General features: G+C 45.1%; 2 protein-coding genes across 4 annotated transcripts in view; both read left to right on the forward strand.

Annotated features, from left to right (window-relative positions):
* Positions 1-6,716: 6,716 nt before the first annotated feature.
* On the forward strand, positions 6,717-69,960 carry PRPF3 (pre-mRNA processing factor 3). Of its 3 annotated transcripts, none has more exons than XM_068253234.1 (16): positions 6,717-6,813; positions 29,374-29,552; positions 35,042-35,175; positions 37,435-37,572; positions 40,913-40,990; positions 41,415-41,632; positions 49,766-50,072; positions 52,703-52,869; positions 56,524-56,606; positions 56,699-56,842; positions 61,018-61,117; positions 62,215-62,328; positions 64,682-64,800; positions 65,789-65,872; positions 68,106-68,167; positions 69,494-69,960. In XM_068253234.1, exons 2-16 carry the CDS (start codon positions 29,408-29,410, stop codon positions 69,638-69,640), a joined length of 2,040 nt encoding a protein of 679 aa, XP_068109335.1. In that variant the 5' UTR covers positions 6,717-6,813; positions 29,374-29,407; the 3' UTR covers positions 69,641-69,960. The 3 variants fall into 3 exon arrangements, with proteins under 3 accessions (XP_068109335.1, XP_068109334.1, XP_068109333.1); XM_068253233.1 differs by having other exon boundaries at positions 6,812-6,897; XM_068253232.1 differs by lacking the exon at positions 6,717-6,813 and adding an exon at positions 6,936-7,064.
* A 57,996-nt stretch (positions 69,961-127,956) lies between these two features.
* Positions 127,957-144,179, forward strand: part of RPRD2 (regulation of nuclear pre-mRNA domain containing 2) — a 117,512-nt gene continuing 101,289 nt past the window's right edge. The window contains exon 1 of the mRNA XM_068253235.1: positions 127,957-128,411. Within this exon, the coding sequence (XP_068109336.1) occupies positions 128,237-128,411 (175 nt within the window). The 5' untranslated portion in view covers positions 127,957-128,236. The remainder of the gene's footprint in view (positions 128,412-144,179) is intronic.

Genomic DNA, 144,179 nt, shown 5'->3' on the forward strand with positions numbered 1-144,179 from the left:
TCTTGACTGCATTTCTGATCAGCGCTCTCCTTGTTCGGCCTGTGAGTTTAGGTGAACGGCCTTGTCTTGGTAGGTTTACAGTTGTGCCATATTCCTTCAATTTCTGAATGATCGCTTGAACAGTGCTCCGTGGGATGTTCAAGGCTTTGGAAATCTTTTTATAGCCTAAGCTTGCTTTAAATTTCTCAATAACTTTATTCCTGGCCTGTCTGGTATGTTCTTTGGACTTCACGGTGTTGTTGCTACAATATTCTCTTAGACAACCTCGGAGGCCGTCACAGAGCAGCTGTATTTGTACTGACATTAGATTACACACAGGTGCACTCTATTTAGTCATTAGCACTCATCAGGCAATGTCTATGGGTAACTGACTGTACTCAGACCAAAGGGGGCTGAATAATTGCACACACCCCACTTTGCAGTTATTTATTTGTAAAAAATGTTTGAAATCATGTATGATTTTCGTTCCCCTTCTCACGTGTACACCACTTTGTATTGGTCTTTCACGTGGAATTCCAATAAAATTGATTCATGTTTGTGGCAGTAATATGACAAAATGTGGAAAACTTCAAGGGGGCCGAATACTTTTGCAACCCACTGTACACTCACTTCCTGTGTACTGTTCACAGTTCACAGGATACATAAAATGCTTGTAAAAAAACAAACACACACACAAAAAAAGAACAAAGTGACAGCATTTTTAAAAATACATAAATAGTTATCGTAAGGGAACCAGCTTTATTAATATGTATGTCATATGGGTATATTACCCACTTCACCACTGAGGGGCTTTACTCCTTGAACACCAGAGCAATTTTCACCTTTCAGCGCTCCTTCAATTCATTCGTCTATAACTTTATCATTACTTATCACAATGAAATGAACTATATCTTGTTTTTTTTGCCACCAATTAGGCTTTCTTTAGGTGGTACATTATGCCAAGAAATATTTTATTCTAAATGTGTTTTAATGGGAAAATAGGAAAAAATGTGGTAAAAAATATTATTTTTCAATTTTCGGCCATTATAGTTTTTAAATAATGCATGCTACTGTAATTAAAACCCATGAAATGTATTTGCCCATTTGTCCCGGTTATAAAACTGTTTAAATTATGTCCCTATCACAATGTTTGGCGCCAATATTTTATTTGGAAATAAAGGTGCATTTTTTTCAGTTTTGCATCCATCCCTAATTACAAGCCCGTAGTTTATAAAGTAACAGTGTTATACCCTCTTGACATAAATATTTAAAAAGTTCAGTCCCTAAGGTAACTATTTATGTTTTTTTTTATTGTATTTTTTTTTTAATTACGAAAAATAAATAAATTGGGGAGTGTGGGAGGTAATGAGTTAATTTATTGTGTAAAACTTATGTATTTGTATATATAAAATGCTTTAGGGTGTAGTTTTACTATTTGGCCACAAGATGGCCACAGTGAGTTTGTTTACATGCGACCTGTAAGCGCCCGGAAGGACGCTTACAGGAAGCACTACGAGGCTGGTCAAATCACAATGATCGCGCTGTTTCTCAAAGAAGCATTAGAGGCTTAGATCAACGAACGGGAATGGATTTTTATCATTCAGGCAGGGGTCACACTTGTCTTTCAGTTTCTACACTTTGCAGAAAACTGAAAGACAAGGGTGACCCCTGCCTTACAGCAGCTAATGTAATTTATAGAGAAAACTGACAAATTGCGCAAGATGTCAGTTTTTTTTCTGCATGCGAAATCTGCATTAAAGTGTGACCTTGCTTATTGATTAACATGAGTTCTCAGTTGAAGTCAGTTTTTCTGTGCAGAAAACGCGTACGAAAGCCGGTAAGTGTGACCCGTTTCATTGATCTCCGGGCGAGCGGGCAGCGGCGTGCACAAGCGGCGGGAGTGCGCGCACGAGCGGCGGGAGCGCGCGTGCGAGCGGCGGTAGCGCGGAAGTTATGGATTTCTCCGTCCCTTGGTTTTTTAGGGGGGAAAAAAGGGACGGAGAAATTCGTACCGCGGGGGGTAAAGTGGTTACAGTTATTTTTGCAAATAAGGGCTTGTTAGTGATATAGCATAAACAAACACAAATTGAAAAAAATATATCTTTATTTCCAAATAAAATATTGTTACTGTACATTGTAGTAGGGACATATATAAATGTTGTAATAGCCGGGACAAATGGAAAAATAAAATGTGTGGGTTGTATCTATAGTAGCACATTCTATTTTCAAACTATAATGTCTAAAAAGTAATAATAACTTTTACCTTTTTTTCCCCTTTTCTCTTTAAAATGCATAGGAAAAAACATTCTTAAAGGGAACCTTAACTGACACTAAAACAAAAGCGTTTAACTTACCTGGGGCATCTACCGGCACCCTGTAAACAACCAGTGCCTGCACCGGGACAAATCAATCCTCCGATCCCTCGCAGCTGCTCAATTTCCTTTTTACTGCACCCTGGCCGTGCACATCCTTGCTCACATCGGCCTCCTGGGCATGCGCAGTATGAGATTTCTTGTACTGCGCATGAACAGGATGGCAACGTGTGCGTGAGCGAGGATGCACTCTGCCAGGGCCGCACAGGCGCAGTGGCTAGAGATGACTCGAACCTCCGATTTTGAGTTCGCGAACCTCGAACGCGAACTTCCGCAAAAGTTTGAATTCGCGCAAACCATGCAAACCGCAATAGACTTCAATGGGCAAGCACACTTTAAGAACTACAAACACTGTTTCTGGCCACAAAAGTGATGGAAAAGATGTTTCAAGGGGTCTAACACCTGGAGGGGGGCATGGCGGAGTGGGATACATGCCAAAATTCCCGGGGAAAATTACGGATTTGACGCAGAGCAGGGTTATAATCCCTAACAGGCAAAATTCACATTGCATTCCTAAATTAGAGGCATAAAGTGCTTGAAAACATCTTGCGTGTGTATACATGGATCAGCAGGTAGTGTAAGTAGTGTACTGCTTCACACTGACAGACCAAACTCACTGTGTAACGCATCACAAACAGCTGTTTGTGTAGTGATGGCCGTGCTGGACTGGTGCGCACGATGACTAGAGTGCAGGCGATGGTGGTTTTCAAGCCCATATGGTCGGGCTGGGGTAGCTCAATGACAGAACAACAGTAACTGTCCAGCTGATCGAATTTGGTCTGTCCACAATGAAGCAATGTCCTTATTATCTTGGTTCAGGTGTGCCCCCCAACACACTCATATAGCCGGTCATTGCTTCATTGTGATACGCAAGCCCCTTCACCGCGACAAGGTAACGATCACGAAGGGGAATTGACACTTGTACATGCCTTTTGTTTTGTTGTTGCAGCCGCAGTGCAGCTAGAAAAATTAGGCAGGAATGTACACACACCAATAAAATTATTATTCTTTTTGTTAGCTGACTTAAAAATTCAGGAATCCACCTGGAGTCCTGGACCCTGTTGGTGGTGGCGGAGAAGGCAGTCAAGCGGCCTGCAGGCAGAGATGCTGTTTGGGGGGACTGACTTAGTTTTGGGGCAGGCAGCAGCGGCCGGCAGGCAGGCAGGCAGGCAGGCAGAGATGCTGTGTGGGGACTGACTTAGTCTTCGGGCAGGCAGTAGCCCTCCGGGATCCATGCCTCATTCATTTTGATAAAAGTGCGGTACTGAACACTTTTTTGACCTAGGTGACTTTTCTTCTCACTGCCAATGCCTCCAGCTGCGCTGAAGGTCCTTTCTGAAAGGATGCTTGAGGTAGGGCAAGCCAGAAGTTAGATGGCAAATTGTGACAGCTCTGGCCACAGGTCACGTCTGCGCACCCAATAGTCCAGGGGTTCATCACTGCTCAGACTGTTGATGGTTCTTTCTCTACTATTGTTAAAAGTTAATTTTTTCTTTCATTACTTTTTCTGCTGTCTGTTCAGTTCCTTCAACGAGAATCTGTTATGGAGGGCAAGCCTGCCATTCATTCAACTGTGTGATAAAGTTTCCATGGTACTTTCTCAGTACAATGGTGACCACGGGTAATGGGCCGGAAATCAGGGTTCGCTTCTGGTTTGGTGTGAGAGCCTCAGAAACGGCTACCACCACATATCGAAGGAAGGCAGCAGGCATGGCACGCAAGTCCAGACTCAGGAAGGTAGTGACGAAAAATAACAATACAGGAGGACTCTTTCGAATGTGCAGGGCCTGGCACAGTATAGCAATTAGTAAGGGCCAGCTGTGACAGACAGGGCTGTATATGCAGTATCAGTGGGCCACACACAAAAAAAAAAAACACATCACAAGAACATTAGCTCTCAAAAGAGCTTTTTTGTGGTGCTTTTCAGCAACAAATATCAGCAAGGTGCAAGCTAACAAGACCTCCTAACTAACGCTTTCCCTATCTCTCTACAATATATGATATAGAACAGTGGTTCCTAACCATCTTGGAGTCCTCTACAATGTCTCTCCCTTCTCTCACTATAGCAGCAGCAGACAGAGTGAGAAAATGGCCGACTCTGCTGCCTTTTAAAAGGGGGGGGGGGCAAGAGGGAGTGCAGCCTTATTGGCTGCGATGTGTCTGCTGACTGTGATGTAGAGGGTCAATGTTTAGCCCAATGATGTAGTATAGGGGGCGGGTTGAACTCGCTATATGTTCGCGTTTCGACACGAACCAGCGTTGTTCGCTGGCGAACCGTGCGGGTCATCTCTAGCAGTGGCCCGCTGACTGATCAGTCGACGAAAATGAAACTGAGCAGCTGCAGGGGGCCGGAGGATCGGTTTGTCCCGAGGCGCGGGCACAGGATGTCTGCAGGGGGCCGGTAGAAGCCCCAGGTAAGGTAAACTCTTTTTTAGTGTCAGTTAAGGTTCCCTTTAACAAAAAGTACCACCCAAAGAAAACCTAGTTTTTCCTGTCAAAAAACAAGACTTAGATCATTTAGGAATGATAAGTAGAGATAGAAATTTAGTTATTGGCAAATGAATGGAAAGAGCGTAATATGTGAAAATTGCTGTGGTTTTTAAGGTGAAATAACCTGTGATAGGGAAGAGGTTTAAGTGGCCTGAATGGGACAGCAATTCAGAAACCGCCAAATCTTCCAATCCATTTGTAGTCATATGTGACCTCTCTTCATCCATATTTAATCTATCCTTCCAATCCCCATTCCAATCCTCATTCTACCACCATGTGATCTTCCTTGGCACCTGCCTATTTTATTTATTTATTTATTGTATTTATAAAGCGCCAACATATTACGCAGCGCTGGACAATAAATAGGGATACATACAATATTTAGGGGTGACATACAGCAAAATGACAATACCTGAATACAAGAAAGACCAGATCATGCAGCACAGTATGAGTACAAGGTAATGCCTAATAACCCACTCCTCATTTATTCTAACAACCTTCCAGTGACCTGTCCTGGACACCACCCAACAATTCCACAATAAGGGCTCAAACAAACTAGAGCGATTTTCTGAGTGTTTAGGGAGCGATTCAAACCGCTAGCGATTTCCCTAAACACTCAGCTTATTTTAATGGATGGGCTAAATTCCACTGGAGCGATTGCAATTACCAAATCGCAAAACGCAGAACAAACAGCATTTTTAGCATTAGCGATTAACGTTAGTGTTTCTGCAATATAAAGTATATAAACGCTGGCATAATCGCTCATCAAAACCTGCACAGAGCGATTTTCCTAGCGTTTTGAAGTCACTACACACTGTAACAAAATTAAAATTAATTGAAAGGACCAATCAGAATTAAAAACACTAATCTCTACACAACTGCTGGCAAATTGAATACACTATTTAAAATCGCTACTGAAAACGCTCATGAAATCGTTTGCAAACCGCTCATACAAAAAGCTAGCGATTGCCGATAGTGTTTTGTAGTGGGTTCCAGGCCTAATTCTTCTACCCCTAATAACTCCCTCCACCACCTTCATGTTACTTAATCTCACCCCCACTCACCCATCTAGCCACGTTTGGGGAGATTCAACCAAGAGACTGATCTCTCTCTGATCAGAGAGAGATCCGTTGGCTGCCCATACACCACAGGCTGATTCCCGATCGATTTCAGCATGAAATCTCTCTGGAAGTGGACTTGTGACGCTGCATCCACCACCTCCATCACTGCCGCCCTAATGTAAATGTGCCTCCCTGAGTCCCTGCCAGTGCATTAAAATACTTTACCTCTCCGCTGTTCCCTGCTGTGGTGCCCATCCATCTTCCACATCTGCATTCAAGCCCCACTCACTGCATGTGGCACCTGCGCGAAGTCAATGCGGAAGCAGAAGGTGGATAGGGTCCACAGCGGGCTACATAAAGTATTTTAATGCAAGGGAGCACATTTTACATTATTTTGGCAGCGAGGAAGGCGGCAGATGCATCACACGGCTGATTCCTGAGAGATTTCATGCTGAAATTGATCGGTAATTGGGCTGCGGTGTATGGGCAGCCAACAGATCTCTCCCTCTCCGATCAGAGAGAGAGATCTGTCTTTGTCGAATCTGCCATGTATGGGCACCTAGTGTGAGAACAGGAGAAATGAAAGTCAGTGTGATGTACTGTAAGGTACTTCGACCTGATTCTTGCTATTAGTGGAAACAATGGACACATATTTGCTGATGTACGAATCAATGCCCGTAACATCAGCCTGTTAATACTGTCTGCAACGTAATCATTACTAATAAAGTTATACAGAAAAAAAAATTATTGGCATACACGTGCGGTTGTGCTTTCCAGTCACGTGATGCGGGTCACTAGGAAAGCGCCAGACTGCATGCTTCCTGTAGTTCCGGTTCCGGTCTGACGTTGGTTTACCGTTCGAGCCGGTGCTGGGGTCACAGCGCAGGGACAGTACCGTGCATCGTTTGCCAGTGAGTGGGGAAAGTGCGTTCGGTAGGGTGGCTGAGTGATGAGGACATATGAAGGAGCGCAGGCCTCAGAATCCCTGAGCTACGGTGCGAGTTACTCGGGAATCCATGCAGAGGCTGGTGTGGGCGGCTAGTGCTGCCTGCTTGTGTGACTTCACATCTGGCTCATCACTGACGCTGAGAGTCTCAGCATTGGGGGCAGCAACTCGTGGCTTATGTGACTCTTTCCAAACTTTAAGGAGGCAGGTGGTGAGGTATCCACTCCCACTTGTTTTTCTGAGCCTGTGTCCCTCTTCCTTCCAAATGATTCCTGACTTGATAAAATGTGTAGCAGTTTAGAGTATTCTGCTTTTCCTTTTGGTGATTGACTTTTGAGCTAAAATAAAATGGTCCATTGTTTAGGAGAATTTCAGCAGTAGAAACATACTTATTTAACCATTGTGTTTTTATTGATGTAACATTTGATATGGGGATAAAAGTCAAATAGTGATAACATGGCAGCTTTAGGAGGTCAGTACAACACAATGAGGCTGCAATGGTCTGGAACACAAGTGCACAAGTTTTTTTATTGTTTGTGATGCAGCACTCTACACAGTGACTGTTTTGAAAAGAAATATACAGTGGTGTGCAAAACTATTTGCCCCCTTCCTGATTTCTTATTCTTTTGCATGTTTGTCACACTTAAATGTTTCTGCTCATCAAAAACCGTTAACTATTAGTCAAAGATAACATAATTGGGTACTTATCCGTTAGCCGGGCGCATCCGGCAGGTGGCGACAAAACTCCACCAGAGTTACATCTTTCCCTACTATCCATGTCGGCCTGGAGGGGGAATAGTAATTAGCGCCACTTGCCGGATGCGCCTGGCTAACGGATAAGTACCCATAATTGAACACAAAATGCAGTTTTAAATGATGGTTTTTTATTATTTAGTGAGAAAAAAAACTCAAAACCTACATGGACCTGTGTGAAAAAGAAATTGCCCCCTGAACCTAATAACTGGTTGGGCCACCCTTAGCAGCAATAACTGCAATCAAGCGTTTGCGATAACTTGCAACAAGTCTTTTACAGCGCTCTGGAGGAATTTCGGCCCACTCATCTTTGCAGTATTGTTGTAATTCAGCTTTATTTGAGGGTTTTCTATCATGAACCGCCTTTTTAAGGTCATGCCACAACATCTCAATAGGATTCAGGCCAGGACTTTGACTAGGCCACTCCAAAGTCTTCATTCTGTTTTTCTTCAGCCATTCAGAGGTGGATTTGCTGGTGTGTTTTGGGTCATTGTCCTGCTGCAGCACCCAAGATCACTTCAGCTTGAGTTGACGAACAGATGGCCGGACATACTCTTTCAGGATTTTTTGGTAGACAGTAGAATTCATGGTTCCGTCTATCACAGCAAGCCTTCCAGGTCCTGAAGCCGCAAAACAACCCCAGACCATCACACTACCACCATATTTTACTGTTGGTATGATGTTCTTTTGCTGAAATGCTGTGTTACTTCTACGCCAGATGTAACGGGACACGTACCTTCCAAAAAGTTCAACTTTTGTTTCGTCGGTCCACAAGGTATTTTCCCAAAAGTCTTGGCAATCATTGAGATGTTTTTTTTTTTTTTTTTTTTAGCAAAATTGAGACGAGCCTTAATGTTCTTTTTGCTTAAAAGTGGTTTGCGCCTTGGATATCTGCCATGCAGGCCGTTTTTGCCCAGTCTCTTTCTTATGGTGGAGTCGTGAACACTGACCTTAATTGAGGCAAGTAAGGCCTGCAGTTCTTTAGATGTTGTCCTGGGGTCTTTTGTGGCCTCTCTGATGAGTTTTCTCTGCGCTCTTGGGGTAATTTTGGTCGGTCGGCCACTCCTGGGAAGGTTCGTCACTGTTCCATGTTTTTGCCATTTGTGGATAATGGCTCTCACTGTGGTTCGCTGGAGTCCCAAAGCTTTAGAAATGGCTTTATAACCTTTACCAGACTGATAGATCTCAATTACAGTACTTTTGTTCTCATTTGTTCCTGAATTTCTTTGGATCTTAGCATGATGTCTAGCTTTTGAGGTGCTTTTGGTCTACTTCTCTGTGTCAGCGCCTATTTAAGTGATTTCTTGATTGAAACAGGTGTGGCAGTAATCAGGCCTGGGGGTGACTACAGAAATTGAACTCAGGTGTGATAAATCAGTTGAGTTTTTTTAACAAGGGGGCAATCACTTTTTCACACAGGGCCATGTAGATTTGGAGTTTTTTTTTCTCACTAAATAATAAAAACCATCATTTAAAACTGCATTTTGTGTTCAATTATGTTATCTTTGACTAATAGTTAACGGTTTTTGATGAGCAGAAACATTTAAGTGTGACAAACATGCAAAAGAATAAGAAATCAGGAAGGGGGCAAATAGTTTTTCACACCACTGTAGCTTTCTGTCTTCATGGTCTAGTTATATATTGCTTAGTGTTCTGACTAGTGATGGTAGCTATGAGTAATTTTAAATTTTGATTACAAGTAGCTACATACTTGTAGTTACCAACACTAATTCTGACACTTCTCAGCGCAAGTCTAATTTATGGGACCTACCAGGAAACCTCTTGGGGAACATTTCTCCAGTCACAGTACCCTCCACAGCATAAAGAGTTGTGATTGGTCGAATAGTGTGTTCGCAGTTTACTACAACATATCTGAAACCTAGCAGCTCGAGAAGGTGTTGTCCACCCAGTCACGTTACTGGAATTTCCTTATACTAGGCTAGCACCCACTTTTCAGTGCTAGTCTATTTTAGGGGGCCTAGCAGGAAACCCCATAGTGAAATTCTTCTAATGTGATTGGGTGGATGGCACCCTCTCGAATTGCTAGGTTTCCAAAAGGTAGTAGTAAACTCCGCCCACAGTGTTAAGTCTGTCACAATTCTTTGTGTTGTAAGAGGGTGCTGTGATTGGAGAACTGTTCCCTATGAGGTTTCCTACTAGGTCCCCTAAAGTAGACTAATGCCCAACTTAATCCCTTGGACAGCATTAAAGTGGAACGCCATGCAAAATGTTAACCCTTTAGCAGAGTGTGTGTGTGTGTGTGTGTGTCAGTCCCCTCTCCATTCACACTTGAAGTATTCCTTGATTCCAGGGCTGTGGAGTCGGAGTCGTGGAGTCGGGCAATTTTGGGTGCCTGGAGTCGGAGTCTGGAAAAAATGCACCGACTCCGACTCCTAATGAATTTGTAACTGTAATTAAAATAGAAAATATGATAAAATGTTCTATTTCTCAGATAATAGTCATTAAAAATAATGTATATATACAGTATATATACAGTAATAGCTGTGCTTAGTCCACAAAAATGAAATAAACCAATCAAAATTAGTTACTTGTGCTGCTTCAATAAAGCAGTCCCTGTATTTTTAAGGTCAGATATACATATCTGATTTGACTGTATATATGATGTGTACACAGGAATCTCTTATATATACTAAATAACATCTATGCTGTAAGAATAAAGCCTGATGTGTAGCTGTGTCACTAATAGAGATGGTCAATGAGATGGAAATAATTCTGCATTGATGCTGATTTATGCAAATGTATGCCTTCCCTTTGCTGATGAAATGAAATAATTTGATATGTTAAATTTGGTTTAGTGACTGCAAATTAAAGGGTACCTGAGACGGATGAAAAGTAAAGTTTTTTTATACATACCTGGGGCTTCCTCCAGCCCCCTTCAGGCTAATCAGTCCCTCGCTGTCCTCCACCACCCGGATCTTCTGCTATGAGTCCTGGTAATTCAGCCAGTCAGTGCTGTCCGGCCGCATGCCGCTCCCACAGCCAGGAACATTCTGCACCTGCGCAATAGTGCTGCGCAGGTGTAGTATGCTCCTGGCGGCGTAGTGTGTGCATGCACACTACGCCCGACTGGCTCAAGTACCTGGACTCATAGCAGAAGATCCAGGTGGTGGAGGAGGACAACGAGGGACTGATTATTCTGAAGGCGGCTGGAGGAAGCCCCAGGTATGTATAAAACTTTAATTTCATCAGTCTCTGGTTTACTTTGTTACACAGTAGTACTATACTCTACATATGCACTCCCCACAGAGCTGCAGGGAATCCACTGAGAATGCTTTGCACATTGAACACAGAGGTGTTGTCTGTTTACAATCTCCTCATTCCCCTGCAGAGTACCTGCACATCATTCTTACATGTACCCACAGTTACATTGCCTAGGGCCTGATAGATGTTCTTTGTTCCGGTTTGTACCTTTTACAAGTACTCTTACCAAGGACTAGTTTTAGCCTAAAGGGAATACATATGGCAGTCTCCATATCCTTCTCACTTCAGTTGTCTTGTACTGGTTGAACTCGATGGACATATGTCTTTTTTCAACCAAAATAACTATGTAACTATGTAAAATTCCTAAGCGTTGGCAGTTAAGAGACGAATTTCATGTTACATACTTTTAATCAACAAAATTGTAATATGCAAATTAGAGGAGTCGGAGTCGGTGGAATCCTAAACTGAGGAGTCGGTGGATTTTTGGACCGACTCCACAGCCCTGCTTGATTCATCAATATATAATGAGGTCTAGTGAAAGATTGTTGTTGTGTTTTTTTTACCCCTTACTGTTGGCACTTGCAGTGTCCCACTTCCCATTGTGAGATGTGTGTTGACATTTCTCCCTGATGTACCCTAAAGTGACAAAGTTTTCCCATGTATTCAGAGAATTCTCACCATAAGATTAGGTTGCGTATAAATACAAGGTGGTCCACTGGCAACCAATCGGGCGCACAATGGTTTAAATCATAATCCTGATCGTTGGTTGAAAAAGTTAAAACACTCAACTTGTGTGTAGCGTGTCAGCTTTTCTGACTGATCTTTAGGGTGGAACAAATTCCAGCATTTTTCCAAACAGCTTTAAAGTGGATCCGAGGTGAACTTTTACTCCTTGCATAATTGTTTTCCTTTCCTATTGTTTATAGGGCATTCTTCAAGCCAAATACTTTTTCGTCTTTGTTTTAATACTCTAATTCCCTATAAACTAAACCACGCCCACAGGTTTTCAGAGAGCCTTGGCAGTAGCAAGGTGTCACGGACAGTTGCGGGGCCGCAGGCACGTCCTGGAACCGCCCGTGAAGAAAAAGCGATCGCACTCGATTCCCTGCATCGATTGCGCTTCAAATCGATACAATCTGGGTTGAGTGTGTAGGGGCAGCTGAAGTCCTTTTCTTAGCAGAGAGAGAGCACCATCCTATAGGCTGGATGGCTCTTTTGATATGCTAATGAGCCTGGGCCAGGAGAGTCCCTGGCTTCAAGCTGTGCTGATGGCCCATCCATCAGATATAAGGTGACAAGCACCATGGCAGAAGCAATCTAGTTGGGGGGAAGCCAGACCCACTGGCTCCCTCCCAGCAGGGGAGGTGACACCTAGCTGGCTGCTCCAAACTTCAAAGAGCCTTTGCCTGGGAATAACCTGAGTCTCATAGCATATCCATAACTTCCCAGATCTGTCATATTTCTGGGGTTCCTGAGATGGCAGCTTCGCCAAACGTGGGGGAAGTGTAGCATGAGCCCCGGTGCTGGTTCTGAGGAAGTTTCAGAACATTCTGAGGGAAGGACTGCCAGTTAGGCAGTTTAAAAATGCCCTGATGATACCACAGGGGCCCCACCCCTCATGTCTGGTATCAGGGCGCTGGGTAAATCGAGACAGACCTGAAAATGTTAATAAATCCGCCCTGACCTGTACGGTTCTGTGAGATAGAGCCCATATATGGGTAGATATGATTTCTAGCCCCCAGGACAAGGGGAGGGCTCATCTCATCTTCTAAGGGGGTGTATGGCTCCCCGCCCTCACTCCCTCCTACTGAAGCAGGGGCATAAGAATGGCAGAGGACCCAAACTCAGTGTCTTCCACCCTGGAACATCTTGAACTCATCAGGTGCCAGCTTGAGGATATGCTGGCATCCACCTGGTCTGAACTCTGATTTTTCCCACAAAAAGGACATCTTTCCAGGAACTAAGTATTTTTCTCCCTTCTTTTATTTTTTTATACTGGCTATTACTGTCTTAATAATTGTGATTTTAATAATTGTCTGTATATATTAATTATTTATATTGCGTGAATAAACGACTTTCTCCAAGTCATTCACTGTCCGCTACCCTGCTTATCAGCACACACAGAACTGATCCCGGGTCTCTGAAGATACGCTACTGTTTGTTTGTTGTTGGCTAGACAGAATATCGTGTGTTTAACCGTTTTATTCGCAGGATTAGTCAGTCAGTTAGTGGGCTCCACGGTCCCATGATAACCGCGGTGGTGGCAGTTTACTCTGAACCAGTGGGTGAAGTTGTAATCACCCGTGTCTCACAGGCTCCCTTCTGAGTTGTCTGCGGCTAATTCTTAACGGTTCCTGCGCATTGACTGCGACCAGAGTTCGCACGATCTGTGCGCTGGCACCGTTTAGAAGGCTAAGTGCAGGCAGCCACTAGGGCTCCTGTGACACAAGGGCTCATGGGAGCTCAGTCTGGGCAGGAGGAGGTGTTACTAGCCATTGATTTCAGAGGCAGAGGGGAGGAGGGGGATTAGGTTTTTTTCACAGGCTTAGTGATCAAGATACAGATAAGCCTGCCTCTGTGTAATGTTTACAAACAACATAGATGCTGCCATTGTATCACAGGAAGAAATAATAATTTTATATTAAAGCTGTTTGCAGCTATATTTGCTGTGTAAACTATTATTATTATTATTATTATTATTATTATTATTTATTATTATAGCGCCAACATATTCCGCAGCGCTTTACAAAGCACAATAAGACGACAAGGCAAACATAGATACAACTAACAAATGTACAGCAGAGTTCCAAGCAGCACAAATATTGTTACAAGAACAGTAAACATTAGGAGGATGACCCTCCCCTTGCGAGCTTACAATCTAATGGGTTGTGGGGGACACACTAGGTAAGGGGGTGGAGGATGGATGAGGCAGTGATTCTTTGCCTCTGATTACATTGTGACAGAGAAGTAAATAAGGGCTATAGAATGTTATAAGCTTGTCTGAAAAGGTGTGTTTTAAGAGTGCGTTTGAAGATGTCCAGGTTTGGAGCATGACGTACAGGCTGTGGAAGAGAGTTCCAGATAAGGGGTGATGCTCGTGTAAAGTCCTGGATGCGAGCATGAGAGGAGGTGATCAGCTTAGAGGCCAGGAGAATTTCTTGGGAGGAGCGAAGGTTGCGGGAGGGACAATATCTTGAGATTAGTGAGGAGATGTATGGAGGAGACAACTCGTGGAGGGCTTTGTATGTTAGAGTCAGGAGTTTGAACTGGATCCTCTGGGTAATGGGTAACCAGTGGAGAGAATGGCACAGTAGGGCTGCATCGGAAGAGCGTGTGGAAAGGTGAATGAGGCGGGCCGCTGAATTAAAAGGGATTGGAGAGGTGCTGGCCTGTTTTTTGGTAGGCCACAGAGCAGGGTGTTGCAGTAGTCTAGGCGGCAGGGCTCTGGAGTCGGTCCAAAAATCCACCGACTCCTCAGTTTAGGATTCCTCCGACTCCGACTCCACGACTCCGACTCCTCTAATTTGCATATTACAATTTTGTTGATTAAAAGTATGTAACATGAAATTCGTCTCTTAACTGCCAACGCTTAGGAATTTTACAAGACAACTGAAGTGAGAAGGATATGTAGACTACTATATTTATTCCCTTTAGACTAAACTAGTCCTTGGTAAGAGTACTTGTAAAAGGTACAAACCGGAACAAAGAACATCTATCAGGCCCTAGGCAATGTAAGTGTGGGTACATGTAAGAATGATGTGCAGGTACTCTGCAGGGGAATGAGGAGATTGTAAACAGACAACACCACTGTGTTCAATGTGCACAGCATTCTCAGTGGATTCCCTGCAGCTCTGTGGGGAGTGCATATGTAGAGTATAGTACTACTGTGTAACAAAGTAAACCTGAGACAGATGAAATTAAAGTTTTATACATACCTGGGGCTTCCTCCAGCCGCCTTCAGGATAATCAGTCCCTCGTTGTCCTCCTCCACAACCTGATTCTTCTGCTATGAGTCCAGGTACTTGAGCCAGTCAGGCGTAGTGCGCATGCACACACTCCGCCGCCAGGAGCATACTACACCTGTGCAGCACTATTGCGCAGGTGCAGAATGTTCCTGGCTGTGGGAGCGGCATGCGGCCAGACTGCGCTGACTGACTGAATTACCAGGACTCATAGCAGAAGATCCAGGTGGTGGAGGACAGCAAGAGACTGATTAGCCTGAAGGGGGCTGGAGGAAGCCCCAAGTATGTATAAAACTTTACTTTTCATCCGTCTCACTTACCCTTTAATTTGTAGTCACCAAACCAAATTTTAATAACATATCAAATTATTTGATTTGATCAGCAAAGGGAGTGCATACATTTGCATAAATCAGCATCAATGCGGAATTATTTCCATCTCGTTGACCATCTCTATTAGTGACACAGCTACACATCAGGCTTTATTCTTACAGCATAGATGTTATTTAGTATTTATATAAGAGATTCCTGTGTACACATCATATATACAGTCACAATCAAATATGTATATCTGACCTTAAAAATACGGGGACTGCTTTATTGAAGCAGCACAAGTAACTAATTTTGATTGGTTTATTTCATTTTTGTGGACAAAGCACAGCTATTACTGTGTATATATACATTATTTTTAACGACTATTATCTGAGAAATAGAACATTTTATAATATTTTCTATTTTAATTACAGTTAAAAATTCATTAGGAGTCGGAGTCAGTGCATTTTTTCCCGACTCCGACTCCAGGCACCCAAAATTGCCTGACTCCACAACTCCGACTCAGACTCCACAGCCCTGCTAGGCGGGAGATGATTAAGGCATGAACAAGCATTTTGGTGGCTTCTTGTGTGAGGAAGGGACGGATACGGAATATATTTTTGAGCTGGAAATAGCAGGTGGTGGTTAATGAGGCAATGTGAGGTTTAAAGGAGAGCTCTGAGTCAAGTATAACCCCCAAGCAGCGGGCCTTAGTGGTTGAGGTTATTGGGGTGTTGTCTACCGTTATGGTTGCAATTGGTGGGGGTGAAGATAGCGATGGTGGAAAAATCACAATTTCCGTTTTAGTCATGTTGAGTTTGAGGAAGCGGGAGGACATGAATGCAGAAACGGCACGTAGACAGTTGGGGACTCTGGATAGTAGTGAGGACAGGTCAGGAGCTGAGAGATAGATTTGGGTGTCATCCGCATAGAGGTGATACTGGAAGCCAAAATAGTTAATTAGTTGTCCCAGGCCACGGGTGTAGATTGAGAAAAGAAGTGGCCCAAGAACAGAGCCTTGAGGTACACCAACAGACAGTGGGTGTGGAGAGGAATTGGTGTTAGAGAAGGAGACAGTGTAAGAGCGTCCAGAAAGATAAGAGGAGATCCAGGAATATGCTTGTCCCTTGATTCCTAAAGATGTCAGTGTCTGCAGAAGCAGAGCATGATCAACCGTGTCAAAGGCAGAGGAAAGGTCAAGGAATATTAGAATGGAGAACTGGCCTTTGGATTTAGCTACCAGTAGGTCATTAGCAACTTTCGTGAGGACAGTTTCAGTGGAATGGTGTGTGCGGAATCCAGATTGAAAGGGGTCAAGTAAGGAGTTGGTAGAGAGCAAGGCAGACAATTCTGAGTGGATGTAACGTTCCAGCAGTTTAGAAGCAAAGGGGAGGAGAGAGACAGGATGGTAGTTGGATAGAGAAGTTGGATCAAGAGAGGGTTTTTTGATTAGTGGTGTGATTATAGCTTGTTTGAATAAGGAAGGAAAAGTGCCAGTGGAGATAGAAAGGTTGAATAGAGTTGTTAGAGCGGGATTAAAGGAGGAGGAAAGCTGGGGGATTAAATGAGAGGGAATAGGGTCCAGGGCACAGGTAGTGAGATGCGCTTTGGAGATTGGTGAGGAAAGACACTGTTCTGTTAGTGTGGTGAAAGATGTCAGAGTGGGAGAGTGGTCTTGTGGAGCGGGGGGAAGGCAGTTAGTGGTGGGCGAGGGTGCAGGCGAACAGAAGGAATTTATAGGTGACTATCTAAACTTTAGATAAGATATATAGACAAGTTACTTGTTATTGTTAGTTTTTCATCTCGAATCCGCTTTAAAGAGGAGCTGTAACGTCAAAACGTCCCCTGGGGGGTACTTGCCTCGGGTGGGGGAAGCCTCCGGATCCTAATGAGGCTTCCCACGCCGTCCTCCGTCCCTCAGGGGTCTCGCTGCAGCCCTCCGTACAGCGGCGACGTAAATATTTACCTTCCCGGCTCCTGCGCAGGCGCTCTGGTGGCTGTCGGCTCCGAAGTAGGTGGAAATACCCGATCGCCGTCTGGTCTGCTCTACTGCGCAGGCGCAAGTCTCCGGCACCTGCGCAGTAGAGCGGACCCGACGGAGATCGGGTATTTCCGAGCTGAAAGCCGCCACAGCGCCCCCGTTGGAGCCAGCAAAGGTAAATATTGATTTGACAGTCGGGTCTGTCGCCGGCTGTTCGGAGGGCTGCAGCGAGACTTCCGTGGGACAGAGGACGGCGTGGGAAGCCTCATTAGGATCCGGAGGCTTCCCCACCCGAGGTGAGTGCCCCCCAGGGGATGTTTCTGATGTTACAGAGTCTCTTTAAGGATGGCTGCCACTGCTCGCTGTAGGGTTGTGGAAGGATGGCGTGGGCACAGGATGACTGCAGGGGGCTGCTTGTTCCTTTTTTATTATAACCTTTTGAGGTGACCCATCAGGAAACCTTATAGGGAAATTCCACTAATGTGATAGGATAGGTTGTATTAACCTCCCTGGCGGTAAGCCCGAACTGAGGTCGGGCTATGCCGCCGGGAGGCACCGCTCAGGCCCCGCTGGGCCGATTTGCATAATTTTTTTTTTTCGTTACACGCAGCTAACCTCCGAACGCCGCCGATCCGCCGCTATCCGTCGCGCCGCAGCCGCCCCCCCCTTCCCAGACCCCGTGCGCTGCCTGGCCAATCAGTGCCAGGCAGCGCTGTGGGGTGGATCGGATTCCCCTTTGACGTCACGACGTCGGTGACGTCATCCCGCCCCGTCGCCATGGCGACGGGGGAAGCCCTCCAAGAGATCCCGTTCTTTCAGCGGCTATCATGTAGCGAGACGTTGTCTCGCTACATGAAGAGAAATTTTTTTTTAAAAAAAAATGTATTTGCTGCCCCCTGGCGGATTTTAATAAACCGCCAGGGAGGTTAATAAATACACTCACGCTATTGGACCAACAATGCTTTGTTTTAGAGGGTGCTGTGATTGAAGAACTGTTCCCTATGAAGTTTTCTGCTGCGTCACCTCAAGTAGACAAGCATCTTATTTCCGATTAATTTTGTATATATTGATCAGTCGACTGCTCCTGTGCATGTGCAACATTTGCAGGACCAACGGATATTTGGAAACACATTTAGTCCAACTGCAAAAGCAAGTTAACTTTAAAGATCCACATTAAAGCGCACCTAAACGCAGAACTTGCTCTCTGCTATAAAAGATAAGCAATAGCATAATAACCTTTAAAGAAAAAAAATTTTGTTACAGCTTTTAGAACTCTTGCAATAAATCTGCAGTGTGTCTACTTCCTGCTGTCATGGAAGCAGACAAAGGGTTAACATCCTGTGTTTAAATAATAGCTGTGCCTCCTTCCCGGAGGACTGTAGAATTTCTGTGCTAAAACAGCTGAGATCAAATTACACTTGTGATTACTTGAAGATAAGGGGGAATTAGACAGACTCTTCTCTCTAAAACCTCACCGGGTGCATTTCTCTGTTTTTCTTGTCCTGTGCAAGAGTTCAGTCCCACGTTAACAGTACATTATTTTCCTGAGATGTGATAATTTAAACCGATTTTTAAGGATTGAATTGTACTGTAAACCGTACTGTAAACCATACAGTATGTGGCGATAATTGATGTGGAACAAGTCAATGGTTGATGGAAATACAGAATTTTGTATTTTAGTGCCTTAATCAACCCATTTATGGGTACAATCGATGATTTTCTTCCGATTACTTACGATTCCGGAAATCTAATGGAATGATAACATTCAAGAAAAATATTGAACCATTATTAGGTGCACGTCAAAGAAGGCTGGCTGTCTGTAGGCCTGGATGAGGAGTCGTTATTCACGTCCATTCTCAATGATAATGATTTAGAGGCCTTGGAGTGTTATTTGTGTATTCATTATGCTGAGTGTGAGTTTAATGGCAGCATCTTTAGACAAAAGAAGGGCGTAGCCATGGGGGCGGTGTGTTCCCCTGCCTACCACAGAGCATTGGCCAGGGATAGGAGAACCCTCATTGGCACCAAGAGCAATAGCGAGTCTCTGAGAAAAGCACCTGTCACACCTGGATGCAACTCAGATGCAACAAGGATTTCACGTATAGTCACTACATATGGGGCCCATTTCAATGAGATAAAGGCTATTCTGAGTAGGCATTGGCACCTTTTGGGTAGAGACCCTGTCATTGCCAAAATAGTGGGCGGATATCATGTTGCAGCTAGGAGGAATACTAATTTAAATGATCTCCTTGTGAGCAGTGAGTTCACCTGGGACAGGTGCAAGAGACAGGTTAGGTCAGGAAAGGGAATGTGTACCTTTGGAGGCTGTGATATTTGCAGATACAGTGGCTTGCAAAAGTTTCGGCCCCCTTGAAGTTTTGCACATTTTGTCACATTACTGCCACAAATATGAATCAGTTTTATTGGAATTCCACATGAAAGTCCAGTACAAAGTGGTGTACACGTGAGAAGTGGAACAAAAATCATACATGAGTCCACACATTTTTTACAAATAAATAACTGCAAAGTGGGGTGTGCATAATTATTCAGCCCCCTGAGTCAATACTTTGTAGAACCACCTTTTGCTGCAATTACAGCTGCCAGTCTTTTAGGGTATCTTTCTACCTGCTTTGCACATCTAGAGACTGAAATCCTTGCCCATTTTTCTTTGCAAAACAGCTCCAGCTCAGTCAGATTAGATGGACAGTGTTTGTGAACAGCAGTTTTCAGATCTTGCCACAGATTCTCGATTGGATTTAGATCTGGACTTTGACTGGGCCATTCTAACACATAGATATGTTTTGTTTTTAAACCATTCCATTGTTGACCTGGCTTTATGTTTGGGGTCGTTGTCCTGCTGGAAGGTGAACCTCTGCCCCAGTCTCAAGTCTTTTTCAGACTCCAAGAGGTTTTCTTCCAAGATTGCCCTGTATTTGGCTCCATCCATGTTCCCATCAACTCTGACCAGTTTCCCTGTCCCTGCTGAAGAGAAGAACCCCCAGAGCATAATGCTGCCACCACCATATTTGACAGTGGAGATGGTGTGTTCAGAGTGATGTGCAGTGTTAGTTTTCCGCTACACATAGCGTTTTGCATTTTGGCCAAAAAGTTCCATTTTGGTCTCATCTGACCAGAGCACCTTCTTCCACATGTTTGCTGTGTTCCCTACATGGCTTGTGGCAAACTGCAAACGGGACTTCTTATGCTTTTCTGTTAACAATGGCTTTCTTCTTGCCACTCTTCCATAAGAGCCAACTATGTGCAGTGCACGACTAATAGTTGTCCTATGGACAGATTCCCCCACCTGAGCAGTAGATCTCTGCAGCTCGTCCAGAGTAACCATGGGCGTCTTGACTGCATTTCTGATCAGCGCTCTCCTTGCTTGGCCTGTGAGTTTAGGTGGATGGCCTTGTCTTGGTAGGTTTACAGTTGTGCCATACTCCTTACATTTATGAATGATCGCTTGAACAGTGCTCGGTGGGATGTTCAAGGCTTTGGAAATCTTTTTGTAGCCTAACCCTGCTTTAAATTTCTCAGTAACTTTATCCCTGACCTGTCTGGTGTGTTCTTTGGGCTTCATGGTGTTGTTGCTCCCAATATTCTCTTAGACAACTTCTGAGGCTGTCACAAAGCAGCTGTATTTGTACTGACATTAGATTACACACAGGTGCACTCTACTTAGTCATTAGCACTCATCAGGCAATGTCTATGGGCAACTGACTGCACTCAGACCAAAGGGGGCTGAATAATTATGCACACCCCACTTTGCAGTTATTTATTTGTAAAAAATGTAAAAGAGAAAACCGAGAGCCCAATATGGTGCAGTATGTTAAGATAAATGATCAAATGGTTAAGTGAGAGAAATTATACTCACAAACATGGGTTACCATTCAGGCAACCACTATCAAGGCAGGTGAGGAGATTAGGCCTGTCCTCACTCAGGGCTAAAAAGTCGCTCTCTGTAGAAAGGAATCAAGAAAAGGGGTAACACTCCCCTCCACCAGGAGTGGGCACAGTGCGTTTGAATGTGAAACAGAGGCGCCAGCAGGATAAAAATTCATAAAACCGTTAAAATTGCTTGGAGGGAGTGGTGGGCTAGCCTCCCAAAAGCAGACAAGAAGTCCTGTTTTCATATAAGTCAACACATTTATTATACGGTACCCCAAACAAAAATCAATGCGTTTCGCAGGTCAAGGCCTCTTCATCAGGCAAAATTGGGGACAACAGGAGATCTGTAGTAATGGATTTAGCGCCTCTGTTTATGATTTTTTAATCCTGCTGGCACCTCTGTTTCACATTCAAACATATTTGTAAAAAATGTTTGGAATAATGTATGATTTTTGTTCCACTGCTCACGTGTACACCACTTTGTATTGGTCTTTCACGTGGAATTCCAATAAAATTGATTCAGGTTTGTGGCAATAATGTGACAAAATGTGGGAAAACTTCAAGGGGGCCCGAATACTTTTGCAAGCCACTGTATGTACATATAGGCAATGTGTTTTATAATTTTGATCGATCTAAATAGTTTAAAGGGAAGGTCTAAGCTGTACAAAAAAAAAACCTCCACTTACCTGGGGCTTCCTCCAGCCCCTGGCAGTTGTTCTGTGCCTTCGCCGCTTCATGTGCGCTCCACGGCGGGGATCAAGTGGTGTACGTGACGTCATTGGGCGCAGTAGAGACCCGATGACGTCGCATACACCACGTAACCCCCCCCCCGCTGTGGAGCGCACATGAAGCCGACCCGGACGCCAACCTGGCAAGGTCGGCTTCTTCAGCGCAGAACATCGGGAGGGAGAGGAGCTGCGGCGAGGGCACAGAACGACTGCCAGGGGCTGGAGGAAGCCCCAGGTAAGGGAGTGTGGTTTTTTTTTTTTTTTTTTTTTTTTTTTTTACAGCTTGGATGTTTACTTTAAGGTAAATGACAGAATTGAGTGTACTACAGAAAAAGTGGTTTACCAAATATGTTCCCCATGTGATCTTATTTATGTGGGGAAAACATTCAGAGCCCTAAATGTTCATAAAAGGGGGCATGTTGCTAACATTAAAAATCCAAGCACTAATAAAAAGAAACTAAATCCTATGGTTATTCATTTTAAGTTTGAGCAGAACTCTTATGCAAGGGGACTATGAGTTATGGGCATCTTTAAACTTGCCAGCCCCAGACGGGGAGACTTTGATAGAGAACTGAAGAAAAGGGAGTCAGCCCCCATATATGAATGTAGAAGCTAAATGCCCTTTGGATTGAATAAGGATTTAGATATGAAGGGGTTTTTGAAATGAACTTCTTTCCGGCAGCTTCTGGAGCACTTTATCTACCTGTTTGGGCTTTAAACGTGAAACATTTGCGAGCATCGCTGGTTTTACATTCAAAAGTCCTGCAATATGCAAATATACTCAGGGCTGTGGAGTCGGAGTCGGGGCAATTTTGGGTGCCTGGAGTCGGGAAAAAATGCTCCGACTCCTAATGAATTTAAACTGTAATTAAAATAGAAAATATGATAAAATGTTCTATTTCTCAGATAATAGTCATCATAAATAATTTATACATACAGTAATAGCTGTGCTTAGTCTGCAAAAATGAAATAAATCAATCAAAATTAGTTACTTGTGCTGCTTCAATAAAGCAGTCCCCGTATTTTTAAAGTCAGATATACAAATCTGATTGTGACTGTATATATGATGTGTACACAGGAATCTCATATATACTAAATAACATCTATGCTGTAAGTATAAAGCCTGATGTGTAGCCGTGTTACTAATAGAGATGGTCAATGAGATGGAAATAATTCTGTGTTGATTCTGATTTATGCAAATGCTCATGAAATCAAATTATTTGATATGTTGTTAAAATTTGGTTTGGTGACTACGAATTAAATGGTACCTGAGAAGGATGAAAAGAAAAGTTTTATACATACCTGGGGCTTCTTCCAGCCCCCTTCAGGCTAATCAGTCCCTCACTGTCCACCTCCACCACCTGGATCTTCTGCTATGAGTCCTGGTAATTCAGCCAGTCAGCGCAGTCCGGCGGCATACCGCTTCCACAGCCAGGAGCGTGCTGCACCTGTGCAATAGGGCTGTGCAGGTGTAGTACGCTACCGGCGGCGGAGTGTGTGCATGCGCACTACGCCAGACTGGCTCAAGTACCTGGACTCATAGCAGAAGATCCAGGTGGTGGAGGAGGACAGCGAGGGACTGATTAGCCTGAAGGGAGCTGGAGGAAGCCCCAGGTATGTATAAAACTTTAATTTCATCTGTCTCAGGTTTACTTTCTTACACAGTAGTACTATACTCTACATATGCACTCCCCACAGAGCTGCAGGGAATCCACTGAGAATGTTGTGCACATTGAACACAGAGGTGTTGTCTATCACCCATAAACCTAGTTCAGATTGTGCATGAAGAATGTGTAATAGAGAAAGAATCCCCTCATTCCCCTGCAGAGTACCTGCACATCACTCTCACATGTACCCACAGTTACATTGCCTAGGGCCTGATAGATGTTCTTTGTTCCGGTCTGTACCTTTTTACAAGTACTCTTACCAAGGACTAGTTTTAGTCTATGACAAAAGGGAATAAATATGGCAGTCTCCATATCCTTCTCACTTCAGTTGTCTTTTAAAATTCCTAAGCGTTGGCAGGTAAGAGACGAATTTCATGCTACATACTTTCAATCAACAAGATTGTAATATGCAAATTAGAGGAGTCGGAGTCGGTGGAATCCTAAACTGAGGAGTCGGAGTTGGTGGATTTTTGTACCGACTCCACAGCCCTGAATATACTTAGAGTATAAAGAGCAGCCCCCTTTAAGCTGACGTCATATGTCTGAGGAAGTCCTGATTGGATGAAACGTGTCCCATGTCCCATGTCCTGTGGCTGGTGTGGCTCTCTCCCCCGTGCCTCTGCAATCCTCCTCCTGGCTTGGTGTGTATGCCTCCTGTGTTGCGGCAGTGATTTGCTGCCGCCCGCTGATTTACGGTGTTTTGACCATCGTACCACGGAATCCCGTATGGAGTGGGGGATTGTGCTGCATGCTTAGCTCCTTACAGAGAACATACTACAGCACATACACTGCATCAATATGCCAATGAGGTTTGACATGTACTAATGTCAGTAGTGGCTGCATATGGCTAGTCCATAAGAGGCGTGTCAAACAGTACACACGGGGTGAGATGTTGCTGAAGAATATCGGTGCACACCATTGCCTGGCTGGATGTCACTTTCTTGCAGTTTGTTAAGAAGTTATAAAATTATGTATGCAATTATATCCCAAATATAACAGAGTAACTAAGCAGCTCAGGGTGACCCAAACTACTAGGAATGTATAGGGGGATAAAAGGAACCAAAAAGCCCTCCTACTAAAAAAGCAAAGCACCAAGCATCCCAAATATAAGGAGGTGCACTCCTATTAGGGACATACTTTGTTATGCAGTCCCAACAGATCTGCTGTTGGTTTTATGGGGGATTTTTATATGAGGTTTTCAGATTGTTTTGGTACTAGCATTGATTTGATAAATACATTTATGAATATATTAGCTCTGAGCTCCCTTGATTACTATTTGTGGTTTCCAATTGTTTTATAAGGTGATGCAAGAATTATACAGATTTTTTTTTTTTTCTTTTTAGGTCCATATCCCGTTACTTTTTGATTGTCGGGTTTAATCAGGTTGTCTGTTGTTGTGAACCTGGCATAATGTGGATAAAGTAGCTCAATGGTGAATACTGTGCTATGTGACTGAATTGGGTTAGTGTGTCATTAAAGCCTGGCATGCACTATTTACTGGTAGATTATTGATATCTACTTCCATTTTGATTTGTCTATCACAGTTTGAAGCCATACTCCCTGATATGCTTTTTTTGTCAGTAGGGACTTGTGGCTATTTGCATTGTTGCGTGGTGGCGCGCATGCGCAGATCGGGAAAAAAGTGACTTACCGGTACTTCCTTTCAAGCAGGGTGCAAGTCACTGTTCGGAAGGCTGAGCCACGCATATTACTATGTCGGCTCACTCTGCCCCAGGATATTATGCATGGGGAAATGGTGCAGTGCGATTGTCCTGCCGCAATATATGTGAAACTAGCCCTAAGCTTCCTGATGAACATATGCACTTTCCTGTACCACAAACTGCCATTGCTGTAGGATGAAAGCTGCTCAGAGAGATTCAATCTGTGCCTTTCCCCAAGCAGTCTGAGAAGTAGGGATGATGCATATATTATTTGAGTTCTACGTATAGGAGCTATGAAGTGGGAGGGGGCCACTAGACCACTAAACACCAGGTTCTGCTATATAAGGGATGGCGGGGGGCTACAACATCAACGATAGCTAAGTTGGGGAGGGAAGGGGGCCACTAGACACGAGGTATGCTATATGGAGGAGGGAGGCTGGGAACCTCAAGATCAGCTGAGAAGCTATATGGGGAGGTGGGCACTAGACACCAGGGACACCCCGGTTCAAATCTTGGCCAGATGGCTTGACTACCCCATAAAATTGGAGAATTAGCCATAGACTGCAATAGGTACAGAGGTGACATGCCTAAATAAACTATGCAAAAGCTCTGAGGAAGATGTCAGCGCTATATAAATATGCAATAATAATAATAAACCACCAGGGAAGTCATAGGGGGAGGCAGGGGCCAATAGACTCCAGGGAGTGCTATATGGGGAAGCAAGGGAGGACTACTAGACCACCAGGAAACCTATATGAGGCAGAGAGGGGGACCACTAGTAGGGTTGCCGCGGTATACCGCTGTTTGTGCATGGTAATCATACCATGCACAATCCCATTTTTACCGGTTTTAGGGGGCCTACCTGTGTAACCTATACTGGGGGCACTGGAAGCCAAAGGTTGGGTACAAAATCAGATGCCTTAAGAGAGTGAAGCCTCAGGATCCTATTGAGGATTTCGTTTCAGAGAGAGAAAGACCGGCACAAGATGATAGGAGTGGCAACTCTTGGGGGTAGCAGAAAACACCAGAAAACCGCTCACACCACCCTGGGATAGTGCTGGATCCAGGACAGGCCAGTCCAACGAGACAGAAGCAAAGGAGGAGGATGTCCGCACGATATCCCTCAATCAAGTTCCTTTATTATGGACGTATCCACACCAAATCACACATCATATAGCTGACATGTTTCGAACCGAACGGTTCTTACTCATAGCTAAAAAATCTGACACTAGACACCATATATACCATCCTCCTGTGGTGGGGGAGGTCCCGCAAGTACAGTCACTCCCCTTAATCACCACATCCAGGAAGGGATATTCACATCCCGGAGAGAAGCGACTCTTTCGGGTAATGTGTCCTATACGGTATGTCTGCGCTCCATCAGGTTTTATTTAAAAATGTATAAAAAAAACTCGTAAAATAAAAATAAAAACAGACAATATAAGAGCCAAAAGAGACAAAGACTAAGGAGCAACTCTGTATTACGTTATCAATGCTAAATCCCAACGGGAATTTAAACCTTTAGGGGTTCTCGTTCCTAGTCTAAAGATCCATAGGGCCTCTCGACTGGTAAGTCGTTTAGTCAGATCCCCCCCTCTCTGAGCTGGGAGAATCCTTTCCAGACCATGGTAGGAAAAAGAAGCCATATTGCCATCATGGACTTGGCGAAAATGCTTCGCTACATTAGAAATATTGGAACTAAGCCAACCGGGGCCGCAAAAATGTTCACCGATTCTGGCACGTAAAGATCTAGTAGTGCACCCCACATATTGTAGGGAGCACTCGGTGCATGTGATAAGATATATCACATATGGTGTGCCACAATTGATGAATTCCTTGATTGGAAACTTGCGTCCATTTGTGGTTGATATTGCTTCCCGTGTGCGCTTGTGTACACCACAGTAATGACATGTTTTTACCCCGCATTTGTAAGAACCAGACAGACTAAGCCAGGTCGAGGATCTAGGTCTAGACTCAAACAGGCTAGGCGAAAGGGATTGGGCTAGAGTGGGGGCACGCCTACTGGCAAAACGAACTCCCTGTTGTAGGATGATCCGCAGGTCTTCATCCCCCTTTAAAACAGGGAGATACTTTTTTAAGATGGAGACTATCCATTTGAATTCCACACTGTAAGTTGTAACAAAAGTGGGCCTCGAATCTGTAATATCCCTCCCTTCAGTTGCTGTCAGCAGGTGATCCCGACTTTTTTGATTGGCCCTAATTTTTCCTTTATTAATCATCCACCCAGGATAACCTCTATCCAAAAGTCTGTTCTCCACCTTCTTGACTTCTTCCCCGAGCCACGATTCCTCCGAGCAATTTCGTCGCGCCCTGATAAATTCACCCACAGGGACCGCACAAACGGTATGCCTCGGATGGCAACTCGTGGCCCGGAGAGTGGTATTGCCGCTGCAGGGTTTTCGAAATGTCCTAGACTGCACTCTCCCCTGAACAGGATCCCCCACTAGAGTGACATCTAAGTAGTCTATTGAACTCACCCCCCAGTTGTGGGTGAACTGCAAATTCAAAGAATTGTTATTCAGGTCACCCACAAAAGCGGGGATATCCTCAGGGGCCCCCTGCCAAACCAACAATAGGTCGTCGATGTACCTCCCGTACCACGCAACATTCCCCAGGAGGCGACCCCCACCCCCAAAGACGTGGCACTCCTCCCACCACCCCATATAGAGGTTTGCCAGGGATGGAGAAAACTTGGCCCCCATGGAGGCGCCACATCTCTGGAGGTAGAAGCCGCCATCAAACATAAAGTAGTTGCGGGTCAGGAGGTACTCGACAACCAGGTATATAAAGGTTCGGAGATCCTCAGAATAAGAGGAATATCTCTCCAGGTGATATCTAATGGCTTCAATGGCCAAATTGTGGGGGATACATGAGTATAGGGCCTTCACATCGATGGTAATCCATACATAGTGTCTTTTCCACATAAAGCTCTTCAAACTTGAGAGTAAATGTTTAGTGTCTATAATGTAACCTGGGAGACGCCTAACCAGTGGTTGCAACATTGAATCTACCCACTCACTCAGGCGCTCCCCCAGAGAGCCAATGCCAGCCACAATGGGCCTGCCCTCCGGGGGAACGCCCGATTTGTGGATCTTAGGAAGGTGATGGAAAACTGGGGTGATCGGACTGGAGACACCCAAATAGTCCACCATTTTTTGATCCAACAGACCCAAACTTTGTCCATAAGACAACAGGTTAAACAATTCTCTCTGAAAAACTCTCATAGGGTCTGCCCCCAATTTCCGATATACTGTAGAGTCATTCAATTGCCTAAGGGCCTCAGACCTATAACTGTCACTATCCAGTACAACGACAGCACCCCCCTTGTCCGCATTGCGGATAACTATGCTCGAGTTACTCTGAAGATTAGAGAGGGCCTGTCGCTCCTGGTGTGACAGATTCGGTCTGTTTTTACTCAGATCCCCTTCCAGTTCCACCAAATCTCTCTCCACCAACTCTTGAAAGGTTTCCACATGATGTGTTCGGCTAGCCAAGGGATAAAAGGACGGGTTACGAGCAAAGATCGGCTTAACATCATCTATGGAGACTAAGCCAGTGCTTTCTGTGGCCAAAGAATCTAAGGCCCACCTAGCACTTAGCTCCTTAAAATCTCCAATATCATCAACACCGCTCATAGCTCTATCAACCCGGCCCTCGACTGCCTCACTATCAAGAAAATGTTTTCGGAGTAGAACAGCTCTAATGAATCTATTTACATCAACTATAGTTTCAAAAACATTCATATGTTTAGTTGGTGCAAAAGAAAGGCCCTTCTCAAGGACCCGCTTCTCCACATCCGAAAGTACATACCGGGAGAGATTCACCACACTCTGTATCCCCTCCCTCCCTGTTCTGGGCCACCTGGCTCTATGTTTCTTCCCTGCCCCGTCTTGGGGGTAGCAGGTGTAGTGGTTGTGCCTCCAGACCAAACAGACAATAGTTGGTAGTTGTAGAGTACAGAGGCTGGTGCCTGGACTCTTTACTCTACAACTACCCACTGAGGCTTTCCTTGCTACTCCGTTGTCCCCGCATTGCTGAGCGCTCCCCCTCCCGAAAGATTAGCGACAAGGCAATAATTGTGTAATACCGTGATACCGTGATATTTTTTGAGACAGTTATCTTACCGTCATACTTCATACCATTGCAACCCTAACCACTAGACCAACAGGGAAGCTATGATTTCATTCAGAATATATATATATTTTTTTCTCTAGGTGCGTCGTATGGTCAGGTGTGTCTTATAGTGCAAAAAAATATGGTAACTGCCTTTTTAAACGTGTTCTGCTAATACCAAGAAGCTGTAGTCATGTTTAATGTTGTTTTTGTTTTTCAGCTGTTGGGTGGTACTCGCCCTCCACTTTGTAAATATGTCTTTTTCAAAGAGGGATTTGGATGACCTAAAGCCATGGGTGGAGAAGACTGTGAAAGGAGTGCTTGGATTCTCCGAGCCCACTGTGGTCACTGCCGCTCTCAACTGTGTTGGGAAGGGAATGGACAAGAAAAAAGCTGCAGGTTGGTGTGTGTGTGTGTGTGTGTGTGTGTGTGTGTGTGTGTGTGTCAGAAAACACCTGGAATATGACATTCTTACAGCTGGACCCTTTGGGCAGCATGGCGGCATAGTGGTTAGCACTCTTCCTTACAGCGATGGGTTCCTGGTTTGAATGCCAGCCAGGGCACTATCTGCATGGAGTTTGTATGTTCTCCCCGTGTCTGAGTGAGTTTCCTTCGGGCACTCCAGTTTCCTCCCACATCCCAAAAACATACAGATAAGTTAATTGGCTTCCCCCTAAATTGGCCCTAGTCTCCGATACGCACACTACACAATACATACATAGACGTGACTCTGGTAGGGATTAGATTGTGAGCCCCTCTGAGGGACAGTTAAGTGACAAGACAATATACTTTGTACAGCGTAGAGGAAGATGTTGACGCCATATAAATACTAAATAATAACCCTTTCATCACTGCACAGCTCTAGCCACTTACAGACCAGAGCCTGTTTTTTTCTATTTTAGAGTTGTGATCACTGTGATTGGCTTCTGACTGGCACAAGGAGCTCAGTGAGCATTGGACAGAGGCAAAGGGAGCAGCATTATCGCAGGGGGTACGCGACCGGAACAGGAGAAATCTACATCCTGTCAGAGACTGACAGCCTCAGCCAGGATGTAGATTTCACCAACGTCAGTCCTGAAAGGGTGTAAATAACATTGAATGGTTGTCTCTACATGTCTGGTATAAGTGCCGGAATTTATCTTGAAATCCCCTAAACAGCAGCTGCCAGACTAGGTAAATATCAGTTGGATGTATTAGTGCTTATGTTGGTGGAAGTCCTGATTGTACAACATTTTGAACTGCTCATGTGTCTGTGCTCCTCATTGTATGTTTTTTTACTGTGCTATCGAAGATGTTGGTGCTACATAAATAAAATATTAATCATAATGTTTGAACTGTGCAGAGTGGCTGCACTATGCACTATGATTAGATATCACTTTTATCCCATTTCGAGTAAAGCTATATACATACGCTAGATTAAACTCAGGCCGATAATGATCGCCTCTTCCAAGAATCTACAGTAGCATGTGTTCAATGGCCCATAATGCCTCTCAGTGCAACTGCACTGACCCGCTGCGTGACTTCCCTCCTGTGCTGCTCCATCAGCTCTCCTCATAAACACAACTGTGTAGCAATAATGCTGTTAGAGCTCGCTCTCTACTTCTGTTTCTAGAGTGTGAGCTGCAAGCACTAGAGGGCAAATCTGATGTACAGCCACTGAGAGTTGCAGTGTGTGCTTGTGTGTGCTTGTGTGTGCTTGTGTGTGCTTGTGTGTGCTTGTGTGTGCTTGTGTGTGCTTGTGTGTGCTTGTGTGTGCTTGTGTGTGCTTGCGTGTGCTTGCGTGTGCGTGCGTGTGTGCGTGTGTGCGTGTGTGCGTGTGTGCGTGTGTGCGTGTGTGCGTGCGTGTGTGCGTGCGTGTGTGCGTGCGTGCGTGCGTGCGTGCGTGCGTGCGTGTGCGTGCGTGCGTGCGTGCGTGCGTGCGTGCGTGCGTGCGTGCGTGTGCGTGCGTGCGTGCGTGCTGTAAGGCTGTAGCCCATGCATGCGGAAATGCTGAAAACTGCTGACTTCACCGACCACTAAGCAAAATCTCCATTCATAAAGGCTCTTTCCGCGTGAAAAGTTGACATTCCCGTGCAGAGTGAAAATTTTCCGCCTTGTGCGGTGATTTTCTAGATTTATGTAGAAAAAGTAACAAAATGTCCATTCATAAAGATTAGAGCACAGCGGTATGCTGACAGGGATTACCGCTCCCTCGGCAGTAACGATAACCTTGCGGAATGCATGTAATTAAATGGGACAGACCTCCCAAGCAGCAGCAGCAGAGAGCAGCGCAAGGAGGGACTCTGCCAGCTTCTGTTTCCGCAAGCCTACCGACAGCCTTTTTCAGGAAATCTCCGCACTTCTTTCGCAACTGGCTTTCCCCCCCCCCCCCCCCACGGCAACAACAGCCCCCCTCCCCCGGCAACACCCAACGCACACACATATCCAAATCCCTATAGCCAGCTATAGGTCCCCCCAGTATAGGTAGCCAGGCATAGGTAAGCCAGTATAGTTGCCCCCGGTATAGGTTAGCCAGGTAGGTGCCTCCAGCATAAGTAGCCAGTATAGTTGACCCCAGTATAGGTTAGATAGGCAGGCGCCGCCGGTATAGGTTAGATAGATAGGTGCCCCCAGTACAGGTTAGCTAGGTGGGTGCCTCTAATATAGGTAGCCAGAATAGTTGTCCCCAGCATAGGTTAGATAGGTAGGTGCCCCCAGTATAGGTTAGTTAGGTGCCTCCAATATAGGTAGCCAGTATAGTTGCCACCTGTATAGGCTAGCTAGGTGCCCCGAATACAGGTTAGACAAGTAAGTGCCCCCAGGTTAGATAGGTAGGTGCCCCCCAGTATAGGTTAGATTAGGTAGCTGCCCCCCAGTATAGGTTAGATGAGGTAGGTGCCCCCCAGTATAGGTTAGGTAGCTGCCTCCCAGGATAGATTAGGTAGCTTTCCCCAGGATAGGTTAGATTAGGTAGCTGCCCCCAGGATAGGTTAGAGTAGGTAGCTGCCCCCCAGGATAGATTAGGTAGCTGCCCCCCAGGATAGATTAGGTAGCTGCCCCCCAGGATAGATTAGGTAGCTGCCCCCCAGGATAGGTTAGATTAGGTAGCTGCCCCCCAGGATAGGTTAGATTAGGTGGCTGCCCCCCCCCAGATAGGTTAGGTAGGTAGCTGCCCCCCCAGATAGGTTAGGTAGGTAGCTGCCCCCCCAGGATAGGTTAGGTAGGTAGCTGCCCCCCCAGGATAGGTTAGGTAGGTAGCGGCCCCCCCAGGATAGGTTAGGTAGGTAGCTGCCCCCCAGGATAGGTTAGGTAGGTAGCTGCCCCCCCAGGACAGGTTAGGTAGGTAGCTGCCCCCCCAGGACAGGTTAGGTAGGTAGCTGCCCCCCCCCCAGGACAGGTTAGGTAGGTAGCTGCCCCCCCAGGACAGGTTAGGTAGGTAGCTGCCCCCAGGATAGGTTAGATTAGGTAGCTGCCCCCCAGGATAGGTTAGGTAGGTAGCTGCCCTCCAGGATAGGTTAGGTAGGTAGCTGCCCCCCCCCCCCCCAGGATAGGTTAGGTAGGAAGCTGCCCCCCCAGGATAGGTTAAGTAGGTAGCTGCCCCCCCAGGATAGGTTAGATTAGGTAGCTGCCCCCCCCCCCAGATAGGTTAGGTAGGTAGCTGCCCCCCCTCAGGATAGGTTAGGTAGGTAGCTGCCCCCCCAGGACAGGTTAGGTAGGTAGCTGCCCCCAGGATAGGTTAGGTAGGTAGCTGCCCTCCAGGATAGGTTAGGTAGGTAGCTGCCCCCCCCCCAGGATAGGTTAGGTAGGAAGCTGCCCCCCCAGGATAGGTTAGGTAGGTAGCTGCCCCCCCAGGATAGGTTAGGTAGGTAGCTGCCCCCCCCCAGGACAGGTTAGGTAGGTAGCTGCCCCCCCCCCCAGGATAGGTAGGTAGCTGCCCCCCAGGATAGATTAGGTAGCTGCCCCCCCCCCAGATAGCTTAGGTAGGTAGCTGCCCCCCCAGGATAGGTTAGGTAGGTAGCTGCCCCCCCAGGACAGGTTAGGTAGGTAGCTGCCCCCCAGGATAGGTTAGATTAGGTAGCTGCCCCCCAGGATAGGTTAGATTAGGTAGCTGCCCCCCCCCAGATAGGTTAGGTGGGTAGCTGCCCCCCCCAGGATAGGTTAGGTGGGTAGCTGCCCCCCCCCCAGGATAGGTTAGGTGGGTAGCTGCCCCCCCCCCAGGATAGGTTAGGTGGGTAGCTGCCCCCCCCCCCCCCCCCCCCAGGATAGGTTGGGGTAGGTAGCTGCCCCCCCAGGACAGGTTGGGTAGGTAGCTGCCCCCCCCCAGGATAGGTTAGGTAGGTAGCTTCCCCCCAGGATAGATTAGGTAGCTGCCCCCCCCCCAGATAGCTTAGGTAGGTAGCTGCCCCCCCCCCCCCCAGGATAGGTTAGGTAGGTAGCTGCCCCCCCCAGGATAGGTTAGGTAGGTAGCTGCCCCCCCAGGATAGGTTAGGTAGGTAGCTGCCCCCCCAGGATAGGTTAGGTAGGTAGCTGCCCCCCCAGGATAGGTTAGGTAGGTAGCTGCCCCCCCAGGATAGGTTAGGTAGGTAGCTGCCCCCCCAGGATAGGTTAGGTAGGTAGCTGCCCCCCCAGGACAGGTTAGGTAGGTAGCTGCCCCCCCCAGGATAGGTTAGGTAGGTAGCTGCCCCCCCCCCAGGATAGGTTAGGTAGGTAGCTGCCCCCCCAGGATAGGTTAGGTAGGTAGCTGCCCCCCCCCCCAGGACAGGTTAGGTAGGTAGCTGCCCCCCCCCCCAGGATAGGTTAGATTAGGTAGCTGCCCCCCCCCCAGGATAGGTTAGGTGGGTAGCTGCCCCCCAGGATAGGTTAGGTGGGTAGCTGCCCCCCCAGGATAGGTTAGGTGGGTAGCTGCCCCCCCAGGATAGGTTAGGTAGGTAGCTGCCCCCCCAGGACAGGTTAGGTAGGTAGCTGCCCCCCAGGATAGGTTAGATTAGGTAGCTGCCCCCCCCCAGGATAGGTAGGTAGCTGCCCCCCAGGATTAGGTAGGTAGGTAGGTCTCCCCCCCCCCCCCATAATGAAGGGGGGGAGCCGCAGCTGCGGGGAGAGCAGCCCGACCTCTCCCTCCCTTCCTCTCCCCGGGCCCCCCCCACCCCTTCAGATGCAGAGTGCGCGGCGCACGGAAGCGCTGTAGGCAGAATTCACCTCCGTCCCTGCGCCGCTGGTCTCCTCCCGCTCTGTATAGATGTTGTTACACACTGCTTCCTGTTTAGCCGGAAGCAGTGTGTAACAACATCTATACAGCGAGAGGAGATCAGCGGCGCTTGGAACGCAGGGACGGAGGTGAGTTTCAGCCTACAGCGCTTCCGTGCGCGTCACTCTGCATCTGAAGGGGGGGGGGGGGCCGGGGAGAGGAAGGGAGGGAGAGGTCGGGCTGCCCTCCCCGCGGCTGCGGCTCCCCCCCCCCCCTCCCAATAGCGCTCACGGCGCACGGGCCGCACTCAGTCCTGGCCACTACAAAAAGACATGGGCCCCCCCGGGCCCCTCCCCCGCCTCTTCAGGAGCCGGGCCCAGTCGCGCATGCGACCGCTGCGACCTCTATTGCTACGCCCCTGCTTGTGTGGGGGAGTAAGGAGGGGTCAGTATATGCTGTGTGTAAAATGTGCACCTGTTTTTTTGAAGATGTTGATCTGTTGTTTTACATATATTGTAGCTTCTTTTCTTTCTTTTTTTTTTTTTTTTGTCACAATGTTTGTATTTTTTTCTTTTTTTTTTTTTTTTCTTTTAAAGATCGGATTGTTTGTCTATTTTTACAGTGGCGTATTAGGGCCGTTACTTGCTAAAGGTTGGGGTGTTGTGATCTGATCTGCTTCTCTGTTTCAAGATTCTCCTATCTGACATTGCTGTTTGTTCTGCAGACCATCTGAAGCCATTTCTGGATGACTCTACATTGCGTTTTGTTGACAAGCTTTATGATGCGGTTAAGGAAAGTCGAGGGTCCTCCAGACACTCAAAATCAAGCAGTGATAGGAGCAGAAAGCGTGAAATAAGGGTATGTCATTTTCCAAGGCATGTGAGGCTCAATCTAAATCAGTGGCTCTCCATAATCTAAGGGCGCATTCACACTGAGGATCGCAAAACGCTAGCTATTAGCGTTTTTCGGCAGTGGTTTTCATGGTAAAACATGTATTTTTTTTTTCTGTACATTTTCGTTATTTGAGAGATCAGGATTAGCGCTTTTTTAACATTGCGACCACTCATAAACCGATGTATGCACCGCTTTTCAGGGCTGTGGAGTCGGTACAAAAATCTTCCAACTCCGACTCCTCAGTTTATAAAATCACGACTCCGACTCCCGGTGCCCAAAATTGCCCCGACTCCGACTCCACAGCCCTGCCGCTTTTTGTTTTTATCATGAATTGCCGCTGATCGCTGCAGTGAGATTCCTGCCATATACTTTACATTACACTAGCGCTTTTAAAGGCTTTAGTGATTGCCGGTGATTAGCGGTAAACTGCTGCTAATTGTCCCAGTATAAATTTTTTTTTTTTGTTCTTATTCCAGGAAAAGTATTTGCAAGCATATGGCAAAGCCTTTTTAAATTGTCGTAACTGGGCTTTGCTTTCTCATCCTTTTTGGTGCCCAAACACTACATCTTATGTTTACTTTCATGGCCCCCATGTAATGACTCATACACACGTCCAAATCCACCCGAATGTCATATGAATTTGGTCTGTTGGACGATGTTTACAACCACATTCAACCTATATCACTTCAGAAACCACTTGATACAGCTTTTTACAAAGTAATCAGCAGCTTTTAATAAATAGGCATAGCTAATAGATCATGGATTATCAAAAAATGTATTAAATTTTCCACTTTAAAGAGAAACTTTGACCAAGGATTGAACTTCATCCCAATCAGTAGCCGATACCAGCTATCCCACAAGAAATCTTTTTAACTTTTCTTTGATAGATCTTCAGGGGGAGTCTGTATGGCTGATATTGTGGTGAAACCCCTCCCACAGTGTGAGGTCGTGACCATGGCCCTGACAGTTTGCTGTCTGCCAACCGCATTGCATTGTGGGTAATAGCTTTTTCCAACTACCAAGCATACATTATCTCCCTCTGTACATAGAGCTCTCAGTAAGAAACATTCTGTACAGATCACCTGGAAAATCTTAAGAGGTCACCACCAGTGATACATTTTATAATGTAAATCGGAGAGGAAAGATTTTACAATGGGCAAACCCTGACTAATCTAAGTGAATATTGTAAAAAGCAATTTTATTCATTATTTTCACTAGTTCCTATTTAAAGGACTTCCGATGCTAAATGGCTAATCCTATTTTTTTTTACTCACCTGGGGCTTCTTCCAGACCTTAGCAGCAGTCTCATTTCTCTCGCCGCAGCCCCAGTCCTCCTCAGTGTCCCTGCTTGCCCCCACCTCCGTAATGATTGCGACCCGCCGGCGGCGTAGGCTCTTCTGCCCCTGTGCGTCAACGTCATCCGGCACGTACTGTGCCTGCACACTACTGCACAGGCACAGTACATCCCAGATGATGTGGATGTGTGGGCACAAGTGCCCACGCAGGGTCGCGATCATTGCAGCCGGCTAGCGGGGACACTGAGGAGGACCGGGGCTGCGGCGAGGTACTGAGGCGGCTACAACGGGCTGGAAGAAGCCCCAAGTGAGCAAGAAAAATAATAATTGGCTATTTTGCATCAGAAGTCCTTTAAAGGGAACCTTAACTAAGAGGGATATAGATGTTTCCTTTTAAACCAGGGATGTCAAACCGGTCCTACGAGGGCCGAGATCCTCACACATTTTTGACACAGCTCAAATGAATTGATGGGTCTGATTCAGGAAAGGTGTGATCAATCAGGTAGAACACATTCCTCTCTTTCTCAGTCCATACTAAACACTGGCATGGATCTGGCCCTCCAGGCCTGGAGCTCGACACCTGTGTTTTAAACAATACCAGTTGCTTGTCAGTCCTGCTGATCTCTTTGGCTGAGGTAGGGCTGAATCGCACACCTGAAACAAGCATGCAGCTAATCCAGTCTGACTTCAGTCAGGGCACCTGATCTGCATGCTTGTTGAGGGACTGTGGTTAAAAGTATTAGAGACATAGGATCAGCAGGAGAGTCAGGCAACTGGTATTATTTTAAAAGGAAAAAATCATATCCTTCTCAGTTTAGGTTCCCTTTGAGGACAGTCTGCTCATGAATTAGTATTTTGTTTCTTTTTGTCTTTTTTTACAATGGTTGATGTATCTTATATTTGATTCACTTCTATTCCTTCTTTTCAGGATGTGTTTGGAGATGAGGAATCTAAGGATTCCTCTAATTCAAAAAGGAAGCGCGTGCCGCGATTTGAGGAGGTGGAGGAACCGGAAGTGATTCCAGGTCCGCCATCTGAAAGCCCGGGTATGCTGACCAAGATGCAGGTACGCTTGATTTTATCTATTAACATGTTGCATACGCTGTGCACTTGTAGAATGAAGGCTATATTTGCTTCCTGTCTAAATTCAATTAGACATATTTTCCGATATGAGTTAACAGCTGGAATTTTTAAGTTGTTTTCGAGTTTAAAATGCATGCCAGATTTAAAGAGAGACCAGAGCAAAAAAAAAAAAAAAAAAAATGATTTGTATGTGTAGTACAACTAAGAAATAAAACATTAGGAGCAGAGACATAAGTCTAATGTTTCCAGTACAGGGAGATTTAAGAGACTCCAGTTGTTATCTATGCAAAAAAGCCGTTGAGCTCTACGACTTTCAAAGTTGCAGAAAACTCTGAGTTCTGAAGGTTGTTAGCTGCGCTGTCATGCAAGGATATTCTTTTTCTCTGCCAGAGGACAGGTATATAGTTCACAGCCTGCTCTGTTAAAGAAAACAAAAACATTTAGAATGCTGAGTGGTGTGTAAGCTGCACATATTAAAGAATGATACAATGTTAGAAAAAACACTATATAACTGAAAATAAAAATATGAGAATATTTTTATTGCTACTAATCTTCCAGTAATTATCCGTACTACACAACTAATTCATTATATTATAATTTTTTTTCGCTTCAGTGTCTCTTTAAATGGAACCTGAAGCGAGAGGTATGTGGAGGTTGCCATATTTTTCCTTTTAAACAATTCTGGTTGTCCTACTGATCCTCTGCCTTTAAATGGAATATTTCCATTTCCTCCAATACCTCCGTGGGTGTTGCTTATCCCATCTCTGCCAATCCCCATGTACTGCAGCGTTGGTAGCAAATCCAGGAGGGGGTGTTACCATCAAAGTAGTGGCTGGGCTCCCGCATTGAGATTGCTGGAACCAGGAAGTGACAGGGGTCAGAGCGTGCCGCTGCATTGTCTGGTGTGCTACACTGCACCGGCTGGGAAGCAGAACAAAATTCTAGGCCACCTGCCTACACAAATACTGGAATTCCTAACTCCCCTGTTGCATCATCTCCATTGGAAGTTGCATTGTGTGTAGACATCCAGTCTCCTCCCAATCGATTTCCTGATAACTACCCAAAATCGATCACATTATTGTTCGGGATCTGATTGGACCTTTCAAAATTATCGGATTGATCAATCAATCAGATAGAAAATTGCATTGTGTGTACTAAGCTTTACTGCACTACAAAACACATTCCCTTAATTCTCTGCTTCCCAATGTCTCTTAGCTAGCCAAAAAGCTCAGCAATGTGTGCCGTTGGTGTTTTTGCTGATTTTCACTGTGTAAGGGCGACGCTGCAGGTGCCCATACATCTATAAATTGCCACTCAATGAGGCAAAATGATGGTTGTCTCTCTGATCTGAATCTCATCAGAGGGTGATATATTCCCTCCACTCACTTGAAATATATTTATGGTGAAATCTATTGAAAATCTTTTGCGAACGGTATGGGCTTTCAATCTACCTCCGCTCCTGCAGACGCCCTGGTGAGATAATCACTTCGGTCAAATCGATCATTGCTATCGGTTTTTCTATGTAGGAATGAGACTGTACACAGTTACCTTTTTAACTATCGTAAAGGCAACATCTCAGGGAAACAGAGCTGCACAGAAAAGCTACTCCACTTTAGCCATGCATTCATTTTAACTGACGTTGAGCACGTCACTACTTTATGTATGGGGGGGGGGGGGGGACAAGCATTGCTCAGCCATAAGTTGTCCATAAAGTCAAGTATATGTAAGCTTCTCTTGAGCTAAAATGGTAAAAACCAAATCCAAACTGCAATCTGGTTGTAATGAATCTGTTAAGGCCATGCATCTAGTGATTTTGCGGCCTGATAGACTATCTGATTCATCGAATAGGATGAAAATCAGTGACACAAGCATGCCCGTATTAACTGCAGGCTGGAATTAATTGAATGTATTGATCGAGCAAGCTGGAAAATCTCGGCCCGTTGCCATGGATCAAATGCACGGGTAGTAACGTCGTGCAATATCGAGACGAACCCGATGGAACCCCGGGTTGCTGTCCCGCCATATCTTAATGTGCTCGCCCCTCCCCATGCATCAAAATCTCTAACATTTCTGGCCTCCACTGGAGTATTTTAAAGGATACCTGAGGTGACGTGACATGAGATAGACATGGGTATGTAGAGTGCCTAGCACACAAATAACTAGGCTGTGTTCCTTTTTTTTTTCTTTTGCTGCCTGAAAGAGTTAAATATCAGGTATGTTAGTGGCTGACACAGTCCTGACTCGGACAGGAAGTGACTACAGTGTGACCCTCACTGATAAGAAATTCCAACTATAAAACACTTTCCTAGCAGAAAATGGCTTCTGAGAGCAGGAAAGAGATAAAAAGGATCAATAGTTCACAGATTTTAGCTCTGGCATACTTCAATGAATGTGTCATTGAGCAAAAACAGTAAAACAGTTAAAACTTAAAAAGTAGATTTAAACATAAAATAAAACTGTGGAATATCTTAAAAATACATTTTTAGGAGGACAATAGATTCAACGGTTTATTTCATTAATTTTCTCCTCGGGTGTCCTTTAAGGACAGCGACGAAGGTTGTGGATGTGGTGTCACAAAGCAGATACCTCAGAGATTTCGCATGGAAATCTGCCTGCGGTGTATGTGAAGCCAACAGATCTCTGTTTGATCAGAGAGTGATATGTCTCTTGGTTGGTATGCACATACATCACTAAGGCTGCTTACACACCAAGACGTTACAGGCGCACGTTAGTGCGCCTGTAACGCTCCCCCAACGCACAGCAATGTAACACAAGTGGGCTGTTCACACAGCCCACGTTGCGTTACATGTAACGCTGCACGTTCTCCGTTAGACTGTTTGCACATGCGCAGTGGGGGGCGGAGAGGAGGCGGGGAGAGCCAGCTACAGTAGCCGCGCACATGGCTACTTAATATTCACTGCACTGGCGGCCGCTGATTGGCCGGCGGGACCACGTGATGCGGAGTGTCTCGCTCCGCATCACGTGGACCCGCTGGCCAATCAGCGCCACTCTGGGAGACATTATAGGAATCGAGCCGCCTAACGCGGCTCACTCTACCGTCGGCTCTTGCAGCACCATACGTTGTGTTAGGTGCACGTTATGCGACCTTAACGTAGCACCTAACGCAACGTCTTGGTGTGCAAGTAGCCTATAGGTATGGGCACCTTTAATGCTGTTATTAAAAATGTGGTATCTCTGAACAGTTACAATCTTGCAGAATTTTGTTGAATTCATGAATGTTGTGAAGAAATTTTGTACATGTTTAATCCTTCTCAGGCCATGAGTAAATGGAGTCGTGTTTATTTTTTTTTTTTATTGAACAGATAAAACAGATGATGGAGGCTGCAACCCGGCAGATTGAAGAAAGGAAAAAGCAGCTGAGTTTTGTTAGTCCAACAGCGGTATGTCTGAGAAAAGTATTATTGCTATTACTATGTTTATAATTCCTATATATTTCTCATGTTCAGCTGATAGGACCATTATTGCAGCCCTCTTTTGAATCCCACTAATTCTTCAGGTTATGATTGTCAGATTGAGTATTCTTTTATTGCAAAACTACAGTTCAGAAACCTTCTAGTATATGCCTGACCTGCCTTAGTGCAGTGTAATGATATTGTAGAACCTGTCAACGTGCATACCTTTACTCATGACTATTCTTCTGCAGTCGCCCATGTCTGAGACCAGCCCTGCTTTTGATTGATGTGTAAAGGTTGCTTCTACCTCTGCTGTCCCTCTAACAAATTGGAATCTTGGGACTGTGCAGAGAGTCTTTGCTGATGAATTTTGTGCTGGTGGTATAAGTTTCCTTGTTCTCTTTTCACACAGCCCAAAGCTTCTTCCAACCAGTCTGATCGGGCCCTAATTGGGAGTACAATCCAGCCATCCCAAGCTGCCACATTCATGAATGATGCCATTGAGAAAGCCAGGAAAGCAGCTGAACTTCAGGCTCGAATCCAAGCCCAACTAGCCTTAAAGCCTGGTCTTATAGGAGCAGCAAACATGGTGGGCTTGGCGAATCTGCATGCTATGGGAATTGCACCTCCGTAAGTGTCATACTGTTCAACTTGTGTCCTGACTAGTGGCATTCAGAAAGACTTGTGTGTTTATATGCGAGGTTTTTTTTTTTTTTTTATTATTATTACTATATTTTTATTCAGACTTTGTTTTTTCTTAATTTAAGAGTGAGCTAGAGCTGGTCAATAATATGCAAATTTTTTTAAGTAGATGCAATTTTTTCATTTTCTGCAGCTTGGGAGTGGACCATTCAGTGCAGTAGCTTGACTTTGATTGGGCCAATTCCAAGCATTTTTTTATACAATTAATCATTAACCTTCTGCACTCACAACAAACTGGAACTCTAGGAATAATAAAAAGATCTTGCATGAAATTTCCATGAAATATGCACTAATTTGCACTAATGGAGGATATTTGCTTTGTTTCGTTGTTTCTCTCCAAAAGCCAAAAGGGTCCCTACTCTACCCACACCAGTTAACAGGCAAACATTTCATGCTTTCAAACCTGAAATTCATGCTGACGCCGGTTTGGTTCTATCATTAGGGAACACATGCATGCACATAAATCAGTCTAGGATATTCAGGGAGTGACACAATGCTCTATTTCACTCCATTATATAAAGTGCCGGCTGCTCACCTGGTAGCAGTGTTCCGGCGAGTCCTCCAGGATGGCCCTCCTGAGATTGTCAGTGTCCCCCCCCCCCCCCCATCAGAAACACCTGAAAAGAATTTACATAACAATTTAGCATAAATCCCACCCCTCCACAATCTCCTCCAGTTTAATGAAGAGAAAAAACTCAACGAACCACTATCATACCAATAAATAAATAAATAATAGGGCCGGGAACTTAGGCGGCCGTCCTGGACGACTCGCCGGAACACTGCTACCAGGTAAGCAGCCGGCACTTCCTCCCTACGTCCTCCAGGACGGCCCTCCTGAGATCTAGCGAGAAATTTGCCTTTGGGTGGGATAACGGCTTGCAGAACCTTGCGGCCAAAGGCTTGGTCCTGACTAGAGAGGAGCTCCACTCTGTAGTGTTTGATGAACGTCGAGTGGCTGGACCAGGTCGCGGCTCGGCATATCTGATCCAAAGAAGCTCCTGATCTCTCCGCCCAAGATGTTGACAAGGATCTGGTTGAGTGTGCTGTAATGTGGTCAGGCACCTGCAACTGAGCTTCTGAGTATGCTAAGGATATTAGCTGTTTAATCCATCTAGATACTGTCATTTTTGAAACGTAAGTTCCTCTTTTTGAGCCACCAAACGCTACAAAAAGATTAGTGGAATTCCTCCACTCTCTGGTCCTATCTAAATAGGTTAGTACCGCTCTTCTGACATCTAGAGTGCTCAACCTCCTTTCTTTATCATTCTGAGCGTTGGCCAAAAAGGAAGGCAGTACTATATCCTGGGTCCTATGAAAGGACGTAGCCACCTTCGGTAGGATCTAATCTAAAGACCACTTTATCAGAATGAACTACCATGTACGGGTCTTTTATTGATAATGCTTGGATATCCCCCACTCTGCGAGGTGAAGTAATGGCAACTAGAAAGGCCACTTTAAACGTAAGGAATTTTAAGGGAACTGAATCCAATGGCTCAAATTTGTCTGAGGTTAGAAAATCCAACACTAACGACAAATCCCATGGAGGAACTAGCTTCTGAGGAATCGGCTGAGAATGCTCCACCGACCTCAAGAAATTTTTAACATAAACATCGGCAGACAGCCGTTTAGAAAGAAAAACTGAAAGAGCCGACACCTGGGCTCTTAGGGTACTAACAGTCAATCCTAATAGAACCCCCTCCTGTAAAAATTCCAAAATCGAACAGACGCTGTCTGACCTAGAAACATCCTTCTGCTTCCAAGATGAAAAGGTGTACCAAACTTTATTGTACTTCCTTCTAGTAGCGGGTTTCCTACAGGCTAATAATGTCTTAACCACCCTGGCGTTCTGATTAAATCGCCAGGGTGGCTGCGGGAGGGTTTTTTTTAAATTAAAAAAAAAATCCCATTAAAAAAAAACTATTTCATGCAGCCAACTGAAATGAAAGCCCACTAGAGGGCGCTCCGGAGGCGATCTTCCGATCGCCTCCGGCGGCAAGGAATAACACGGAAGGCCGCAATGAGCGACGAGCGGAGTGACGTCATGGACGTCAGCCGACGTCCTGACGTCAGCCGCCTCCGATCCAGCCCTTAGCGCTGGCCGGAACTGTTTGTTCCGGCTACGCTGGGCTCGGGCGGCTGGGGGGACCCTCTTTCGCCGCTGCACGCGGCGGATCGCCGCGCTGCAGCGGCGATCAGGCAGCACACGCGGCTGGCAAAGTGCCGGCTGCGTGTGCTGCTTTTTATTTGGTGGAAATCGGCCCAGCTGGGCCTGAGCGGCAGCCTCTGGCGGTGTTGGACGAGCTGAGCTCGTCCAGACCGCTCAGCAGGTTAACCACTTCTTTAGAAAATCCCTGATTTTTTAACATCTGATCCTCAGGATCCAAGCAGTCAGCTTTAATGATTCGAGATTTGGATGAAACTGACCGTTCTGCATCAGCAGATCTGGTCTGCACTGAAGATGCCACGGTCCCCTGAACACTAGGGATTGAAGGAGGGGAAACCAAGCTCTCCTCGGCCACCAAGGAGCTATCAGTATCACCTCCACCCTTTCCGTCTGGATCTTTCTGAGGACTCTTGGTATTAATTTGAACGGAGGAAATGCGTAAAGCAGACCCTCCGGCCATGGAATTGATAGAGCGTCTATCCTGCTTATTGAAGATGAAGGATCCAGGGTACAAAAATCTTCTACCTTTGCGTTTTCTGGATTGGCAAACAAGTCGAGAACGGGAACTCCCCAACTCTCCGTGATTTCCCGGAAGGTGTCCGGATTGAGTTCCCATTCCGACTCTTCCACCAAGTGTCTGCTTAGGGAATCCGCCCGCCTGTTGTGAATCCCCCGAATGTGGACCACTGATATGGACTCTAGATTGGTCTCCGACCATGACATGATCTGCGATGTCAGGCGCTGAAGGTCCGGCACCCTCGTGCCCCCCTGCTTCCTGACATAACAGACCGAGACAAAATTGTCCGAGAACACCAGAACCTCCGCGTTGGAGATTATCGGATGCAGGGCCTGTAACCCGAGCAGAATTGCCTTGAGCTCCCTGTAATTTGAAGACCTGAGGGACATCTGTTGGTCCCATGACCCCTGAGCTTGGTGACCTAGGCAGTGGGCCCCCCAACCCCAAGCACTGGCGTCCGTATACAATTTTAATGGGATTTCCTGGGTCCATCTGCGACCTTGATTCAAATTGGTTGGTTGGTCCCACCAGAGTAAGGAATTCACAACCTGTACTGGCACCATCACCATTCTGTCTAGTGATTGATGATTCCTGTCCCAATTTGCCAAAAACCAGGCCTGAAGCTCTCGAGAGTGGGCCTGAGCAGAAGACATCAGACCTAGGAACAAAACTGACTTCCGAAGAGATACCAGAGGATTCAACCTGATCCCCTGAACCTCTGACCTCAACCTGTCTATTTTCTGGTCCGGTAAGAAGACACGCCTGACCGTCGTGTCCCACCTGAGACCTAAAAAAATCAGATTCTGAACCGGATCTAGGTGAGACTTCTCCGTGCTTACTATCCAACCTAGTCTGTTCAAGAGCTGAAGTGAAAAACCTAGCCCCTCTTGCAAGGCTTCCCGAGTTTCTGCCATAAAAAGAAAATCGTCTAAGTAAGGTAGAACCCTTACATTGTGGAACATCACCTCTGCAATTACCTTGGTAAAAATTCTCGGGGCCGACGATATTCCAAACGGAAGAGCCTGATATTGAAAATGGCATACCGACTCTCCCGCTTGGACTGCAAACCTCAAATACTTCTGAAAAAGAGGATGAATGGGAATGTGGAGGTAGGCATCCTCCAGATCCACCGTCGCAAGAAAAGCTCCCGGAGACATGAGGTTCCGCACTGAGGCAATGCTTTCCATCCTGAACCTCTTCTCCACAATGTAAGGGTTCAAGGGTTTTAAATTCAAAATCATGTGGAATTTCCCAGATTGCTTTTGAATTAGGAATACTCTGGAGTAGAACCCCATTCCCAGCTCCTGGATTGGAACCGGTCGAATGACGTTCTTCAGTAAAAGGGAAGACACTGAGTCCATCAAGGCGCCCGCCCTGACTGGATCCCTGGGCATCGCTTTGATCGTAAACCAGGAGGGAGGAGGGGACATAAATTCTATCCTGTAACCTTGCTGAATCAAGTTTAAAATAAACTCGTTCTGTGTTACCTCCCGCCAAGCTGGCGCAAAGTGGAGAAGCCCCCCCCCCACCGGGATCTGGGCGTCATTTTGTGGTCTTTGTTGCGGTAGATGTTGGCTGGGGCTTATTGAAAAGAAACGGCCTGCCTCTACCTGCGTTATAGGTCCACCTTTTATTTTGTCTTTGTCCTTTACTCGACTGGTCCTGCCTAAAAAAGGACTTTTTATTCTGAAAGGGCCGCTTAACTCTCCTCTTTTTATCTGGAAATTTTCTGGCCTTATTGGATGATCTCTCTAAGACCGAATCCAAATCCTTCCCAAACAAAAGATTACCTTGGAATACCATTCCACAAAGCTTCTGCTTGGAAGTGACATCTCCCTCCCAGGTATTTAACCAAATGGATCTCCGTGCAGAGTTAATCAACGCTGCCGTTTTAGCTGCTACTCTGAGAGACACTCAGTAGCTGCGTCCGCCAAAAACGCAATAGATTTAACAATAACTGGTAAGCTCTCTAAAATCTTTGCATGAGGTGTGCCATCCTCCAACCGCTCCTGAAGCCCCCGAATCCACTTATCTAGATTATGGGCAACACATACCGAGGAAATGGCTGGTTTAAAGGAGAAAGATGTTGAATCCCATGCTCTTTTAAGAAGCACTTCAGCCTTCTTATCCATAGGGTCCTTCAAGGCTCCCATATCTTCAAAAGATAAATCTGTATCTTTTGAATATTGGGAGAGAGGAGCGTCTAATCGTGGACACTTAAACGATTCATGCTCCTCTACATTAAAAGGGAACCTGCGCTTGAATGATCTAGGGACAAACAGCCTTCCCTCTGGATCCTTCCACTGAGCAGAAATAACACTCTTAATTGCTCTGTGCACTGGAAAAACTCGACCCCCTCGATCCTCCAAACCCCTATAAATATCATCCTGAGGAGTAGAGGTCGATCTAGGTTCTTCAATTTGCTCCGAATCATAAACCGCTTTAAGGAGCTCTGAAGTGTCCTCAGCATTAAACAGATATCTGGTTATCTTAGACCCAAGTTGATCCACTGAAGCATCCGACTCAATCAATTCCCCCTCCTCAGATTCCTCAGATATATCGTCTAACGACAAAGGAGAAGAATCCTCAACACATATAGCCTGCGAACCTCCTGCCTCCCCTGACGGACCACTAGGGACAACCGGCAACCGTGCAGGCTGATCAATGGGAATTGAACTAGCTTGAGGAACCTGTGACTGAGAAGTCACCACCACAGTCTGTGCAGCGGGTATCGGTGGTAAAGCTGCTGGTGCCTGCGGAAAGGGAACCATCTGAACCGGACAAGGAGGTAGAGCTGCTCTAAATGCCGAAAACGTAGTAGCTAACTCCTGCTTCATAGATTTCATTATATCTAACAATGCAATCGTAGTACTCTCGGGTCTTGGCGTATAAGACTTTGACTTATTGTAACATTCTACACGCAAAGTTTTGGAAGACCCCTCAGGTAGCCTGCAGCCACATTTAGCACACTTATTAGATTTAGCAGTGCTCTTAAGTGGTTTCTGAAAGAGAGCAGACAAAGAATCCACAAGGGATACTTAGCACCTGAGAATAATCAAATAATGCAGCTATAAAACAATTGCTATGACACCTTACCGGCTGCTGCCCTGTCTGATCACCAGTAACAGCCAAAGTAGTCTGCTGCGTCTCTGGAGCGGGCTCTGATGACTGCTCCATGGCCCCTGCAGAGATTATCTGCACCTGGTGCAGAATTCACGGCGTGCTGGGTGGTCCGCCTGCTGAGCTGCTGTGTGCGGCGTCCTGTGCAGTGCGGCGTGGTTGGGCTGAGCGGTAGCTACGTGTGGCTTCCTGTCTTTCCCCAAGCCGACTCGAGCCGCTTCCTGAGACTCCTTTTATCCACATATACGCGGTCATATTTCCGCATGACGCCATCCGCGCGTCACATCCGGCTACAACTTCCGGCCAGACGAGGAAGAAGTGTTCAGCGTCCACCCAGCTGCCATGCCGTCAGAGAGAGCGGTGGAATAGAAAAAGCCCTCCGATTCTCTCCAGTCCAAAAGTGGATGCAAGGTACCTCCTGCCCTTAGCCCCACTAGTTAGATCGCGCCCAGCGCTAACCCAACCGCTCTCCTCAAACAAATATGGATAAAAGTCCTGGTCTGATCAAAGTAGGTGCCAACAGGCTCCCCTACCACCAGGAACAACTTCATAGGTGCTTCCGTGTAGGAGTCCAGGAAACTAACAAAAAAATGGAGGAGATTGTGGAGGGGTGGGATTTACCACCTCACCTGTGATTGTGTGTGGTTTTCTGAAAAACCTTTATACTGTTGGTGGGCCTTGAGGACAGGGTTGGGGAACTCTGTTTTACACTATTAAATCCTAATGTTGACATTCTGCTATGTTTAGTCGGTAATAGAATAAACACTGAAAAAAATTGTGTTTTGCTATTTAATAACATAAATAGATCAGAAATGCAACTTATCCACATATTTTTACAAAAGGACTTCTGATGGGGACAGGGATGATCTCTCAACTTGATCTCTTAAGGCTGCTTTCACAGTAAGACGTTACAGGCGCACATTAGTGCAGCCTGTAACGCACCCCACCGCACAGCAATGAAAAATCAATGGGCTGTTCAGTGCCCACGTTGCGTTACATAGTAACGCTGCACGTTCGTTTGAAGTGCAGCATATTGTGCGTTCTAGACTGTTTGCACATGCTCAGTATGGGTGTTTTTTTTTTTTGTGGGCGGAGAGGAGGCGGGGAGAGGCCTCTATGTAGCCAGGCACATGGCTACTTTATATTCACTGCACTTGCAGTGTTTACTTCCAGGAGCGGCCGCTGATTGGCTGGCGGGACCACGTGATGCGCAGAGCTCTGCTCACGTGGTCTCCGCAGCGCATCCGACAGAGCAGGCACACAAAGAGCTGCTTTTAACGCGGCTCTTGGTAGCGTCCTGCTCCAACACCACCAGGTGTTGCGTTAGGGGCATGTTATGCGACCTTAACGTGTCATCTAACGCAACGTCTTAGTGGGAAAGAAGCCTAAACCTCACAAGCTTTCTACCTGCTGTTACTTCATAGCATAGAGTTTCAGACCTGTCAGTTGCCACCGTGAAGTAACGGCTGTTAGAAGTCTTGTCGGGTGGAAGAAATTAAATGAAGAGGTGGGTCCCTAAAACGGTCAGCAGCCCTGTTAAGGAAAGGGTCTTTTTTTTTTTTTTCTTCGCAAAAGTATTTGTGAATTGTATTCTGCTGCTATTATACAAATGACTATAGAAGTATCAATGTCAAAACATTCACTATAGTATGCTTTTAATTAATTTTGTACAGTCTCTTTAAAGTGTACACAAGGTGACATGACATGAGAAAAACATTTGTATGTGCAGTACAAACATATTAATAACCAGGCTGTTTTACTTTGCAGCCTGAAAGAGTTAATTTCTAGACATGGAAGTGGCAGCTTCTGTCTTGTCAGGAATATAATAAGCATCACTGATAAGCAAATTACAGCCATAAAAGTTTTCCTGGCAGAATACAACTTCTGAGGGCAGGGAGAGATAAAATGCATGAACTATTGACCTTTTTCTAACTCTAGGACTCTTGGTAGGCTGCCACTGATTAGAGACGGTAAAGCATTTTTTGCACCTCGGGTTCACTTTAACAAATGGCTACTGCTCCATCCAGAGACTGATTCAGGTGAAATGGGTCCCTAGGCAAGTATCAACTTTGGGCCCATACTTGATGGCCACCTGGCTTTTCTGATAAGATTAGGTGGGGGCTACCATCAGTGAGGCCCCTAGACTAGTACTTACCTAAGTTGCCTTGTGAATGATCTGGCTCGATCTTTGTGTTTATCATAACTGCAAAGAGTATATATGCACAAGATTATCCATGTACATTTTTGTTTCTCCTTTTAGAAAAGTAGAGCTAAAGGACCAGTCGAAGCCCACCCCTCTTATTTTGGATGATCAGGGCCGCACAGTAGATGCCTCAGGAAAAGAGATTGAGCTGACCCACCGAATGCCCACGTTAAAAGCAAACATCCGAGCTGTGAAGAGAGAACAGTTCAAGCAGCAGCTGAAAGAGAAACCATCAGAAGACTTGGAGTCTAATAGCTTCTTTGACCCTCGAGTACCATTAACACCTGCACAGAGAACAAAACGCTCCTTCAAGTTCCATGAAAGAGGAAAGTTTGAAAAAATTGCTCAAAGGTTGCGGACAAAGGTGATTAAAAAAAAATGGAATTTTGAATGATGAGAAAAAGCCAGAGTTTGTATAAGCAGTCGATCAAAAAGAACCTCTATATCCACCAGGTTATAAAAAAAAAAAAGAACCTTGATGGGTCGTTTGTAATAGAATCGGCTGGTGTTCTATTAAGGAATAGAAACTTGTTTCTGAACATGCGCTTTGGCTTCGGTCGTGTAACAGTCTGGAGTGGTTGAAATGGATAAACATCGATAATATACGGATATTAAAGTGGACTTGATCTCAGAGCTGCCTCTCTGGTCTAAAACGTGTGCAACAGCATAATAACCTTTAAAGAAACACCTTTTTGTTACAGCTGATACAAATCATGAAGTAAATCTGCAGTTGTCTACTTCCTGCTTTCATGGAAGCATACATATTAAAGAGGATCTGTACCGTCAAAACGTCCCCTGGGGGGTACTCACCTCGGGTGGGGGAAGCCTCCGGATCCTAATGAGGCTTCCCACGCCGTCCTCCGTCCCTCAGGGGTCTCGCTGCAGCCCTCCGTACAAGATGACGTCAATATTTACCTTCCCGGCTCCTGCGCAGGCGCTCTGACGGCTGTCAGCTCCGAAGTAGGCGGAAATACCCGATCGCCGTCGGGTCTGCTCTACTGCGCAGGCGCAAGTTTCCGGTGCCTGCGCAGTAGAGCGGACCAGACTGAGATCGGGTATTTCCGTCTACTTCGGAGCCGAAAGCAGCCACAGCGCCCCCGCTGGAGCCAGCAAAGGTAAATATTGAATTTACAGTCGGATCTGTCGCCGGCTGTTCGGAGGGCTGCAGCGAGACCCCCGTGGGACAGAGGACGACGTGGGAAGCCTCATTAGGATCTGGAGGCTTCCCCCACCCGAGGTGAGTACCCCCCAGGGGATGTTTTTGATGTTACAGTCTCTTTAACATTCTGTTCTTACAAATTAGCTGCTTTGCCATGGCAGAGGAGAATCCTGAGCTGACACACCTGAGAGATCAAATTACGGTGGTTATTAGTCACTGACAGACTAAACTCTATAACTACATACAGGGTACATTTCTCTCTGTTTACCTACTGTCCTGTGCAAGAGTTCAGGTCCACTTTAAGCTAAAATGTTACCAGATATCTCTTAGCGTGTAGTATACGCTTAGATTATTATTTGATCGATGTTTGCATTCAATCAAAAAAACAATTACACATAACTCTGTTATGGCCTGCTTTAGAAGCCACTGAAGTAAGACAATTCCCCCCCCCCCCATATCTTGTTTATTAGATGGTATAAGTTCCAACTCTTCAATTAGGTCATAATAGTTCCCAGTTATGGATTGCAAAAATATTGTGAAATAAGTTATCCATTTGAAGTCTCTTGGACACGCCGACAGATAAATATATTGTCTTGAATAAATTCTGAAAATATTTACCGTAAGTGTGTGCATACTACTGCAAAAGCTCAAAATCACTAATCTGCAATCTACGCTATGTACTGATGTGACCCAGGTAAGCTTATGACACTTAATGTGTCACTTAACAATGAGCGATGTCAAATACAGTATATTTATTGCCGAATCACTAAAGCTGTCCACTGTTCTTCACTGCTTTCATATATCAGGACTTAAAGAGAACCCGAGGTGGGAATTTATTATGCTAGTGGGGCACAGAGGCTGGTTGTGCACACTAACACCAGCCTCTGTTGCCCCATGGTGTGCCTCAAAGACCCCCCTGCGCGCCGCTATACCCCCGCAGTGCTGGCGACACGCAGCGTGTCGCCAGCACAAAGTTTACCTAAGCGCTGTCTGTCAGCGCCGCTCCCCCGCCTCCTCCTTATCGGCGCTACCCGCCTGTGTCCCTTCCCTCCCGCTAATTGGAGGGAAGTGACGTGGGTGGGTAGCGCCGATACGGAGGAGGCGGGGGAGCGGCGCTGACAGACAGCGCTTAGGTAAACTTTGTGCTGGCGACACGCTGCGTGTCACCAGCACTGCGGGGGTATAGCGGCGCGCAGGGGGGGTCTTTGAGGCACACCATGGGGCAACAGAGGCTGGTGTTAGTGTGCACAACCAGCCTCTGTGCCCCACTAGCATAATAAATTCCCACCTCGGGTTCTCTTTAAAGCATACCAGATGTCTAGTTAAACCTAAAATAGAGTGGGTAGGGGAGTAAGAGTTAATACTTACCACCTCTTCCGTTAAGTCAGCCGCCTTTCTCCTGTAGTCCTTCCCGGTCTTCTCAGTCTGTAACCACAAGTCAGACGACTCTCCTGACTTGTCTTCCGGACATACTGCGCCTCGCATGTGCAGTATGTCCTTTCTGCTTCCCCATGGCTGCGCATAATGATCTAGCAGGCTGCTACGTCATTATGCATGGCCACGGGGAAGCAGACAGGACATACTACGCATGAAAGGCGGATGACAAGTCAGGAGAGTCGTCTGACTTGTGGTCACAGACTGAGAAGACCGGGGAGGACTACAGGAGAATGGCGGCTGACTGAACGGAGCTGACTGAGGTACGGAAGGAGCAGTATTAGCTCTTACTTCCCTACCCACTCCATTTTAGGTTTTGTTAGACATCTGGTATTCTTAATCTGTGGCATACATAACTGTATGTGCTTATTAATAAAGTGAAATGTGTTTATATTAAACAGGCTCAGCTGGAGAAGCTACAAGCTGAAATCGCTCAGGCTGCCAAGAAAACTGGTATCCAGACCTCTACTAGATTAGCTCTTATTGCACCCAAAAAGGAGCTGAGGGAGGGAGAGATCCCAGACATTGAGTGGTGGGATTCCTTCATCTTACCGACAGGCAATGATCTGTAAGTTCATGTTGTGCTACAATAAAGTTCCTTCTGTGTTGCTTAGCTGCATGTTAACCTCTGCAGGCTAGTCAATAGCTGGATGGCACCATAACTGTCCATTGTTGTGATAAAGGGTGAGCCTAGTTAAAACAGATTATTTGTATCTGTTGGGAGATAAATAAGCTTGTGAGATATAAGGGCCATGCGCACCAGGAACAACACCCCGCAGTGTTAAAGCGAACCCAAGCCAAACATTTTTTTTAATTCAAAATACTTAGTTACACCACTCTGACACATACAAAGATAAACATGCTCATTCAAGCCTATGACCATTTCAGTGCATGCTTTTCACCCTTCTCTTTTTATAACTAACTATAAGTTATACAGGTGGCAGCAATTAGCAATTCCTCCATTGCCGGACACCACCTACTCCACCAGATTATTTCCCGGCAATATGAAAAGAACGGAGGGGTTTCTCCAATAAATGTAAAATATTTTATATTTGTCATCATGCAGCTGAAAAAAGGCTGCTATTCATTATTATAATTTAGAAAATGGATTTTATTTCTGAAATCGTGTATTTTTAATTTGGGTCCACTTTAAGCCCCCCTAGTGATTAGGCCATTTTTTACTAATTGGGCCACTGCAGCTTTAAAGAACAAGCGACACCCATGCTAACCTAGAAATAAAAAACACATATAGAAGTAGATAAATACTACTTCAACTTACATAACCGATGTATTGTGCTATCCACATGATGATTCCTGTGAATTTTATAAAGGAAAAGCAGAAAATCCTATTCTAGGCAGTAGCCATCTTGCCAAGCTAATGCTGACATTATATCCTCCCTGACTCTTGTTTCTCTCTCCCCCCCCCCCCTTCTCTTGCTCATTGTGTATTCATTAGCTGCCCTCCTCCAAGTCTTCAGACACTCCCACTGAGGTGTACACTAACTGTACTGGTTTTTTTATTTTATTTACACATCCAATCACTGAGTCACCTCAGCCTTGCTTGTAAACACAAGTAATCAGAGGGTGTTTCTGATAAGCAGCTAGGAAGGGAAACAAAATGGAAAGGGAGGAATATATTATAGATAAAAAGAACTCCCAGCATTCAACTCTTTGGCACTAGTGCCAGTGCTCCTAAAGTATGTGATAACTATAAACCATAACAGCAGAAAAAGTTGTGCAAGTTTTGAATGCAGGATTAGCATCTTTATCATTTAACCTGCTGAGCGGTCTGGACGAGCTCAGCTCGTCCAACACCGTCAGAGGCTGCCGCTCAGGCCCTGCTGGGCCGATTCTGATGAAATAAAAAGCAGCACACGCAGCCGGCACTTTGCCAGCCGCGTGTGCTGCCTGATCGCCGCCGCTCTGCGGCGATTCGCCGCGAGCAGCGGCGAAAGAGGGTCCCCCCAGCCGCCTGAGCCCAGCGTAGCCGGAACAAAAAGTTCCGGCCAGCGCTAAGGGCTGGATCGGAGGCGGCTGACGTCAGGACGTCGGCTGACGTCGATGACGTCACTCCGCTCGTCGCTATGGCGACGATGTAAGCAAAACAAGGAAGGCCGCTCATTGCGGCCTTCCTTGTTTATTCTGGGCGCCGGAGGCGATCGGAAGATCGCCTCCGGAGCGCCCTCTAGTGGGCTTTCATGCAGCCAACTTTCAGTTGGCTGCATGAAATAGTTTTTTTTTTATTTAAAAAAAACCCTCCCGCAGCCACCCTGGCGATTTAATCAGAACGCCAGGGTGGTTAATACACTCAGACCAGTTGCTGTTGATATTTGATTTTTATGGTGACAATACCGCTTTGAGGCCTAGCTGCAGGGCCGCATAACTCAGCACACAAGTGACTCCCCCCCCCCCCCCCCCCCCAACTCCCCTTCCCCCCCCAACTCCCCCTCCTTTTCTCCCCATAAACAGAGCTCTCTGTTGGTGGAGTCTATTCACTCCCCAGTTTGTCTTTTTTATATAAATATTTTATTATTTTTAGAATACATTAAATTTTTTAATTTATTTTATATACCTCCCTCCCCTGCCAGCCAATCAGCATGATCGGCTGTCATAGGCTTCAGCCTTTGACAGCCGATCACTTCCTAGACTACAGAGGGGACAGCCGTGACACACGGCTGTCCCCAGTACAGCACTGCCTTAGATCGCAGCGCTGTACAGGTATATTGGATGGGGGTTGTGCTGTCTAACAGTCTCCGGGCGGCGATCGCCGCTGGGAGACTGAAGGCTGAGCTCCGCCTTCCAAGCAAAGATGCGCGCACATCGGCGTGCGCGTTCTCCTGCTAACCCCATTCCCAGCCATTCACGCAAATTGACGTGGAGTGGTCCTAGGGCTGCCGCCACGTTCACGCCAATAAGCGTGGAGCGGTCGGCAAGTAGTTAATGAATATCCCCATAATGGAGGTTCGAAATGGTGTGCCGTTAGGATGAGCCTCACTACTTCCGGGGTGCTGCTCCTCTTGCCCCTGGTCCATACGGGATCCGCCATTTCTTCATAGTTCATCAGCAGCTGACAAATTTTCTGCTTCCCGGAAGTGTCTCACGTGCCGCAGTACGTACCAGGAGATGTTGTCCGTGGGTGCGAATACAGAGATGTGCACTCGTGTTTTTCCTCCGTACAAAAAACCCACTCTACTGGAGATGTTCGGACCTTACTTGCGCATGTCCAGTATGGATGCACTTGTGCTCGGACAAGAGCCTGGACAAAACATAAGAGGGTCCTATGGTGGAACTGGGAATCCTCTACTAGACTATCAAGAGGTCCTCCAACCCCACCATTCTTTTTTACTTTTAGTTTACTTTGAGCATTACCGTATATACTCAAGTATAGGCCGAGTTTTTTGGTCCAAAAAAGTGTCCTGAAAGTGGGGGGTCTCGGCCTATACTCGAGTCACTTTCCCCCACCCTGAACAAATATAAAATAAAGTGTCCCCCCGTCTCCACCAGAGCAGAGCGGCCGCCGCAGATTTGCATACAAAAGTGACAGCTTTGTGCTGTCTCCCGCTGTGTTCCGTGTCCCCCGCCAGAGCTGTTTGGCTGCCGTGCATTTACATACAGCACAAAGCTTGTGCTGTCTCCCGCTGTGTGCTTTGTCCGGCGGAGTGGTGCGCGTGGCATATTTACCTGCGACGATGCACGGGTCCGCCACCTTCCGAGTGTCCCCGCCGGCATATGTCTTACGCTCTCCAATCCACGCTGCCCACCAGGAAATATCTTTCATTGGTCAGACGGAGTCTCATCTCAATGATGCCACTAGCCACATAGCCACATGTTTTTATTGTTACTTCAATAAAGAGCTTGATACTTCTGCAGTGCCAGCCTCCATCGCTTGTTTGTAATCTTTACTACGTGCGCAGAACTGGGAGCCATCTATGAGAGTGCACTTTAAGGGCGGCAATGAACAAAGGGAGTGGAGGGAATGAGGGTTCACTCCCCATACATGCCTATAAACCTCAGTTTCTACAGGCGAGTTCACCTCTTGTATCCTTTCACACTATTTAATGTGGAGTTTTAGTTAGTAATAGAAAAAGCTGGCAGCTCTCTCTGCTACATATTACTACTAACTGGTTTGGTATTGGAGATCTCTGCATAGTCAGTTAATGCTGTAGGCAGTCAGACAATCCAGCATTTCTCTGTTAGTTTACAAATGCCCATTTGTTTCTAGGAGAGCAGAGGTATTAGCAGAGCATGACGATTTCCATGGAATCACTAATCTTGTAGAACACCCAGCACAGCTCAATCCTCATGGTAAGAAGAATCAGTCTTTTTCCCTAGTGTTGGTTATTATTGGATAATTGGCAGGCTCTAAATTAATGTGCTTGACATTGTTATTATCTCAGTTGACATAGATGCTCCTGTGACTCTGGGGATTTACCTCACCAAGAAAGAACAGAAGAAACTACGTCGACAGACTAGGAGAGAGGCTCAAAAGGAGTTGCAAGAGAAAGTACGGCTAGGACTTATGCCTCCACCAGAACCCAAAGGTACCTGACGGAGTATTTATGCTTCCTTGTGTCAGGGTTGGCAGGACCGATCATATATAAACATTGACCAGTAGGCTATTCTTTATGTCCTTTAGGGTGCCAATATATTACTCAATTTGCAGCATCGATATCCAGCCGATTCAATCACAATGATCAAATCTGGCAGAGATTGATGTCACAATGTGTCCATCCAATAGATTTTCCCAGACAAAATGATAGTAATGATCCGGCATGCTGAAAAGATCTCACTTGAAAGAGCTCGGTCAGATGTGCATCCATAGTGGCACTCCTTTTCCTGATGGCCCCCCGTCCCCGAGCCTGTGCAGCGTGTCATAGGGTCACTTATCCCCTAGTGAGCTTTCTCCTGTGTCCTGCATCTTTCTCAGTGGCCACCAGGGGTGCCTGTACTACGTGACATTGCCACAGGTACGTGGCGTCAGTACAGGCCGACATGGAGAAATATACGGGGACACAGGAGGAGGCGTGCCAGCAGATAGGTGAGCCTGCAACTCTCACCATGAGCGTGGAGGTGTACACAATATATGGTAGGGGCGGGGGTGGCATGCACAGAAATATATTGAAAACCTGTTTGCACTACACTGGCAGCAATAGATGCTTCTCTGATCAGAACATCTGCCAGTGTATGGGCACCTTCAGTCTTTACTCTGCCTAGACTGGAGTAAAGATTTTCACTCAGATTCTAAAATAATGATCACATGCAGACTGAGAAATGCAGTTATAAAAACTGTACCTGAACAAGGGCTTTAGCCTGAGGCAGTGGTCACACTTGAGGCAATTGCTCACACTGCTTTGACTGCATGCAGAGTTGCACCAGATGCGTCAGCCCATAATAATAATGATGAAAGAAAAGAGGGATTTGAAAAACACCTTGAGAAAGCCCCGTGGGCGGGGCGAAACGCGTCGCTGGGCGTGGCTACCGCAGGAGTGCTCGCGCGGTGTCCCCACGTGTGAACACCAACACACGCCGATCCGGCTCCTAGCAAAGGAGGTGAAAGGGAGCTGCGCTGAGGCCTCAGTAGAAGATAATCATATACAGCACAGCAGCGGAGACAGCTGAAAACATCCAGTGCACTGCGGACAACGGAAGGGCCCTGTGAGCTGGAGCTCACCAACTATTGTGCGCAAGTATCTTAGGCTGCCAGCCAAACGATAACGCCATGTTGTGGAGGCTCAATTGCTAGTTGTGACCCCCTGTCTGCGTATGCCTTTGCCGGGACTGATTGCAACGCTGACTGTCATGCTATAATTGTAGTGGAATTGGAAGGCCTCATATGGTGCAGCTACTAACCAAACCAGCTATGGGAAGCCAGAAATAGAAGTATTTCACAGTGTGTGTGGTGATCTGGTGGTGGCTGAGGACCAATAGATCGAGGTAGCTGGGCGTTTTCTGCATGAGGCTACGGCTGGGCGACTACACCATGCATAAAACCTGATCTGGTCCCATTTAGAGTTAAGCGCGCATATCCTGGCCAGGTACACTTGTTTTTAAGTTGTGGGGTTTTTTTAACATGTTGTGCGAAATTCATGTAGCTAAGGCTTCTAATTAAACAAGATTTTGTATGTGTATTGAGACAGTAGTCCTTTGTGTTTGATCGTGGACCACAATTAAAATTAGGCTACAGGCTCCTTGCTAATGTGAGTTGCACCTATCTTCATTAAAGGGGCGGCTCTCCATATAATCGTTTTAGCCGGATTTGAAAAACACTGCACCACTCTAAATGTCAAATGTTGCATCTTTATTCCATACCAAAAATATCAAATACTATAAAAACCATTAAAACTTGATAAAGGGTGGCACACTTATAATAAGCATCATATATATATATATATATGCTGTAGAGGGAGAGAGCAGGCTCAGAAAAAAAACTCCACAATGACAGTATTGCTGTTACACTGTCTGTAAATATCCATGTACAAAAACCAATAGCAATTAGAAACAAATTGCAAACCATCCCTAAAGCTACGTACACACATACGATCGTTCGTTGTGAACGACAAGTGATCTTTTAATTGATGAAAGAACGACTTTAAGGGACACTGTAGGGGGGTCGGGGGAAAATGAGTTGAACTTACCCAGGGCTTAACGGTCCCCCGCAGACATCCTGTGCCCACGCAGCCACTCACTGATGCTCCAGCCCTGCCTCCAGTTCTTTTCTGGAATTTCAGACTTTAAAGTCTGAAAACCACTGCGCCTGCGTTGCCGTGTCCTCGCTCCCGCTGATTTCACCAGGAGTGTCTAGCACAAGCCCAGTATGGTCTGTGTATGCGCAGTACGCTCCTGGTGACAACAGCGAGATTGAGGACATGGCAACGCAGGCGCAGTGGTTTTCAGACTTTAAAGTCTGAAATTCCAGAAGTGAACTGGAGGCGGGGCCGGAGCACCGGTGAGTGGCTGCGTGGGCACAGGATGTCTGCGGGGGACCGTTAGAAGCCCCGTGTAAGTTCAACTCATTTTCCCCCGCCACCCCCCCCCCCCCCTTACAGTGTCCCTTTAAGGAAAAGTAGCTTTTAAAAAGTGTGTAACGATCTGATCGTTTGTGAATGAACTATCTGGAACAACATCACAGTACAATACAGGAAAATTCGTGTTTTCTGCAATGGATGTGATGCCAACGAATGGCTCACATCTAGCCATTATTATATCTTCTGTACAGTGAAGATGTCACATACTGTTCCTGGAAAAGACATCATAGGAAGTTCCGCCTGCACGTAACGAACGTTTCAAAGCGTACGTTACACTATAAAACTAACGTTACGTATATTACATTACAATATGAGAACTCATACTTTAGGCATGTAGGTAGCGCATTTAGATAATACAGCGTTGAAAACACATAAAAAAAAACCACTCTGTCCTGTTTTAGTGTCCATTAAAATTACATTATGGTATAATTATGGAGCAATTAACGTGTCACAGGACACATTCATAGAACGAACGTTAAATAACGAAAACCACGTGTTGTGCTTGCGGATTGAAATGAAAACTTCTATGGCGATATAACGAAATGCGCATGTCAAGCCTAGTACAAATGACCGTTTTCTGACGATATACTCGTTTTGCAAACGATCGTCATTGTTAAAAAAATCCGCCAAGGCAGATCTTTCGTTTTTAACGATCTAGCTCGTCCAGTGTTTGGCTTAAAGGGAAACTTAAGCCAGAAAAAAGAGTTTTACCCACCTGGGGCTTCTACCAGCTCCCTGCAGCAGTCCTGTGCCCTCGCAGCCACTCACTAATCCTCTGGTCCCCCGCTGCCAGCTGGTTTCGTTTTTGCAGACAGGCCCGTCAGGACTGGCCACGCGTAGCTCTCTCCGCATTCCCGACTGTAATTAGCGATATTGCGGGCCGCAACGTGTACAAAAATAGCGTTGCCGCATTACAAATGCATAGATATGCGGCAACGCATATTTTTGTACGTGTTGCGGTCCGTAATATCGCTAATTGCAGTCAGGAATGCGGAAAAAGCTACACGTGGCCAGTCCTGTCGGGCCTGTCGCAAAAATGAAACTAGCTGGCAGTCGGGGACCAGAGGATTAGTGAGTGGCTGCGAGGGCACCGGACAGCTGCAGGGGGCTGAGGGAAGCCCCAGGTGAGTTAAACTCATTTGTTTTCTGACTTCAGGTTCACTTTAATGATGGTTGGAGGTTTTTTTCTTTTAAACGATCGTCATTTGAAATGATCAGGGAATGATCGTTTCAAACTACTATAGTCACGTGTGTATGCACCTTTAGGGAAAATTGTGTAGTAAAATAGTTTAATGTGAAACCTGTTCAAGGAAGTGGGCATAGATGCTCACTGCCCAGTGTGGAGTGTATAAATAAGTGGAATATACAGAGAATGGATACGCTGTCCCTGGAATTTTGAGCAAAGGAGGCAGTGAGAGTCTGACATTTGCATACATTTACACAAAATTTGCATCAACTCAGCTGACTGTTGATGATGCACACTTTAAAACACGTATCACTGAGACGTATGTGTGAACACTCCCATAAGTGTCCCATAAGAAATCTTTAAATTTGTTTTTTGTTTTTTTACATGTACTTGTTGGTGAATAAATATATATTTTATTGTTAGACTTTGCTTTTTAATGTTAATATCATAATGTGTTTAGTTACTCTGTTTTACTTCTAACAAGATATGTTTTCTTTATTTTCAGTTAGAATATCTAATCTTATGCGAGTTCTGGGGACAGAAGCTGTGCAAGATCCCACAAAAGTAGAAGCACATGTTAGAGCACAGATGGCAAAACGTCAGAAGTGAGTAGGCATTTGCTATTTTTGGGCTGGTGCACACCAGAACGGTTCTGAAGCGTTTTTAAAACGCTTGCAGGGGGAGAACCGCTTGGCTAATGAAAGTGAATGGGACGGTGCACACCAGAGCGGCTCTTTTATTCCACAAACGCGAACTCAGGGGCTGCAGCATTTTTTTTTAGATTTCTGAGGCGTTTCTACCTCAATGTTAAAGTATAGGAAACTGGAAAACCGCTCTGAAAAAGGCTAGATCAGAGCGGTGTTCCAGGCGTTTTTGTTACAGAAGCTGTTCAGTAACAGCTTTACTGTAACAATATTTGAAATGCGCTACACAAAAACGCTCCAAAAACCGCTAGGCATGTTTAGAAAACGTCTCTAAACATGCCTAGAATCGCTCTGAAATCTGCTTCAAAAACCTCTAGCCGTTTGCAGATCTGCTTGAGGTTTTTGGTGTGCACCAGCCCTTTGTTCATGCCAGACCTGATCTTCTAAACCAGTGCTGTCCAACAGGCAGCCCAACAGTTGTACTTAGCCTGCCACATGATTTTCTAAACTAGTGCTGTCCAGCTGGCACCCCATTAGCTGTACTTGGCCTTTTACATGATCTTCTAAAGCAGTGCTGTCCATGCAGCTTGGAACTTAGTGGAGTTCACTTCCTGACAATTTTTTCTCCCAGTGCCAAGCTGCATACAATTTGCATTAAATGTACGTGCAACCTGGAATTCTGGGATTATTAATACTTAGTATACTAATAAATTATCAAGAAATGGAACCACCAGAACTTTTTGAACTGGGCTAACATGAACCTGAAAGCCCTCTACTGAAAATACCCTGAAAACTGCATTATTGTCCTCTACTAACAGAAGATGTTCAATTAAAAAGGAAATCTGCATTTGCTATTGGGGCACCTGGGCCCATAAAGACATTTTCCCAGTTAGTAGCAGCAAATTGTACTTTGGTATGCCAAACAAAAAACAGCTACTGTGAGTTGCTATTTACTCTCTTTTGCTAAATATGCCTCTAGAAACTGGTTCTCTTTATGACTAGACCTGTGCAGACTGATGGTGTACCAGTTCTCATGAGTCTCTCACTGTTCTTAACAGGGCTCACGAAGAAGCCAATGCAGCCAGAAAGCTAACAGCAGAGCAGAGGAAAGAGAAGAAAGTAAAAAAACTAAAGGAGGACATCACACAAGGTGTCCATGTATCTGTATATAGGTAAGCTTCACCTAGCTATACTTGACATTTATCTAGGGATTCACATATATTTTGCAAAAACGGTAGATACTCCTCTATAGAGAGGGAAGGCTCTGTATCCTATAGAGCTTTCCCAGTCTTCTTCCCAGTTGCTGACCACCACAATTCCCCCCCGCCCCCCGCCCCCCGCTCCAATCAAGCACTGGGAGATTGGAGTCAGAGGACTGCCGAGGGTGGAACATTTTAGTGGTGGACAGCAGAGGAATGTGGGCACCGGACCGTCAAGGCTCTGTGAGATCTTCCCTCTCCATAGGTGAATATCTGTCTTTTTTTCCTTCAGGAATCTTCACGTTTGCTTCAACAGGTTTCCATTTTTTTTTTATTTTTTTTTTTATACTTTTTTGCTTTATTGAACCTTTATACTGTTTAGCAATACAAAGCATGAACATAACTGATATTGCCTTACTGATGTGTGACTTAAAGGATAATTTTACTTTAATTTCTTTGGTCTCTCCTATGGGAAAATCTTACTTTATCATTCCTTCAATGTCTGCATCCCTTTTGTCAGGCTCACCTAGCTCTGTGTCTCTCAGTGATGGTTGTCTCCGTGTCGCAAAACCTCCCCTCGTGCGCAAGAATGGCCATCATTTTAAAGTTATAGCTGGGTGCGTCACGTCCTACGTCACCTGCAGACAAAAGTACACATGCGCACTAATGCGGATGCTAATGCGCATGCGGAAATTGAATCTGGTGCCAATCAGTGGTGCTATAAAAGGCAGTCTCGCCCTGACATCCTGCTGTGTATCTATCCTGTCCAGAGACTCTGTACCAGTTTGTTTGATTGCCGTTGTGACCTCAGCTTGTGACCACGATTACGCTTATTGGCTTCCACTGACCTTGATTACGCTATAGTCTGCCGCCTGCCTCTGACCTCAGCTTGTTATTCTAGTCATGCCTGTTTCCATTAACCCTGAGCATCCTGTCTCCAACTATCATCATTAGTTCTACCTATACCCGCCTCTCGTTTGGCTCTACAGCGCAGCTTCTCCTGTTCTCTTACTCGCTGTTAGGGTCCCTCCTTGAGCGTAAACTGGTGAACAATAGGCAGCTTGAGTCCGTCTTTCCTTGCGGGGCGATTGGTGATTACCTGTGGGCACTTAGACTCTACGCTCTTGGAGGTCCCTGACCTCAGTGGGAAGATTAACAGGTCTGCCACCAGTCTTAACAACTTTCATCCAGAACTGTTAATTTTGTGCTCCTCAGTGCAGTCCAGTGCTAAACAACCGTGCGTGATTCTCCCCTCTTCTACTTGCACAGGGATTTTCCAACATATCCAATCACTTTCCAATGGATAAAATGTCTGAAATGGAAGGGGAAAAAAAGTGAATTGGTTATGTTGGGGCAATAGGTTTCCAGCAGGTTCAATCAGTGATTGAATCGGTTGGAAAAATTGTGTATGGTCTATGTTAAAGAGAATGTGTACTGTGAAAATCTTACATAAATAAAAGTACCAGCCTGTTTGTAGTCTTCTCCTACCCCCCTCTGTGACATATCCGCTGCTCCTGCTGCTTTCTTGGTGATAAAATCGCTGATTTATTCATTGTTTTTGTAAACAATGTAGATGGCTGCTAAACAGGAAATACATCATCAGAGCAGGTGCCTAATTGCAGAGGCTCCTCTCAAACGTGACTTCACTGCTGTAATATTTCTCCCACTTGTTGCCTTGGCTGCTCGTCTGGGCGTTGAACTGATCTTTCTGCACTCTCAGCTGTTCAGAAGGTCACAGACAGGCTGGCTGTGAGCAGAGACGCTGGCTGTGACTCATACACACAGCACACACACAGCCTGCAGGGGGCGTGGGGGAGGTGTGCATAACTACTCCCTATCACAGCATTCCTCTCTGGGCTGACAAGGCTCGACAAAGGAAAGAAGATTAGATATAATACAGAGACCGTGCAACTAGAAAAGGCTGCAGTAATCCAGACCATATTAGAACAGGTATAGGAATTTATAGGATAGAAGAAATAAGACTGAACATTTTGTTACAGAGTCACTTTAAGGCTGTGTACAATACCACACTATAGAAAGACAGTGACTTCCTACAGGGAATTTTTATTAAGGATGATTTTTTTCCCCCCCTCTGTGGAATAAGATCAGATTATTAGAACTAACCAGTCCAATCATTTCAATAATGTTCAATCGGGTTCTTTTTAATGAATTTAGTTTTAAATTACCTCAAAATCTGTCTGTGGTCAGCATATTCCTACACATGATTGATAACACGTTTTATAATTAAAACTTGTTTTGTAAGATTTTTTTTTTCTTTTGTTTTTCCTTTGTAATTGTTGTGTATATATATTTTTTTTTATTCCAGTATTCGCAATTTAAGCAATCCTTCCAAAAAATTCAAAATTGAAGCCAATGCAAATCAACTCTACCTGACAGGAGTAGTCGTGTTACATAAAGACGTTAATGTTGTCGTAGTAGAAGGAGGTAAGACCTATATTTGTTATTACCTTTCCTTGTCTATCTTATTGGTGTAGCAGTGTTTGAAGAGATAAGCAACTTCATAGGCATAAAGCAACATTGAATTCAACCCGGGGTGAGAGAGTTTATAGCATGAACACCTCTAATGCTGGGCATAGATGATACGTTTATGCGCCGGAATCAAGCCAACGGCTCGATGCCGGTGCGTCACCGCTCGTCCGCGCGAATCGATTCCCGCTCGGCCTCGCGGGCACTTCCTTATCAGCGCTTCGTTTTTGCCCATTGTCCGCCTGCGGGGATCGAGCGGGGAATCGATCCACACGGTGATCGGACACGTCGGAAATTATCAATCGAGCCATCAGCGGCTCGATTGATAAGTAAAAAACGTATCGTCTCTGCACAGCTTTAGACGGCAAATACTAAATGGCCAACATGTACCATTACCAGTCTTTCTAGGAGTGTTTTGTTTAACCCTCCTGGCGGTTAATTTTTTTCTGCCAATTAGGCAGAAATCCATTTTTTTTTTAATTTTTTTGTTTTGTTTCATGTAAAGCTACCAGAGTGGTAGCTACATGAAACACCACTAGAGGGCGCATGTGTCCCTCTAGTGCGATCGTCGCCGGCATCAATAGCAAACAGGGGAATGCGTTCCCCTGTTTGGCTTCTTCTATCGCCATGGCGACGATTGGAATGACGTCATGGACGTCAGCTTGCGTCAGACGCCTCCGATCCAGCCCATAGCGCTGCCTGGAACTCATTGGTCCGGGCAGCGCAGGGCTCTGACGGGGGGCCCTCTTCCGCCGCTGCGTGCGGGCGATCACCGCAATCAAGCTGTACGTGCGGCTAGCAAAGTGCTAGCTGCGTGTACAGAACTTTGAATGGGGCGAATCGCCCCACTAGGGGCTGAGATATCCTCCTGCTCAGCTCGGGCTTACCGCCAGGAAGGTTAAATATATTGTTAAATAATAAATAATTACATTGTTTTTTTTCAAAGGTCCTAAAGCACAGAAGAAATTTAAACGATTAATGCTTTCTCGAATAAAGTGGGACGAGCAGACAACAAATTCAAAGGCAGATGGTAAGTATAGAAAGGTCATATCATTAATCAAACTCTCATCACTTCTTTTTGGCACTGGATTGTAGATAAATGATACATAACCCAATTACTATTGAAATAGCATCTAAGTTCAGGAAGTGTAGCCAAATTGCGTCCTTGCGTTGCCCCTATGTACCTACATCTTAAAACGGAGTAATATGATATGCTTCCTGGGAGCCTCTGCTGCTGTCCATACAAATGGTGTTCCACTTTTCCACACTGCGGAATAAAGTCTGTTTAAGATGGCTCCATAGAGTGCAGGTAGGAGCTGAGGCCTTTTGGGGCACCTAAAATTCTCATTAAGGCTAGGTCCCCGCCCCATTCCCCCCCCCCCCCTCCCCCGGTTGGTACAAAAATTATGATGACTCAGATTATGAAACCACAGACTTCAGGTACCTAAAATTGCTTTGACTCCGACTCCACAGTCTTTGCAAGACTATGGAGTTAGTACAAGAATAATCAGATGACTCAGTCTATGAAAACACGTATTCAGGTACCCAAAAATTACTCCTGACCCCTCAACTTCAAATAAAAAATAATAAAGTAAAATGTGTACCCCGTGCTGTATACTTAACCTGTCAGTGTCCCCCACTGGCTCCGTGCTCCGTCCACATACATGCGCCTTATAAAAGCGTAGTATAAGCTGGCAACCACGTGTGGAGCGTGTATGAGGACACAGACAGGTAAAGCATACAGCATGGGGCACCAGGGCTCACAGTTTACACTAGCGGCAACAGTGCTGGGATTATTGTCCCGATATCGCACGGTGTTACAGATTTTCATCTGATTTTAATTGGTTGGTCAATTGGCCGCCAAGTCGCCTGATGCCTTGCCACCTTTAGATCTAGTACAGGCTTTGGCACCACTTCAGGGGTTTGCATCATCTACGTCTTAAAATAAACCTGTATTGAGGAAAAGGAAACAAATAGATACTTGGCTAAACAGAGTGAAGCCTCTGTATGCTCCAGATGCTTCCTGTGTCCTCTTAGACCGCACTCCACAATCTGGGATGATCTTGTTGTTGGCCACACTCCCCTCTATGAATAAGCAAGAATTATGAATGCACTTTGTGTCCCTAATTTGGTGACACTCTTTGATGTGATTTTTAAAACGCCCTTCCTTTCCTTTGATGTTCAGAGTGTAGGCAGTGGGAACACTCCTCTGTCTGGCACGTGTCTTCTCTCCATACCCGCTGGACACTCCTTACTTTTCTCTTGGGGTGCCAATGTTGCGTGAGAAGCTCTAAAGGTCTAACACTACAGGCACTGTGGGGCGTACATTACATGATTAGGGGCCTCTGGCATTTGACATGTGACACAGGGACCCGGGAGAGCAGAGACAGGAATGCCCAACAGAAATGGAAAAGGCGCCATCGGATAGGTCTGTGAGCTCTGCTGGCAACATGTCAGTTGTCCCTTAATCGAATGCTGCTACCGCCACAACCCGCCGCCAATCCAGCAAAATCTTCTGGTTGGCCAAATTGATTAGGCATTGTTTGAAGCATCCAATTCCTAGCAGATTCGATCACATCTGCCGGATATCGAGGGCAAACACTGATAAGTGTATGGCCACCTTCATTATGCTTCCCTTGTGCACGGATAATTTGGTGTTTGCATGTACCTCTGCTAATGAAATGCAATTCAGTTTAGGAGCCATTTCTGTTCACCTGAGGAGCCCCCAGTATTCACTATACAAGTATTATAATCTTCAAACTTGTGACTGAGTTGAAGTATAGTAGAGCGATAAGCCATTTATTCTACAGTATAGTGCCAGGGCCTCAATGGCCAGTAAAGACTGTCACACTGATATAGCAGGACTAAGCCCACTGTATCCAGGCAGGGCAAGGTGTTTACTGCTTTTACCTGTTAGTGATGACAAAGAGTGGGGTACATGTAACTCCAAAGGTGCGTACACACGTTCAGCGTATCGTTCAGAAACAGCCTTCTCAGTCTGCTGACAGCGCGTACATATGTGCGACTGTCAGCTGAACGTCCGGCTAGCGGGAGGGCCTGAAGGACCCGTCGTTGGCGGCGGTAGTGCGTGTGTACGCACCTTTAGCGAATCAAAGCCATCTTCAGCTCTCAGATACACATTTGTTATGGGTTACATGTGTTGTTATGGGTTACATATGTTGTGAGTTACAGTGATAGGTCTTCTAAAATAAAGAGCAGTGACTGGTTCCCTCATGAATTACATTTTCTTTTTCTTTTGGCAGATGACGATGAGTCCGATGAAGAAACTGTAAAGAAAACCAATAAGTGCACTTTAGTGTGGGAGGTAAGAAAACTCTTTCTGCATTTTGTGTATTATAGTTGTCAGCAGTAATGTCCCCACATAAAGCATTTAAAGGAAAATAAAGTTATGAAATAAACAATTGTATCTATCCTTCTTCTAAAAAAAAAATGACTTAAGATATCCAACAGTTCTATTTTATTTGTAAATCTTTTTAAGTTTTTACTGTTTTATAATCTCTGTTCAATGACACATGCATTGCAGTATGCCACAGCTAAAATCCATGAACTATTGATGCTTTTTATCTCTTTCCTGCTCTCAAAAGCCATTTTCTACCAGGAAAGTGTTTTATGGCTGCAATTTCTTATCATGGAGGGTTATGCAATAGTCCAACCCTATCCCAACCCAGACAGAAAGTGTCCACTTGCATACTAGATTTTTACCTCTTTGAGGCAGAGAATGAAAAAAAAGGAACACTGCATAGTCATTTGAGTGCTTGGCACTGTACATACATATGTTTATCACATCATGCCACATGTCACCTCGTGTGTCCTTTTAAGTATAAGGCTAGGTTCACACTACATGCCAGAATCGGACCAGCTTCCGCAGCGCATCCATGCACAATAGACATGACTACAGATTCTATGTTAACTATAGGATCTGTTGCATATTCTTTGTAGCAACAAAATGTAAAGTCCAGTTTTGCTTTACTTTTCCAAACACTGCATGGAACATGGACATGCTGTAGTTTGCAAAGCTGTTGCTATGTATGTCATATCTGGTGGACTTGGTTCACACATAAAAAGGTGCTCCGGTTCTTGAGTTTCTATGGCTGCGGTCACACAAACATCTGTACATATCCAGTCCTGTAAGTTTTTTGCATCCGTTTTGTATGTGTTTTTATGGCTGTGTGTGTCCACACCTAAAAGGTGTACATTTCCAGTCCATTCAGAGAAAACTGATACAAAACTGACTAGACTGGACCGGAAATATACAGATTTATGTGTGACCCAAGCCTTAACACGGACACCAACAGATTTGGATGCACGCAGCAGATTGTACATCAAATCCACTGTGACTGTCCATGTTCAATCTGTCGTGTCTGATTCCCATCTTGATTTTGGAGCTAAGAAAACTTACTGTAATCAAATCATGATTTATTCTACTGTTAGTGCTGTCTGTGGACATCCACTCCTGTTTACTTTTTACTTTTGTTCTGCTTTATTGCTGTTTGATCAGGTGGTATGTTTATAAATTCCTGCTTAGTTGTATTTATGCGTTTTATATCCCACTTATGCTTTGGCTTATGCAGAAAACATAAATAAAACTTGTTAATGTCTGTGATTAAACCATGCCATTTTTTTTCCTTAGGGGACAGCCAAAGAACGCAGCTTTGGAGATATTAAATTCAAACAGTGCCCCACAGAGAACATGGCTCGAGAGCATTTTAAGAAGAACGCGACTGAACACTACTGGGACCTCGCATTAAGTCAGTCTGTATTGGAAACTGCAGACTGACCTCTCTTACCCTGGCTGTAGGTCAAGGATAGATTTACCAACACAGCACTTCCAACTGCTGAGAACTAACCTCAGACTCTGGACGCCTACAAACCCTCCTGAGCTGTGTGGTTTCCGAACACCGGACTCAGACCATTACCGCCATCTTCCAGATTGCTGAATTTACAGACCAGTCCCTTTCTAAATACTGCTGCAGAATGGATGTTAACCCCATAATTGCCTGATTCCTCTGAAATGCACTGTTTGAGGCTTTTGTAGTGATGGATATCGTTATGGGATCTCAACTTATTAAACAAAACAAACGGCCCACTTTGGTAAAACTGTGTCTCAATTGGATGTAAAAATGCTCACTCTTTTGTCCTTCCTAGGATTATCAAAGTAAAAAGTATGTCTGTTTTGCTCTTGGCCACCAATTTTTTTATTTTTTTATTTTTTTTTTACCTTTTTCAACACTGATCACGAAACTGAATGGGAACCTCTGACTGGTGAGGGCATTGTAGGCACTTGTAGTGTCTCCTTAAGTTATGTGCAATGATTACTACTCTCAGTTCTGGTGCAAACCTTCCTCTTTCATCAAATACGCTACTTGGTTTAAGAAGAAAAATTTAAAATTGGATGCTATCCATTTGGATAGGGTAGGGAAGGTTTGTAACCTTTTCATGTATTTTTATTTCTGTCTGACACAAACGTACATAATGTTCTTTAATAATCAAGTGACCTTTCGTCACTGGAACAGGAAGAAAGGGGATTTCCCTACTGGCAGTGAATCCCTTAGGGTACCTGAGATGGGCAGTGGAGAATAAAATATACATACCTGGGGCTTCCTTCAGCCCCCTCCACGCTGGTCGCTCCCTCACTGTCCTCCTGTGCCTCCTGGATCTTAGGCAATTCGCCCTGGTAAGTCCCTCATTCGGGGCCAGTCAGCGCAGTCCGCCCTCATGCGCGTTCCCAGTGGCTGGAGGACTTAACGGGATGAATCGCCGAAGATCCAGACAGCACAGGAGCAAGGTTGAGTAGAGTTTGGGCTGGAGGAAGCCCCATGTGTGTATTTTATATCTCCACTGCCCATCTCAGGTTCACTTTACAGGGCATCTAAGCTGAAGGGGAACAGTTCAATTTTACTTAGCTGAGGCTTCTTCCATTCCCTAGCAGTCTATGTGGTCCCTCGCTGCAGTTCCGCTGCCCTCCAGAGCGTCGCTAGCCCCTCCAAAAGATCGATACAGTTGTGGTTGCGGGCTTCTGCACATGCACCAGCGAGTCCATGCGCTTTTATCGATCAAGCCCCCATGGCCAGGAGCATTATGCACTCGCACAGTTTAAGTCTTCATGAACCACGCAAACGCAGAACGTTCCCGGCTGCGGGAGTGCAATTGTGCAGACGCTAGCAACCACAGTTTTGATCGGTGATCTATCAGAGGGGCTGCGGAACTGCAGCGAGGGGCCACATAGACTGCTAGGGGCTAGAAGAAGCCCCAGGTAAGTAAAGCTTAACCACTTCCCGACCGCCTAACGCACAGAGGCGGCCGGGAAGTGGAGCCCTTAAGGACCGGCTCACCCACAGAGGCGGCGGTCCATTTAAGGGCATGGGCGGAGCGATCGCGTCATCCGTGACGCGATCCTCCGCCGGCGCCTGTCACCGCTCGCTCGCCGCAACATCCCGCCGGCTATACGGAAGCGCCGGCGGGATGTTAACCCCGCGATCGCCGCATACAAAGTGTATAATACACTTTGTAATGTTTACAAAGTGTATTATACAGGCTGCCTCCTGCCCTGGTGGTCCCAGTGTCCGAGGGACCACCAGGGCAGGCTGCAGCCACCCTAGTCTGCACCCAAGCACACTGATTTCTCCCCCCCCCCCTGCCCCAGATCGCCCACAGCACCCATCAGACCCCCCCCTGCCCACCCCCCAGACCCCTGTTTGCACCCAATCACCCCCCTAATCACCCATCAATCACTCCCTGTCACTATCTGTCAACGCTATTTTTTTTTTATCCCCCCCCCCTGCTCCCTGCCCCCTCCTGATCACCCCCCACCCCTCAGATTCTCCCCAGACCCCCCCCCCCCCCAGACCACCCCCCCCCCTGTTTACTGTATGCATCTATCCCCCTGATCACCTGTCAATTACCCGTCAATCACCCCCTGTCACTGCCACCCATCAATCAGCCCCTAACCTGCCCCTTGCGGGCAATCTGATCACCCCCCCACACCAATAGATCGCCCACAGATCCGACATCAGATCACCTCCCAAATCCATTGTTTACATCTATTCTCTCCTCTAAACACCCACTAATTACCCATCAATCACCCATCAATCACCCCCTATCACCACCTGTCACTTTTACCTATCAGATCAGACCCTAATCTGCCCCTTGCGGGCACCCAATCACCCGCCCACACGCTCAGATTGCCCTCTGACCCCCCCTTATCAATTCACCAGTGCATTAATTACATCTGTTCTTCCCTGTAATAACCCACTGATCACCTGTCAATCACCTGCCAATCACCTATCACCCATCAATCACCCCCTGTCACTGCCACCCATCAATCAGCCCCTAACCTGCCCCTTGCGGGCAATCTGATCACCCACCCACACCATTAGATCGCCCGCAAACCCGCCGTCAGATTACCTCCCAAATGTATCGTTTACATCTGTTATCTTCTCTAAACACCCACTAATTACCCATCAATCACCCCCTATCACCACCTGTCACTGTTACCTATCAGATCAGACCCTAATCTGCCCCTTGCAGGCACCCAATCACACGCTCAGATTGCCCTCAGACCCCCCCCCCCCTATCAATTCGCCAGTGCATTAATTACATCTGTCCTTCCCTGTAATAACCCACTGATCACCTGTCAATCACCTGCCAATCACCTATCACCCATCAATCACCCCCTGTCACTGCCACCCATCAATCAGCCCCTAACCTGCCCCTTGCGGGCAATCTGATCACCCACCCACACCAATAGATCGCCCGCAGATCCGACATCAGATCACCACCCAAGCGCAGCGTTTACATCTATTCTCTCCTCTAAACACCCACTAATTACCCATCAATCACCCATCAATCACTCCCTATCACCACCTGTCACTGTTACCTATCAGATCAGACCCTAATCTGCCCCTTGCGGGCACCCAATCACCCGCCTACACGCTCAGATTGCCCTCAGACCCCCCCTTATCAATTCGCCAGTGCAATATTTACATCTGTTCTCCCCTGTAATAACCCACTGATTACCTGTCAATCACCTATCAATCACCCATTAATCACCCCCTGTCACTGCCACCCATCAATCACCCGCTGTCACTGCCACCCATCAATCAGCCCCTAACCTGCCCCTTGCGGGAAAACTGATCACCCACCCACACCAATAGATCGCCCGCAGATCCGACATCAGATCACCACCCAAGCGCAGTGTTTCCATCTATTCTCTACCCTAAACACCCACTAATTACCCATCAATTACCCCCTGTCACTGCTACCTATCAGATTAGACCCCTATCTGCCCCTAGGGCACTCAATCACCCGCCCACACCCTCAGAATGCCCTCAGACCCCAGCCCCTGATCACCTCGCCAGTGCATTGCTTGCATCTATTCCCCCCTCTAATCACACCTTGAGACACCCATCAATCACCTCCTGTCACCCCCTAGCACACCTACCCATCAGATCAGGCCCCAATTTGCCCCGTGTGGGCTCCTGATCACTCGGCCAAACCCTCAGACCCCCTTCCGATCACCTCCCCAGTGCATTGATTGCATCTATTTTCCCCTCTAACCACCCCCTGAGACACCCATCAATCACCTCCTGTCACCCCCCTAGCACTCCTATCCATCAGATCAGGCCCAATACAACCTGTCATCTAAAAGGCCACCCTGCTTATGACCGGTTCCACAAAATTCGCCCCCTCATAGACCACCTGTCATCAAAATTTGCAGATGCTTATACCCCTGAACAGTCATTTTGAGACATTTGGTTTCCAGACTACTCACGGTTTTGGGCCTGTAAAATGCCAGGGCGGTATAGGAACCCCACAAGTGACCCCATTTTAGAAAAAAAAGACACCCCAAGGTATTCTGTTAGGTGTATGACGAGTTCATAGAAGATTTTATTTTTTGTCAAAAGTTAGCGGAAATTAATTTTTATTGGTTTTTTTTCACAAAGTGTCATTTTTCACTAACTTGTGACAAAAAATAAAATCTTCTATGAACTCGCCATACACCTAACGGAATACCTTGGGGTGTCTTCTTTCTAAAATGGGGTCACTTGTGGGGTTCCTATACTGCCCTGGCATTTTAGGGGCCCTAAACCGCGAGGAGTAGTCTAGAAAACAAATGCTTCAAAATGACCTGTGAATAGGACGTTGGGCCCCTTAGCGCACCTAGGCTGCAAAAAAGTGTCACACATGTGGTACCGCCGTACTCAGGAAAAGTAGTATAATGTGTTTTGGGGTGTATTTTTACACATACCCATGCTGGGTGGGAGAAATTTCTATGTAAATGGACAATTGTGTGTAAAAAAAATCAAACAATTGTCATTTACAGAGATATTTCTCCCACTTAGCATGGGTATGTGTAAAAATACACCCCAAAACGCATTATACTACTTCTCCTGAGTACAGCGGTACCACATGTGTGGCACTTTTTTACACCCTAAGTACGCTAAGGGGCCCAAACTCCAATGAGTACCTTTAGGATTTCACAGGTCATTTTGCGACATTTGGTTTCAAGACTACTCCTCACGGTTTAGGGCCCCTAAAATGCCAGGGCAGTATAGGAACCCCACAAATGACCCCATTCTAGAAAGAAGACACCCAAAGGTATTCCGTACGGAGTATGGTGAGTTCATAGAAGATTTTATTTTTTGTCACAAGTTAGCGGAAAATGACACTTTGTGAAAAAAAACTATTAAAATCAATTTCCGCTAACTTGTGACAAAAAAATAAAAACTTCTATGAACTCACCATACTCCTAACGGAATACCTTGGGGTGTCTTCTTTCTAAAATGGGGTCATTAGTGGGGTTCCTATACTGCCCTGGCATTTTAGGGGCCCTAAACCGTGAGGAGTAGTCTTGAAACAAAAATGACCTGTGAAATCCTAAAGGTACTCATTGGACTTTGGGCCCCTTAGTGCAGTTAGGGTGCAAAAAAGTGCCACACATGTGGTATCGCCGTACTCGGGAGAAGTAGTACAATGTGTTTTGGGGTGTATTTTTACACATACCCATGCTGGGTGGGAGAAATACCTCTGTAAATGACAATCTTTTGATTTTTTTACACACAATTGTCCATTTACAGAGGTATTTCTCCCACCCAGCATGGGTATGTGTAAAAATACACCCCAAAACACATTGTACTACTTCTCCCGAGTATGGCGATACCACATGTGTGGCACTTTTTTGCACCCTAACTGCGCTAAAGGGCCCAAAGTCCAATGAGTACCTTTAGGATTTCACAGGTCATTTTGAGAAATTTCGTTTCAAGACTACTCCTCACGGTTTAGGGCCCCTAAAATGCCAGGGCAGTATAGGAACCCCACAAATGACCCCATTTTAGAAAGAAGACACCCCAAGGTATTCCGTTAGGAGTATGGTGAGTTCATAGAAGATTTTATTTTTTGTCAAAAGTTAGCGGAAATTGATTTTAATTGTGTTTTTTCACAAAGTGTCATTTTCCGCTAACTTGTGACAAAAAATAAAATCTTCTATGAACTCGCCATACTACTAACGGAATACCTTGGGGTGTCTTCTTTCTAAAATGGGGTCATTTGTGGGGTTCCTATACTGCCCTGGCATTTTAGGGGCCCTAAACCGTGAGGAGTAGTCTTGAAACGAAATTTCTCAAAATGACCTGTGAAATCCTAAAGGTACTCATTGGACTTTGGGCCCTTTAGCGCAGTTAGGGTGCAAAAAAGTGCCACACATGTGGTATCGCCGTACTCAGGAGAAGTAGTATAATGTGTTTTGGGGTGTATTTTTACACATACCCATGCTGAGTGGGAGAAATATCTCTGTAAATGGACAATTGTGTGTAAAAAAAAATTAACAAATTGTCATTTACAGAGATATTTCTCCCACCCAGCATGGGTATGTGTAAAAATACACCCCAAAACACATTATACTACTTCTCCTGAGTACGGCAATACCACATGTGTGGCACTTTTTTGCAGCCTAACTGCGCTAAGGGGTCCAAACTCCAATGAGCACCTTTAGGCTTTACAGGGGTGCTTACAATTTAGCACCCCCCAAAATGTCAGGACAGTAAACACACCCCACAAATGATCCCATTTTGGAAAGTAGACCCTTCAAGGTATTCAGAGAGGGGCATGGTGAGCCCGTGGCAGATTTCATTTTTTTTTGTCGCAAGTTAGAAGAAATGGAAACTTTTTTTTTTTCTTTTTTTTTTTTTCTCACAAAGTGTCATTTTCCGCTTACTTGTGACAAAAAATAATATCTTCTATGAACTCACTATGCCTCTCAGTGAATACTTTGGGATGTCTTCTTTCCAAAATGGGGTCATTTGGGGGGTATTTATACTATCCTGGAATTCTAGCCCCTCATGAAACATGACAGGGGGTCAGAAAAGTCAGAGATGCTTGAAAATGGGAAAATTCACTTTTTGCACCATAGTTTGTAAACGCTATAACTTTTACCCAAACCAATAAATATACACTGAATGGGTTTTTTTTTATCAAAAACATGTTTGTCCACATTTTTCGCGCTGCATGTATACAGAAATTTTACTTTATTTTGAAAAATGTCAGCAAGTCAGAAAGTTAAAAAAATCATTTTTTTTGCCAAAATTCATGTCTTTTTTGATGAATGTAATAAAAAGTAAAAATCGCAGGAGCAATCAAATAGCACCAAAAGAAAGCTTTATTAGTGACAAGAAAAGGAGCCAAAATTCATTTAGGTGGTAGGTTGTATGAGCGAGCAATAAACCGTGAAAGCTGCAGTGGTCTGAATGGAAAAAAAGTGGCCGGTCCTTAAGGGGTAGAAAGCCCTAGGTCCTCAAGTGGTTAAAGGACAACGGAAGCAAGAGGGATATGAAGTCTGTCGTATGTATTTCCTTTTTTATTTCCTGGCAGCCCTGCTGATCCTCTGCATTTTAGCTATAGACCCTGATCAAGCATGCAGCAGATCAGGGGTTTCTGACATTTTTGTCAAATCTGACTACATTTACTGCATGCTTGTTTCAGGTGTGATTCAGACACTACTGCAGCCAAAAAAAGACCAACAGGGCTGCCAGGCAACTGGTATTGCTTACAAAGTAATAAATATGGCAGCTTCCATATCCCTCTTTCTCCAGTTGTCCTTTTAACTTTCTCCATTCAGTTTGGATATCCTTTAAGGATGTTCTAAACTCTTCTCCACGCTATCCAAAACTAACAAAAAAGCTTGCGTTCCACTTTTTTCTATTCTTTTGAAGGAAATGTTTAACAAATGTGACCTATAGAGGGTTTGAGGACTGCACTCCTGAGTCGTGTAAAAAGGTGGCTGGAGACTTGGGTCCAGCCGAGACCACCATAGGCCGTAATGTGAATTACGGGTATAGTGGTGCTCAGTCAATAATTTGGGCACCGTCAATAAACAGAGTTCAAATTACGATAAAAACTGCAATTTGACCAGCAGCAATAACTGGAAACTGAATTGTCTTACCCGTGACTCAGTGGCAGCATGGAAGCTGCATATTAATTACATACATACCCACTGATGGGTGCTACTCATTGATTCCCCCCCCCCCCCTTAAATGTTGCCTGTTGCTTCCACCTGTGATTTTAATCAACACAATTAACAGATAAGTGCCATCTTAATAAACTGTTCTCCTATGCAAGTTTGTCACCCCAGAGTTTCACCAAGCACCTGCGCAGATTTTTTTCTGCAACGCTGCTGGGCCAACCAGCTGCCAAGAGCTCCTGTTACTCGGGTCTCATTCTAGAGGTTGCAATTTGGTGTATTGGTGATGAGCTCTGTACTGTTATAAGAAACTAGCCGACCCGCGGCGTAGCATACGCTGCATAAGTGGGTAGCGGGCAGGAAGGGGGTATTGGGCACAGCGGCGGGTCGAACCTCCCCTCCCTCACCTGGGTTCCCCATGTGCGCTCCCCCGCCAGCTTAAGTCCGCGGCGGGGAGGGGGGGTCAGACCTCCCCTCACCTGCGTCCCCCATGTGCGCTCCCCCTCCAGCTTAAGTTTGCGGCGGGGAGGGGGGGCGGTGTCCCCCTCACCTGGGTCCCCCATGTGCACTCCCTCTCAGCCTAATTTCGTGGCGGGGAGGGGGTTGGATCCCCCTCTCACGTGGGTCCCCCATCTGTGCTCCCCCTCTAGCTGAAGTTGAGCTGCAGCCGCCGCTATTAGTAAGAGGCAGCGGGCGGGGATGACTCACCTCTTCCGCGTTCCAGCGTGCGTTCCACTGTCGACACTTCCTGCAATGCCGCCCACTGTATTGTAAGTGGACGGCATTGCAGGAAGTAACGACAGTGGAACGCACGCTGAAACGCGGAAGAGGTGAGTCATCCCCGCACGCTGCCTCTTACTAATAGTGGCGGCTGCTGCTCAACTTAAGCTAGAGGGGGAGCGCAGATGGTGGACCCAGGTGATAAACTCCCCACCGCTGTGCTCAATACCCCCTTCCTGCCCGCTACCCCCTCCAGCTTGGTGGCAAGTCTAGGACCGCCCCTGGGGTAATCTTTTTAACTCTGGGTGTTTCAAGCCCTACCACATAGAGCCACGTTAATCCATGCCATGCACTGATGAGGATCAACCAATCCGAAATAGTCTGTATGCATGTTGGGTTATTGTGGCTCTGTATATTTAACAAGCAAACACATCATTGCATTCCAGCGGATCTGGAGGCGTGGTTAGCTATCAGGGACAACATTGTATGATTTGCATATTCAGCAGTGATGCACTGGGAGACGTCTTGGAGCTCATTCCAACCTGAATAATTGCAAATACTTTGTTTTAAGAAGACATAATTTTGTTTTCCATAGCTTTTAATCAACAGTGCATTTTTGTCTATTGTAGCCCCTTACACACTCCAAGGAGTTCTGGTTCACCATGAGCTTGCTGGGTACTCTGTACATCAGTGTGAGCTTAAAGTGATTCGCTGTTGATTCAAAGTTAAAAAGTTTCTATTGCAAAATAACTTCCTACTTCATGCTTCAGAGTTCCAATGGTGTCTGTTGAGCAGCTTCTGACATCCAAAGTAGACTTCAAAACTTCTAAAAGTTTTTCAAGGTAGCTGGTACAACCTTCCCTTGTCCAGGAAATTTGGGAAGTCAATGGAAGTACCTTTTTCATTTTATAAAGCTTAGTTCATGTGGAACAGGGCTTGTTGGCTTGCTAATGCTATGGTCTCTACAAGATCAGCCAAGATTATTTTGTCACCAAGGCATTGGGAAGGAAGAAGACCACTTTGAATCTCTGAAGATGCTGGCACTAGTAGCACTCGGAAGGATAAAGTGAGAATGACAAATTCTCCCTGCATGTACTTATAAAATAAAAGCATAAATCAACTAGGAATATAACAGATGCAAAACCATAATGCTTAGTACACATAATGCAATTTTCTGTCAGACTGAGGGTTGAATCAGTTATTTTTCCCACAATCCTTCAGGGCAAGGTGAGACGTTGCTCCTCCCAGACGCAGGAACAGACAGCACTTCCCCTATAAAAAAAAGTCAGTACACCCTCAGTGCTGTTTGTTCCTGCGTCCAGGCAGGTCGGCATCTCCTCTAGGAGTGGGAACTGTGTGCTGGGCTGCAGGTTGCATTCTTTAGGGTAGGCTGAGACTGTGGTACTGAGGCAGTCTAGCCTGCCATTCCACGCTGGACTGGGTGGAATATGCCTACCTTTCCTTTCCTCTGAGGGACGGCAAGAGTAGAAGGCGTGGGTGCTTTCCCTAAGGCTTTCAGCAGGACCGGGACCCGGAGCTATGGCGGCTTAGCGTGCAGCGTGGTGAGTCTGGCGCGTAGGAGCAGTGATTGTTGCGACCTTCCGGTCGCATGGGGCTTCCGTATTGCGTAGTTTCCGGCGGGTCTGACGGAACTACTTTTTTTTATTGGCCAGCCGTGTTTGTCTGTCTCTCGGCTACTTCCCGTTCTGCCCCCTATTAGCTGATGGCCGGAAGGGATTTAGGGAAGGCCACGCGAGCTGCATTACCGAGACAGCATCTTGTGCTGGACGTGCGGCAGCATATCGGCTGTAGACAAGACGGAGAACCGCTCATCCGGGCAGAAGGTGAGATGGGGCATCTCTTTCTGCATATATGTTAATGTTATGCACATTTGTCTGGGGCAAAGTGGAACAGGAGCATTTGTATGGCTATTTTTTTCTTGCAGGCAAAATCATCTGATAGTGCTGCTGCTGCAAGTAGTAGGCCTCCGCCTACATATAAAAGATGCCCTGTGTGTAATGCTAAGATGGCCTTGCCATATGCCAAAACTTTGTGCCAGATATGTATGGATAAGGTGATTGGGGAACAGCCTGTTCCATCTGTGCAGGATACATTGAATGCATTTAGAGAAGAAATTAATGCTTCCTTAGCATCTTTTAAATCTTCTTTGACTAATGAGGGTTCGTCAACTTCTCAGGATGTTGGGGTGGTCTCAGTACCTGATAATGAGAACCAAGACTGCTGATAATGTTGCTAGTTCTGAAGATTCAGATACTAGGGAATTTGAGAAAGTCTAGCTCTCGATTTAAATTCCGTATTGAGGATACTGAAATGTTAATTTCAGCAATTAATGACACTTTGGAATTAAATAAGGATGTGTCTGCAAATGTATCTAATCATGATCAATTATATAAAGGTATGGAGGAGAAAGAGGGCCTTGTCTTTCCATTACATAAGGCTATTAAACAGACGATTCTAAAGGAATGGACTGAGCCAGAAAAAAGACTGTTATCCAAAGCGATGAAAAGGAGATTTCCTTTTTCGGCTGAGGATTCCATGCTTTGGGATAGGTGTCCTAAATTAGATTTACCCGTTTTCCCAGGTTACAAAACGGGGAGATCTGGCTTTTGAAGATTTGGGGAATTTGAAAGACCCTATAGATAAGAAGATTGACGCTTATCTCAAAAGAACTTGGGAAGCTAGCGCCACTTCATTTAGGCCGGCGGTAGCTTCTACATGTGTTGCCAGAACTTTGGAATTATGGATTAATCAGCTGAAGTCAAGTATTTTGGCAGGTGCTTTGGTAGAACAATTGCTAAATTCGATTACTATTTTGCTGAAGGCAGCGGCTTATATAGCAGATGCTTCGGCAGAATTGGTCAGATTTACAGCTAGATCCAAAGCTCTCGGACAAATGCGGACTTCTGCTTCTATACTTTGTGTGGGCCTTGCTGACCTGGTCGAGCACTGTCGGAGGTGATTGGTGGGTGTAGCGGTGTACACACTACGTTTTTCTGCAGTAGATCCAAAGCTCTTGTAAATGTTTGCCGTAGGGCCCTATGGCTAAAAACATGGGACGGTAACTTAACATCAAAAAATAGATTATGCGAGGTACCTTTTTACAGGGGACCTTCTGTTTGGGCCAGAACTTGATTTGGCTTTAGAGAGGACGTCTAAGAGAAAACTTCTCCTAAGAAACAGAGAGTTGTTGCTAACAAAAGGTTTATTCGTAAAACCAGAAATGACCAGAAGGATCAACCGAGAGACCAGAAAAGGAAAAGGTGGTCTTTTGACAAATCGGCTAAGACGTGTTTCAGAGCAAAGCCTCAAGAAACCCAGTCTAAGTCACAATGACGCATTCCTGGCGGTGGGGGGGAAGGTTGAGATATTTTGCTCTCAGTTGGGCTCGAATGTCAAAAAATCTGTTCATTCGACAGCTAATTTGGTTTGGTTACCGGATAGAATTTGCCAGTCCCCCTTTGTCAAGGTATGTGGTATCAAAACCACCAAAGGATATTACTCTTATTCCAGAAATCCTGGAATATTACAGAATATGTTGTATCAAAAAGTGATCTGCAGAGTACCAACAAGACAACAAAAAAGGGGGTTTTATTCCACGATATTTGTGGTAAAGAAACAGTCAGGGAAATACAGGTTAATTCTAAACCTGAAATCCTTAAATCCATTCATGAAAAATAAAAAATTTCGAATGGAGTCAATTTTCTCGGTGAGAGATCTTTTGTTTTCAGAAGCTTTTATGGCGTCTCTGGATCTAAGAGACGCCTATTGGCATGTTCCCATTCATGTAAAATCACAGGAATTTCTCAGATTCGCAGTGAAGGTACACTGAATTGTAATGCATTTTCAGTTCGTCTGCCTCCCATTTGGAATAACTTCGGGCCCCAAGGATATTCACGAAAATTCTTGGAGAAGCATTAATTCCATTAAGAGAAAAATCAATTCTAGTAATACCTTATCTAGACGATCTGCTAATATTGGGCAGTTCAGTTCAAGAGCTAAAAGGTCATTTGGAGGTAGTGTCCAACCATCTTCAATCTCTCGGATGGATTATCAATCTGGAAAAATCCTCAATTGTTCCAACTCAAAAAGTGGTCTTTTTGGGAATAATAATAGACTCAGGCAGTCAAAAAATGTTTCTGCCCACAGAAAATGTTCTGAAACTATCACTAGCTGTTCAGTCATTACAAATGGAGATCAGACCAACCTTGAGAAAAATTTCTCGGGTGTTGCGGCTTATGTCTTCAACGATTGTGGCAGTGCCTTGGGCACTGGCTCACATAAGAAGTCTGCAAAGATTTTTTCTGCAGAATTGGGATGGAAATCATCACACTACATTTCAGGGTATCTATTCCAAAAATTGTTGTCGTCCCTTCAATGGATTTTATTCTAACCACGGACGCAAGTTTGTGGGAATGGGGAGCCCATATAGGTCACAGAGCTTTCCAAGGAAAATGGACGAAAGTAGAATCTCAAAGATCATCCAATTGGAGGGAGTTGAAGGCGGTCCATCTGGCATTGATTGGATGCACAGCCAGTAGTGAATCACTCTCATGTCTTTATACAGTCAGACAATGTGACGATGGTGGCCTTCTTAAACAAGGTGGCACGAGATCCCTGTTGTTACAGGAGGAAGCGGAGAAAATGTTTTCATGGGCAGAAAGCCAGGTATTATTGAGCGGTCCATCTCAAGGGAACGCTGAACATAGATGCGGACAAGTTGAGCAGAAACAGGATTCTGTCAGCGGAATAATCATTGAACAGGGAAGTGTTCTTAGAGATAACAAAGAGATGGGGAACTCCATCGATAGACCTATTTGCAGCAGTTTTTTTCCCTGAACCCAAGGGACAATTGCCTGGGAGTGGATGCGTTCAGTCAAGAGTGGAATTTTCCACTCCTATATGCATTTCCACCCCTGAAATTAATTCCAGAGGTTCTAAGCAAATGGAGAAATTGCAGAACTCCAATGATAATAATTGCTCCTTTTTGGCCAAGAAGGAGTTGGTTTGCAGTAATCAGATCATTGTCAGTGGGGGAACCTTGGAGACTTCCAAACAGGCCAGACTTGCTACAGCAGGGAGAGTTATGGCATCCTCATCCAGAATTTATGAGTTTAGCGGCCTGGATCCTGAATTAATGTTGCTGAAGAAAATGGGAGTTTCTGATAAGGCAGCCTGTACTCTGATTTCTAGTCGGAAGGAGGTAACTAGAAAATTTTACTTAAAGTATTGGAAAAATTTCCATTCCTGGTTGAAAGAGTCTAAATTTGATAGCCTCTCGGTCCCAGCAATCTTGGATTTTCTCCAGGACGGTTGGGATAAAAAGATTTCTCTGAGTACCTTAAAAGTACAGATTTCAGCCCTGTCGGCTTTTTCTGGGGTTCCTCTTTCTTCCACACCTTTGATTATTAGATTTTTAAAGGCGATTTCTAGAAAATCCCCGGTGTTTAAACCTTATGCCTCTCCCTGGGATTTATCTGTAGTTCTAAAGGGATTATGTAAGGGTGTTTTTGAACCCATGGAGGAGTGTTCATTAAAGTTTTTAACCCTTAAAACAGTATTTCTGGTAGCCGTGACCACAGCTAGAAGAGTTAGTGAGATTCAGGCATTATCCATGAAAAGTCCATATTTTCAGGACCTTCAGGATAGGATTGTTCTGCAGACTGATCCAAAATTCTGTCCTAAGGTAATGTCTAGGTTTCATAGATCCCAAGACATTGTTCTTCCTACTTTTTCAGTTAATCCTAGTTGTGAAAAGGAGAAGATGTTTCACATGATGTTAGGTGTGTGCTTGAATATTTAAGCAGAACGTCAGACATCAGAAAGTCAGATTCTTTGTTTATTGTACATTCAGGAAAGTCTTTAGGTCAAAGGGCTTCAAAATCCACTATTGCTAGCTGGATCAAGTTAGCTATTGTTGAGGAATACAAAACCATGCAGTTAGAAGTGCCAGCATCATTCAAAGCACATTCAACTAGGTCTATGGCAATGTCAAGGGCTAATTGCGCAGGGGCATCACCTGAGCAAATTTTGTAAGGCAGCTACTTGGTCAAGCTTTTCAACATTTATTCGGCATTATCGAATTGATACGATGTCGGCTAATCACCAGGCGTTTGGAAGGAAAGTTCTTCAAGCGGTGGTCCCACCCTGCGGTTGTATTACTTTTTAATCGTCTTACCTTGTCCTGAAGGATTGTGGGAAAAAAACAGTACTTGCTAACGCTGTTTTGAACAATCCTTCAGGGCAACGATCCCACCTGGGTGTATTTGTCTTTGTGATATAGGAGCACATGTCTGGGTTAGAGGTTGTTCACCTGTCAGGTACTTGACTTAAAGTGAACCTAAAGGCATAAAAAAAAATGAGATGAACTCACCTGGGGCTTCTCTCAGCCCTCTGCAGCCGATCGGTGCCCTCGCAGCTCCGCTCCGATGCCTCTGGACCCGCCGGTGACGACTTCCGGTTTTGCCGTCGCCGGCCGACAGGTTAGCCAGGAGCCGCAATAGCAGCATAGGGGGTGATATACAGGCTGGAACCGCGAACAATCACTCGCGTTCCCATGCCTGTCGGCCGGAGACGGCGAAACCGGAAGTCGTCGCCGGCGGGTCCAGAGGCATCGGAGCGGAGCTGCGAGGGCACCGATCGGCTGCAGGGGGCTGAGGGAAATCCCAGGTGAGTTCATCTCTTTTTTTTTTTTTTTGACTTAAGATTATCTTTAACGCACTGAGGGTGTACTGACCATATGACTTTTATAGGGGAAGTGCTGTCTGTTCCTGCGTCTGGGAGGAGCGACGTCTCACCTTGCCCTGAAGGATTGTTCAAAACAGCGTTAGCAGGTACTAACTCTGGTTTTCTGATAGGTCCAATGGATTTTCTGATTGTTTCTATACAAAATCAATCAGAAAAAACAATCTGGAATCAGATCAGACCTCTCGGAAATAATATGTGTACTAACCATTACATACTGTACGTCAAGGATGGGTTATATATGCCTGAGGGTTGGTTTTTTTTCTCTCAGATGTTTCTTTGACATTCGAGACACAGAGATGAAGTAAGGCAGGCGTTGGAGAGGCGGAGGGAGTCACTGCGCAAGCGTAAAACTTCCCAGTCACGGCCAGTTTTACGCATGGGCAGTGACTCTCTCTGGCGCCTGCCTTACGCATGTGCCTGTACAGTACATAGGGAGCGCACTGTGCTTGCTCAGACTGGCCGAAGTTACGGGACCCAGTACCGGCGATAGAGAAGGCTGAGGACGGCGGCGTGGGAGCGATCCTTGCGGATAGGGCTGGAGGAAGCCCCAGGTATGTATAAATCTATTATGTTACTTCATCTCTGGGCCTCTTTAAAGAGTAACTGTCAGGCTGCAGAAGCTAATTTAAACCTCTATTCTCCTGTGTTAAACAGTTTAGAAGGAAGCCCAAAAGCCATTAGTGAAGATAAAAATCTCAGTTACCTTTGATGTGTGCTTATCAGCAAGGCTGTTATAGACCCATAAGGACGCAAGCCGCATACTAAACTGCAAAGCATTCTGGGGCCCTCCCCTCGGCTGCTAATGAGACGTTACAGCAGCTTGTAATCAGTCCAGCGCGTAGCACTGATAAATCTCCCGGCAGAGTACACTGCAAGAGTCAGCTATTGTTCCTAGCCACATGGCTCATTAATATTCACTGCACACTGTGTTGTTCAAGTACGAGCTTATCTGTGATCAGGAAGCAGGCAGGACATGACGACACATTTGACAGAAAAACATGGAGCCTGCCATGAGCTGTCAGGAGCATCTATCTCTGCATATACTATATACAAATTCTGTGAAATCCAAACGTGGACAGTGAAATGCATATGTAATGTAAGTACAGCCTATATTTAGCTACTGATATATGTGTTTATTTTCTCTGAGACCCCATACCTAACAGCTCCTCTTTAAGGCTGTGACATTTAATGATGTTCAATATCTTATTTTCCAAGGGTAAAGCTCCATACACACTCCAGGTTGTGGCTGTCAGAAATGACAAATCAGCTAAGCATCATTTTTTAAAAAAGGGTCCCAATGATGGTAAGACAGCAATTATTGTCCATGTAGGCTGATCTTTCCTGGTGGATCGGTTTGGATGATAATCGCTGTTAGTAGTTCATACCAAACGATACTTATGTCTGGTTAATCTTGCACTTCATGGTCCTCGTTTTCACGCTTTTCGTAACGACACAATCGGCAGACCATTGTTGTGCCGTCGCTGAATTTAAATGTGTGCCGGTGTCTTTTGCTCATCCCTAACCATTTGATCACTCTTTTTCCAATGACTGTGGTATAGCATGTGTACAAAGCTTTAGTGCAGTGATCCTCAACTAAGGCCTGCGGGCCGAATGTTGCCCCCTGAGGCTTTTTTTTTTTTTACTGCCCCCCCCCCCCCCCACAAAATGTATTACTTATAGATGTGGTCAGCTACATATTTAAATATTGGAGGTCCTTACATAGAATAGCAGTGCTGGCACCACACATCCACATGGAAGCCAGAAAGCAGTAATTCGCTGGTTTCCAATCAAATTCCACATCAGGTGACCCTGCTGTCCAATTGGACTGCAGGTTGTCACCTGGGTATGCTTCACTGTCTGGCCTGCAAAGACTTCTACATCATTTTATGTATACTCCGGCCCACCAGCATTCTGAAGTATGTTGACCCAGCCCTCGACCTAAAACGTTTGGGGAACCCTGCGTTAGTGTATTTTGGTGCTTAAGCAGTGTCTTGCAGTGTCTTGTCACAAAGCCATGCTCAACACACTGAAAGAAGGTATTGGAACACCTCATGTAGGTAATAAAAAGTAAACAAATTCTCCCAACCAATAGACTAGCATCTAGATATATGAAGCCATCTCCAGATCATCTATGTTCCCCTCAGTAAGCTTTATGCAAGTTATACTGGAATGTTCTAATCCATGGCAATTAATTGGTCTCGCTTTACACACTGTACCATACAGACCTGTAAGAAGCGATTTGCTTGGTTGCCATGATTTACTGTACACAGTTGATAAGCGTCACATTTTTGGTTGCTATGAGTTACTGTTACAGTTGCTGATAAGCCTCACACGCTACGTTGTAAATCTTTTAGAATTCAGAACTACAGTCTCACATGTATACAAATTTATAGGAATGAGAGCAAGAGGCTGTTCAAAAATGCATTGAAAAGTAGTACTAATCAGGGACCACTTCTCTATAGAGCAGAGTTTCGGTTATCCGGCACGGACGGGGGATCGGCTAATGCCGGATAAGTGTGGTTTCTGGTTGTTTGAGACTCAATGTTAAAAATAGTCCTAGCAAATACAGAGCTATTTACCACTCTATATACATACACTAAACTCTGTATTTAATGTTAAAATACAGTCATAGAAAGTATATTATTCTTGGGAGAGCCGTGGAACCCAGTTTTTCCATTTCTGTGCAGACACAGCTGAGAGATCAAATTACACTTGTGACTACTTAAAGATGAGGGGGAATTAGACAAGCTCTTCTCTCTAAAAACACACGGTACATTTCTCTCTGTTTTCCTTGTGTCCTGTGCAAGAATTCAGGTTTACGTCAAGCACAGCAGAGCCCTCAAACAGCCTAAGCAGTTGGCCTTCATCACTGTGAGTACTGCTGGTGATTTGTGCTGGTTGGTTGAGACTGCTAATTAGTTGAGTTCTGTAAAAGAAAATCGGACTACTGTATATAGAAAAATGGGTCCTCCTCACTGATCTAAGAGAGAATGGAGATCTGAGGAGAGACTGAAAAGATGAGCAGACTTCTTGTCTGTTCAGCATGAGATTCATGGCAGATAGGTAGCCAACTCTGGATGTAGAATGAATGCTGTCTGTAGCATACTGCAGTGCATGGTATCTCTGTGCACACATAGCAAAGGAGGGGTGAGGAACAGATATGTGCTTATCCCCATCTGCATCTAGGTAAACATGAGTGTTTTCAGTTCAGTTTTAGACCAGGGTGCCAAAAATCTTTGTTGCCCTGGTGAAGGCGCTCTTGTTGATCTGAGGAAGTGGGCAGAGACCTGTGAAATGCGTTGTCGTAAACCTGTTCGAATAAATCTGACTTGATCTAAAACACATTTTTGTCTGAGTTGAGTCATCTGGAGAGGTAGGATACCTCATTTTATAGTCTTAACCACTTTACCCCCGCCCGTACGAATTTCTTCGTCCCTTTTTCCATCCTTTCACCCCCAGGGATGGAGAAATCCGTACTTTCTGCGCTCCCGCCTCTGCCCGCGCTCCCGCTCGCTCTAGCGCGCACTCCCGCTCGTAAACATGCCGCTCGCCCGGAGATCAATGAACGGGAAAATCCATTCCCGTTCGTTGATCTGAGCCCCGCAATGATCTGCTGCTTTTCCGCTAAGCAGTGCGATCATTGTGAAAAAAAAAAAAACTTACCCAGCCTCCTAGTACTTCCTCCAAGCGTCCGGAAGGACGCTTGGAGGTCGCATTAAACAAAAAGTTACTGTTGCCATCTTGTGGCCAAATAGTAAAACTACACCCTAAAGGATTTTTCACATACAAATCATTACTTATACACAAAAAATTAACTCATTACCTCCCACACTCCTCATTTATTTATTTTTTTGTAATTAAACAAAAAATTAAAAAATTTACAATTAAAAAAAATACATAAATAGTTACCTTAGGGACTGAACTTTTTACATTTTTATGTCAGGAGGGTACAACACTGTTACTTTATAAACTATGGGCTTGTAATTAGGGATGGACGCAAAACTGAAAAAAATGCACCTTTATTTCCAAATAAAATATTGGCGCCAAACATTGTGATAGGGACATAATTTAAATGGTTTTATAACCGGGACAAATGGGCAAATACATTTCATGGGTTTTAATTACAGTAGCATGCATTATTTAAAAACTATAATGGCCGAAAACTGAAAAATAATGATTTTTTTCCCACATTTTTCCTATTTTCCCATTAAAACATATTTAGAATAAAATAATTCTTGGCATAATGTCCCACCTAAAGAAAGCCTAATTGGTGGTGGAAAAAACAAGATCTAGTTCATTTAATTGTGATAAGTAATGATAAAGTTATAGACGAATGAATGGAAGGAGCGCTGAAAGGTGAAAATTGCTCTGGTGCTCAAGGGGTAAAACCCTTCAGTGGTGAAGTGGTTAATTATTCCCTATTTACATACAATCTGACAATCAGTTTTGGTGACTCCACCCCTCATCATTGCTTATCACACTTTTCTGGAGGTAGTCTTCCCACTGGTGTGGCGCTATCAACAGCTAGTACAGATCCTAGGAAAACAACCATCTATTACCATCCGGAGATACTGTGCGAGTGTGCGGAGACGTCTTTTTTTTTTTTTTTTTTTTTCCCTGTAGGCGACATATGGTGGCTGCAGGTTCTGCAACCCACCTTTGCGAGTATAACTACTTTGTATTTGAACTATTCCCGTATCCAACGATACTGCACCATTTGGCTCTTGGTCTATCATCTTGTCACACAAGCTACTGTGGATCCCCCATGGTGACCGCTCCTATCATTACATATACAAATGTACACCTTTTTTTAAGGTAAACCGACCTTATTTTCCATACTTTAATTTACCTGTATTATTTCATGGAAATGTAATCAAACTGAAAAAACTAAATGTGTGTGTTCATTTTCAGTATTACCTGTGTATATTTAGCATGCAAGACGTGGAATTGTAATGCTGCTGGTAGAGAACCAGTCAGGGCTTGTACAGGAGGGCTTACTTTTACGGGCTTGTTTTTACAGGTATCCGTGCTGAAGCTAGTTGCCCTTATTGATTACTGATGTGTGTGGACCATGAATACAGATGAGGTGTTCCAGCACCTCACTAGTTGTACTGTTACTCTGAAACACTAATGCTAGGTACACACTGAGATTTTCTGGCTGATTTACTGTCAGATCGATTATTTCCAACATGTCAGATTTGCTTTCCGATCGATTTCCAAGCATTTTCCGATTGATTTCCGTGCACTTTAATAGGAAATTGATCAGAAAATGCTCGGAAATCGATCGGAAAGTAAATCAGACATGCTGGAAATAATCGATATGACAGTAAATCGTCCAGAAAATCTCATAGTGTGTACCCTGCATTACAGGGATAGAGATAACATCCTTAAAGCAAAGTAGCTTTATAAACAGTTTGGCAATGTTGGCTCCCATATGAGCATACTGAATGGTTTTCCTGAAAAATATATTTCATTTATGAACCCCTGGAAATGAGCATTCTTTGTGCTAAAACACTAAAGGCCGATTCACACTGTGCGGATCAAAAACTGATCCATCAAATAGATCACTTTGGACATTAGTTTTCATGACCCTCTGAAACGGTGCGTTGAATGGATCATTTACAATGGAGAAATGTGAACTGATCCTATTGCGTAACAAAGGATCCATTAGGATACGGTCTGCTAAATCTTTTTTTATGGCCAATGTGAACTGACTCTAAGAAGCACCAGTCCAACAGTGGTTTCATGGGGTCATTTGTGTACTTGCAACCTAGGATTTCACTTTAAGTGCCACCTTCTGGTCAATGGCTAAAGAAACCCTATCCTTATTCATTTTTATTTTATTTATTTTGTTGCAAGTTAGTACTGGTATTTGTGTATAAGTATATTTTTTCTTGTAAAATTAATGAAGTTTTATATTTGACCTTTCTATGTTGTACTTCCTTGTTTTCTTTTGTGTCCTTCCTTTCTCTGTAGCCCTTCCTTTATAGCAAAAAGACCTTACTTTTCAGGCTGTTCTGTTGTCAGAGTATACATTGAATCAAATGACTCACACTCAGATACCACAAAGGTGTAACTGTTGATCTGAGTTCTCCTCTAGTGAAAAGTTGGTAAGCGCAGCAGAGTACAGCTGTAAGGGCTAGTTCACCGCGTCTGCGATTGCAATTCAGCGGGGAAAATCTTGCGATTTATGCTTGTGATTACTGTTCAATAGAACGAACATCACAGCGTGATCATCATTAAAGCACTGCATGCAACACATTTGCAAATTATCGTAAACACTGCAGTGAGAATGTATCCATAGGGATACCTTTATCAGCAGCACTTTGCTGATCGCCGGCGATCAGCAATGCTCTGAAAAAGTGCCAAGTGTGAACCAGCCCTAAACCTTGATGTTCTCAGGAGGTGCCATTGTGCCTAAAACAGCTTCTTAATGGACTTGTACAGTCATGGCCCTAACATTTGAGAATAGCACAGATACTGTTTTTCACAAAGTTTGCTGCTTTAGTGTGTTTAGATATTTTTGTTTGTTGTTTCTGTGGTGTATTGAAGTAGAATTACATGCATTTCATATGTTTCAAAGGCGTTTATTAACCATTACATCAAATGTATGCAGTTTGTCAGAATGTATGGGGTTTTTGTTTTTCCACCCACCTCTTGAGGATTGACCACAAGTTCTCAATTGGATTCAAGTCTAAGTAGTTTTTTTTGTGTTACAAAAGTTTTATTGTTTTATTATTTTAACAGTGTAACATAACAAGCATAATTGACATGTGTAATGAAACATCGCCATGTACATCAAGCGATAATCGTAACAGTGTGAAACATAGAAGTAAATAAACATTAACAGGAACAGGGTTAGCTTGACTAATAAACCTTAAAGAGAATCTGTATTGTTAAAATCGCACAAAAGTAAACATACCAGTACGTTAGGGGACATCTCCTATTCCCCTCTGTCACAATTTCGCTGCTCCCTGCCCCATTAAAAGTGGTTAAAAACAGTTTTAAAAAGTTTGTTTATAAACAAACAAAATGGCCACCAAAACAGGAAGTAGGTTGATGTACAGTATGTCCACACATAGAAAATACATCCATACACAAGCAGGCTGTATACAGCCTTCCTTTTGAATCTCAAGAGATCATTTGTATGTTTCTTTCCCCCTGCAGCTCTTATGCACTGAAGTGTCAGGCTGATTCTTCCAGCAAACAGCTCTGCCTGTGTTTGTAATTCCTCAGTATGTGAAAGCCCAGCCAGCTCAGATGACGAATTATCCAGCTTGTAAAAGATAAGAGAGCAGAGAGAAGCTGCCTTAATCTAAATAACACACAGTCAGTGTGCATAGAGGGGGCCTGGAGGAGTCGTGCATAGCAGAACCACAACACTGAAGAACTTGGCAGCCTTCCAGACACAGAGCGACAAGTCCGACAGGGGAAAGATAAGCTGATTTATTGCAGAGATGGTGATAGTAGAAAGTGCTGCAGTAAGCCAAAATACATTAGAATAGATTTTGGAACTTGTAGGATGGTAGAAAACCGGATCAAATTTTTGTTACGGAGTCTCTTTAAGGCGCGTACCCACGCCTGATTTATTCAAACGACAGGTCGTCAGACCCACCCGCGGGGAGGCTGTTCTAGCGACAGTTTTCCTGTGTGTACAGTCTGTCGGCAGGCTGATAAGGCTGGTTTTGACAGATCCGCTGAGTGGATCTGTCAAAACCAGCCTTATCAGCCTGCCAACATACTACACACAGGAAAACTGTAGCTAGAACAGCCACCCCGTGGACGGGTCTGATGATCCGTCATTTGTGGGAATCCGGCGTGTGTACGCGCCTTTAGTTGTACTCCAGAGGACTATGGCCTACTGTCTGGATCATGTATAGAGGTAAACAGGAGTACTAGCCCAGTCGAGGAGGGCCAGAGTACGCCAAGACTCTCGATCTATCTGCAGGGTAGACAGAAAACCTAGAGAAGTGTATAGACTGAGTATTGTTGGTAGAATGAGGGAGAGGATATGATAAAAGAAAAGAGAGACCCAACCTAGGGCCACTTAGTTATCGCTTTGGCCTTATGGCACAATGCTTCATCATGTTGGAAAAGGCATTGTTCTTCACTGAACTGTTCCTGTCTGGTTAGAAGAAGTTGCTGTTGGAGGATGTTTTGGTACTGTTCTTTATTCATGGCTGAGTTCTTAGGCAAAATTGTGAGTGAGCCCACTGGATGAGAAGTAGCCCCACACATGAATGGTCTCAGGATACTTTACTGTTGGCACGAGACAGGAGTGATGTTAGCTTTCACCTTTTCTTCTCTGTACAATCATTTTGCCAGATGCCCCAAACATTCTAAACTTTAGTTTTTAGCTTGATGAAAGGGGGTCCAGTCCCCTGAAAAGTGTAGCCAATTACTTTGGTAAAACTTTTTACTCTACATAGCAGCTGCTGTTTATTCATCCTTACACACATCCTCCCTTACAATCAACTCCACCGCTCCAGCTGCCTGCAGCTTGTCCTTTATGAGACCTGTAGAGGGCGTGGAGCCTTTCCAAGCCTTTACCTCTTGAGGTTTACAGCTATCCCCCGCAGTCTTGCTCCAGCTGTCTGCGGCTTACTGGTGTAAGGTGCGTGGAGCCTCCCGCAGCTGCAGCTTCTCTCCCTGCACATTTTAATCTCTGTGCATAGATTCTCACCTTCTGGTGCAGTTGCCTATAGCGCTCTGTAGCACCTATGTTAAAGGGAAGCTTAACTGAGAGGGATATGGATGTTTCCTTTTAAACAATACCAGTTGCTTGTCAGTCCTGCTGATCTCTTTGGCTGCAGTAGTGGCTGAATCACACACCTGAAACATGCATGCAGCTAATCCAGTCTGACTTCAGTCAGAGCACCTGATCTGCATGCTTGTTGAGGGGCTGTGGCTAAAAGTATTAGAGACATAGGGCTTGATTCAGTAAACGGTGCTAACCCAGTTAGCACGCCTAAAGACTTTGGGCACGATAACTAGGGTGCTAACTGGGTCAGCACTGTTTACTAAATTTACATCGCGCGCAAAGTCCCACACTGAAAACTTTGCGTGCCCACAGCGCGGTGTGCGCGAATTGTCGCATCGCGGTGCGACGAAAACGGTGCGTTTATGCGCCTATAAGGTCGCATTGCGTGCGACTTTAACGTCACATGGTGCGACATTAAGGTCGCACCCAATGCGACCTTATAGGCGCATCGGGTGCGCTGTTTTCGCGGTGCGCGCGCAAAGTTTTGCGTGCGGGACTGTGCGCGCGATGTGAATTTAGTAAAGGGTGCTAACCCAGTTAGCACCCTAGTTATCACGCCTAAAGTCTTTAAATGTGAATTTATCATGCCTAAACTAACTTTAGGCATGATATAGGGCTTTTCACAGGCGTGCTAACACTTAGCACGGTTTACTGAATCGAGCCCATAGGATCAGCAGGAGAGTCAGGCAACTGGTATTATTTTAAAAGGAAAAATCCATATCCTTCTCAGTTTAGGTTCCCTTTAACCACTTGAGGACCACAGTCTTTTCGCCCCTTAAGGACCAGAGCCTTTTTCTCCATTCAGACCACTGCAGCTTTCACGGTTTAATGCTCGGTCATACAACCTACCACCTAAATGAATTTTACCTCCTTTTCTTGTCACTAATACAGCTTTCTTTTGATGCTATTTGATTGCTCCTGCGAGTTTTACTTTTTATTATATTCATCAAAAAAGACATGAATTTTGGCAAAAAAATGATTTTTTTAACTTTCTGTGCTGACATTTTTCAAATAAAGTAAAATTTCTGTATACATGCAGCGCGAAAAATGTGGACAAACATGTTTTTGATAAAAAAAAACCCATTCAGTGTATATTTATTGGTTTGGGTAAAAGTTATAGCGTTTACAAACTATGGTGCCAAAAGTGAATTTTCCCATTTTCAAGCATCTCTGACTTTTCTGCGCACCTGTCAGGTTTCATGAGGGGCTAAAATTCCAGGATAGTACAAATACCCCCCAAATGACCCCATTTTGGAAAGAAGACATCCCAAAGTATTCAGTGAGAGGCCTGGTGAGTTCATAGAAGATTTTATTTTTTGTCACAAGTTAGCGGAAAATGACACTTTCTGACAAAAAAAAAGAAAAAAAAAAAGTTTCCATTTCTTCTAACTTGCAACAAAAAAAAATGAAATCTGCCACGGACTCACTATGCTCCTCTCTGAATACCTTGAAGTGTCTACTTTCCAAAATGGGGTCATTTGTGGGGTGTGTTCACTGTCCTGGCATTTTGGGGGGTGCCTAATTGTAAGCACCCCTGTAAAGCCTAAAGATGCTCATTGGACTTTTGGCCCCTTAGCGCAGTTAGGGTGCAAAAAAGTGCCACACATGTGGTATTGCCGTACTCAGGAGAAGTAGTATAATGTGTTTTGGGGTGTATTTTTACACATACCCATGCTGGGTGGGAGAAATATCTCCATAAATGACAATTGTTTTATTTTTTTTACACACAATTGTCTATTTATAGAGATATTTCTGCCACTCAGCATGGGTATGTGGAAAAATACACCCCAAAACACATTATACTACTTCTCCTGAGTACGGCGATACCACATGTGTGGCACTTTTTTGCACCCTAACTGCGCTAAGGGGCCCAAAGTTCAATGAGTACCTTTAGGATTTCACAGGTCATTTTGAGAAATTTCGTTTCAAGACTACTCCTCGCGGTTTAGGGCCCCTAAAATGCCAGGACAGTATAGGAACCCCACAAATTACCCCATTTTAGAAAGAAGACACCCCAAGGTATTCCGTTAGGAGGATGGTGAGTTCATAGAAGATTTTTTTTTTTGTCACAAGTTAGCGGAAATTGATTTTAATTGTTTTTTTTCACAAAGTGTCATTTTCCGCTAACTTATGACAAAAAATAAAATCTTCTATGAACTCACCATACTCCTAACGGAATACCTTGGGGTGTCTTCTTTCTAAAATGGGGTCATTTGTGGGGTTCCTATACTGCCCTGGCATTTTAGGGGCCCTAAACCGTGAGGAGTAGTCTTGAAACCAAATGTCGCAAAATGACCTGTGAAATCCTAAAGGTACTCATTGGACTTTGGGCCTCTTAGCGCACTTAGGGTGCAAAAAAGTGCCACACATGTGGTACCGCCGTACTCAGGAGAAGTAGTATAATGTGTTTTGGGGTGTATTTTTACACATACCCATGCTGGGTGGGAGAAATATCTCTGTAAATGACAATTGTTTGATTTTTTTTTACACACAATTGTCCTTTTACAGAGAGATTTCTCCCACCCAGCATGGGTATGTGTAAAAATACACCCCAAAACACAATATACTACTTCTTCTGAGTACGGCGATACCACATGTGTGACACTTTTTTGCAACCTAGGTGCGCTAAGGGGCCTAACGTCCTATTCACAGGTCATTTTGAGGCCTTTGGATTCTAGACTACTGCTCACGGTTTAGGGCCCCTTAAATGGCAGGGCAGTATAGGAACCCCACAAGTGACCCCATTTTAGAAAGAAGACACTCCAAGGTATTCTGTTAGGAGTATGGTGAGTTCATAGAAGATTTTTTTTTGTCACAAGTTAGCGGAAAATGACACTTTGTGAAAAAAAAAACAATACATATCAATTTCCGCTAACTTGTGACAAAAAATAAAATCTTCTATGAACTCATCATACACCTAACAGAATACCTTGGGGTGTCTTCTTTCTAAAATGGGGTCACTTGTGGGGTTTCTATACTGCCCTGGCATTTTACGGGCCCAAAACTGTGAGTAGTCTGGAAACCAAATTTCTCAAAATGACTGATCAGGGGTATAAGCATCTGCAAATTTTGATGACAGGTGGTCTATGAGGGGGCAAATTTTGTGGAACCGGTCATAAGCAGGGTGGCCTCTTAGATGACAGGATGTTTTGGGCCTGATCTGATGGATAGGAGTGCTAGGGGGTGACAGGAGGTGATTGATGGGTGTCTTAGGGGGCGGTTAGAGGGGAAAATAGATGCAATCAATGCACTGGGGAGGTGATCGGAAGGGGGTCTGAGGGGGACCTGAGGGTTTGGCCGAGTGATCAGGAGCCCACACGGGGCAAATTAGGGCCTGATCTGATGGGTAGGTGTGCTAGGGGGTGACAGGAGGTGATTGATGGGTGTCTCAAGGTGTGATTAGAGGGGGGGGAAATAGATGCAAGCAATGCACTAGCGAGGTGATCAGGGCTGGGGTCTGAGGACGTTCTGAGGTGTGGGCGGGTGATTGGGTGCCCGCAAGGGGCAGATTAGGGTCTAATCTGATGGGTAACCGTGACAGGTGGTGATAGGGGGTGATTGATGGGTAATTAGTGGGTGTTTAGAGGAGAGAAGAGATGTAAACACTGCACTTGGGAGGTGATCTGATGTCGGATCTGCGGGCGATCTATTGGTGTGGGTGGGTGATCAGATTGCCCGCAAGGGGCAGGTTAGGGGCTGATTGATGGGTGGCAGTGACAGGGGGTGATTGATGGGTGGCAGTGACAGGGGGTGATTGATAGGTGATTGACAGGTGATCAGTGGGTTATTACAGGGAATAACAGATGTAAATATTGCACTGGCGAATTGATAAAGGGGGGTCTGAGGGCAATCTGAGCGTGTGGGCGGGTGATTGGGTGCCCGCAAGGGGTAGATTAGGGTCTAATCTGATGGGTAACAGTGACAGGTGGTGATAGGGGGTAATTGATAGGTGATTGATGGGTAATTAGTGGGTGTTTAGAGGAGAGAATAGATGTAAACAATGGATTTGGGAGGTGATCTGATGTCGGATCTGCGGGCGATCTATTGGTGTGGGTGGGTGATCAGATTGCCCGCAAGGGGCAGGTTAGGGGCTGATTGATGGGTGGCAGTGACAGGGGGTGATTGATGGGTGGCAGTGACAGGGGGTGATTGATAGGTGATTGACAAGTGATCAGTGGGTTATTACAGGGAATAACAGATGTAAATATTGGCGAATTGATAAAGGGGGGTCTGAGGGCAATCTGAGCGTGTGGGCGGGTGATTGGGTGCCCGCAAGTGGTAGATTAGGGTCTAATCTGATGGGTAACAGTGACAGGTGGTGATAGGGGGTGATTGATAGGTGATTGATGGGTAATTAGTGGGTGTTTAGAGGAGAGAATAGATGTAAACAATGGATTTGGGAGGTGATCTGATGTCGGATCTGCGGGCGATCTATTGGTGTGGGTGGGTGATCAGATTGCCCGCAAGGGGCAAGTTAGGGGCTGATTGATGGGTAGCAGAGACAGGGGGTGATTGACTGGTGATTGACGGGTGATTGACGGGTGATTGACAGGTGATTGACAGGTGATCAGGGGGGATAGATGCATACAGTACACGGGGGGAGGGGTCTGGGGGGGGGGTCTGGGGAGAATCTGAGGGGTGGGGGGGGTGATCAGGAGGGGGCAGTGGGCAGGGGGGGGGATAAAAAAAAATAGCGTTGACAGATAGTGACAGGGAGTGATTGATGGGTGATTAGGGGGGTGACTGGGTGCAAACAGTGGTCTGGGGGGTGGGCAGGGGGGGGTCTGAGGGGTGCTGTGGGCGATCAGGGGGCAGGGGGAGGGAAATCAGTGTGCTTGGGTGCAGACTAGGGTGGCTGCAGCCTGCCCTGGTGGTCCCTCGGACACTGGGACCACCAGGGCAGGAGGCAGCCAGTATAATAGGCTTTGTATACATTACAAAGCCTATTATACAATGTAAGTGCGGCGATCCGGGTGCTAGTAACCGGCCGGCGGGTTACTACGAGCGGTGGGCGGAGCCAGTCCCCGGCGGCTGATCGCGTCACGAATGACGCGATCGCCGCATAACCACTCCCGCAGCCGCCCCCCGCCGATGGGCGTATTGCGGTCGTTTGGGCCCGGACTTTGCCGCCGCCCATCGGCTGGGGGCGGTCGTGAAGTGGTTAAGAGAACAAAGATCCAGTACCTGTAACAGGATGGACAGGGACTAGCAAACGGAGGAGGATCTTTGACAGAACCTTGTCCCCAGTCTGAGTGGGACAAACTTTTTTTAGCTGACCAACCCATATGGGCTAGTCAGCAAGAATCTCATGTAAGATTATTCTATGGCTGGCCTGCCATATTTATTGATTGTTTTCTGAGTGCATTCTCCCCTTTCCCATTCCTCTCCCTTCCCCTTCCCTCACTGTCCACTACAGATTATCCTACCACCCTGAGTGGCCTTCAAGGAGCAGCACATTCTAATACCTCATCTTCACGTCCTACTTCTCGTACTTTCAAGATCGCTTCCTCTATCTAGTACAAAGGTTAAGCAACCTCTGTTTCTTCAAACATTGGGAAAGATGCTCTATCAGTAAAAATGACTTTACCCCAGGCCTCGGCAGTCCAATCCCTGTACATTTTGTAGAATATCACCGTCCATGATGTTTTTCTTGGAGAGAAGTGGCTTCTTTGCTGCCCTTCTTAACACCAGGCCATCCTCCAGAAGTCTTTGCCCCATTGTGCATGTAGATGCACACTCACCTACCTGCTGTTATTCCTGAGCAAACTGCACTGGTGGCACCCCTATCCCGCAGCTGAATCATCTTTAGTAGGCGGTCCTGGTGCTTGCTGAACTTTCTTGGGCAAAGTCTTATTCTGAACAATTGGACCTCTCTATGTAAAGCTCTAAATAATCCAATAAATGGTTGAATTTGGTGCAATCTTAGTAGCGGCTATATCCTAGCCTGTAAAGCCTTTTTTATGCAACGCAACGATGACTGCTTCCTTACAGGTAACCATGGTTAACAGATAAAAAACAATGATTTCAAGCATCCACCCTCCTTTTAAAGCATCCAGTCTGCTATTCTAATTCAGTCAGCATGAGAGAATAATCTCCAGCCTTGTGCATGTCAACACTCACACTGTGTTAACAAGAAGCAATCATCAGGCCTCTCCTCAAAAAACCCTCCCTGGACCCAGATGCAATGACCAGCTACAGACCTGTCTCTAACCTTCCCTTTCTGGGCAAGCTAATTGAAAAAGCTGTTTACCTCCAGCTAGAAGCCAAAATCCTACAAAACAACAGTTATGACCCATTCCAGTCTGGCTTCAGGAAACACCACAGCACTGAAACGGCCCTCATCCAAATATGCAACCACCTGCTCATGGCAAGAGACAGAGGAGAGTGCTCCATCCTCATACTGCTAGACCTTTCTGCAGCCTTTGATACAGTTGACCATGCCATCTTGATAAACAGGCTACAGGAATACTGCGGCATTGATGGCATAGTTCTTCAGTGGTTCCAATCCTTCTTGAGTGGCAGAACCAACAAAGTGTCTATGGGGCCCTTCCTGTCCACCCCTGTATCACTTAGGTATGGGGTGCCCCAGGGCTCAATCCTCTCTCCCCTGCTTTTCACGATTTACATGTTACCGCTGGGAAAACTAATCCAAAAACATGGCCTGACATACCACTGCTATGCAGACGACACTCAACTATATCTTTCCTTCAAGCCTGGTGTGACAGACCCAACTCTAACTATAAACGCCTGCTTACGTGAACTACAGCAATGGATGAATGACAACTGGCTGAAACTAAATGCAGACAAAACTGAAGTCCTTCTGATAGGAGGGCAGAGCATGATAACAAAACAACTTAACTTGCAGTCTTCACCACTGGGAATAGGAGGCACGGATCTGCGCAGCTCTGATCATGTGCGTAGCCTGGGAGTTCTAATTGATTGGGATTTAAACTTCAGAACTCAAATCTCTGCTGTGGTGAAATCATCCTATTTTCACCTGAAGAACATTGCAAAAATCAAGCACCTCATACCCCCAGAAGATCTGCCAACCTTAGTCCACGCCTTCATCACATCCCGACTGGACTACTGCAATGCTCTCTACACTGGCCTTCCAAAAAAGGTCTTGTACCGACTACAGCTGATACAGAATACTGCTGCCAGACTGCTAACCAACCAACCCCGTCACTGCCACATAATGCCAGTCCTGCACTCCCTTCACTGGCTACCTATAGAATGGAGGGTCCTATTCAAGATCGGCCTACTGACATTTAAATCCCTGAATAATTTAGGCCCTGGATACATGAAAGATATGTTGCAGCTGCGTAGCAATCCCCGCATTCTCAGATCAACAGGTTCTAATAATCTAGTCATACCCAGAGTCCACTTGGAAACTTTTGGTCCCAGAGCCTTCTGTCATGCTGCCCCTACGTTTTGGAACTCCTTACCTCAACAGATCAGGACAGCTCCATCCCTGGACGTGTTTAAATCCAGACTGAAAACCCACCTGTTCAGTTTGGCATTTGCAGAAATATAACTTTTGTTGTGTGAATACTTCATCCTACTAATTACTGAATCTGAGAGAGCCTAAGCGCTTTGAGTCCTATGGGAGAAAAGCGCTATAGAAATGTTATTGTATTGTATTGTATTGTATAAGATCACCAAAATGCAGTGGATTATTTTTTTTTTTTTGGGGGGGGGGGGGGGGATTAATTTCAGTTTCATGGCAAAGAAGTATTTTGCAATTAATCTGATCACTTTTCATAACATTGTGGAATATATGCAAATTGCTATCATAAAAACTAAATCGGCAAACTGTGAAAAACAGTATTTGTGCCATTCTCAAATCCTTTGGCCAAGACCGTAGAGGTGTTTGGGCTGGTAGTCACAAGAAATGGATGGCACAGTAATAAAAAATCATGTATAGGCCAACACAATAAATAAAGATAATTCAGCACTGCAATTCCAATGATCTAAGCAAAGTTGTTTAAAAACATACTATTTGTAATCTTTACAGTGTCGGCCATTTTGAAAGGTAAGACTTTAAGCATTGTTACTACACTGACTTTGGTAAATGCTGATCCTTTTTCTTTGATATTTAGTAGTTTTCAAGTGAAATTTCAAGAGTTTGATCAACACAACAATATCAAATTCCTTATGTTCTGTGTTCTGTTTTTGAGGGGCTTTTATGAATGCAATTCAAGCCATGTACAAAGATTCTAAAGCGCGCATTGCCACATCCGGCTTCCTTTCAGCTCCTTTTCAAATACAGAAGGGGGTAAGACAGGGCTGCCCACTTTCTCCACTTCTCTTTAATATTGCGCTAGAGCCCTTAGCAAGAATTTTGTGAGAACAGGTCAGAGGGGTAACTGTAGGTGGGATAGAAGTACGGCAAGAAATATTTGCGGATGATGTATTGTTGTTCCTCAAAGGCCCTAGGTTACAGATGCCACAAATTTTTCAAATATTAAAAATGTGAGTTAATGCCACTATCTCGACAAGCAGATATCAAAGAATGGGCCGCACTGGGAGTGAAACTACCCTCTTCTCATATCAAATACCTACGGATTAAGACCCCCCCCCCCCCTCCCCGGACCCCACACAGCTCTATGCTCTAAACTACACTCCCCTATTTCGTAATATAAAGGAACAATTAGATAGATGGAACAGCGTTGATTAAAATGTGTTCTATGGGCAAATTGCTTTATCCCCTGCAGACAATCACACTCCTACTTCGCCATAAAGACGCCAAACTGCTTGAATTGGCGTTCACAACATTTATATGGAAAGGAAAGAAACCCAGGATAGCCTTCACAAAACTACAGCTTCCTAAAGATAGGGGGGGGGATTAAATTTGCCAAATCTGAGGCAATACAACTTATCAGCTCTAATGAGACATGTACAAGACTGGGTTAAAGGGACAAATAAGTTCTCTAATACTGCACTAGAAAAGGAAATTGCCAGGCCGTGGTCACTTCTGGGTCTCCTGCACTCAAAACTATCAGATTTACCCTTAAAGGGAACCAGAGACGAAGCACCCTCATGTATTTTACCATATATATCAGTGGGAACATTAGAGAAAACACCTACCCTGCTCTCTGTTTCATTATTTACTGTTCAGATTGCTTCTTATCGGCCCTGATAAAATCCCCAACTGAGCATTCAGTCTGGCTTTGTTCAGGATCTTTATAGCTGAGTCTGTCTTCTGTGCTGCCTTTTCAAGCCCAAGCCTGCCCCCTTGTGGCTCTGCTCAGGAATCATTATAGCTGAGTCATTATAGCAAAGCTACAACAAGCAAACTGCAGCGAGTCCCTGTGGAATAGGCCTAGTCAGGTCTATGTTGCCGGTGCACAATGCCTCTGTGGGTCACCACTCCACACACGGTTCAATGTAGTAAATACGAAGGAGGCACTCAATTGGCTTCAAACTTGCGTTTTATCAAATCCCAGTAATACACGACATGTTTCGGGGCATATCCCCTTCATCAGGTGTACATACATTGAATGGCACACAGTGAATACATACTTCTAACCACCACACCCTAAATTGGACCACCTCCATCTTGTCAGCTGACAAGTCAGCTGATCACTGACATCACACAGTCCAAAGTCTTGTTAACCCCTTAGGGCACTGAACAGAGGCACTACTACATCCGTCTACCTCGGTAAACCTGATTAACAAATCAAATTACTGCATCTTAGGTAAACCTAATACAGACAATACTGCGAAAAACTTCTGTTGCAAATAGTTGGACCACAGATCCATCTTACCACCCTCCAACCGACACCCCCAACCAATCACGATGGTGTGTGTCCCATTAATACCTGGGGATTGGAGAGAGAGAGAGAAATTAAATCAGTAACACGTAATGCAGCATCATAAAAAACATTTCAAGCTGAACATTTCATTCATCCCCTTGGGGTTGATGGACTCCAACTTTCTCATCCACCGGGCCTCCTTCTGTAGGAGAATCCGGTCTCTGTTCCCACCTCTCTGCAGCGGTGGTACGTGGTCCAAAACTAGCCATCTTAACTGTGACACCCTATGTCCGCATTCAAAAAAATGTCGGGCTACTGGGGTGTCACAGTTTTTTTTCTCCTGGCTTATAACCACGAATGTCACCCTTATGCTCCTGAATCCTAGATTTTACTACTCTGGTGGTTTTACCCACATAAAACATCCCACAAGGGCATTTCAAGGCATAAACAACAAACATGCTGTTGCATGTATACATTGAGTTAATTTTTATTGTGACACCAGAGTAGGGATGTTCAACATAAGCGCCTTTTATAATTGCATGGCAGCAATTACACTCCAAACAGGGAAAAGTACCCCTTTTCCCTGTCAGGTCACTAGTACATTGTTTCCTGGTTGACAGATCAACCCTGCTCACCCTGTCACGTATTGTTTTACCTTTCTTGTAGGAGAATAAAGGTGGCTCAGTGAATAGCATTCCAAAACTTGGGTCATGCTGAAGTATGGGCCAATACTTCATAACGACCCCCTTAACCACTTCCGGATTCTCGGAGCGTATATACACGCCCCTGAATCCTGAAGTGTATACCATGGAAACGGCCGCTCGTATGAGCGGCCGTTCCATGTCAGCTCACGGAGGGTGTCTCCGTGAACACCCTGCGAGCCGATCGGCGGCTCGCAGGGTAAATGTAAACACACGGGGAAGACCTTCCCCGGTGTTAACATGTATACGGCGCTGCTGCGCAGCAGCGCCGTAGAGGAGATCGGTGATCCCCGGCCTCTGATTGGCCGGGGATCACCGGCATCTGATAGGCTAAAGCCTATCCCATCAGGCGCAGGACGGAAATCCGTCCTGCGCCGCTCACAGGGGGAGGGAGAGGGAGGGAAGGAGGCCAGGAAGCGCTGCGGAGGAGGGCTTTGAAGAGCCCCCCCCCCCCCCCGCAAGCGCAAGCAGCCGGCGGCGATCAGACCCCCCCAGCAGGACATCCCCCTAGTGGGGAAAAAAGGGGGGAAGTCTGATCGGCCTGGCTGCTAGCTGATCGGTGCTGCGGGCTGGAGAGCCCACGCAGCACCGATCAGCACAAAATAGCGTGGTAGGGAAGTGGTTAATCATTCCAGACTGTTTACAGAATGTCTGCACGAACGGGATGTTGTTTTTACTCTGGTTGTTCCCCTGTCTACTACTATTCAATAGGTTATCTCTTGAGATTTGAGCCACCTCCTTCTCCTCTTTCTCAAGCTTTAACCTTTCTTGTACCCCTTCTCTAGAAATCTGTTAGTAATCCGTTCTGCAGCAACTCTGTATCCATGGTCTGTGGATGCGACTCTCCTTGCCCTAAGATATTGCCCCTTAGGGATACCTTTCACCACAGCGGAGTTATGGAAACTGTCCGTTCTTAAAAGCAGGGCTGTGGAGTCGGAGTCGGAGTCGTGGAGTCGGAGTCGTGGAGTCGGGCAATTTTGGGTGCCTGGAGTCGGAGTCGGAGTCGGGAAAAAATGCACCGACTCCGACTCCTAATGAATTTGTAACTGTAATTAAAATAGAAAATATGATAAAATGTTCTATTTCTCAGATAATAGTCATTAAAAATAATGAATATATACAGTAATAGCTGTGTTTAGTCCACAAAAATGAAATAAACCAATCAAAATTAGTTACTTGTGCTGCTTCAATAAAGCAGTCCCCGTATTTTTAAGGTCAGATATACATATCTGATTGTGACTGTATATATGATGTGTACACAGGAATCTCTTATATATACTAAATAACATCTATGCTGTAAGAATAAAGCCTGATGTGTAGCCGTGTCACTAATAGAGATGGTCAACGAGATGGAAATAATTCTGCATTGATGCTGATTTATGCAAATGTATGCACTCCCTTTGCTGATGAAATCAAATAATGTGATATGTTATTAAAATTTGGTTTGGTGACTACAAATTAAAGGGTAACTGAGACGGATGAAAAGTAAAGTTTTATACATACCTGGGGCTTCCTCCAGCCCCCTTCAGGCTAATCAGTCCCTCGCTGTCCTCCACCACCCGGGTCTTCTGCTATGAGTCCTGGTAATTCAGCCAGTCAGCGCTGTCCGGCCGCATGCCGCTCCCACAGCCAGGAACATTCTGCACCTGCGCAATAGTGCTGCACAGGTGTAGTATGCTCCTGGCGGCGGAGTGTGTGCATGCGCACTACGCCTGACTGGCTCAAGTACCTGGACTCATAGCAGAAGATCCAGGTGGTGGAGGACAATGAGGGACTGATTATCCTGAAGGCGGCTGGAGGAAGCCCCAGGTATGTATAAAACTTGAATTTCATCTGTCTCAGGTTTACTTTGTTACACAGTAGTACTATACTCTACATATGCACTCCCAACAGAGCTGCAGGGAATTCACTGAGAATGCTGTGCACATTGAACACAGAGGTGTTGTCTGTTTACAATCTCCTCATTCCCTGCAGAGTACCTGCACATCATTCTTACATGTACCCACACTTACATTGCCTAGGGCCTGATAGATGTTCTTTGTTCCGGTTTGTACCTTTTACAAGTACTCTTACCAAGGACTAGTTTTAGTCTAAAGAGAATAAATATAGTAGTCTACATATCCTTCTCACTTCAGTTGTCTTGTAAAATTCCTAAGCGTTGGCAGTTAAGAGACGAATTTCATGTTACATACTTTTAATCAACAAAATTGTAATATGCAAATTAGAGGAGTCGGAGTCGTGGAGTCGGAGTCGGTGGAATCCTAAACTGAGGAGTCGGAGTCGGTGGATTTTTGGACCGCCTCCACAGCCCTGCTTAAAAGATTGTTGCGATCAGTCGGTTTCGTATACAAATCAGTATGTAACCCCTGATGTGAAACCGAGATCGCCACATCTAGATAGTGGATAACCTCTGTGGAGTGTTCCAACGTAAATGTAATGGTTGGGTGCGCATGATTTGCCTCATCCACCATTTCCCTCAGAGTTTCCTCTGGACCCTTCCATAAATTAGAATATCATCCACAAATCGCAGATACCCGTGTATCATGTGACAATATTTGGGATTCTCAATAAACATTGATTTCTCTAGTTTATGCATGAAAAGGTTTGCAAAAGAGGGAGCTACAGGGGACCCCATGCTAGTGCCCTGTTTCTGTAAATAAAAATCATCACAAAATTTAAAGTAATTATTCCTCAGTACTAACTCTAGGCAATCGAGGACAAAGTATATCAGGTGATGGTTCATTGTGGTGTCCAGTAATGCATCTTCTACCACATCCATCCCTTCCTCATGTGGGATTGAGGTGAATAAGCTCTGTACATCAAGTGTGGCTAAAACCAAACCTGACACATGCCTGAGTGTTCCCAATCTTTGCAGCAAGTCTGTGGTGTCCTTTAACCACTTGCCGACCGCCCCCAGCCGATGGGCGGCGGCAAAGACTGGGCCCAAACGACCGCAATACGCCCATCGGCGGGGGCGGCATCAGCGGTGGCTGTGCGGCGATCGCGTCATCAATGACGCGATTGCCGCCGGCAATAGGCTCCGCCCACCCTGCACGGAAACCCGCCGGCCAATTAGCAGCGCCGGCGGGTTTCAAATGCGGCGATCCGGCCAATCAGGAGAGTATAATACACTTTGTTATTGTAACAAAGTGTATTATACTGGCTGCCTCCTCCGCTGATGGTCACTCGTCGTGCGACCATCAGAGAGGACGGCAGCCCTTACCGTGAGCATATCAACACCCGTTTTTACCCACACAGACCCCCCGATCGCCCACCCCAGCCCTCAGAACCCCCCCTGCTCACCCCAGCACACCACATTTTGCACCCAAGCACCCCCATAAAACCCATCAATCACTCCCTGTCACTATCTAGGGACGCTATCCCCTAGGTTAGGTCCCTAACTGCCCCCTAGGGTCCCCTGATCACCCCCCCCTACCCTCAGATCCCCCCCAGACCCCCCTCCCAGACCACCCCCCTGTATGCTGTATACAGCTATATAGCTGCCTTACCCACTGATCACCTGTCTATCACCCATCTATCACCTGTCTATCACCCCTTGTCACCACCACCCATCAGCGCAGACCCTAAACTGTCCCTTGGGGGCACCTGATCACCCACCCAGACCCTCAGATTGCCCTCAGACCCCCCCTCCTGATAACCTCCCCAGTGCATTGTTTACATCTATTCTCCCCTGTAATCACTCACTGATCTCCCATCGGTCACCCCCTGTGTCTGCCACCCATCAGATCAGGACCCAATCTGCCCCGTGCGGGCACCTAATCAACCCCCCATAACCCTCAGATCGCCCTCAGACCCCCCCCCCCCCCCCCAATCACCTTCCCAGTGCATTGTAGTTGATTGTGCTGTAATTGTATTTCATTGTGCTGACATTCAGTTTGATTGTGCTGTAATTGTATTTGATTGTCCCGTGATTGGCTTTGATTGTCCCGTGATTGCCCTGTGATTGGCCTGTGATTGGCTTTGATTGTCCCGTGATCGACTTTGATTGTGCCGTGATTGGTTTGATTGGCCTGTGATTGGCTGTGATTGGCCTGTGATCGGCTTTGATTGTGCAGTGATTGGTTTGATTGCCCTGTGATTGGCTTTGATTGGCCTGTGATTGGCTTTGATTGTGCCGTGATTGGTTTGATTGCCCTGTGATTGGCTTTGATTGTCCCGTGATTGGCTTCGATTGTCCCGTGAATTGAGTGCCCTGTGATTGGCCTGTGATTGCCCTGTGATTGCCTTTGATTGTCCTGTGATTGTTTCTGATTGCCTCTGATTCCCCACTCGCCACCACCCACCTGTCACTATCCTAGTGATCTAAAAACAGTGATCAGTGAAAACTGTCACTTTTTTAGTATCACTAGTGTTAGCAGTTAGGCCAGTTAGCTAGGCCCCTTTGTGTCAGTTAGTGCTCAGCCCACTGCACCACAGTCACTAATTAGCGTCATCACTGTCGCTAATCAACATTGGTACTATATAGTATCTGTAAGTGATCATTACTGATCGCAGTCAGATCTATTAGGGTCACTAGGATCCACACAAAAAACGCAGTGTTTGCCCGATCAGGCCTGATCGTTCGCCTGCACTTGCGTTCAGCCCGCCCCACCGCAGTGACAGAATTTATTTTCTGATCACTGCAAAAAAACACTGTACAATAGCTGTGGCACTGTAAACCTCAGTTTTGATTTATTTTTTTATCAAAACTCAGTGACCACAGCTTTCTACCTCTCAAATACTCCCTTTTGCTAGGTAGGTGCTCTTTTTTTCTGGGTAGTCTCAGAGGAATACCCCCTAAATTTAGCAGACCACCATGGCAAGAAAGGGGTATTCCGATGATGAGGTTCTCAGGTACATGGCCCAGTCGGATGAGGACGATTGGGACGCCTCATTCGACGAATCTTCCAGGTCAGAGTTTGAACCTGAATTGAGCAGTGGCTCACTGACCGATAGTGATGACGAGGTTGAGGTCCCGGCTAAAGCCAGGCGTACCACACCCCATGTTGTTGGACCGCAGGTGGCGCAGGATCGGCCTCAAGGGCAGCAGAGTGGTGTTCGTGCTGGTCTGAGATTTCATGGTGGGGCAGGCACCAGCAGCACAACATCTCCTGGACCTAGCACCAGTACTTCCGTAGACCCTGGTGAAGTGGCGAGCACCAGCATGGAAGTTGAAACTGGTTCGGTGGCACGTGCAGTAAGATCCCAGTCGCAGCCACCAAGAAGACGGGCCCGTACTACCCCTAGTTTACCAGAGGTGCTGGCAAACCCAAATTGGCAATCCCCTGATTCCGCCGCACCCGTACTTCCCCCCTTTCACCGCCCAGTCTGGAGTCCAGGTGGAGACAGATAATCTAGGATCGGCCCTAGACTTTTTCTATCTGTTCTTCACCCAGGATCTCTTAGACTTAATTGTGGCAGAGACCAACCGTAAGGCCACACAATATATAACCGCCTATCCGGAAAAGTTCCTTGCCCAGCCTTTTTGGTGGAAACCAGTCCAAGTTTCCGAAATGAAAATTTTTTTGGGCATTCTCCTTCACACGGGACTAGTAAAGCAGAATGTGTTGCGGTCTTATTGGTCTACGGACCCAGCATATCATGTTCCCCTGTACTCTGCTGCCATGTCCAGGACACGATTTGAGAACATCCTGCGCTTCCTGCACTTCAATAACAACGAAACCTGTCATCGAAGTGACCACTCTGCTTTTGACCGGCTCCACAAAATTCAACCCCTCATAGACCACCTGTCATCCAGATTTGCAGATGCTTATACCCCTGACCAGGACATATGCGTAGACGAGTCCCTCATACGCTTTACCGGGCGCCTTCGCATCAAACAGTACATCCCAAGCAAGCGCGCCCGGTATGGGGTGAAACTTTATAAGCTCTGTGAAAGGGCCACAGGCAATACATCTTATTTTAGGGTCTATGAGGGAAAAGACTCAAAATTGGAGCCGGTCGGATGCCCTGACTACCTGGGGAGCAGTGGAAAGGTTGTGTGGGACTTGGTGTCACCCTTGTTCCAGAAAGGGTACCATCTTTTTGTGGACAATTATTACACAAGTGTGGCCCTCTTTCAGCACTTAAAAATCGAAAAAATCCGATGCTGTGGCACCGTGCGGCCTAGTCGCCGGGGCTTCCCCCAACGGCTCATTACCACCAGTCTTGAACGGGGGCAGAGGGCCGCCTTGTGTGCTGACGACCTGCTCGCGGTAAAATGGAAGGACAAGAGGGAGGTTTACTTCCTGTCCACCATTCACGCAGACACGACAGTTGAAATTCAACGACGAACTCAGGTCATTGAAAAACCCCTTGTCGTCCATGAGTATAACACTAACATGGGAGGGGTGGATTTCAATGACCAGAGGTTAGCGCCCTATTTAGTTGCCCGAAAAACAAGACGCTGGTATAAAAAAGTGTCTTTTTACCTCATTCAATTGGCAATTTACAACAGCTTTGTTCTCTACAGTAAGGCTGGGAGAACTGGATCGTTTATTCAATTTAATAAACAGATCGTGATGGAACTCCTGTATCCAGGAGGTGCCGTGGCCCAACCCCAAGATGCAACTAGCCGGCTGCATGGAAGGCATTACGCCTATCCAATTCCGAGTACCCCAGGTCAACGAATCCGAAGAAAACGCTGTCGTGTCTGCAGCAGGGCTGGAATAAGGCGTGACACCACTGTTTATTGTCCCACCTGTCCTGACCAGCCTGGCCTATGCCTAGGGGAGTGTTTTGAGAGGTACCACGAGCAGGTACACTATTAGAGAGTAGGGAACTCCACACACAGCGGTAGGCACACAAGGGTCTCTCAGTGCTATTTCACACTGCTGCGATGCGTTAGGGCAAAATGCCTAGCAAAAGTCACACTTTGCGGTCCCCCCCTACGCCGGAAGTGCTTGACTTAACGCTAGTGCATGCCTACGTTACTGCGTGGCTTCTGTGGCAATATCGATCGGCCCGGAAGTCATGTTGGTCTATGGCGACGCAGTTCATTACTAGGCCGAATGCTACTCTTGTGGTATTGCCTGAAGGTCTGTTTTGGACGATACGGTGCGGCGGGCTCGACTCACCGGATATGTCAATATGCAGTGTGAAACCAAACATCGGGTTTCCAGAGACCCTAATACACAGGGCTGCCAGAAACCTCTCCTTTCACTTGGGACAAATTGCGTAATGTACTTCGCCACAACTCTGTGCGATTTGCACTTCGCACATTGTTCCATGGGAGAGGAGAGGTTTGTCCTCGGGAGGTAAGTTAAAAAAAAACAAAAAAAAAACAAAAAACAGGTAAGCAAAGAAGTTAATGTTTGGTTTGCAATGTTAAGTTTTTTATTAAAAAAGTGCAAAGTTTATTAATGTTAATGAAGTAATTGCTTTGCTGCTTGCTTGTTTTTTGGGTTTTTTTGTATTTTTTTTTCTCTTTTTCCATCCAATAACCTTCCAGGTGGACCGAGCGAACGACTAACCAGCTGCAGCACTGATGGTGCATCCTGACAGAACATTGCGCGTCTGTCAGCTTACACACAAGTCGGTGCATGCAGTGCTGCAGGACGAGATTTCTCCTCCGCAGTCAAAAAGATACGTTTGCCGAGGCATATGGGCCGAGGAGTAGTGTTGGGGTTTCATATGCTTTGGCAAACACTTTGTATCAAAAAAGAACTCTGGCAATGATTTGTTCATCCACATCGATCGGTGTGAATGGATAAATCAGGTTTGCCAGGGCATACGAGCTGGTGGGTTTGGATTTTTGGGGTGGCAGCTCCTATGTCCTGGCAGACGCCTTCCCCTCCTTTTTGTATTGTTTTGTCTTTTTTCTTCTCTCTTTTTTCTATCCAGACCGACCAATCAGCTGCAGCACTGATGGTGCATCCTGACAGAACATTGCGCGTCTGTCAGCTTACACACAAGTCGGTGCATGTAGCGCTGCAGGACGAGATTTCTCCTCCGCAGTCAAAAAGATACGTTTGCCGAGCCATATGGGCCGAGGAGTGGTGTTGGGGTTTCATATGCTTTGGCAAACACTTTGTATCAAAAAAGAACTCTGGCAATGATTTGTTCATCCACATCGATCGGTGTGAATGGATAAATCAGGTTTGCCAGGGCATACGAGCTGGTGGGTTTGGATTTTTGGGGCGGCAGCTCCTATGTCCTGGCAGACGCCTTCCCCTCTTTATTTTTTCAAATTTTTTTGACAGATATTTTTTCATCCACATTGATTGATTGATTGTTTGACGTTCATTTTTCCTTTCAGCCCAGAGTGCATTACCCGTATGCCCAATATAAGGCGTATAGCAGAAACTCCTAATACTGGCCATACATGTAATGATTGCAGAGACCCTAAAATGCCAGGACAGACCCCACGAATGATGCCATTTTGGAAAGAGGACACCCCAAAGTATTCTGTTAGGTGCATGGTGAGTTCATAGAATATTTTATTTTTTGTCACAAGTTAGCAGAAATTGTTTTTTTTTTTTTTTTCACAAAATGTCATTTTCCGCTAACTTGTGACAAAAAATAAAATTTTCTATGAACTCACCATGGCCCTCATGGAATACCTTAGCGTGTATTCTTTCCAAAATTGGGTCATTTGTGGGGTTTGTTAACTGTTCTGGCAAGTGGGGGGGGGGGGGGTGCTAAATTGTAAGCATCCCTGTAAAGCCTGAAGGTGCTCATTGGACTTTGGGCCCCTTAGCGCAGTTAGGGTGCACAAAAGTGCCACACATGTGGTACCACCGTACTCAGGAGAAGTAGTTTAATGTGTTTTGGGGTGTATTTTTACACATACCCATGCTGGGTGGGAGAAATATCTCTGTAAATGGACAATTGTGTTTAAAAAAAATCAAAAGATTGTCATTTACAGAGATATTTCTCCCACCCAGCATGGGTATGTGTAAAAATACACCCCAAAACACATTATACTACTTCTCCTGAGTACGGCAATACCACATGTGTGGCACTTTTTTGCACCCTAACTGCGCTAAGGGGCCCAACGTCCAATGAGTACCTTTAGGATTTCACAGGTCATTTTGAGAAATTTCATTTCAAGACTACTGCTCACGGTTTAGGGCCCCTAAAATGCCAGGACAGTATAGGAACCCCACAAATGACCCCATTTTAGAAATTAGACACCCCAAGGTATTCCGTTAGGAGTACGGTGAGTTCATAGAAGATTTTATTTTTTGTCACAAGTTAGCGGAAATTGCTTTTTATTAGATTTTTTCACAAAGTGTCATTTTCTGCTAACTTGTGACAAAAAATAAAATCTTCTATGAACTCACCGTACTACTAACGGAATACCTTGGGGTGTCTTCTTTCTAAAATGGGGTCATTTGTGGGGTTCCTATACTGTCCTGGCATTTTAGGGGCCCTAAACCGTGAGGAGTAGTCTTGAAATGAAATTTCTCAAAATGACCTGTGAAATCCTAAAGGTACTCATTGGACTTTGGGCCTCTTAGCGCAGTTAGGGTGCAAAAAAGTGCCACACATGTGGTATTGCCGTACTCAGGAGAAGTAGTATAATGTGTTTTGGGGTGTATTTTTACACATACCCATGCTGGGTGGGAGAAATATCTCTGTAAATGGACAATTGTGTGTAAAAAAATCAAAAGATTGTCATTTACAGAGATATTTCTCCCACCCAGCATGGGTATGTGTAAAAATACACCCCAAAACACATTATACTACTTCTCCTGAGTATGGCGATACCACATGTGTGGCACTTTTTTGCACCCTAACTGCGCTAAGGGGCCCAACGTCCAATGAGTACGTTTAGGATTTCACAGGTCATTTTGAGAAATTTCATTTCAAGACTACTCCTCACGGTTTAGGGCCCCTAAAATGCCAGGACAGTATAGGAACCCCACAAATGACCCCATTTTAGAAAGAAGACACCCCAAGGTATTCCGTTAGGAGTACGGTGAGTTCATAGAAGATTTTATTTTTTGTCACAAGTTAGCGGAAATTGCTTTTTATTAGATTTTTTCACAAAGTGTAATTTTCCGCTAACTTGTGACAAAAAATAAAATCTTCTATGAACTCACCGTACTCCTAACGGAATACCTTGGGGTGTCTTCTTTCTAAAATGGGGTCATTTGTGGGGTTCCTATACTGTCCTGGCATTTTAGGGGCCCTAAACCGTGAGGAGTAGTCTTGAAATGAAATTTCTCAAAATGACCCGTGAAATCCTAAAGGTACTCATTGGACTTTGGGCCCCTTAGCGCAGTTAGGGTGCAAAAAAGTGCCACACATGTGGTATTGCCGTACTCAGGAGAAGTAGTATAATGTGTTTTGGGGTGTATTTGTACACATACCCATGCTGAGTGGGAGAAAGCTCTCTGTAAATGGACAATTGTGTGTAAAAAAAATCAAAAGATTGTCATTTACAGAGATATTTCTCCCACCCAGCATGGGTATGTGTAAAAATACACCCCAAAACACATTATACTACTTCTCCTGAGTACGTCAATACCACATGTGTGACGCCTTTTTGCAGCCTAGGTGCACTAAGGGGCCCAACGTCCAATGAGCACCTTTAGGCTTTACAGGGGTGCTTACAATTTAGCACCCCCCAAAATGCCAGGACAGTAAATACACCCTACAAATGACCCCATTTTGGAAAGTAGACACTTCAAGGTATTCAGAGAGGGCTATGGTGAGTCCGTGGCAGATTTCATTTTTTTTTGTCACAAGTTAGCAGAAATTGAATTTTTTATTTTTTATTTTTTTTTGTCTCAAAGTGTCATTTTCCGCTAACTTGTGACAAAAAATACAATCTTCTATGAACTCACCATGCCTCTCAGTGAATACTTTGGGATGTCTTCTTTCCAAAATGGGGTAATTTGGGGGGTATTTATACTATCCTGAAATTTTAGCACCTCATGAAACATGACAGGTGGGCAGAAAAGTCAGAGATGCTGGAAAATGGGAAAATTCACTTTTGGCACCATAGTTTGTAAACGCTATAACTTTTACCCAATCCAATAAATATACACTGAATGGGTTTTTTTTTTTTTTATCAAAAACATGTTTGTCCACATTTTTCGTGCTGCATGTATACAGAAATTTTACTTTATTTGAAAAATGTCAGCACAGAAAGTAAAAAAAATCATTTTTTTGCCAAAATTCATGTCTTTTTTGATGAATATAATAAAAACTAAAACTCGCAGCAGCAATCAAATAGCAGCAAAAGAAAGCTGTATTAGTGACAAGAAAAGGAGGTAAAATTCCTTTAGGTGGTAGGTTGTATGACCGAGCAATAAACCGTGAAAGCTGCAGTGGTCTGAATGGAGAAAAGGGCTCTGGTCCTTAAGGGGCGAAAAGACTGTGGTCCTCAAGTGGTTAAACACACCGGTATTGCCTTTACCAAGTCTTGCAAATACACATCCACAAATTTAGATAGAGGGTAGGGCAATGACCCTATAGCGGACACAATGGGGCGACCAGGTGGGTTTTCCAGACCTTTATGGATCTTTGGCAATAAGTACAATAAAGGTATTCTAGGACAGTGTTTCTCAACATTTTACTGGTATGTACCCCTTTTAAAACCCTGTACTCACCGAGTACCCCCTAGCATAGTAAACATTATCACAAGTACCCCTTACAAAATATATATTTAATCATAGTACATGATAATTGGTTCTAAACCATTTCCAAGCATTTACTATTGCTTTTAATTAGCTAAAATACTAACTTGGTGTTGTTTAAATAAGATTTATCTTTTTCTAAAACTGTAAATTTGATATTCTTGGTTAAGTATATCAAGCCCGAGTACCCCCTGAAACCACCAGAAGTACCCCCTGGGGTACGCGTACCACACGTTGAGAACCTAGGTTCTAGGAGATTCCACACTCAAAAAGTCAACTGTATTCAGCTTGTAATCCTCAGCTGTTTCTTCCAAGTGTAAACTCTATTCAGCTTGTAATACTCAGCGTCTCTTGCCAGCTTGCCCTGCTTTCTCTGTAGGATTACTCTGTGAGCTTCCTCCAATATCTTCTGGTGCTCTCCGCACAGATTGGTATACGCTTCTGCAGTCAAGGAAGTCTTTAACTTTTCCTCTAAAGTGGAGATATCTTTTTTCAAGCAGGTTATCCACACTTGTAAGCGCTCCACTGTTAGGGCCGGTTCACACGGACGCTTGGCGGCGTCTACCGTCAAGCGTTCGGGACCCATCGGCTAAACTCTCCCATTCAAGTGAATAGGAGCGTTTAGCATTGCGCGGTTACCGTTGATTGCATAAACGCAGCGTTCTGATCCCGATTTAACGCATCGTTTCGGCCGTCCCTAGAAGCCGCATGCAACGTCCAGGGACGGCTAGCCGGCGCGGCTATATGTCCCCCTGCGGGGACGAGAAACGCCGATCGCGACGATCTCTGTACCGCCGCCACCGAACGGGACGTCACAGGACGACGCGACTTCCTGGCCACCCCAACGCCGCCTGCCGTCCGTGTGAACCGGCCCTTAGAAGCATAACATCAATGCTGCCTTTGTTCAGGAGTCATTAAGTAAACATGATCAAATCATCATCCTGAAGCAGATAAGGGGGGAGCCACTGTGGTTCAGGATAGAGCACTTTATATTGCAGAAGGTCTAAGACAACTCCAAACACAGGGTCACTATTTAAAGTGTGCTGCTGATCCTACATGGGATATTAAGAAAAAGATTGATATGTTGATTAATGATGCAATGTTGAACGGTCTCATTACTAAAAATACAGTTGACTTTTTGAATGTGGAATCTCCTAGAATACCTTTATTGTACTTATTGCCAAAGATCCATAAAGGTCTGGAAAACCCACCTGGTCGCCCCATTGTGACCGCTATAGGGTCATTGCCCTACCCTCTATCTAAATTTGTGGATGTGTATTTGCAAGACTTGGTAAAGGCAATACCGGTGTGTTTAAAGGACACCACAGACTTGCTGCAAAGATTGGGAACACTCAGGCATGTGTCAGGTTTAGTTTTAGCCACACTTAATGTACAGAGCTTATTCGCCTCAATCCCGCATGAGGAAGGGATGGATGTGGTAGAAGATGCATTATTGGACACCACAATGAACCATCACCTGATATACTTTGTCCTCAGGGGTGCCTCTAGCCATTTTGTCACTCCAGGCGAGAAAACCTGTGGCGCCCCCCCCCCCCCCCTGTAATGCAGCAGCATTTCACCAGAAAATAATCATAATATGTTGCCGTTTCACTAGAAAATAATTGTAATGCGTCAGCGTTTCATCACAGTCAGGAACATGACTGTACTCTGTAAAGTGCTGCAGAAGATTTCAGGGCTATATAAATACATAATATTAATATGGAAGGACATTAGACATTGACTATGGTAGGGATTAGATTGTGAGCTCCTCTGAGGACAGTCAGTGACATGACTATGTACTCTGTAAAGTGCTGCAGACAATGTCAGTGCTATATAAATATATAATAATAATATGGTAGGACATTAGACTATGACTATGGTAGGATTAGATTGTGAGCTCTTCTAAGGACGGTCAGTGACATGACTATGTACTCTGTAAAGTGCTGCAGAAGATGTCAGTGCTATATAAATACATAATAATAATAATAATATGGTAGGACATTAGACTATAACTATGGTAGGATTAGAGTGTGCGCTCTTCTAAGGACGGTCAGTGACATGACTATGTACTCTGTAAAGTGCTGCAGAAGATGTCAGTGCTATATAAATACATAATAATAATATGGTAGGACATTAGACTATAACTATGGTAGGATTAGAGTGTGAGCTCCTCTGAGGACAGTCAGTGACATGACTATGTGCTCTGTAACTATGTAAAGACAGATAACATGACATGACAACAACATTATGAAATAAATGCATTATAATCTTTGAGAGCCTGAGCTGAAGCTCGGGTTCACAAAGAGATACTTAGCCAAAGAGAGGGAAGCCTCAGGATCTTATTGAGCTTTTGAGGCTTCATTCAGCGCCGTCTGCTCTCCCACTACCAAGTGCAGACTCCCTACACATTATGCTATACATGTGCGGCTCCAGCTTGCTGCACATGCGCAGTGGCTGTGCTGATGCCAGAAGAGGAGAGGAGCTGTGCATGGCAAGGGTGGACCGCAGAACTCTGAGGGAAGCCTCAATAGAATCCTGAGGCTTCCCTCTCTTTAGCGAAGTATCTTTTGAACCCAGCTTCAGTTTAGGTACACTAATACAGGGCAATAAACAAGTTATTTAAAGGAATACTTAAGTCTGATAAAAAAGAAGACTTTTACTCACCCTGGGCTCCCCTCAGCCCCCTGCAGCTGAACGGTGTCCTCGCCGTGTCCCTCCGATACATCTGGACTCGCCGGCAGCCATTTCCGGTTTGCCCGTCACCGGCCGACAGGCTGGGAACGCGGCTGATTATCCGCGTCCCCGGCCGCAATAGCGCCCTCTATAATGCTATTGCGGCCAGGGACGCAGCTAATCAGCCGCGTTCCCAGCCTGTCGGCCGGTGACGGCCAAACCGGAAATGGCTGCCGGCGAGACCTGGCGCATCGGAGATACACGGCAAGGGCACCGTTCAGCTGCAGGGGGATGAGGGGAGCCCAGGGTGAGTAAAGGTCTTTTTTTATCAGACTTAAGTATTTATTTAATGAGATAAAGGAAAGTGAGAAAAATAAGTGAAAGACACAGCAGACTAGGAGAGAAGGCATGGAGATAGAGGGACAGTAGGAGATGGCAGAGAAAGATGCAGGAAAGTGGGAGAGTGTCATAAAAGAGGTGAGGTACAGGAAACAGATTGGGGGGGAAATACATAGGTAGGAGGGAGAGATGCCAGAAAATGGAGAGTCAGAGTGAGTGTGGGAGAGACAGATGTGTCTCACCACAGGTGGTCCTGTTTCACAGGGTCAGATTGAAGCACTGGGAGGGGGTACATAATGAGGGAGGGACGGGGATGGAATATATGGAGCCAGAGACAAGCAGGACCATCACAGGGAATTCAGACACAGGATCGTTTCAGCCAGCCATGATTACAGTTTATGTAAACTGTGCATGTACCTTCTAAGGTGCTTTCCTGCTCCTGTCCCTATGGCTGCCATCGTTGTCACCAGGATGCAGAGGATTGCTGGCCAGATGGAGCACACAGCAGGACACAGCTGATCTCTCCCCACTTCCTGACATGCTCCCCGTGCTGCAGCTCTGTCCCTCAGGCAGCCCTGTGATGGCATCCGTGCATGTTGTCACTGATGCCTGAAACTTTGAAACTCCCCGGGAATGAGAGGGGGCGGGCACACAATCAGCCATAGAGCAGGAAGCTCTCTGATGCTCTCTATGTGTGCCACATCCTTCCCCCTGGGCGGAGCAACGGCACTCATCGTCTCTTGTGCTATGTGGATTGGAATGGATCAGCTCCGTTCCTGGCTGCCCTCCTGCGGGGCGGGGCGGGGGTTAGCTTCTCCATGCAGCCAGGCTGGTTGTCTCTTTCTCCCCCTTCGTATGCGGCAAGAAGAAGTAGAGCAGCCGGCAGATGATACCGCTGAGCTCCCGCGGTTTAAAGAGGCCATGCCAAGGGAGCATAAATGACAGAAAAGTGCGCCTTTGAACTGGATGGCGCTCTAGGCAGATCGCTGTAGTGCCAGTGCCCAAAGGCAGCCCTGTTTGTCCTCGATTGCCTAGAGTTAGTACTGAGGAATAATTACTTTAAATTTTGTAATGATTTTTATTTACAGAAACAGGGCACTAGCATGGGGTCCCCTGTAGCTCCCTCTTTTGCAAACCTTTTCATGCATGAACAAGAGAAATCAATGTTTTTTGAGAATCCCAAATATTGTCACATGATACACGGGTATCTGCGGTTTGTGGATGATATTCTAATTTTATGGAAGGGTCCAGTGGAAACTCTGAGGGAAATGGTGGATGGGGCAAATCATGCGCACCCAACCATTAAATTTACGTTGGAACACTCCACAGAGGTTATCCACTATCTAGATGTGGCGATCTCGGTTTCACCCCAGGGGTTACATACTGATTTGTATACGAAACCGACTGATCGCAACAATCTTTTAAGAACGGACAGTTTCCATAACTCCGCAGTGGTGAAAGGTATCCCTAAGGGGCAATATCTTAGGGCAAGGAGAGTCGCATCCACAGACCATGGATACAGAGTTGCTGCAGAATGGATTACTAACAGATTTCTAGAGAAGGGGTACAAGAAAGGTGAGCTTGAGAAAGTGGAGAAGGAGGTGGCTCAAATCTCAAGAGATAACCTATTGAATAGTAGTAGACAGGGGAACAACCAGAGTAAAAACAAGATCTCGTTCGTGCAGACATTCTGTAAACAGTCTGGAATAATTAAGGGGGTCGTTATGAAGTATTGGCCCATACTTCAGCATGACCCAAGTTTTGGAATGCTATTCACTGAGCCACCTTTATTCTCCTACAAGAATGGTAAAACAATACGTGACAGGGTGAGCAGGTTGATCTGTCAACCAGGAAACAATGTACTAATGACCTGACAGGGAAAAGGGGTACTTTTCCCTGTTTGGAGTGTAATTGCTGCCATGCAATTATAAAAGGCGATTATGTTGAACATCCCTACTTTGGTGTCAGAATAAAAATTAACTCAATGTATACATGCAACAGCATGTTTGTTGTTTATGCCTTGAAATGCCCTTGTGGGATGTTTTATGTGGATAAAACCACCAGAGTAGTAAAATCTAGGATTCAGGAGCATAAGGGTGACATTCGTGGTTATAAGCCAGGAGAAAAAAACTGTGACACCCCAGTAGCTCGACATTTTTTTGAATGCGGACATAGGGTGTCACAGTTAAGATGGCTAGTTTTGGACCACATACCACCGCTGCAGAGAGGTGGGAACAGAGACCGGATTCTCCTACAGAAGGAGGCCCGGTGGATGAGAAAGTTGGAGTCCATCAACCCCAAGGGGATGAATGAAATGTTCAGCTTGAAATGTTTTTTATGATGCTGCATTACGTGTTACTGATTTAATTTCTCTCTCTCTCCAATCCCCAGGTATTAATGGGACACACACCATCGTGATTGGTTGGGGGTGTCGGTTGGAGGGTGGTAAGATGGGTCTGTGGTCCAACTATTTGCAACAGAAGTTTTTCGCAGTATTGTCTGTATTAGGTTTACCTAAGATGCAGTAATTGGATTTGTTAATCAGGTTTACCGAGGTAGACGGATGTAGTAGTGCCTCTGTTCAGTGCTCTAAGGGGTTAACAAGACTTTGGACTGTGTGATGTCAGTGATCAGCTGACTTGTCAGCTGACAAGATGGAGGTGGTCCAATTTAGGGTGTGGTGGTTAGAAGTATGTATTTATTCACTGTGTGCCATTCAATGTATGTACACCTGATGAAGGGGATATGCCCCGAAACATGTAGTGTATTACTGGGATTTGATAAAACGCAAGTTTGAGGCCAATTGAGTGCCTCCTTCGTATTTACTACATTATATAAACAGAGAGCAGGGTAGGTGTTTTCTCTAATGTTCCCACTGATATATATATGGTAAAATACATGTGGGTGCTTCATCTCTGGTTCACTTTAAGAATCCGGCAGAATACAATTTTCTGGGATACCATAATTACATGGAAAAGTGTCCGTAAACGTTTTTGCTTACCATATCTAATAGCTAAATATATGCCGATTTGGGGAAATCCTCAATATCCAGTTGGTACCTCACAGCAACAGTTCTCAGATTGGGATAGTAAGGGTATCACAAAATTAGGTAACTTACTTAACCTATCCACAGGAAAATTGTTCTCCTTTTTGGAGTTCAAAGACAAATATGGAATTTCTAGAGGTAATTTCCTCCCTTATCTACAAATACAGCCCTGTTGTTTATTCCCATGTAGCTGATGTTAAGATAATTGCTTTGCTGGACCCCATGGATAACTTTATTAATTCGGGAGGCCCGGTAAAGTCATTGGCAGAAATGACAGCAGGCTTGGGCAGCAGGAAGGAAGACAAAGACATTGGAGCCACCTATGGGAATGGAGGCAGGATGTACAGTACAGGACAACTTGGTAGAGGAACATATTATCCAGGGGTATAAAATATTTACAGATCATGTTAAAGAGAATCTGTACTCTAAAATTCTTACAATAAAAAACATACCATTCTATATTCATTATGTTCTCCTGGGTCCCTCTGTGCTGTTTCTGCCACTCCCTGCTGCAATCCTGGCTTGTAATTGCCAGTTTTAGGCAGTGTTTACAAACAAAAGACATGGCATGTGATAGGCTGAGAGGAGCTCAGTCTGAGACTCATGCAGAGCTTGCAGGGGGCATGGAGAGGGTGTGTATAGCTTCTATCCTATCACAAGCAGAACAGCACATTCCTGCCTGAGTGCCTGAGCCCGACAAAGCTATCAGAGGAAAGAAGATTAGATTATATAACAGAGATAATACAGCCACTGTGCAACTAGGAAAGGCTGCAGTAATCCAGACCACATTAGAACATGTATAGGAACTTATAGGATAGAAGAAATAAGGATTAAAATTTTGTTACAGAGTCTCTTTAAAAATGAGGCTCATAGGACTTCGCATCTCATGTTCATCCATAGTGCCAAATATGAATTTAACATAAAATACCGTAATCCCCCTGGCTACTATGTTCCTGCCTGCCCTAAATGTAAACTTTCTAATGCTGGGTTGATGCACTGTATATGGAAATGTTTTGCTATCAATCACTTTTGGGATAGGGTGATATCTTATGCCAACTCAAATGTGCGCCAAAAAAGTAGTAAAAGATGTGATGCTTTGCTTATTTAACTTTCATAATGAGGCAAGAGATGACCACAAATCTAAACAATCAGCACTTTACCATATTATCCTGGCTACTGCTAGACAGGTAATTTTCCAAGTATGGATATCCCCTCAACACCCGACTCTTGCCCACCTCAAAAAAGGAACTATCACAACTTTTCTTGATATAAAAACTACATACTCTCCAAGCCCTGGATACATGTACTAAGGGTTTTTTCAAGACTTGGAAAAAATATATTCTGAGCTCCTGTACAACTGAGGAAATCAATGCTCTAATGGGGTCTTTTGTATTGACTGAATGGTACAGTCTGGAACAGTTTGGGGGTTCTCTGGGTAGGCTGGAATTCAAACGGGAGGGAGCCTTATCTGAGCAACAGAATGAGAACTGATAGCAGTTGTTCAGATTTAGTAGAGCAGAATGGAAAATTACATAACCAGGAATGTGGTGTCTTAAAGGACTTCCGAGGCCAAAATTAATAAAATCACACTGTACCTTTTCATTATCAGAATCCACGGAGGACGTCCTGCCCGTCCTCCGCTCCGTTCCGCCATCAATGCAGGATTTTCCGTTCCCCTATGGCTTGGCCCGACCCCACCGAACGGGTCGCATCGATTCCACCTGTAAGATGGCCGCCGCCATGCTCCACAGCTGCGCAGTACGCTTTGCCGCTAGCGCGACTGCGCAGCCTATTGCCCTACACTTGGGGAGCATGCCGGGACCTAATACGCGGCGGAAGGCGGGCAATAGGCTGCGCAGTCGTGCTAGCGGCAAAGCGTACTGCGCAGCCGTGGAGCATGGCGGCGGCCATCTTACAGGTGGAATCGATGCGACCCGTTCGGTGGGGTCGGGCCAAGCCATAGGGGAACGGAAAATCCTGCAATGATGGCGGAACGGAGCGGAGGACGGGCAGGACGTCCTCCGTGGATTCTGATAATAAAAAGGTACAGTGTGATTTTATTAATTTTGGCCTCGGAAGTCCTTTAAGAGTGTACAGCGTAATTGCTACCTCGCTAATTATTTTTATGAAACTGATTGCAGCATTGACTCACCGAGAGAGGGGGGAAGGGGTGTTTTCTCCTTGGGTGGGGGGTGTTTGAAGCCTTTCTTATTTCAAATGTTTTGCGATTCTTTATTGTTAAACCACATCAATAATCTACCTGGCCTCCCTGTGTGAAGTCAACCTTTTGGCTAAAGAATCGTGATGTCTTTCATGTGTTTAAAAAAAATGAAAATTTGAAATAAAATATTTTCAAAAAAAAAAAAAAAAAAGACACACAGTACAACCGCATTTACAAAACCTGCTTCCTAGACAATTTATGTTACACATAATTCAAGTCATGTACCCCAAAATGGGACGTTGGGAAGTTGAGAAGACTTTTCAGTTCTTTCAGCAAAAAAGATTTTGTCACAATATGAAAGAATTGGGCCAACAAGTTTGTAAACAATTGCCCAACGCAATGCAAATGAAGAATCCGTTCTTCGCATTCAGCCTGTTCTCTGGAAAACTAGAAATCCCTTGGAAGTGATGGCAATGGATAATTTGACAATATATATGTCTTTAGATGGATACAGTCATATTGGTGATAATCTACCACTTCACAAAATTTGCTGTGGTCACACCTACAGAAACAGCTGTGAAAATGGAATGACATGTTTTTATTTCAGAATACCAAGATAGCTCATGGTGATCCAGAACAACTAAGAGAGTATAAGGAGTGAGATAGCCTGTATGCATGTTGGACTTCAGCTCTGTAAAATGTATACGCTGTACTATATACCAGCAGTTCTGGATGTGTGCCGGACTTTCAGATGCATAGAGATGATTTGCATATACAGAGGTGATGCGTCATGGAAAACCACACTTTCTCACTTAGCTGAATTATTGCAAATACCTTTTGCTTCAAGAAAGATTCTGTTTCAAGTCTACGGAGAACTGAAGAGAATTCATTCGGACCGGGGGGCTTGTTTTGATATCTATCAGCCATCTAGTAAAAGAGTTGTGTGAACTAGTGGCTGGGTTGTGTACTGGTTAAGGGCTCTGCCTCTGACACAGGAAACCAGGGTTCAGATCTTGGCTCTTCCCATTCAGTAAGCCTGCACCGGTGAGGAGACCTTGGGCAAGACTCCTCAACTTTGCTCCTGCTTATAGAGCAGCTCTAGCTGGAGGAAAGCACTAGAAAAATTTCGATATGAATGTTACGTTTCTTGTCCTTTATGATATCCGTAAATCCCGAAGAACCCCCTTTAGGGAATGGTTCTTGTAAACAGGGCCGGTGCTACCATAGGGGCAAGGGGGGCAATTGCCCCAGTATCCATAGGGCCCCCAAGTATCCACATCGCCCCACTAAATGATGTGGCTGAATACCCCGACCCCACACTCCTTCCTCCCCCGCAGCATTATGGAGGCAGGCACACACCCACCATGTCTGAGTTTAGGAGGCCCCGAAGGTTACTTTTTCCCCAGGGCCCCATTGTAGCTAGAATTGACCCTGCTTGTAAAAGGTTCAACAGAGCGTAAGTACAACTTCTACGATCTCTGGAACAAGAAAAGAAGTCAAAATGGACTTTACAAGTTAAAAGTGCACCCAAAGCATAAATGATGAAAAAAAACAACGAGATACTTAACTAAAAAGGGGAAGCCTCTGGAGCTTGCATAGGCTCCCCATGTTCTGCTGGCCCTACTATTGCTGTGTGCAGACCCACAAAGGAAATCCAACAAGAGCTTGTCGGATTTGTGATTGCAACAGCGCTCCTTTTCATGCATGAGCACAGCAGTATCGATGCACAGGTATGGCTGCAATCATGCGGATGCAGCATGGCCTGGTTCTGGATGAAGAGGAGTACGGTCACGATCTTCAGAGGGTTCCGCCCAGCCGTGGTGGTATCCAGGAGTACACAGAGAGCTACAAGGAGTAACCTGGGCAAACCTCCCTCCCTGTTCAGAGAAGAGGAATGTATGTGGACATAGATTGTAGTGACTACAGTCTTTTTTTTAGCAGGGAAGAATGTAAAATCGATTTAAAAAAATGTACATACTTGCCTATGCATATATCATAGGACTGTAAGGCTGCTTTTCCACTTGTTGCAATCCACTTCAACAGCTCTGTGATTTACATGTAAATCGTGGTGCTCCTTTTCCATTAGCGCAATTTGTTTTCTCCCAAACCTAAATCGCTAGCTTGCACGATTTTCGGTGCGATCAAGCTTCGTTTCCAATGAGGGACTTTGCATGCATTCTCAATTTTTTTTTTTTGCTGCAGTAGGTTTTTTTTTCCCTGCATGCAAATCAGACTGCAGTGGGGAAAGACAGCAAATTGCCCATAGTGGAGATGTGCCCTAAGGAGCTGCAGAGAGCAGGGTGCATAACATGAGTGGGGGCTAATGGAATGAGAGGGGAGATTAAGGCCCCATTCACACTGCACGCGTTTCCATCCGTGTTTCGGGAACGCGTGCAGGAGGCCGACACGCACCACATCAGGCAGTGCATAGACTGCACTGTCTGATGTTCACACTGCATGCGTTCCGGACCAGTGCAGTCCAGGAACACACGCTGCACGCATTTTTTGCAGAAACACGCGGCTGTCCCATGCACTTCAGTGAATGGGATCAGCCACGCAACGCATACAAACGCGGATGACGTGTGTTCCTATGCGTTGCGTTCCAAACGCATGTCCGTCCGCATTTGCTAATGTGAACGTGGCCTAAGGAGCTCAAGAAATAAGACGTTGGGATGGTTTGTTGTGAGTACAGAGAATAAGAGCAGGGGTTTTGAGTGAGGGCCTCATTAAACACCACTAAGGAAGCTTGCTGTATGTGGGAGGGAGGGAGCACTAAGCGGCAGGGAAGCTATGGGGGGAGGGAGACGTTAAGCACTAGGGGCCAAGGAAGCTATGTGGGTGAGGTAGACAGTGAGCACTAGGTGCCAGAGAAGCTATATGGAGAGGAAGGGGCTAAGCACCAGGGAAGCTATATCAGGGAGGGACGTTGCAGTTGTACCGTACGTTAGTGCGCTGTTTTCGGCGCATGAAATTGACAGGTTGTGTCTGTTCATGTGGACTGTGAAAGTGACGACTATACAACCTGAAATGCGTTCCACAGAGGGGAAATCTGCTGACTCGTACTTGGTTTGCGCTCCAAATGGCGGGACGGCCTACTGAGCGCACGTTCTGGGAACTACCTGCCTCAAAGATGAGATACTATTTAAGGGGTGACAGGGGATGGGGGCGGTTAGTCCTGATGATGCGCCACACTTTGTAAGGCGCGAAACACTGTAGACTAACTGCCTGTACCTTTCTCTGTCTGCTGCATTGTGTTATTGATGGAAGAGCATATTTTAATGGAGCAATAAAATTGATGTTTTAGCTGGATGTGCACCACAACTCTTTCTTCTTCTTAAGTTGATATTCTGCTAGATGGTGAGTTGCACTCCAAAGCTGGGGATTTTATCCTGTGCATGGACTTTTCCTCTACTGCATATCAGGGAGGGAGGGGGAAGCACTGGTTGCCAGGGAAGCTATATTAGGGTGTGGAAAAGCACTAAGCACAAGGAAAGCTATATTGGAGAGGTGGGGGAAAGCGTTAGGCACCAGGGAAGCTATATCAGGTAGAGAGGGGAATTACTAGGCACCAAGGAAGCTGTATGGAGAAGGGATGGGAGAACCATTAGGCACCAAGAAAGTCATATGGTGGAAGGAGGGGTGAACCCATAAACCACTAGAGAAGTAAAATGGGAAAGGGAGGGAGCAATCACTAGGCACCAGGGAAGCCATATGATAGAAGGAGGCAGCAACCACTACACCAGGGAACTATATAGGGAGCCCTGACTCGCCTCACATGCAAAATTGGGGTCTGGCTAGGATGGGTGTTAGCCTCCCTTTTTCCTGGTTCCAAAAGTTGTAAAGTACGCCACAGGTTTTGCATATATAGTTTTGCGAATAAAACAAAGCAAGAGGCTCAGAAGCTTGTATGTAAAAATATATGTTTCTTATCCAATTCATAGTTATTTTTAGCACGCCAGTTTCTATCTCTTCTATTCACAGTTTTGGCAGCAACCCACAGGCCAGGTAGTGCAGTATCCAGGCAATACAATCAGTACTGCCAGCTTTGCATAAGATTTCTCTACCCTGATTCCCGCCTCTGGTGTGAGGGGGCGTGTCCGGGTTCTCGTGCGCTCTCCACACTCCGGTGCACGCGCTCCCACACAGCCGTGCACGCGACCTCTTCATTATTTATCGCGGGCAATAAGGCGCGCTCTCGCTGGTGACGCAGTCCGGTTCGCTGCCGTTTTCGAGTCGCTGTTCTGGAACTCTGGTCACCCGACGGCGGTCCATAACCTGTGCTGTTATTAGTTGTGTGAATACGTATTTTGTGCCCACTCAGTTGCCAGCTTTCTCTCCTCATGGCAGGAGGCCTGTAGCGTCGTACACACCCCCTCGTCCATAGGCCGCGGGGCATTGTGGGGAGACAACATGGCGGCTGGCAGCAGCAAGGCCTCGGTGGGGGCCTTGGAGGCCGCTCTGGACCGCAAGTTGCAGTCGGTTACCAACACCATGGAGTCCATTCAGAACCTGTCCGGCTGGTGCATTGAGAACAAGAAGCAGCACGCCACCATTGTGCACTACTGGCTGAAGTGGTTCCGCAGATGTGAGTATGGCGCTCATTGGCAGGGCTGGCTTGCATGTTGCCTGTGTACTCTAGCTGGGGTAATGTGCATCTCTGTTCTACCCCCCCACTAGTATGAGGTACTCCTGAGCTGGGATGTCACACTGATCTGTGGTAGAGGGCCCTGAGAAATCAGAAGACTCTTGTACTTTGCCTTTCAAACTTATTGTTGACATGGTAAAGAGGCATTTTGTGCTTTAGATTTGTACACACAACTCAGATTCTTCCAGCCTAAACTTTTGTTAATCATTCTTGATAGAGTTCTGAGAACCAGTAATATGTGCTGTTATATGGAGAGGTGAGGGGATGTTTGGGGATTTATTTCATGAGGACGCTACTTCTGATTTGTCCCTTGTTTAGTGATCAAACACATGCATTACTATTAATGGATTCATGCCCCCTCTCTCCACTACTACCTGCATGAGGTTAATGTGAGTGGGCACCCACTTAAATTTTCACTGCTGACCTCCTGTGTGCTGTTGCTGAGAATAACTATATAGCAAGAATTAGATTGCCCAGCAAGCTCATGGTGATCTAGAACTAGGAACTAAGAACTAAGCTTATTAGAGCCAAACGAATCCAACATGCATACAGTGAAAAACTGTAAAATATCTGCAAACATATACAAATAAGTACATTTTTTCCAGAGTAAAATGAGCCATAAATTACCTTTCTCCTATGTTGCTGTCACTTACAGTAGGTAGTAGAAATCTGACAGAAGTGACAGGTTTTGGACTAGTCCATCTCTTCATAGGGGATTCTCAGCAAGGCTTTTATTCTTTATAAAGATATTCCTGAAAAAAGATTGAAACGATGCTGGCCAGCTTCCCTGCTCCCTACAGTTTTTTTGGCAGTTGGACAGAGCAACTGCCATTCACTAAGTGCTTTTGAAAATAAATATATCCCTGAGAATCCCTTATAAAGAGATGGACTAGTCCAAAACCTGTCACTTCTGTCAGATTTCTACTACCTACTGTAAGTGACAGCAACATAGGAGAAAAGTAATTTATGGCTCCTTTTACTCTGGAAAAAATGTACTTCTTATTTGAATATGTTTGCACATATTTTACATTTTACAGTTTTCCGCTGTAGTGCCTCTTCAATGGCGGTGATTGCACAGTTGTGCATCCTGCATAGTTTAGACCTAGCCTGATGAGCATTTACTTTTTGTGCATTCTCTATGGTGTCTGTTAAAAGGTTAAATGAGTAGTGATAAGTTTTTTTCTATTTGCAGGCAGGGCAGAGATGCCTGTGATTAATAATTGCACTGGAAAGGGTGTGAGAAGGGTTAAGTGCTTTTAGTTGAACAGAGTGGAACACTGCACAATATTTGCTGCAGTACTGGCCACAAAGAGTTATTTCTCAACAGGAGGGAGTTTGGGGCATCACTAGGTAGTGGCACTGTGCTTGGGGAAGCTCCAATCTTTGTACAGAGAGCAATTCACCTTTACTAGCGAATCTAAAAGAATAAACTGGAGTTAAAATTGTCACTAGTGTCTAAAACGTTTGCTCAGTATTGTGTGTATCTGTTGGTTTCCAGTTATGACAACTCCAAAATCTGAAAAGTCTGCACTCAGTTTTGATTTAGCCGTGATATTGATTCCTTGCTCAACTATGTACACCAGCTGGATGGTTCTCGGTCAAGATGGCAATTTGGGTCTGCCTCTTCCAAGAATATAGCATGTTGTGCATCAGAGAAAGATCTGGATTCCCGGATCATCTCTTCCAGACGTTGGCTATGTTGATTGTTTTCCCTCTTTACCCGTACTGCTCCTTATGACTCAGTTATGCTATGTCCATCCTGCTCCTTGTTGCTTTGTCCTGCTCTGTACTTTGTCCATCTGCCATCCTCCTCCACACCACCCCCTTCAGAACAGAATGTGTCGCTAGCCTACACATTAGCGCAGTGTTGGTATAGAACTCTGTCCCAAACTGTTATCTAAAGGATCAAGTTTTGAACCTTATGACCAGGGCTGAGGAGTCTGAGTCGGAACAATTTTGGGTACCTGGAGTCGGAGGTTTCAGTAAACTGAGCAGTTGGATGGTTTTTGAACCAAATCCATAGCCTTTTTAAGAATTAGACTAAGGAGTCTGTCGGTGGTTTCATAAAATGAGTCAGAATTTTGTACCGACTCCACAGCCCTGCTTATGACAGTAATTTGTGTGTGCATATTTTTAACCACCAATTTGCAAAGTGCGGTGCATTAGGTCCCTTTGCTTGGTTTGTAGTTAAGAAATCGGGTATACAGAAAGTCTATTCCTCTAAATTGTGTGATTCTAGCTTTAAAGGGTACCAGAGCTAATGGAAGTAAAAGCTGTTATACATACCTGGGGCTTCCTCCAGCCCCATACGCTCGAATCGCTCCCACGCCGCCATCCACTGCTGCCCGCATCTAGGAGAACACTGCTGCAGAGATACACAAAGAGCGCACCTCTGCTACGCTAGACTGGCTCCAACTGACGGCAGAGCGGGGTCCCGGTTCTCCTAGATGCGGGCAGCGCCCCCCGGTCTTGTACTACTGGTCCTCTCCTGCCAGCAGCAGCGATTCCCGCAAAGTTGGCCTGTTGGAAGCTACTGTTCATGTGTGGCCCCAAGTTACATGTACCTTGGTCACGCTCCCACCCCACCACCAGGAGCATTCTGCGCATGCACAGTGGTTGGAAATTGGTACTCCGTATGCGTGGAATGCTCTCGGCTTCCCTTTAACTTTGTGTAAATCTGTATAGCTGGACTCAAAACTAAGTAAAAGTTATATTTTTACAAGTAATCAGTTTGGATCTATATGGTGAGATATTCATGTCCGCAAAGCCATAATTGTTGTTCATACTGAGTTGAATCAAAGGAATAAAAGTTTGTTGCATATAAAGTTTCTGGTTCATCACTGGTTGTGAACATGAATTGGACATCGAGCTGTAAATGTCTCTTTGCTGTGGTACTGTTATCTGGCCTAGTCGGCTTTATTTTTAGGGGTTAGTGAAACACTTTTTTACCCAGGAATCTGTGTATTTATCGTCAAAAGGCAGTGGCTCTAGTTTTTATGTAGCTTTACTTTTCTATGAGGAAGAAAGTTTAAAAAATGCGCAGGCCGTGCTTATGATTTGATTATACCTGAAGCCACGTACAGGGACATGGCTGACAAGACTGCTTATTGTCAGTAGAATGAATTTAGATTGTAAGCTCACAAGGGCAGGGGCTCTCTTCTCTTTTGTGTCTTTGAAATAATTCTATACATTTTATTCTTCGTGTTACTTTTGTCACGGTCATTACCAATTCTGTATTTTGTCACCAATTACCGTATATTCCGGCGTATAAGACGACCCCCCAACTTTTCCAGTTAAAATATAGAGTTTGGGATATACTCGCCGTATAAGTCTTCCCCGCCTTCCAACGCACACTAAATTAAAATAAAAATAAAAAAAATAATGTACTGGTGCTGTGTATGAACAGATACTGGTGCTGTACTGTATGTGTTACCCAGTATATAACAGTAAATAGTCAACTGACTTGTTGCATTGGTCAACTCTCCTTAAGTAGACTGGTCTGCTCTCCTTGTCTACCTGTTTTTCAGAGCGGTATGGAAGAATAGATTGCGCTCCCTCAGCAGGGAGATCTGAGAGGCGGTAACAGGATAGGGCGTATTACCCGGTATCAATGACACCCGGCGTATAAGACGACCCCCAACTTTTCAGAAGATTTTCAAGGGTTAAAAAGTAGTCTTATACGCAGGAATATACAGTATGTATTTTGGTGTATTCCATTTGAAATTGTTTTGAGACCCAGTGCTGGAATGGTAGGTAGGCTGTAAGTGGATCAGGGAAAAGCCTAAAACTAAACTCTGGAAGCAAGGTAATTGGCAACCTCCCATTCACCTCTCTTTTCGTTATCTTTTGCAGGGCTATTGAGTCATTGCATACACCCCTCAGCTATTTGGTTTATGGGACCTATGACTTCCCTATTTTTAATATCATAATGTATTTTCTATGTTTATTGGAAGAATGCAATTTTGGGTACCTGGAGTCAGAGTTGGAGTCAAGTGATTTTTGTACCGACTCCACAGCCCTGCAACAAACAAGGCATTTTGTCATTGTCTAACCTAGGCAACCATACATTTTATATGATTATGTCGTCTTTTGGGGAAAAAAATCATAAAAATACTTGCTTGTAAACTAGCTTGAAAGCGTGTATACTTCTGTACTGGCCATTTAAAATTAATTAGGCTAATGCTAGGTAGGGGTTACACTTGGGAAAATGTGCAGCTTTTGCCAAAGATAAAAAGCACATGCAAAAACATATGGAATGATTTTCTATGGTGCATCTGCGATTTCTGCATTGCATTAAAGATGCAACCTGCACTACTGCACACAATGCATGCGTCTTCTCATTGATATCAATGGGTACTGTAGTGTAAACACTGCCTGCATTAAAACGCACTCTTGTGCGGGCAATTGTCTGTGATTCCCACAGATGCTAGTGTGATCCCTCCCTGAAAGTTTGGCTCTAAAATCTATAGCAAAGCCTTTGTCATTGAGGCTTTTAATTTCCTCATAGTTAATGGAAGCAGGGAAATTAATGAAAACTGATGCAGAACTCATGTGGCACTTCAGCTGAATTCTAATTCAGCTTCTGAATGAACCCAAACATTGGGACCAAGTCTGCAAAACATAACCAAGGCCAATTTGACTAACGCTGCTAAGGGAGGAGCCTGTGTTGCTTTGTGCTATTCGACTCTGATACACCAGTGAATGATATGGAGGTCAACTTGGGATCTGTTCACACTACATTGCAAAACGTACTTTTTTTGTTTATTTTGTTAGATCAGAGAACGCAAAAAAATTGTATCTGTTCACACCTGTCTCTACCAGCGGCTCAGTGTCAGGGCAAGATTGGAGTGCAAAGTCTGGACCTGCACGATAAAATCCCAGTGCTAATGAGTTCTCCATAGACTATATTCTATGGAAGGCAACCGCTGCAGATTGAGTGAAAATGTCCCCAGAGCAGCATCGTGCAGCTGATTCACTGTCTGCTCCGGTTGTCTGGCTTTTACATCTTATAGTGTAAAGCGAGCCTTAATATTCTCCATGCTTTTTTTCCCACTTCTTTCCACACCTACGATTCTGCATTTTGCAATTTATTTCTTATTTTCCTTCTGCAGTTCCCCCTCAAGATGTGCAACAAATGTGAAATTGCAATTCCACATAACGCACACAAATTCAAATAAATGTGAATGGGGCCTTACTCATTCTTCACGCACTATTTGAACCAGGTTTGTGGGCAGTAGATCTCACCAGTGCATTACGTGTACACAATGTTCTCTGTGGATTCACAACAGATCTGTTGTGAATCCATGTTGTTTGTAAACATTTGTATGACAAGGATTAAAATAAAAAATGTGTTTAAAAAAGAAAAAAAGGGAGTTCTAGAGCAGACAGTAGCTGCACGTGTTTCTATTCTGGTGAACCTCTTTAAATGTATAAGAGCGCATTCAGGAATGTGATTTCATGCATGAATTGCCATTGCACAGAATACTCATTGTGGTGCGCTAGAGCGCAGACGTCAGCAGCCGTACCCATCGGGAAATGTGTGCGTTGTGTGATAAAATGTTCCCAGAAGCGTTACATCGTAACACATGGAAACGCACACCTGTAATGGGAATGGTAGCATGAAAGTCTATGGGCTTTCATGTTGCCTTGTGGATTGTACAACATGCGTGTTGCATCAAAACTGACAGCGCAGCACATAGTGTCAATGCGCCCTTACAGCTAAATAAGCGGGAAATAAATATGAAACTGCGTCTGAGATATCTATGCGCTTATGAGTCCTATGGGAGAAAAGCGATTTACAAATGTTGTTGTATGAATGCCATGTTGCATAATAGCTCAGCTGGACTTTACACTAGTGAAACTATGCACTGGGCTTTATTCTTACGGTGGTACTTAATTATAAGTTATCTGTGATGTTTTAACACATGATTCGCCAAGCTTTTTCACCTTTTTCCTCGGTTTTCACCTAATCTGTTTTTAAGCTTCCAAAGAGCAAAAATATAATGTAATAAAATTAATATTGAAATGAAGTTAATCAGTAACAACTTAAGGCTCAAACACACATCAGACTATAGTCTTTGGAAAATGAAAGATCACAGACCAATCTTACTACCCTTCATGTAGTATGAGAGCATTTCTACAGTCTTTTCTATGGAGCTGAACTCCCCATCAGACAGAAATCTTTGCAAGATGCTGCACACAAAGATGCTGTACAGACACAAAAGATCCGTTCCTGCAAAAGATCCGTTACTGCAAATTGCATTCATAGTCTATGAGATCTGCAGATCATCATACACCCCTTGTTTAACTGACATTCATCTGCAGATCAGACAATCATCTGCAGATCTAAAAATCCATCCTGGTGGATCTGATCTGAAGATGAATGTCTGTTAAACAGGGTGTGTATGGTGATACAGATATAGACTATGAATGCATTTTGCAGGAACAGATCTTTTGCAGGAACAGATCTTTTGCAGGAACAGATCTTTTGCAGGAACAGATCTTTTGCAGGAACAGATCTTTTGCAGGAACAGATCTTTTGCAGGAACAGATCTTTTGCAGGAACAGATCTTTTGCAGGAACAGATCTTTTGCAGGAACAGATCTTTTGCAGGAACAGATCTTTTGCGTCTGTACAACATCTTTGTGTGCAGCATCTTGCAAATATTTTTTTCTGATGGGGAGTTCAGCTCCATAGAATAGACTGTGTAGAAATGCTCTCATACTACATGAAGGGTGGTAAGATTGGTCTGTGATCTTTCATTTTCCAAAAACTATAGTCTGATGTGTGTATGCACCCTTAGGCCCCTTTTACACTTAATCAGTTGGTGTGCGTTAGTATGCGTTGGTACGCGTTTTTCCCATAGCAGTGCATTGGGAGGAAGATTTTAGTTAAAACGTGTTAAGTGTAAAAGAGGCCATAGGAAAACATGGGCTTTACTTTGAAAATCTGTTTTCTTTCCGTTTTAACTGAGAGCAACTGATTAAGTGTAAAAGGGCCCTTACTCTAAATGATTATTTTGCTTGTATGTGCTGTAAGGTTATTTTTATCAATTAGGTGATAAGTCATGTATGAGAATCTTTGTGAATAGCGCCCCATTGTGTTTATAATACAATAATTTCTTCAGATTGACTCTGCAGCATTGTCTCAGCATGGGAACCAGGCATAAGCATCTTTGTAGCAGAGTGGGCTTGTCCATTGATGCGTTCCCTTGGTTTTAAGCCTCATCTACACAGTACAATTTTCCGTTAGATCGAATCTACTAGACATATGTATTATGCTGGGCACAGACGAGTCGACCCGGCGGCTCGATTAGCCGCCGGATCGACTCCCGCCGTGCCCCTGCTCGTCCCCGTGGGCGGCCGGATCGATCCCCGCTCGTCCCCGCGGGCGCACCTTATCTTTTGCTCGATTTCCCGCTATTGTCCGCCCGCGGGGATCGAGCAGGGAATCCGGCGGGTCATCGGACCTGTCGGATATTATCAATCGAGCCATCAGCGGCTCGATTGATGAGGGACAAACGCTCCATGTATGCCCAGCATTAGATAATTTCAACCGGTCGAATCGGATTGCGATAGATTTTGCAATAGATTTTGGGTACTTATCAAAGCAAAATCTATCGCAAAATTGATCTGAAACAATTTGGACGTCTACACATGATGCAATTTCTTATCAGATCGCTGGTCGATCTGATGGCAAATTGTACCATGTAGGTGAGACTTAGAGACTCCGTAACAAAAATTGCATCCTGTTTTTTATCATCCTACAAGTTCCAAAAGCTATTCTAATGTGTTCTGGCTTACTGCAGCACTTTCTGCTATCACAGTCTCTGTAATAAATCAATGTATCTTTCCCCTGTCAGACTTGTCGGCCTGTGTCTGGAAGGCTGCCAAGTTCTTCAGTGTTGTGGTTCTGCTATGAACTCCCCCTTCCAGGCCCCTCTATGCACACTGCTTGTGTATTATTTAGATTAGGGCAGCTTCTCTCTTATCTTTTACAAGCTGGATAAATCGTCCTCTGAGCTGGCTGGGCTTTCACATACTGAGGAAATTCAGACAAGGGCAAAGCTGTTTGCAGGAAGAAAAGAGCAGCCTGAAACTTCAGTGCATGAGAGATGCAGGGGGAAAGAAACACACAAATGATCTCTTGAGATTCAAAAGGAAGGCTGTATACAGTCTGCTTTTGTATGGATGTATTTTCTATGTGTGGACATACTGTACATCAACCTACTTCCTGTTTTGGTGGCCATTTTGTTTGTTTATAAACAAACTTTTTAAAACTGTTTTTAACCACTTTTAATGCGGCGGGGAGCGGCGAAATTGTGACAGAGGGTAATAGATGTCCCCTAACACACTGGTATGTTTTCTTTTGTGCGATTTTTAACAATACAGAGTCTCTTTAACAAATGCTTGTACAGTAACTGAATTGGACTCACAATGCACTGCAGCCAAAGATGAAACTGCCACCACTGGATGGTCTGGCAGCATAAAGTTTTATATTTTTTTTTCTGTTATACTCTAATAATTGGTGAATCATTAGCATTTTGAGACTAACATGTTCACTGTGAACAGGTGCTTAGTTACATTTTTTTTCTTAGATTGCGCCTTAAGGTGGCCATACACTTAAAGGAGTACTATCGATTGAAACAACTTTTTTTTTTTAATACTCTATATTAGTGTACACATTACCACTAGTGTTAGGGACACTTTATTTATTCCCCCAGGTCTCTCTCTCGCTATCCCTGCTTAAAAATTCATTTCTCACACAGCTCATAGTAGTTTGGGTCACCCCGAGCTGCTTGGTTACTCTGTCACACAGCTCACAAATATGTCACTGTGTCACTCACATCATGCAGCAGACATGAGGAGAAATAGGCTGATCTGAGGTGGTAACAGGTAACTAAATGAGCTGGAATATTGCTGGAATATAACTAGCTGTAACAATAGTCTGTGTTTACACTCAGACTGCCTGCTTGAGGTGATTCACTCCAGGCTGCATCCACTTTACAAGCTGCTGAGGGGCAGACCACTGTCTACAATTAGCATTATTAGTATCTTTATCAGTAAAGAGAAGCAAAGATAATAAACACACATTGCTAGAATCTTTAACCCCTTACCACCATATCAACAAGATTCTTTAAGCAAGGTGATAATTAAACTATAAACTGAGGAGTTGATAGCAACTCCCCTGTGCAGAGACATGGTCTAGCCCTCTGGGAGCTCAGTATTAGATACATTTTGTATCCAACACTGGCAAAACTGACTGAGGATTTTACAGCTGAGAGGAACAGCTGTGTGAGGAATCAAATTACTCCTAGTACTTGTCCTATTGTGTGCTACAACATACAGCATTTCAAAATAAATGCACACATCGATAGTATTCCTTTAAAGATTTGCAGCAGATTTGACCATCAGATAGATTTCTGTCGATGCCTTGTCAAGTTGAATCGGAAAGGAATCTGATGTGTGCCACACACTAGGAACAGATTTCCAATATATTTCAGACTGAAATCTATTGGAAATCTACTGAAAATCGTTCTAAATGCATTATTGTACCATTAGATCCAGTGCAACTCTATGGGCCATCAATCTGCTGCCAGCAGCAGATCGACCTAGATTTTCCATCATGTCAGATCAAATCTATCTATATCTGCTGCAAATCGATCGATCTGGGAATTTGATAGAATCGATTTCTGATTGATTCTATAGAATCGATTGATGGCTGAAATCGACCAGTGTATGGGCCCCTATAGAACCAGTGGGTTGCTAGCTACAAATTTCTGGTGGACAATATAGAGATTCTCATCCAGGGCAATCACAAAAAATATTTTCATATCCTGTTTATATTATATACTTTTGAAAATTTTCCCTGTTCAATTATAGCAGATGCACTTGTGCCTGTCCATGCAGATCATCACGATGCATCTCTCAGGTCTCATGCATGCTCCTTTTTAATCCTGCCAAAGGCTTGTATACATTCTAGAGGGTTCTCAGTTGGGGGTCATCTAGGCTGAGAATTTAGTGTATGTACATCCTCTCCAATGCATCACCGAGAGATCGCATTGTTTTCTTCCTGCTCAATACCATGCCGTCAAACCTCCTCCCCCCAACCATAGTAAAAAGTGTCCCTAGCCTATAGGCTAGCATATTACTATTTATTGAATTTATATAGCGTTAATATACTAAAAATAAGGTGACGGACAACACAAAACAGATAGTAAGAAGTAAGACGCGGTGCCAGATCTTACACTTCAGTGATTTAAGTTCACACTATTTTGTAAGCTGAATGCACGATCAGGCTAAATACACAAGGAGGGAGGTCCCTGATTAAGGCTTACAATCTAAAGGGAGGGGATGGTGACACGATTGAGAGCACAGCGCCTGCACAGTACTTTGCCCTAAACTCTCACTCGAGGGATCGCCTCCCAATCCCTGTGGTAATCAGTACATCAGGATCCTCTTCTCTGCTGCCACAAGGATCCAACCCACCTGTACCCCACCAGTGTTCTCCCCAGAATTTTTTTCCAGCCGGGTGGCATGAAAAAGTAGCCGGGTGGCATGAAAAAGTAGCCGGGTGGGTTGAGATGAAAATGCAGGGCAACTCTGCTTATAGCATAGGAGGAGGTGAGGAGGTGAGCCGATGACAGCCGGGTGGTCACCAAATCTAGCCGGGTGGAGCACCCGGCTAAAAGAGCCTGGGGAGAACACTGCCCACGTGCAAGCTTATTCCGCCTAGCTAGGCACACAAGTCTGGTTCTCATTAAAGCGGATCCGAGATGAAAAACTACTGTATAACAAGTAACTTGTCTGTTATCTAAAGTTTAGATAGTTACACAGCAAATCTAGCTGCAAACAGTTGCAATAGAATATGATTATTTATTTCTGTGATACGACAGCAGCCATGTTGTTTGTAAACATTACACACAGGCAAGCTTATCTGCATCTTCAGCACTCATCCTGTGAAAAAAACCTAATCCTCCCTCCTCCCCTCTGCCTCTGAAATCTCTGGCTAGTAATACCCCCCTCCTGCCCAGGCTGAGCTCCCATGAGCCCTTGCTACTGTCTGGAAATGCCAAGGCTCTCTGAAAAGCTGTGGGCGAGGCTTTTTTAGTTTATAGGGAATTAGAGTATTAAAACAAAAACAAAGTATTTGGCTTGAGGAATGCCCTATAAACAATAGGAAAGGAACACAATTCTGCAATGAGTAAAAGTTCATCTCTGATCCACTTTAACCTTTGACATCTCTACAATTAGAGCAAGTATTAGCGTTTGTACATTGTTAGACTCTGTGTGTAATTCCATATCGTGGCGATCATGTTACATAGATATCACATGTGGCAGTGACATTCATTTGTAGTTGTAAGATTTCTCTTTTTCTCATTGGATCACTTTTTATTCAGATTTTGTGTTTTTTGTATCCAAGCTGCTCTGTTATTGGTGTAGCATTTCAGCAAATTGTATTTACCTGCTATAGTTAAAATCCTTGCACAGGCACAGCTGTTATTTTGTCTACACTGGTTTAGGGAGACCATACTCAGAAGATGCATACATTGCTTTGGAATATTGGTCTTCAGTTTCATTTAAAATTGTATTGCCCATTGTGATGGAATTTACACTGTAGGTTATTTTTGGAAAGCTTTTTAACTTTTTTTTTTTTTAAGCTTGTACACGTACTCCTTGGTTGACCCTGGACTGCTGTATTGATTGCTGGGATATTTTTCTTTCTCCTTTTTTTTTTTTTTTTTTTTTTTTTTTAACTTCTGTTTAAAAAGATATACAGCAATGTAGTAGAAATCATCAAAGTAATAACAAATATTGCAGTTGAAGATATTACATACAGCATTCAATGTCATTAAAAGAAAAACTGGGCCCTACTCCGTAGAGCCACATTAATCCATGCCATATTAATCCATGCCATGCACTGATTAGGATCAACCAATCCGAAACAGTCTGTATACATGTTGGATTAGTGTGGCTCTGTAAGGCCACATACACACATCAGACCATAGTCTTTTGAAAATGAAAGATCAGACCAATTTTACCCCCTTCCATGTAGTATGAGCGCCATACCTTCACAGTCTTTTCTATGGAGCTGAACTCCCCATCAGAAAAAAATCTTTGCAAGATGCTGTACAGACACAAAAGATCGGTATCTGCAAAAGATCTGTTCCTGCCAAAGATCCGTTCCTGCAAATTGCATTTATAGTCTGAGATCTGCAGATCAACATACACACCTTGTTTAACTGACCTTCGTCTACAGATCAGACAATCATCTGCAGATCTGAAAATCCATCCTGGTGGATCTGATCTGCAGATTAATGTCTGTTAACCTCCCTGCCGTTATAAAAAATTGCTGCGCATGGCAGGGAGGGTGTTTTTTGGCAATATTTTTTTTTTTTTTAGCATGTAGCTAGCCTAGCGCTAGCTACATGCTTCCCCTCCTCCCTGCGGCGTCCCCCCGAATGCGCCGCCGGCGCATATACCCATCCGGAAATCCCGTTCTGAACGGGATTTCCAGGAGGGCTTCCCCCGTCGCCATGGCGACGGGCGTGATGACGTCCTGAACCACCCCTCGACGCTGCCTAGCACTGATTGGCCAGGCAGCGCACGGGTCTCGGGGGGGGCACCCTCTGATGCGGCGAATCCGCGCGGAGCGGCGGCGATCGTAAGTTACACGCAGCTAGCAAAGTGCTAGCTGCATGTAACAAAAAAAAAATTATGCAAATCGGCCCAGCAGGGCCTGAGGAATCCTCCGCGGCAGGTTACCCCGAGCTGAGCTCGGGATAACCGGCAGGAAGGTTAAGGTGTGTATGATGATCTGCAGATATCATAGACTATGAATGCATTTTGCAGGAACGGATCTTTTGCAGGAACGGATCTTTTGCAGGAACGGATCTTTTGCAGGAACGGATCTTTTGCAGGAACGGATCTTTTGCAGGAACGGATCTTTTGCAGGAACGGATCTTTTGCAGGAACGCGTTCTTTTGCAGGAACGGATCTTTTGCAGGAACGGATCTTTTGCAGGAACGGATCTTTTGCAGGAACGGATCTTTTGCAGGAACGGATCTTTTGCAGGAACGGATCTTTTGCAGGAACGGATCTTTTGCAGGAACGGATCTTTTGCAGGAACGGATCTTTTGCAGGAACGGATCTTTTGCAGGAACGGATCTTTTGCAGGAACGGATCTTTTGCAGGAACGGATCTTTTGCAGGAACGGATCTTTTCGGATCTTTTGCAGGAACGGCTCTTTTGCAGGAACGGCTCTTTTGCAGGAACGGCTCTTTTGCAGGAACGGCTCTTTTGCAGGAACGGCTCTTTTGCAGGAACGGCTCTTTTGCAGGAACGGCTCTTTTGCAGGAACGGCTCTTTTGCAGGAACGGCTCTTTTGCAGGAACGGCTCTTTTGCAGGAACGGCTCTTTTGCAGGAGCGGCTCTTTTGCAGGAGCGGCTCTTTTGCAGGAGCTGATCTTTTGCAGGAGCTGATCTTTTGCAGGAGCTGATCTTTTGCAGGAGCTGATCTTTTGCAGGAGCTGATCTTTTGCAGGAGCTGATCTTTTGCAGATGCTGATCTTTTGCAGATGCTGATCTTTTGCAGATGCTGATCTTTTGCAGATGCTGATCTTTTGCAGATGCTGATCTTTTGCAGATGCTGATCTTTTGCAGATGCTGATCTTTTGCAGATGCTGATCTTTTGCAGATGCTGATCTTTTGCAGATGCTGATCTTTTGCAGATGCTGATCTTTTGCAGATGCTGATCTTTTGCAGATGCTGATCTTTTGCAGATGCTGATCTTTTGCAGATGCTGATCTTTTGCAGATGCTGATCTTTTGCAGATGCTGATCTTTTGCAGATGCTGATCTTTTGCAGATGCTGATCTTTTGCAGATGCTGATCTTTTGCAGATGCTGATCTTTTGCAGATGCTGATCTTTTGCAGATGCTGATCTTTTGCAGGTGCTGATCTTTTGCAGGTGCTGATCTTTTGCAGGTGCTGATCTTTTGCAGGTGCTGATCTTTTGCAGGTGCTGATCTTTTGCAGGTGCTGATCTTTTGCAGGTGCTGATCTTTTGCAGGTGCTGATCTTTTGCAGGTGCTGATCTTTTGCAGGTGCTGATCTTTTGCAGGTGCTGATCTTTTGCAGGTGCTGATCTTTTGCAGGTGCTGATCTTTTGCAGGTGCTGATCTTTTGCAGGTGCTGATCTTTTGCAGGTGCTGATCTTTTGCAGGTGCTGATCTTTTGCAGGTGCTGATCTTTTGCAGGTGCTGATCTTTTGCAGGTGCTGATCTTTTGCAGGTGCTGATCTTTTGCAGGTGCTGATCTTTTGCAGGTGCTGATCTTTTGCAGGTGCTGATCTTTTGCAGGTGCTGATCTTTTGCAGGTGCTGATCTTTTGCAGGTGCTGATCTTTTGCAGGTGCTGATCTTTTGCAGGTGCTGATCTTTTGCAGGTGCTGATCTTTTGCAGGTGCTGATCTTTTGCAGGTGCTGATCTTTTGCAGGTGCTGATCTTTTGCAGGTGCTGATCTTTTGCAGGTGCTGATCTTTTGCAGGTCTACAGCATCTTGCAAAGATTTCTGTCTGATGGGGAGTTCAGCTCCATAGAATAGACTGTGTAGGTATGGCTCTCATACTACATGGAAGGGGGTAAAATTGGTCTGTGATCTTTCATTTTCAAAAGACTATGGTCTGTGTGTGAGCCTTAAGATTAACAAGCTGACACATCATTGCATTCCAGCGGATCTGGAGGTGTGTTTAGCTCATAGGGACAACAATGGGTGATTTTCATATTTCAGCAGTGATGTACTAGGAGATATCTCAGAGCTCACGCCAACCTAAATTATTGCAAATACTTTCTTTTAAGAAAGCAAACTTTTTTTGTTTTCCATAGCATTTTAGTAAGAGGGCTTTTTGGTCCATTGTAGCCCCTTACACACTCCAATGAGTTCTGGTTCACCATGAGCTTGCTGGGTAGTCTGTAAAAGAAAACCGTGAACAAACAGGGTAGTGCTTGCTAATGATAGCATAAATTATGCCCCAGAGGACTATACCTGACTTTCTGGGCCATGTATTGAAGTGGGAGGGAATGAAGGTCCTAGCAAGCTAGGTAGGGAACAACAAAATGTGTGACCCCAGGCCATCTGCCATCCAGCGATGGGCAGACAACCTAGAAGAGGGAGGGTCGTGACTATTGGCTCGACAGGTGATTTAAAGAGGAAGTTCAGTGAAAATAAAGTGCTTCATTTTTACAATAATTATGTATAAATGATTTAATCCGTCTTTTCCCATTGTAAAATCTTTCCTCACCCTGATTTACATTCTGACATTTATCACATGGTGACATTTTTCTGCTGGCAGGTGATGTCAGTGGAAGTAGCTGCTTGCTTTTTTGGCAGTTGGAAACAGCTGTAAACAGCTATTTCCCACAATGCAACAAGGTTCACAGACAGGAAACTGCCAGGGCCATGGTCCTCAGAGTTTCTTATGGGAGGGGTTTCACCATAATATCAGCCATACAGAGCCCCCGATGATCCGTTTAGTGAAAAGGAACAGATATCTCATGTAAAAGTTGGTATCGGCTATTGATTGTTCATTTCTTGGATACGGTTTCTCTTTAAGAGAGGAGAAGGATAGAGAGAGAGAAATAAAGAGGAAGAGGAAAGGGTATCCATCTCACAGCCTTGCTGTTAGAGAGTTCTCCACTGAAAGATGTTCG

Source organism: Hyperolius riggenbachi, chromosome 9, assembly GCF_040937935.1.
Source record: "Hyperolius riggenbachi isolate aHypRig1 chromosome 9, aHypRig1.pri, whole genome shotgun sequence".
Lineage (NCBI taxonomy): Eukaryota > Metazoa > Chordata > Amphibia > Anura > Hyperoliidae > Hyperolius > Hyperolius riggenbachi.

Excerpts from the sequence above, each read along its gene's own strand:
- PRPF3 (XM_068253234.1), top strand. The coding sequence starts at position 29,408 with ATGTCTTTTTCAAAGAGGGATTTGGATGACCTAAAGCCATGGGTGGAG. Across the intron at positions 37,573-40,912 it reads GTATGCTGACCAAGATGCAG|ATAAAACAGATGATGGAGGC; the intron begins GTACGCTTGATT and ends TTTATTGAACAG. Across the intron at positions 52,870-56,523 it reads TTACCGACAGGCAATGATCT|GAGAGCAGAGGTATTAGCAG; the intron begins GTAAGTTCATGT and ends ATTTGTTTCTAG.